The sequence below is a fragment of the Salvia miltiorrhiza genome, chromosome 2 (genome assembly GCF_028751815.1).
Source record: "Salvia miltiorrhiza cultivar Shanhuang (shh) chromosome 2, IMPLAD_Smil_shh, whole genome shotgun sequence".
In the NCBI taxonomy this organism is placed as follows: Eukaryota; Viridiplantae; Streptophyta; class Magnoliopsida; order Lamiales; family Lamiaceae; genus Salvia; species Salvia miltiorrhiza.
In genome coordinates, this window is record NC_080388.1 from 64,255,075 (window position 1) to 64,362,872 (window position 107,798).

The following is a 107,798-nucleotide window of genomic DNA, read 5'->3' on the forward strand; positions in this document are numbered from 1 at the left end:
CCTATAAAATATAATGTGAGTGGAGAAATGGTTCCACATTGATTGTGATGTTTAATGAGAGAATTGTTTTTGAAACGATGTTTAGTAGGAGAATTATTATTAGTTATGCATGTTTTATGGAACAAACGGAAAATGAAAATTATGCATATTTTTATGAGACTGAGGAAGAAAAAAATTTAGCATTTTAATTAAAAAAAAGTAAAATATAGTATTTCGGATATATCGGGGATGGAGTGTTAAAAGTAATTCATGTAATTACCACATAGTCTATGATGATAAACTGAAATTAATTAAACCAGAATCATTAATCTGAAGCCATGGTGAATTCTGTATGAAGATTTGATCTTCCAGGAATACAGTATCTTCTTTAGCGTATTTCTTTTGATGGGAAAAGAATACAGAACGGTACAGTTTCCCGGGGACCAGACCCCATATTTATAACTTCTCAAGTTATTCATATTTATTATTTGGTCCCTCAACAAATAATAAATATAACATTTAATATATACATAATATGATAGTATTTATTTACATTAATTATATATATATATATATTTGTCCACTAATTGGATTAATTAAGAATTTAATCCAACAATCTCCCACTTGGACAACATATATAACATAATAAATGTAAGACTTTATGAGCTCTTAATATGCTATCATAAAATGTATATTCTTTAACAATCTCGTCCATCAACTATATACATATAGGATCAAAGCAGTTTTCGTCATAAAAAAACATGACTCAACTCATCAATGGTCACATATACAAATATAGTCAAATGACATAGATCAATGGTCAAACGAAAATAACACGCAATGTTAATCAAACATGTATATTTTCGACTGGTCCTCTTTAAACTAAAGTGAGGTCACAAAAGAGTGAAATACTTAATACTTTATTTCTGCAGAAAATACTCAAATACACAAGCATCTGAAACCAATATAAAACAAATGGAATACAAACTCCCACTAAACCATAATATCATCAAATGATACAACACCCATATGAGCAACATGCTCATGAAAGACCTTGGGTGGTAAGCCTTTTGTGAACGGATCCGCAATCATGGAGTTTGTCCCAATATGCTCTATAGATATTTGTTTATTTTGCACTCTTTCTTTAACAACAAGGAACTTTATGTCGATGTGTTTTGACTTTGACGAGCTCTTGTTGTTGTTGGAATACAGTACTGCTGATTTATTGTCACAGAATAGCTTGAGTGGTCTTTCAACATTCTCCAAAACGCGCAGCCCAGTGACAAAATTTCGCAACCATATTCCATGGTTTGATGCCTCATAGCATGCTACAAACTCTGCTTCCATGGTTGAAGAAGCTACTAGTGTCTGTTTGACACTTTTCCAAGATATAGCTCCTCCAGCCAATAGATAAACATAGCCTGATGTAGATTTATGACTATCTTGGCATCCAGCAAAATCAGAATCCGAATATCCTACGACCTCCAAATTATCTGATTTTCTATATGTGAGCATGTAATCTTTTGTTCTCTGAAGATACCTTAAAACCCTTTTGGCTGCTCTTCAATGTTCCATACCAGGGTTGCTTAAATATCTTCCTAACATCCCAACAATGTACGAAATATCCGGACGCGTACATACTTGAGCATACATAAGACTTCCAACTACTGATGCATATGGAATCTTTTGCATTTCTTGAATTTCAAGGTTACCTTTTGGGCATTGTTTTAGACTAAACTTGTCTCCTTTAGAAATAGGGGTATCACCTGGTTTACAATCTTGCATGCCGAACCTTTTGAGTATTTTATTGATATAGCTCTTTTGTGATAATCCGAGGATGCCTCGAGAACGATCACGATGTATCTCAATACCCAAAACAAAAGAGGCTTCTCCAAGATCTTTCATCTCAAATTTGTTTGATAGAAATCTCTTGGTTTCGTGCAATAAGCCCATATCATTAGTGGCAAGCAATATGTCATCGACATATAGAACCAGAAATATACACTTACTCCCACTGAACTTGTGATACACACAATCATCGGCAACGTTCGTCTCAAAACCAAATGAGATAATTACCTGATGAAATTTGTGGTACCATTGACGAGAAGCTTGTTTGAGTCCATAGATGGATTTCTCTAATTTGCAAACCATTTTCTTTGGGTCTCCCACCTCAAAGTGTTCTGGTTGCCACATATAAATTGTTTCTTCAATGTCTCCATTGAGAAACGCAGTCTTTACATCCATCTGATGTAACTCAAGATCAAGATGAGCAACAAGTGCCATAATTATCCTAAAAGAGTCTTTCGATGAAACTGGAGAGAAAGTCTCATTGAAATCGATGCCTTCTTTCTGAATATAGCCTTTGGCTACAAGGCGTGCCCTATACCTCTCCACATTACCATTTGCATCCCTTTTGGTTTTAAATAGCCATTTACGACCAATTGGTTCAACACCTTCAGATAATGGGACAATTCTCCAAACGGTATTATATTGCATAGCATCAAACTCTTCTTTCATGGCATCCATCCAATTTTGAGAGTTGGAACTTTTCAAGGCTTGATGAGAGTTGATAGGATCATCTTCCATCATTCCATTGTCCTCATGTTCAAGAAGAAATACAATGTAATCATCCGAAATTGCATTTCTCCTTTCTCTCGTGGATCTCCTTAATGACACTTGTTCTTGAGGTTGTTGAGGTTGCACTTCTGGAATGGAGATTTCAACATTGTCTTGTTGAGGTTCTGGATTCACTTCTTGATCAATGGTAGGTGCGGACACCTGAACATCGTCAAAAGTGATAGTAGGAACTGAAGTAGAACTCAATTCCTCCTCAAAGACAATGTCTCTAACCTTATTTCTCCCCCCAAACTCAACATCCTCAAAGAACACTGCAGTTCCCGTCTCAAAAATATTTCTGGATGTGGGATCATAAAACTTATAGCCCCTAGATCTCTCAGAGTAACCAATAAAATAGCTGCTAACTGTTTTGGAGTCCAATTTCTTTTCATGTGGCCTATAAGGCTTTGCCTCAGCAGGACATCCCCAAATATGAAAGTGTTTTAGACTAGGCTTTCGACCAGTCCAAAGCTCATAAGGTGTTTTAGCTGCTACTTTAGTTGGTACTCGATTTAGAATGTAAGCTGCTGTCTTTAATGCTTCTCCCCAGAGGGACTCGGGTAAGGTAGAATGAGCAATCATGCTCCTCACCATATCCTTAAGAGTCCTATTTCGTCTTTCGGATACACCATTCATGCTAGGCGACCCTGGCATTGTGTATTGTGGGACGATACCACATTCCTCTAGGAATTTAGCAAATGGTCCTGGACGTTGTTCACCTGATCCATCATACCTACCGTAGTATTCACCACCACGATCAGATCTGACGATCTTAATTCTTTTGTTGAGTTGATTCTCAACTTCAGCTTTATAAGCTTTGAACACGTCCAAAGATTGAGATTTCTCATGAATTAGATATAGGTAGCCATAACGTGAATAGTCGTCCGTAAATGTAATGAAATATTGTTGACCATTCCAAGATGCTGTAGGGAATGGCCCACAAATATCAGTATGAATTAATTCTAGGACGTCTGTAGTTCTGTTGGCACCTAATCTCTTAATTTTGGTCTGTTTTCCCTTTATGCAATCTACACAAACATTAAAGTCTGTGAAGTCAAGTGATTCCAAAATGCCATCATGCACAAGACGTTCAACTCTACCTCTTGAGATATGACCTAAACGCTTGTGCCATAATGATGCAGAATTTTCTTTATTTAATTTGCGTTTAGTACCACGTGATTCCACGTGCAAGGTTTCATTATATGATGCAATTGTTCCCAACAAATAAAGGTTGTCATAGGCACTTAAATAACCGGTTCCAACAACATTTGAATTTAAAGACAAAGTAAACTGATTGTTTCCAAATGAACAACAATAACCAAATTTGTCCAACAAAGAAACAGAAACCAAATTCCGTCTAAAAGACGGTACAACAAATGTGTCTTTCAAATCCAAATAGAAACCAGTTTCTAATAACAACCTAAAATGTCCAATTGCTTCCACTTCCACCGAATTTCCATCGCCCATAAAGATATGTCTTTCATCATCACTCGGCTTTCGGCAGCTCAGACAACCCTGCATAGAAATACTTATGTGAGTAGTAGCACCAGTATCTATCCACCAAGTATTTCTAGGTACTGAAGTCAAATTAACCTCAGAACAGACCAGAGCAAGAATGTCACCTTTCTTTGCACGCCAAGCGCGATATTTGGGACATTCTTTCTTCATGTGGTCAGACTTGTTACAAAAGAAACAAGCTTTTTTAGCTTGTTGCTGTGTCTTTTGAGCCGGACCCTTAGCAGCTTCATTCGTATACTTTCTTTTCTTGCCCTTATCTTTGGAGGTACTAGTATAGTGAGCACTTTCAGTCTTATCACGCTTCAACCTTTCTTCCTCTTGCACACAATGAGAAATGAGCTCGTTTAGAGACCATTTCTCCTTTTGACAGTTATAACTAATTTTAAATTGGTTAAACTGTGGTGGAAGCGACCAAGACCATAAGAACGAGCAATTCTTCAGAAAGCTCAATCTTAAGTGCCTTGAGTTTTGAAGCAAGATGAAACATCTCCATAATGTACTTCCTTACGTTTCCTTGACCCTTATACTTCATAGACATCAAAGAAGTCAGAAGTGATGTCATTTCAACCTTATCGTTTTTTGCAAAACGTTGTTCAATTTCGTCAAGGAAATCTTTAGCACTAGTAATCTCCTCAGAATCTGGACCCCTAAAGGCATCCGGAATGCTGTGTTTCATGATCATTAGACTCATGCGGTTAGAACGGTCCCACCTCTCAAAATCCCTTTTATCATCAGGGGCGCTGTCTGCAGTGAGAGGTGCGGGTTGTTCCGCCCTAAGTGCAACGTCTAATTCCATACAGCCAAGCACTATCATCAAGTGCCTTTTCCATTCCTTGAAATTAGTCCCATTAAGCATGGGCACAGAATTGATGTTAGAAGATATTGTGGCAGCGGAAGACGAAGTAGCTGAATATAAAACAAAAGAAATAAAAACAAGTTCACATCAATATCCATAATTGGATAATAAATTCAAAATAATGGTTAATCCCATCTCAAGATACCAAACACAACATTAATATCATATCTTTGGATAATAATATTAATTGTAAATAGTACTCTTGTTGCAGTAATCAAACATTGACAATAAGGTATGTCGAACAATAAATTAATCTTTGGATTAACTCATTGCCCACATATAATACATATAATTGTCACATATTTATCACCACAAGTGTGTATATAATTCTGCCAAATATCAATTAACCTTTGGGCCAATTTAGAAACGCATGAATTACAAACTCACAACCATTCCAAATGTATTAAATAAATTGATCTACATAAAAGAGGTCACTTTGGCGACATTTTACTTTAATCAATTCATTTAATATACAATAAATAATAGATATTATTATTGGGAGACGATCCTTAAGACGTATTAAAATCTATCCCATAGGGAGAAGATCCTTAAGAAATTAATACATCTATCCCAACAAATAAAATCTCCTCAATAATCAAAATCATATTATCAAATAAAACTTATGTTTCTCCGCAAATACAGAAGATACAATCAAATTTTGCTTTTAGAAAAAATTAGTTGCGTAATCACTTTTGATCCATATATACACCATAATGATTACAACCAATTTAACTATACAATTTGTTTAAAACAAATTTCAAAACTCACAGAAACAACTTTAAAAATTTCAAAGTGATTAATGGGTTAAATAATAATCATCACTTATCAACCAGATTTTCGAAACATATGTTTTCGGAAATCACAAAATTTTGTGCGGCGCTAATTTGATTATATCGAATTCAATTCATGCGGCGAAATTTCCAGAGTATCAATTCTATTATTCAAAATCACAAAATTTCGTGAACCATCACTGCGCATCAGTTCGTCAATTCACAAGAATAAAAAAAACCAAATTTCGTTATCCCAAGTCCCAAGAAACTAAATTCTGAAAGAAATCTTCATTCATACGAAAATTTTTAAATTTCCATTATATATCCAAATTTCAGAAAATCATCAATAGAGTGGCTCTGATACCACTTGTTAAAAGTAATTCATGTAATTACCACATAGTCTATGATGATAAACTGAAATTAATTAAACCAGAATCACTAACCTGAAGCCATGGTGAATTCTGTATGAAGATTTGATCTTCCAGGAATACAGTATCTTCTTTAGCGTATTTCTTTTGATGGGAAAAGAATACAGAACGGTACAGTTTCCCGGGGACCAGACCCCATATTTATAACTTCTCAAGTTATTCATATTTATTATTTGGTCCCTCAACAAATAATAAATATAACATTTAATATATACATAATATGATAGTATTTATTTACATTAATTATATATATATATATTTGTCACGACCGGACCTATTTAAGGATAATTAAGCCGGGGAAACCGTGACTAATGGAGGGAGATTAGAAGCGGGGTAGAAAGGGGAATAATCAAACAAGAAAGGATCGCATTTCATCATTTTTAACAACATGGATATTTATAATATAACGGAGTTTTAGTCGTATAGACTCGAATAATTAGTAAGTTCGGATAACTCCGACTTATCCAAAATAACATAAAACTTCTGAGTACGCAGCGGAATAAGGTTCTGATTACATGTATGAAGACATGTAACCCTAGAGTTCATTAATACATAATAAGACAAAAGAATCCCGCTCGTCACTTCATCACCATCGGCAGCTGCTCAACCTGCACATTTAGAAATATATGCAGGGCTGAGTACAAAAGTACTCAGTGGGCACATATGCCTACTATGAAATATAACATGCTTCATAAAGTTGTAAATTGTCATGCCATCATAAACAGTACAGCAAGGGAGTTTTTCGCTAAAAGGGCCCAAGCTTACTAAATTCATTTGTGATTCTTAAAGTTCGTCTGCAGACTAAGTTCTCTTGTAATCTATCATATCTGGAACTGTGTGCCGGAGAGGTGGCCACCTCTCACGGACACTTGACCGGCCAACCCGCTAGATGACTCACGGTCACTGGTGTACACTAGCCCTGGCAGGATAGCTATCAACTGTTCAGGACCCGAATTCGATTTCATAATAACTGGCAAAGCCACATCAGATAGATATCATACCAAACATTGAAACATTTATGGCAAGACAACAGTTGAAATAGTTTTCAGTTCAAAGATTTTGCAATGAAATAACTGTTCAAACATAACATTAAACTCATTTGATATATATGAAAGTAACCCACCTGATAGCAACTTTTGCTTTGGTATAGTAGCTCCTTGACTGGCTATTATTACTCTCGCGCTTTACCTTTAATCCGAGAAAATAACGTAAGACTTTAAATCGAGGGAAAATTCTCAATTAAATGAGAATGCGTAATTAAACTATGCATGAATCTCGTACGCATGAACTATTATTCTAAGATAATAATCAGGGAATTTCTATTGTTAATCCAGGCTATCGGATTTAAACAAAAGTTAATTCTCGTCTCATGAAACCGGATAATTAATAAAATTTTATCCGTTCTCTTAGGGTGTTCTAATCCACCAATTAAATAAATCCCGCTCCTCGTAGTCGATAGAAAATAATTAAATACTTCAGCTTATTCGCTTTATAAACTCATAATCAACCGGGCTTAATAATGAGAATTTGAAATGTTATGAGTTCGAATAATTAAAAGGCTCAACATAAGGTAGCCCAATAATTAATTAAGTAGAAATGGGCCTGGATAGCTAAAATGAAAGGTCCAATTGAAATAATTCATTGGGCTTAGTAATTAAATAAATCTTGGCCCAAATGATTAAATAATGAATAGTTGGGCTCAAATAAATAAATCATGTAAGGCCCAACTAAATAAAATTTCAGTCCATAATTTAAAATTAGCCCAAGAATAGAATGAATTATTCTGAGCTTAAAGTTAAATAAAACTCGGCTCAGTTGATATGATACAGCAGCCCAAAGAATTAAAAGACAAGCTCAATTCCTTAAATTAATTCAAGCCCAATAAAAACAATGAGAAGAGCCAATTAAATAAAAGACTGGCCCAATTCGAATTTAAATATGAAAGCCCAAGCAATTAAAATTGGAAGCCCAATTTCATTAAAAATAAGCTCAAAATTTCGGCCCACATAAATTAGAGGAAAGCCCAAACAATTAAAATTAATCAAGCCCAAAGAATTAAATGAAAAGGCCCAAATCAATTAAATAACAAGCCCAATTTTCATAAATAAGGAAAGAAGCCCAAATCCTTCTCCCCCAAAAATCTCGGTTCTCTCTCTCAGCATAACACTCTCGTTTCTCTCTCTCTTTATTCCAAAAAAATCGAGCTCTCTCTCCCTTCAAGAAACCGCTCTCTCTCTTTTTCTTCTCTCAAAATTGTCGGCCATGCTCTGTTTCACTTCCTCTAGCTCAAAATCCCATCTCTCTCTCTCTCAAAGGAAACACACTTCTGCTATCTCTCCTCACTCACGCCTCTCTCCATCTTCAGCCGAGTTCTCCCTCAAAATCAGTCGAGCTCAGCCCCTTCCTCTTTCTTTCTCGATCTGTTCGTCCGAGGCGAGAAGGGTGAGCCCAAATTTCTCCCTGATATTGAAATCGCCTCTGTCGCCGCTGCAACATCCGGCGAACAGCCGGGTCTCGCTCGACCTCCTGCGTCGGCTCTTCTCACTCTCAAAGAAACACACACACAGACGCACATCTCACCCTCTCACGCGATCTGCTGCCGCCGCCTCTTGCTCCCATAAAACCAGTTGCGCCTCCGCGGCTTTAAAATTCCGGCGAGATATCGCCGCCTGGGAGCGGCGCCATTCATCTCCTTCGTCCTCAGAATCTCCCTCCGTCGTCGAGCCCTAAGTTTCAGAAAGGGCAGAACGCCGTTGCCGAGCGTCCGCTGCTGCTGCGCTCGAGCCCTTGCTCGGCCATGGTTCAGGTCAGCTGCTGTTGTGTGATTTCCGGCGAGCAGGGGAGGGTCCACCTTTGTTGTCGCTGTTCCCGGCGAAGGGTGTCGCCTTCGTTGTTCTCCGGGGTCGATGGGGTTCGAGTTGCACCCCACGCCGCCGCTGCTGCCGTTCTCGGACTTCTCCGTCGAAAGTCTGCCGCCTCCGTCGATTCCCCGAGCCCCGACGTCGCTGCTGTAACTCGGATTCCGACAAGGCAGCTCGCCGTCGTCTTCCTTGAGCTCGACTAAACAGGGCAGTCGGCCCTATTCCTTAAGCTAAGTTCTTTAGTTTCATTCTTCCTTTTTATCGATTCGAAAACGTGAACTAGACAAGGTGAAATCTTCTTGTTTTGCATAACTCAAATTATGCTCGTTTACTCCTATGTAATCTGTCACTTGTTCATGATCGCATAGTTGGGTGTTTACTAAGTTCAAGATTCTTATAACTTGCTATTCTAGAGTGCATCAGATTGTGAAACTTATGATCACTCTACTGTACGACATATCTTCCCTATTTGATGCAGATGAACTGTGATATGTGAACTGAATTGAATATTAGGATAGCATGATTACCTTGAATGTTTGTGCTTTTGGTTGGCTGCGGTGATGTTGAGTTCAATGAGAAGATAGCTGAAAACAAATTGTGTATTTTGTTTGCTTAACAATGCAGGAGGAACTTAGGAAGAAACTGGAGAGGATCAGGTCAATCTTACCTCTCGAATCTTGCAGCAATTATGACAACTTCCTCAAGCTGTTGATGCGTAAAGAGAGAAGGATTTTTGGTGGATGATATAATAAGGAGTGAAGTTGGTGGCTGTAAAGGGAGGAAAGCATGGCTTTTGGTGGTTGAAGAGGTGGGGAATAAAGGATGGTGGCAGCACACTTATTTCTTTCCACTAACTCTAATGATTTTCCTTTATTGCTTTAATGATTTTCCTTTATTGATTCCTTGTCGGCTGATGGTATTAAACAAGGAATGGTGTTGCATTTGATGTGTAGTAATGTGGGATATGGCTGAAGTACAGCTCTTGCCTCTTGGGAATTATAGACTTGTAGTACAGTAACGCGCTTAATGAAATACTAATCTTGAATTCTTACTAATGTAGCGTATATATACTCGCACGATATTTGATTTCTTGCTTGCTAGCATCGATGGACTGTAAAATAATTCTAAATTAAATCCGTAGATTTAATTCTCCTCACAAGCCGGAAATAATCCACGACTTAAGTAATTATAAATAATAGAATCGATAGTCTCATCTCGCTTAATTAATTAACGTGACTTTGCTAAGTCAGTTATAACTCTGAAATAATATCATTGACTGCTTTAATAATATGAATTCAGGATCATAAGCTGAATTCATATCAGGATAATAAACGTTTTCATTCACTGATGAACAAAAATAAACACTCATTACTGGATTTAAAATATATAAAAGAGCGGGTCACTACATACTACCCCTCTTAACAAAAATTTCGTCCCGAAATTTGCATATTTCTTCTAAAACAGTTCGGGGTATTTCTCCTTCATTTTGTCTTCAAGCTCCCACGTGGCTTCCTCTTGTCCGTGGTGTCTCCATAAGACTTTCACTGATGTGATTGCCTTATTCCTGAGTTGTTGTACTTTTCGATCTAGAATGGCCTCTGGTCTCTCTTCATAGCTCAAGTCTGGGCAAAGGATCATCTCTTTTTGGTGGATTATGTGCTTTGGATCGAAAACGTATTTTCTGAGTTGTGATACGTGGAAAACATTGTGAACGTTTCCAAAGCTTGGCGGTAACGCCAACCTATAGGCTACTGGGCCTATTCTCTCCAAAATCTCATAAGGTCCTACGAATCGGGGCCTAAGTTTTCCCTTGACACCAAACCTAGTTATCCCCTTGGTAGGAGATACCTTTAGGAAGACCTTGTCTCCTATTTCAAACTGTAATTCGGTTCGGCGTGCATCAGCGTAAGATTTCTGTCTATCTTGCGCCTCCTTTATTCGCCCTCTGATTTGACGGACTATCTCAATCATCTCGCTGACCGTGTCCGGTCCTAGGATTTTTCTCTCACCCACTTCATCCCAGTAAAGTGGTGATCTGCATTTTCTTCCATACAACGCCTCGTAAGGTGCCATGTCAATGGTCGCCTGGTAGCTATTGTTGTAGGCAAACTCAATCAGCGGCAACACTGATTCCCAACTTCCACCTCTGTCTAACACCACTGTTCTCAACATGTCTTCGAGAGTCTGAATTGTCCTTTCCGACTGCCCATCTGTCTGCGGGTGGAAAGCGGTGCTGAAATTTAACCTCGTGCCTAACTCTTTCTGTAAGCTTGTCCAAAATCTAGATGTGAATTTTGAGTCTCGATCTGAAGTGATCGACACGGGCACGCCGTGTAAACGCACAATCTCTCGAACATGCAACTGAGCTAGCTTGTCTGACCCGTGTGTGATCGGTATTGGTATAAAATGAGCACACTTCGTGAGTCGATCCACTATTACCCAAATGGCAGTGTTTCCTTTCTTTGTTTTGGGCAAACTGGTCACAAAATCCATTGCTATGTGCTCCCACTTCCATTCTGGGATTTCCAACGGTTGTAGTTTTCCATATGGCCTTTGGTGTAAGGCCTTCACCTGTTGGCATGCCAGGCACTTCTCCACAAATGACGCTATGTCTCTCTTCATGCCTTCCCACCAAAAGTGTTTCTTTAGGTCCTGATACATCTTAGTACTCCCTGGGTGGGCAGTATAAGGGGTATCGTGAGCCTCACTCATGATTTGATCCTTAAGCTCATCATCGTGGGGAATGCATATTCTTCCCTCAAAGAGGATAGCATTATCTGCTGCTTCTTGATAATTCTTGACTCCTCCTTTCCTTACTGCTTCCCGTAGTTTCTCCATTTTCTCGTCTTTTCTTTGTGCTTCTACAACCATCTTTCTCAAGCTAGGTATTGTTGCAACAACGCTTGCTATCGTCCCTGGTGGTTTAACCACTTCTATGCTCATTTTTCCAAACTCTTTGATGAGCTCATTCTTTTGGGTGACGAGACATCCCAACCTAGATTGAGTTTTACGGCTCAATGCATCAGCTACTACATTGGCCTTACCCGGGTGGTAGTTAATACCGCAGTCATAATCTTTTACTAGTTCGAGCCACCTCCTTTGTCTCATATTAAGGTCCTTTTGCTCGAAAAAGTATTTCAGGCTTTTGTGGTCCGTGAATATCTCGCACCTAACTCCATATAGGTGATGTCTCCAAATCTTCAATGCGTGTACCACTGCAGCCAATTCTAGATCATGGGTCGGATAGTTCAGTTCATGTGGTCTAAGCTGTCGCGACGCATATGCTATCACTCTTCCTTCTTGCATCAGCACGCAACCAAGTCCATTTTTGGACGCGTCTGTGTAGATCACGTATTCCTTGTCAGCTGTTGGAACGGCTAACACTGGTGCCGTAGTTAACTTTTCCTTGAGTTCTTGGAAGCTCTTCTCGCACTCATCTGTCCAAGAAAATTTTACCCCCTTCCTGAGTAGTTGCGTCATTGGCCTTGCGATTTTGGAAAATCCCTCTATGAACCTCCGGTAGTAACCTGCCAATCCTAAGAAACTTCTTATCTCATTAGGGTTAGTAGGTGGTCTCCATTCGCGCACCGCTTGCACTTTCTCAGGGTCCACTTTAATCCCTTCTGACGACACAATATGGCCTAAAAATGTGACTTCGCTGAGCCAAAACTCGCACTTGCTGAATTTGGCATAAAGGCGCTCCGTCCTCAACGTTTCTAGGACAATTCTCAGATGTTCCTCATGGTCCTTCTCATTCTTCGAGTAGATCAGGATGTCATCTATGAATACCAAGACAAATTTGTCTAAGTACGGATGGAACACTCGATTCATGAGGTCCATGAACACGGCTGGCGCGTTGGTTAGCCCGAATGGCACAACTACAAATTCGTAGTGGCCATACCTAGTTCGAAACGCCGTCTTAGGTACGTCTTCTGGTCGAATCTTCAGCTGGTGATAACCAGACCGCAAATCAATCTTCGAGAACACGCTTGTTCCCTTGAGCTGGTCGAAGAGGTCATCTATCCTTGGTAAAGGATATTTGTTCTTGAGTGTCACTTTGTTCAGTTCTCTATAGTCTATGCACATTCGCAATGTGCCATCCTTTTTCTTCACGAAAAGTACCGGTGCACCCCAAGGTGATACACTTGGCCTAATGAATCCAAGATTCAAAAGTTCTTGCAGTTGTATCTTGAGTTCTTCCAACTCTTTAGGAGCCATTCGGTATGGTGCCTTCGAAATGGGAGCTGCCCCGGGCTCCAAATCAATGGTAAACTCAATTGGTCTGTCCGGTGGTGGCCCTGGCAGAATCTCTGGAAATACATCTGAAAAGTCCCGTACAATTGCTACATCTTCTATGCTCCTTTCAGTTCCCAGTTCTCCGTGCAAGTATACGAGGTAAGCTGGGTATCCTTTATTCATCATTTTCGTTGCTTGGAGGGCGGAGATGATCATCTTTCTTCTTCCCATACTAATTCCGTGGAAATGCGACGGCTCCCTTCCTGGGGATCGGAATGATATCCGTCTTTCGTTACAAAGGATGGTGGCATAGTTCTCGGCTAGCCAGTCCATTCCTAGGATTATGTCCACATCTCCCATCGGTATAACATACGAGCTGTTCACTACAATCTTGAGTGACCCTATGTTCAGTTCTAGGTTCAAGCACACCTGACCTACTGTCGTCATCCCTCCTATAGGTGATGATATACTCAACTCCTGATCAGCTTTTTCCATTTTAAGTTTTAAGGTGTCGACACATGTACTTGAAATGAAAGTATGCGATGCGCCCGTATCAAATAGAAGTACAACAGGAGTATTGAGTAGCATGCCCATACCTGCCAGGTTTCCCTGGTTGTTTTCGGGCTGCTTCTGCCTCATAGCATAGGCTCTAGCATGACGAGGCTCTTCATGTTGTTTCTGTTGTTGGCGAGCCTGTTGTTGATACGGTTGTTGAGGTTGTGGTTGGTACGGTAGCTGTTGGTGCTGCTGTGGCTGCTGATACTGTGGTTGCTGCCCTGGGTATGGTTGGGACAGAGCTTGGATTGCTCGCAGATGCGGAGCCTGGATAGGTAGGTTCGGCCTTGAACCCGTCCCGTGTTGCTTATTCGGGCACCGGTTTGCATAATGCCCCTTCTGGTTGCAGATATAGCAACTATCACTGCCGACCTTACAGATTCCCACATGACTTTTGTTACATTTGGGGCAATGTGGGGCTCTCTGTTGGTTATTTCCCATCTGTTTCGGTGCACTCTGGCTTCCATAGCCCTGTGACTGGAAGACCCGTCCCTGCCATGGCCTCTTCTCGCCTTGGTTCGGTTTACTGTTGTCCCATCTCCTTTTTCCGTTAAAATTCTGATTATGATTTTGATCCTGTGGAGGTGCTGGCGCAGGTACAATTGCAAGTCTTTCTCCAGGCATGGCTGCCTCAATGTCTAACGCTCGGCTGAGCGACTCAGTGTAAGACAATCCTCCGTGGCTTGCCAAAGCCATCCTAATCTCGTGCCTAAGTCCGGCACAAAACTTTTCAGCCATCTTCTCATCTGTGTCAACTTGTTCCGGCGCATATCTAGACATATCGCAGAACATCCTGTCGTATTGAGTTACCGACATCTTCCCTTGTTTTAGATTGTAAAATTCAGCCTCCTTTTTCTTGCGGTAGCTCTTGGGTATATACTTGTCATATATACCGGCTTTGAATTGTTCCCAAGTCAGGTTTTCTAACTGCTCTGCTGTCATCGTTTTCATCCTTGCTTCCCACCAGAAATCAGCTGACCCAGTCAACTGAAAGGACATACAAGTAAGACGTTCTTGGTCGGTGCAACGCAGGAAGTTGAAAATGCGTTCAATAGCGCGAACCCAAGTTTCAGCTTCTGCCGGGTCTCCTGTCCCGTTGAAGGTAGGTGGGTTCTGTCGTAAGAATAATTCTTCAATCCGTCGTTCTGGCTGAACAGGTGGTTGTACTATTTCAGGTTCTAGTCTTGCTTCTGGGACTCTCTCATCATTCCGGGGAATCCTTCCCCCTCCTCTCGGACGCCCTCGTTTCGGTGGCATTCTAATGAGTCAAAACACAAGTTGTCAGCGCATTAAAACGCAATAAGGACATACTATCATTTTTATAGTTACTCCTTAACTCATCGAGTTCTGCTCCTGCTAAAACTTAAGCGAACATATAAATAGAACATAGCGGAACGACTTGCCGCGAAAGACCAATAAGGTCACTATATATTCATGGAAATTAGTATCAATGAGGACTATGTCATAATAATAGTTCTTCTATTCTATGTTCTGGTTGTATGGGTGGTGAGGCCATGTTTTGTTCTAGCCCTGGTACTGTAAGTAGAATGGTTCCGAATATCTGAAACTATAAGCTGATAGCTTTAATCGTAATATTATAACATTATATACAAAGCATTTTGACCCCTCGTAAGTCTAACTCTGAAGTTCATACATGAATCATGAAGGTTATCTTTAAGTCATAGCTAGTGATAATCGAGGCTAGAAGCGAGTCTCAGCTTATTAGGGATTAGCTAACTGATTACATAAGTCGCACTCATCGCTATAAGCAATATCATACTTAAACTATCATCGAATAAGGCAATAGTCGATTAGGTGCTTCGTCTCGCGTGAACAACCTGAATGAAGAACTATGCCTGCATCAGTGATTCGTGCGTGGCACTCCGCTTGCAGTGCTTTCATTGGATTCTCTTCCTCTTTCTTAGCTATTCACCATGGCTATAGTGAAATATAACTGAGTTTCTAGCTTCTATTGTTTTTCTCGTAACAGTGATCATGCATTCTTAACGCATCTAAGTTCATTGAGATATCTAATCAATCAATAAGGCATACAACTTGAATGTAAGCATCAGTACATTCATATAAAACGTGAACTTCTCAATGTTTTAAAATCATTACCACCTTCTTTCTTGCTGAGCATGACGATGTGATGAAGTGATGAGCTTTGGTTGACTGACTCATATATATTAGTGATCATACTAGAAAAATGGCTAACTCTAGGGTTCAGAGCAAATGAACTGCTCTGATACCACTCTGTCACGACCGGACCTATTTAAGGATAATTAAGCCGGGGAAACCGTGACTAATGGAGGGAGATTAGAAGCGGGGTAGAAAGGGGAATAATCAAACAAGAAAGGATCGCATTTCATCATTTTTAACAACATGGATATTTATAATATAACGGAGTTTTAGTCGTATAGACTCGAATAATTAGTAAGTTCGGATAACTCCGACTTATCCAAAATAACATAAAACTTCTGAGTACGCAGCGGAATAAGGTTCTGATTACATGTATGAAGACATGTAACCCTAGAGTTCATTAATACATAATAAGACAAAAGAATCCCGCTCGTCACTTCATCACCATCGGCAGCTGCTCAACCTGCACATTTAGAAATATATGCAGGGCTGAGTACAAAAGTACTCAGTGGGCACATATGCCTACTATGAAATATAACATGCTTCATAAAGTTGTAAATTGTCATGCCATCATAAACAGTACAGCAAGGGAGTTTTTCGCTAAAAGGGCCCAAGCTTACTAAATTCATTTGTGATTCTTAAAGTTCGTCTGCAGACTAAGTTCTCTTGTAATCTATCATATCTGGAACTGTGTGCCGGAGAGGTGGCCACCTCTCACGGACACTTGACCGGCCAACCCGCTAGATGACTCACGGTCACTGGTGTACACTAGCCCTGGCAGGATAGCTATCAACTGTTTAGGACCCGAATTCGATTTCATAATAACTGGCAAAGCCACATCAGATAGATATCATACCAAACATTGAAACATTTATGACAAGACAACAGTTGAAATAATTTTCAGTTCAAAGATTTTGCAATGAAATAACTGTTCAAACATAACATTAAACTCATTTGATATATATGAAAGTAACCCACCTGATAGCAACTTTTGCTTTGGTATAGTAGCTCTTTGACTGGCTATTATTACTCTCGCGCTTTACCTTTAATCCGAGAAAATAACGTAAGACTTTAAATCGAGGGAAAATTCTCAATTAAATGAGAATGCGTAATTAAACTATGCATGAATCTCATACGCATGAACTATTATTCTAAGATAATAATCAGGGAATTTCTATTGTTAATCCAGGCTATCGGATTTAAAAAAAAGTTAATTCTCGTCTCATGAAACCGGATAATTAATAAAATTTTATCCGTTCTCTTAGGGTGTTCTAATCCACCAATTAAATAAATCCCGCTCCTCGTAGTCGATAGAAAATAATTAAATACTTCAGCTTATTCGCTTTATAAACTCATAATCAACCGGGCTTAATAATGAGAATTTGAAATGTTATGAGTTCGAATAATTAAAAGGCTCAACATAAGGTAGCCCAATAATTAATTAAGTAGAAATGGGCCTGGATAGCTAAAATGAAAGGTCCAATTGAAATAATTCATTGGGCTTAGTAATTAAATAAATCTTGGCCCAAATGATTAAATAATGAATAGTTGGGCTCAAATAAATAAATCATGTAAGGCCCAACTAAATAAAATTTCAGTCCATAATTTAAAATTAGCCCAAGAATAGAATGAATTATTCTGAGCTTAAAGTTAAATAAAACTCGGCTCAGTTGATATGATACAGCAGCCCAAAGAATTAAAAGACAAGCCCAATTCCTTAAATTAATTCAAGCCCAATAAAAACAATGAGAAGAGCCAATTAAATAAAAGACTGGCCCAATTCGAATTTAAATATGAAAGCCCAAGCAATTAAAATTGGAAGCCCAATTTCATTAAAAATAAGCTCAAAATTTCGGCCCACATAAATTAGAGGAAAGCCCAAACAATTAAAATTAATCAAGCCCAAAGAATTAAATGAAAAGGCCCAAATCAATTAAATAACAAGCCCAATTTTCATAAATAAGGAAAGAAGCCCAAATCCTTCTCCCCCAAAAATCTCGGTTCTCTCTCTCAGCATAACACTCTCGTTTCTCTCTCTCTTTATTCCAAAAAAATCGAGCTCTCTCTCCCTTCAAGAAACCGCTCTCTCTCTTTTTCTTCTCTCAAAATTGTCGGCCATGCTCTGTTTCACTTCCTCTAGCTCAAAATCCCATCTCTCTCTCTCTCAAAGGAAACACACTTCTGCTATCTCTCCTCACTCACGCCTCTCTCCATCTTCAGCCGAGTTCTCCCTCAAAATCAGTCGAGCTCAGCCCCTTCCTCTTTCTTTCTCGATCTGTTCGTCCGAGGCGAGAAGGGTGAGCCCAAATTTCTCCCTGATATTGAAATCGCCTCTGTCGCCGCTGCAACATCCGGCGAACAGCCGGGTCTCGCTCGACCTCCTGCGTCGGCTCTTCTCACTCTCAAAGAAACACACACACAGACGCACATCTCACCCTCTCACGCGATCTGCTGCCGCCGCCTCTTGCTCCCATAAAACCAGTTGCGCCTCCGCGGCTTTAAAATTCCGGCGAGATATCGCCGCCTGGGAGCGGCGCCATTCATCTCCTTCGTCCTCAGAATCTCCCTCCGTCGTCGAGCCCTAAGTTTCAGAAAGGGCAGAACGCCGTTGCCGAGCGTCCGCTGCTGCTGCGCTCGAGCCCTTGCTCGGCCATGGTTCAGGTCAGCTGCTGTTGTGTGATTTCCGGCGAGCAGGGGAGGGTCCACCTTTGTTGTCGCTGTTCCCGGCGAAGGGTGTCGCCTTCGTTGTTCTCCGGGGTCGATGGGGTTCGAGTTGCACCCCCACGCCGCCGCTGCTGCCGTTCTCGGACTTCTCCGTCGAAAGTCTGCCGCCTCCGTCGATTCCCCGAGCCCCGACGTCGCTGCTGTAACTCGGATTCCGACAAGGCAGCTCGCCGTCGTCTTCCTTGAGCTCGACTAAACAGGGCAGTCGGCCCTATTCCTTAAGCTAAGTTCTTTAGTTTCATTCTTCCTTTTTATCGATTCGAAAACGTGAACTAGACAAGGTGAAATCTTCTTGTTTTGCATAACTCAAATTATGCTCGTTTACTCCTATGTAATCTGTCACTTGTTCATGATCGCATAGTTGGGTGTTTACTAAGTTCAAGATTCTTATAACTTGCTATTCTAGAGTGCATCAGATTGTGAAACTTATGATCACTCTACTGTACGACATATCTTCCCTATTTGATGCAGATGAACTGTGATATGTGAACTGAATTGAATATTAGGATAGCATGATTACCTTGAATGTTTGTGCTTTTGGTTGGCTGCGGTGATGTTGAGTTCAATGAGAAGATAGCTGAAAACAAATTGTGTATTTTGTTTGCTTAACAATGCAGGAGGAACTTAGGAAGAAACTGGAGAGGATCAGGTCAATCTTACCTCTCGAATCTTGCAGCAATTATGACAACTTCCTCAAGCTGTTGATGCGTAAAGAGAGAAGGATTTTTGGTGGATGATATAATAAGGAGTGAAGTTGGTGGCTGTAAAGGGAGGAAAGCATGGCTTTTGGTGGTTGAAGAGGTGGGGAATAAAGGATGGTGGCAGCACACTTATTTCTTTCCACTAACTCTAATGATTTTCCTTTATTGCTTTAATGATTTTCCTTTATTGATTCCTTGTCGGCTGATGGTATTAAACAAGGAATGGTGTTGCATTTGATGTGTAGTAATGTGGGATATGGCTGAAGTACAGCTCTTGCCTCTTGGGAATTATAGACTTGTAGTACAGTAACGCGCTTAATGAAATACTAATCTTGAATTCTTACTAATGTAGCGTATATATACTCGCACGATATTTGATTTCTTGCTTGCTAGCATCGATGGACTGTAAAATAATTCTAAATTAAATCCGTAGATTTAATTCTCCTCACAAGCCGGAAATAATCCACGACTTAAGTAATTATAAATAATAGAATCGATAGTCTCATCTCGCTTAATTAATTAACGTGACTTTGCTAAGTCAGTTATAACTCTGAAATAATATCATTGACTGCTTTAATAATATGAATTCAGGATCATAAGCTGAATTCATATCAGGATAATAAACGTTTTCATTCACTGATGAACAAAAATAAACACTCATTACTGGATTTAAAATATATAAAAGAGCGGGTCACTACAATATTTGTCCACTAATTGGATTAATTAAGAATTTAATCCAACATGGAGTATACCCAACACCCGAGTATTTTTCATTTATAATATTCGGTCTCAATCCGATACTCTAATTCTTTTAGTATTGGATCGGGTATATATACCCGACACTCAATATCTTAATTTTCATCTCTAATTTATGTATAAAGAACATATGTGTACACTACATAAATGCAAAATGAAAATTCTCAATTGTATTCTATTTTAAAATTTGTATGTAATTATAATTATTTTTTTAATCATCTCATGAATTTCAACAAATCTATCAATATAAGACTTGTAATTACTTTTTATAAATTTTAATTATAAAAGAATATAAATAATACATGAACATAAATACAAATAATAATAATTAAATATTAATAAATTTACGTTATTTTTAAGTTTCAATTTTTTTTTTTAAAATACATTCAATATGCAGTTACGTGCATAATGTGCCCAACTACTAGTAATAGTATATAGATATAGATTATTCTTCTTTGTATTAATAAACCATTCGATCATGTATTGGCTTCTCCTCCCGGCTCATCCTTAAGTAATGTAAATTGGAATTGTTATTCCCAAAAAAATAATTTTGTGAAAAATAAATTTTAATAGATTCATTATTCAGTGTTTGGAAATACCAAAATTAATTGTTAAGATTATGGACTTATATCATTAAATAAATATAATAAAAATTAAATTGTAATTTAATCATAATAATAAATTTATCTAATTAATTTTATAGTAACAAAAAAGTACATTAGTAAGGTTAATTATATGATTTATAATTCTAAAATTAATTTCAATTTTTTTCTTACATAATAATAATAATAATAATAATAATAATAATAATAATAATAATAATAATAATGTCCAACATAAAGTATGATTTATAGTTTTAAAAAAATAAATTAAGACTTCCATAATAAAGTATGTTTCATAGTTCTAATAATTAAATTATAATTTGCTTAAAATAAATTATGAACTAATTAATAATAATAATAATAATAAAATAATAAGTATGATTCATAATTCTAAGAATTAAATTATGTTTTTCTTAAAATAATTCATGAATGAATTAATCAATAATAATAATAATAATAATAATAATAATAATAATAAGTAATTTGCATTTTATAAAATAATACAAATAATATTGAATATATATGTAAGTAAGAATCCTGACAATGAGAAAAAATAATACGTAAGAAAAGTCAGGAATGAGAATCCTGAAAAGTTGCACTACTTTCCTTATTTTCAGGATTATTAGTACTTTTCCTGACAAAAATTTAACCAAACACAGAAATTTAATATTTTGGAATCAAATTACTTTCCCATGACATAATTCGTGCCATACAAACAGGCAGGTAATATGTTAGTAAGAAGGGTTAATAATAACTTACAAATACACGAGCTATATTTAACATTTATATTTAATTAAATTTATTTTTTGATTAAAAAATACATAAATTTTTTTCCTTTTCAAATTTAACATGAGCATATAAAGTTCGTTGGTTAATAATTTGATTATCTGAATTTCGATAAGCAATCCGAAGGTACCGTCGCAAATCTCTTGACATTATCTTTCTAATGATACTTACTCCCTCTGTCCTACTAAAATTGACATGCATTCCATTTTTGGTCGTCCCATTATAAGTGGCATGTTTACATAAATAGAAAATTTTTACCCTTAAAAAAGTGTAGGCCCTATCACTTTTAACCAATTTATACATTCTCCTTAATTTTCGTGCCAAAAAGTCTTGAGTCACTTATAGTGGGACGAAGGGAGTATATTGTTGGGTTTTGGTAATCGAAAATGGTAAAAAAATAATGGCATGAAGATTGCTGTCATGAAGCTCTATTTAAAAAAAAAAAAAATAGGCCATTTATGATGATCAAAACTCAACAATATAGCTATTATCAAGATATTTCCAACGGTATCTTTGAATTATTCATCGAATTTCATACAATCAAGTTATTGGGCAATACACTTTTGTAATTAAATCAAATTCCCAAAACTTAAAATTTATATATTCTTTTATCAAAAAAAATAAATTAGATTAAAAACCTAAAATTTGAGTATAATTTGTATATTTATAGATAATTAATTAACCTGATAATTTATAATGTATTTTACAACTTAGGAGGCTTGCCTATAATGAATTACACTCTGATTGGACTATTAAACAATTGATTCCTAATTTCGTACGTAGTAATTGAGAAAAAATAATATGGGAGAAACAAATTTATACATACAAGAGGTTTCGTTGCTCCAACAAATCATAATCAAATTTATACATACAAGTAGAGTTGGCAAATTGACCAGGCCTGACGGGCCGGCCCAACCTGCCCGTGTTTAGGACTGGGTTGGGCTGTATAAAATATAGGTCCAAAAAAATTCAGACCTAAAATGTCCGTCCAATTAGCTCGCCAAGCTGATCGGACCCGGGGCTAAAAAGCCCGTGGTTTTCGGGCTAAAAAGCCCACCCGATTAATTTTAAAATTTTACTTTTATAGTTTTATTAATCTAATTTTACTATTTTGTTTTATTCGGCGTGTGAGTTATTATTTCCGACGAGTAAATGTAATTATTATTTTCTTTGTCTATTAAATGGAATTTAATTGGACTTTATGTTAATTGGCCTTTTCAATTCAAGTTTCTCGAATTTGTACGTTTTCCCTCTGAAATTTTGATGCCTTCGATCTTCTTTGTGTTATGCAGCTCGCTTTATTACTGGAATTGTTCGAGTTTTGGTGTTTTATTGTACTTACTAGTTTAGTAGCAGTGAAGTGTCTTCTGGTTATTATTATGTTCTTACAGGTAGGATTGCTTTATAAAATTATATAGACGAACAACAAACAATTAAGTATGAATTTTATCAATTTAAGATTGTGAATCTCTCTGCTTATCTTGGCGGCTTATTTGTCAAAATAAAAACAGAATTTAATGAAAAAAAATTATTGGACGGGTTTGACCCGACCGCCCGGTAGCCCGGTCGAGGTTGGGCCTAAAAATTGGTAGCCCGGTTGATTTCGGCCCGGCCCGGCCCGACACGGTCAATCTTAAAAGCCCGCTGGGTCGGGCCGGGCCCGCCCGTTTTGCGAGCTCTAAATACAAGAGGTTTGAATCACTTCTTCTGTTTATTTCTCATTCCACTTGTTCATTCTAGATTTTTTTTCTTCAAATGTCGAGCTTGTGCAACGTGAACCATAAAATGTATCTTTTGTATGATGGGTCCTCCAACGAGTCCTTCATCATCCATATTTTCTATGAGGTTTTCATGAATTGGCTGGACTAGGGTTTAAAAATCGAAAAGAGAAAAATGAGATAATGAAATGTTAATTATACTCATAATTCTTTACGGGTGAGAATTTAAACTACACACTTTAATAATATATCTATCAAAACTACCCATTCATATAATATATCTATCAAAATTACCCAAAGCACAATTGATGTTGATAGGTTTGTTGATCCATTATGTCGGTGTACTTACATTCTAAGGTGATTTTTCACCGGCGATTAGTGTGAGCGGCTAGGGTTTTTCTAAGGCTAGTTAATCCATTAGCTTCAGATTTTTTTTTTGGTTTCACAATATACATAAATTTGAATTTTTAAGCCTTCGTATTAATGTTTTATAACACACAAACATGTTCTTATTTTTTCAAACTTAGGTCATTTTAGGGTTACAAAGTGACGTGACTTTACAATAAATGCACATTTCTTAGATTTTGTACATTTTTTAACTACCTATCTTACACATTTTCTTATACAATTGCACTTGTGTAAGAAAAGTGTAAGAACTTTTACAAAAATCAATACAAATTTATCACTTTCACTTTTGGGTAGTTTTAATAGACATTATTCAGATGAGTATTTTCAATATACATGTTATAAAAGTGAGTACATTCCACTATTAACACATTCTTTATTTCTTTTTTAGAATTTGACATGTATATGGGTGTGTGCGTTTTTAGATATACTCCCTCCGTCCCACTATAAGTGAGACATTTTTTTGTGGCACGAGAATTAAGAAAGATGTATTTTGTGTGTAGGTGAAAAAGTGAAAATGTATTTAAAGAGAAAAAAATTTACCCAAAAAAAAAGAGTCTCAGATACAGTGGGACGGAGGGAGTAAGTAAGAGATAAGCTTTATCTAATTCAAAAAAAAAAGAGAAAAAGAGATAAGCTTTATTAATCATTTAATACTTCATGTATTTTGATGTAGTAAAAAACTCGAACATATAAGTATAAATTTTTTGGGCAACACTTTCTTTCTTTTGAAAATGGATAATTTTATATTTAAAGGACACATCATGGGAAGTAGTTAAAATATTATGGTTCAAATCAAATAAAATATACTCCCTCCGTTCCGCTATTGTTGGCCACATTCTTTTCGTCACGGAGAATAAGAAATTGAGTGTGGCCCACCAAAATTATTGAGTAATTTTGGCATTTTTAGAGAGTGATCAACAATTGTTGACTTTAATTAGTGAGTAATTATTGACTTTATTTAAATAAACTTTGTCATTTTTAGAAAGTGGCCAACAATAATGGGACAAATTAAAAAGAAAATGTGGCCAACAATATTGGAATTGAGGGAGTATAAAATATGATCATCATTTTAAATAATACATTTATATCTTATTATATTATCCCTTCATTTAAAGCAATAAAAATTGCAAACACATCGTAATGTTTAAATTTTTTGAAAGATAATTTACCCATAAGGACAACATGTTTGTTATGCAAGTCTGATAATAAATTAAAAAAAGGAAAAAAATTAAGACGTGAAGAGCAAAATTGGTATTTTGTAAAAATTGCATAAATTTGAAAGATTCTTGACAAAATCGAGATAGAAACTTTAATTAACCCTAAACAAGATCACATACCCGAAATTCGTTCTGCCTCTAAAAGCGCTTTATACGTTAGAAACGCATCTGCCTCTAAAGCGCTTTATACTTTAGAAACGCATCACTCTTTGATTGCTGACAAAACACTCTTTTCCTCTCTCTCTGCAATTATCTATCATCACCGCCCACACAAAAGTCAAATCAAAATCATCGCCGGAGTTTTCCTTCCTCACAATGCACAACGCCGACTACTCCTCCGTCCCTTACTACCACCAACAAAACTTCCCACAAACTCACACTCCAAATCCCAACCCAATCGATCCTCTTTACCCTGCCCCGCCCCCGTCCTACGCCTCCGCCCCGCCCTTCTCCGCCAACACTTACACCCCTCCTCCGCCGCCTCCCTCCACCGACTACTCAACCTACCAACATAATTACCCTTCCTTGCCCCAAACTCCAGATCCTCCCCCCGCCGCCACCTCCTATTTGCAGCCTCAGTCCCCCTATTCATTCCCTCAATTCGAAGCCCACGGCTCCTATCAGCCGCCTTCCCACTCCCAACTGCCCTCTTATTACGATCACCCCACGCCGAATTATGCATCAAACCCCAATCATAACCCCGTTTCCCCCAATTCGCGTTACCCGTCGATTCACCCACCTGCTCAATACTCTCAACCCACTACCAATCCTTACGAACCTCAGTACGATAATCACGACGGGAATTTGAGTCGGAGCAGGTCGGATTTGGGAACCGAGATATATAGCAAGCGAGCTGAGAGCGGCTATGGGAGTGATAGCCCCTATGGGAATAATGAAGGGGTTTATGCCTACAGGGGGAGTAGTGAGCCTTATGGAGCTAGGGGGACCACTCCAAATTCTTCAACCTGGTCCGGCTTTGATGATTTTGGGAGGCCCATTGGGTACTCATCTTCTTCGTCATCAGGGAAAGAACGGCCGAAAAGTTCGTCATTGAAGGTTGTGAGGGCTGTGCCAAAGGCAGATGCCCAGCAGGACCTGAAGAGCGCGGTTCAGAAGTTCAGAGTGAAGTTGTTGGCAGAAAGTGGCGGGCAGAGCACCATGGATGTACTTTGCCAGGTTTTTTAGTTAAAACCTAGCCTTATATTATTTACTATTGCATTAAAGGTTCTGAATATCTTCAATTAATTTAACTGCAATAGTAGCAGTTCATGAGCTCGGGCGTGCCTGAGGGTGCCCCCCTACATTTTATTTGATGTCCATTTCGACAAGTTTGTGGGTCTTGAACTTGATTGAGTTTCATCTATTCTCCTTAATTTGTTTATTATTATTGTTTGTGTAGAAATGTTCCATTAACACCCCTGGTCTGCATCTTGATTGGGTTTCATCTATTCTCCTTAAAAGTGCAATGGTATACCTTCTGTGACTTTGAAAGAATTACAGGAGAGGAGACTACTATCTGCTTGATTATTAGGCAATTAGGGATGAGTGTCTACCGCATAAAAGGTGCTGCTGAAAGCTCAAACATGATATTAGACGACAAAACAATCAAGATGCCCCTTGAGAGTCAAGATTTTAATATTTTTAGCCCTGTCAATCCAGGCTCTTTTGTTTGAGTAGTGGTCTGAGTGCTGTGTATCTTGAATGCGTAGTGGTTGGAATATGGTATATATAAGTAAATGGGTGTGACATAATGTTGGTGCTGATGCTAAATGATGGTGACATAATACATACCAGGGGTAATGAAAGATTGTTTTGTAAAGTATATAGGTAATAGAGGTTGTAAGACATTAAAAGAATTTACTATAGGGGGAAAATTGGGGGAAGAAGAAGAGATGACTCACCCAAACCCCCATCCCCGAACAACCAAGAGTTGGCATAATAACTTCAATAAGCACTTTCTTTCAACAACCAAGAATTGTCAGTCAATATTTTCCTACATAAGAAAAATAATTTTGCTACTCATATTTCAGGAGAAGCTTTATTGCAGTAGATTTAGATTCGTTCAGAAAATATAAGTCTGTGATGCTTTGAAATGTTGAACTATTTTGCGCCGTGGTAGTATAGAACTTACTTTTTTCATCATTATTTATATTCAGCATTCTGCAAATTTTAACATCAGGTCTACTTTCTTTCAGATTGGCTTAGATGGAATCCGTATGCTGGACCCAAGTACCAACCGCACATTGAGAATTTATCTTCTTGACACAATAACCAGATGTGAAGTATGATTTCGCTTATTCCTTTTCCTTTGATAAAGTGGTGTTGGGTTTGGGAGGGAGGATTGTCACGCATGATGCATGCTTGTATTATGTAAAAGGCTTCCAGAAACCAATCAGCTCCTTTTCTTAAGAAGCTTTATCTTGGTGTAGAGTGGTATTGATTTTCTGTTTGTGACGTTGATGTAGACTGCAGCTCTATCTAATACATGCAAAGCTCATTTTTAATTAATAAAATATATTTGCAATTATTGGAAGATCATGAACAAATTAAATGGACCATGCCTATGATTTGGGTAAATGAAGAAGTTCATTGGAATAAGATGGTCATGCTGACATCATAGTTGTTTAATGCTCCTTCTAGGATGAGTTGTTGCAAGGCTTTGTAAGATAAGATGTTCCTCTTCTTGTGTAATTCTTTTGAGTCTAGCTTGTGCATGCATCTCTTTTTCTTATTTAGATTGTGCTCATGGGACCATTTGTTACATTGTTTAGGCTATCGAATCATCGATATTTGCTTTCTGGTCAAAAAGTTCTGTTGACTTTGAACCAAGGCGTATCAGATTGAAATCTAATAGTTATACTACAACGACCATTTTGGATACAGTTACTGCTGCGATTGCACAGGTTTGAAGTTTTCTAACTTGTCCAAATTGTTTTCTTGTTTAGCAATTGACATCCATTACAAAGCTCTAGTTCTTTGTCACTGGTGACTGGCACCTTTTTGTGTAACTATGTCTTTATTGTTTGCTTATCCATCATTATGAAAACGTAAGTAGAGTATATTGCCAAGGAAGTTGTTTATATAAGATATTTGCTTCTTTTGAAACTGCAGTATAAGGAGATGAGTGGAAGAACCCGTCCAACTGAATTTCCAAAGATTGCTGAACAACCTGTTGAGAAGAAGAAAGGTTTTACTGATTTTATCAATAAGATAAAACCTGTCAATGAGGAGAAAGATCACTGGGTAAATATGCTGGGTTTGTGTTTCCTTTCAAATTTCAATACTACAATTTCCAGGTTGCTCCTTTTGCTTTATAGCATGCAAGTACTTTCTAAACTTATGGAATTGAGGAAAAATTGAGAAGTTCATGCTAGCTAATTTATGCTTCTTACAGAGTTTTCTACCACAGACTATCTTAGAGTTGAAACTCCAGTTTTTTTTTTAATAATTTATGGTTAAACTTGAACAGGTTCCTGATGAAGCGACAACAAAATGTACAGCTTGTGGAACAGACTTCAGTGCTTTTGTCCGGAGGGTAGGTCATACTGATTCAAAGTTTCTTTTCATCTTCTTTCTGCCTTGGCTAGAGTTTACTAAGTGCTCTGTCATCCTCTTTGGTTAAGCTCTTTTAAAATTATGTAAATCCATATATATTAAAGATAGATATGTAAGTAAGTTGCATAAATGAATAATGCATTGGTCCCTTTCGTCAGCATCATTGCAGGAACTGTGGAGATATATTTTGCGACAAGTGCACTCAGGGTAGAACTGCTCTGACTTCTGATGAGAATGCTCCTGTTGTTAGAGTTTGTGATCGATGCTTGGTATGTATAAACAGTGAATCTTGCCCTTTGTTCTTGCACAAACTTTAGCAAGTATAGCTCTGCATTAGGTTTACACCAGTCGAAGTGATTACTTAATAAACTTGGTTCTTTTTTTGTTAAATAACGTGTTCGGTCTATGGTTTGTAGAGAAGGCATTATAAATAAATTTGGGTCTCTTCAATTTGTTTGTAGGCTGAAGTTTCTCGGCGATTGAACAGTGCTAAGGAAGGTGCCAGCAGATCAACCATCGTTCAAAGTCATGAGGATCTTGCCAAGAAACTTCAGGTTACATGCAATGATGCATTACAAGTAATGATGTAAAAATACAACTGCTTGCACAAGTTTCCTCTTTTTATGTGCTTCTTGTATGGATGAATTATCATTTTCATGCTTTTATACAGTCATATTACATGGAGAATGTGCAAAAGTATCATTCTTATATTGGTGAAGAATAATGCACAGTTTCATGCCACCAGAGTTTACCCTTTAAGATTTATCCTTAAGCTCTGGTCAATTAGTTGTTTTAAATTATCTTGATTTGTGCATGTGGTAAACTTAAGTTAAATTTGCCTGGGAATTCTATTTCAGTCTACTCCCTTTTAGTGGCCTTGTCATGTTCATCTTGGAATTTTATTTTACAGGAGGAGATGGAGAGAAGCTGCAAAGTGTCATCAGGTAAACTTTACAGTTGAAGTATATATAGCAGGTTCTGATATATTTATGCTCAATTGGTTTGCCCTCCTGTTGTTTTTTGGACTTGGTTTTCAGTTCCTTCTTAGTTCTTATTGTTGGTTTGCATTTAAATTCCTCTCCTTAATATACTGACCTTTTCGACCAAGGTGCCTTTCTTTGATAGGAATAAGATTCTTTCCTTTTGGATGTGTACCAAAGACTGGAAAGATCAATCAAATCGGTTGATCGATTAATTTATTTCTAGTTATGATCGAGTAGCTTGTTGAAGGGATAAATTATATAGTAAATGGAGTGATAAAATTGGTAGATTTCATGAAGAAAATGAGCGAATAACTCAGTTTATTCTGGGCAGACTTTTGGTCTAACAAATAGGATTCAACAATTTGGAGGTGCAATACCTGAGCCTGAGGGAATAAGTTCAGTTCTTTTTCTTTCTTTTGCGTAATAAAACCATTCATCCTTTGTTTTTACTTTTATGATTTTGTTTATCTCCTTGGCATAGTAATCCTTGACTCTACCAAATTGGTTTTTATACCTGCCACTCTGGAAGTTGGGTCATGGCAGCAATGTGCATGGGGATGCATATGAACACGACAAAGCAGGGTTTTGAGTTGTTATGGATGGAGTTTGCCAAACTTCAGTCATGTCTAGAATAGATAAACTTGAGAGATGCTACCTAGGACAAGGTTCTAGCAAGCAGCGGTGGCATTTAGTCGCTGTCTTCACCGCTGTGGGATGCTGCTCTTTGGTTGTGGTTTTTAGCAATTACATTCAAGTTCCAACAAGAAGGTTGACTTCTGCATCTTTCAAGGTGACGATTCAGTAACTTGGATTTTAAGAGCGGAGCAATATTTACATTTGCATCATCTGAATTACTCTGCAAAAGTAGATGTTGTATGATGGTGACGGAGAGGTCTGCCCTTCATTAGGTGTGATTTGGTCGTTGGCTTCCATCCACCTATGTGATAGAAGTAGTTGACTTATGAATTGTGTTATGAAACGGGGATGATCTCAAGGTGAACTCTTTTAAGTCTTTGGTTCCAAGCAAATAAGCAGTGGACGATTTATGTGGATGCTTCCAGTATCACGTTGCACACGTGCCGGGCATATCCAGTTTACATTGCTTAGAGTTTTTTCTCAATGTTTTGTGTGAGGAGATCTTTGCTACCATGCAGTTGGAGCAAGAATCGAGTGCAAACTCCAGTTGACCCAGGATGATTGGGTCAGTTCTAGTAACTGCATTGCGTGGGCCACCAAACAGAATTTTATTTAGGGAGGATGAAAACAAAGTGGATCTTGGGGATTATGTCCAAGTTAATAAGGGTTGTTTTCAAATTATAGTCTGGGGACTAGGTGTCCAAATGGGCGGTATTGATAGGATTGACAAAGAAGGGTAGCAAGTTCAATCAAATCTATTGATTGATTGATGAAATTAATGGTCAATTTGGCTTTACATTAGGTAACCATTTGGTCTGACATTTATGATTCATCATAAATGTTGGGCAGGTGTAAATGTTGGGCAGGTGCAGTTTCGACAGAAATTATTCTTTTTCTTGAGTGATAAAATTCTCCACTCTTTATTGCTACTTGTTTTACTTTGGTTATCTTCTTGTGATATCCTTGACTTGTCACTTATTTTATTTTATTTTATTTTATTTTATTTTTGCTTCAAACAAGATATTGTTATGATCTTGTTTTTTGTAATAAGCATTTCAAGTGCTGTCCAATGTGAAAGCTTGGGATGCTTCACTTTAATGTTGGGTCTTAATGATTTTGAACAATGGTCTTTACATAGTATTTGTTATGTCTGCTTGTTGGCTGGGTGAAATGCATGTTATTGTAAGTGTACAGCTAGCTATAATATTAGTATATTTTTTTTCAGGCTCGAGATCAGATGGTTCTGGGAGACGGATGAAAGAAGTCGCCTGCCCAACTTGTACAGTCCATTTGCAGGTTTTAATCATTCTGTATTTTGTATTAAGCTCTATTCTTTGGTTTCTTACGTGCTGAAAATTTCACTAAGCTGCCGTTCGTATGTGATGTAGGTTCAAGTGCCCAGTTCTGGTTCAGAGACAATTGAGTGTGGGGTTTGCCAACATCCTTTTTTGGTTACTGGCAATTGAACCATACCCAATTGGTATATTTGATTCTTGGCTGAGTATTTTACTGAAATTTGGGTTTTAATGCTTGTTGTTTTGGTATATTTGTTATTTTATGATGTGAATGAAGCAGGTTTTGCTTTGTTTACCTGTATATCGGTGTGTGCTCATTCTATAGTATGCTGCTTTCCTGTTGTCATATTTTGTTCATTGACTTCAAAATGTAAATTAAGTTTGAATTACTAGACGATTTTTTATGATTATATTGTTCTTGTACATTAATATTCTCTAGTTAGATAACAGTGTTTATGGTTTATGACTAATGGTTGATCTGATATAATGAGTTACTGACACATGATATGTTTTGTTGCTTTATTATCTTAAAAAGGAAAGAAAAATTGTCTGGTTACATAGAGGTTAAAGTATATGAGCTGAGATTCTGAATCTGCTTTGAGATAGACTAGAAAATCACATAGATACCTAATAAATTAGGTGCTATTTTTTGGGGAACATTATCGCCAAGTATGAGTTGTAGGTATTTCATGGGTTCAATGTTTAGGGAGCGTTTAATATTCTGAATAGTGAATAATGTATATATGATTGAGTTTATATATATATATATGTATGTATCTCCATTGTAAAAAAATTTGCAATTCTAGTTCATTTAAAAAGATATGAAATAAAGAAGTTGTTTTAAGTTCATTTAGGATATCTGAAATTGATGATCTATCTTTTTTTATACTTTTGAAAGAGTTTATAATCCATCTTAGTAAATCACCTATAAACCATGTAGCATGGATTTTACAAGAATTCCATTCGCTTTATATTCAACTCAGTTATTTCCATTGGCAAAACAATTACAGACATATTTTAAGAAAGAAATAGCACTGAACCGACTGATCAACACTTATTTGAAGACTCATGTACTCTATTTCAATTAAAAATCCCTTATGCTTTCTCCGTCCCCAAAATAAGTTCCTCTTTGGGGACGGCACGGGTTTTAAGAAAAAATGGTAAAGTGTATTGATAGTGGAGAAAAATATATGTTATAATTAATATTGAGAGTGGTGAAAAGGTGAAAAAGTGTTATAATTAGTATTGAGAGTGGTGAAAAAGTGAAAAGTAAGAATAAATAAAGTATTATTAGTGGTGATGTAGTTGTCCAAAAATAGAAAAAACAAAAGAGGAATTTATTTGAGGGACGTCCCAAAAAGGAAAAAGATGAACTTATTTCAGGGATGAAGGAAGTATTTTAAAGATGTTTATACACATACGCTCTAATTAAAGAATTCTTTGCGTTATAGACCCTACATAGAAAAGAAAAGAGGCAATTCATTAGTAGAAGTTAATTAAGCCAAATATTGATGTATTTAGCTCGTGGAATACAAGGAACAGCGCAATTCCTAGTTTAGCTTCAACTACCTCACAATAATGAGTACAACCTTAGTACTGAGCTTAATTGTCTCCTTGTTATCCTCTCAATAGGTTTGAAATAAGACTACTTGAGAATTGAGACTGCTCATATTTCTCTGGTTGTTTAACGACCTCATTTTCCTCAATTTGCCATTTCTATTGTCACTTAGGGTACGTTCTTTTTCATTGCAAATTTATCATGAAAAATATAAGGGATAAAAAAAAGGATAATTTTATATTATTCCTCTTTTTTTTTTTTTTATCCCATGTTCTCTAATATGGAAAATATAGTTTATCCCCCCCATACAATACACTATAACAATATTATTATGAGTTTGAGTAAAAAAAAGGAGAAAAAGGACTACTCGAATTTCCAACTTGTCTGGGAAAAATTATTCACAGTATAACACATGTAAAAGGACGAAGGAGTAAAAGTATATGTTTTCCAGCCTTTTCCATCAAAGAGAATACAACTTTAATGTCGTGAAATATATATTTTTCACTATTTATTCATTATTTTCATATGCTTAGTAGTGTCGATAATTTTTTTTCTGAGTATAATGAATTTTTTTTGGTAGTCTCTTTTTCCTCATTTTCACTCCAATTTGCAATTCATGATAAAGTTGAAAGTGAGATTTAGTGAAACTACATCGAAAAGAAAGTTGAAAGTGAGATAATTTGGTACGTTGAAAGAATCTCAAGTTACTATTGGGCATATAGAAAGTAGAAACATATATACTACGACCAATGCCGTTCAGAATCAAACGCCAAAGACACTGTAACAAAACAACTTGCCCATATTATGGTGAAACAATGGGGATAATGTGGTGGCTCTGCTGGGCATATATGGTCACTTTGAGGCAGTGAGTAGGGGAAGGCCTATTTCTTAAATCTACATGCACTCAAACAACGATATATTATAATAACGAAAACAAGAAGACAATAAATGTTATATGCATGCTTGTGGTATAAGAAAACTTGGATCACTGCAGAAAAGAGTAGACAGGTGGTTATATATATATATATATAAGTCGGAATGCATTCTACATATTGCTACTACAACAAACTTAGCACAAAATGAAGCAAGTAATTAATTGTTACATTTGCGGTGTGTGTTTTGTTATGTTGTTTGTGAGTTGCAAAGGAGTGATAAAGCTGCCGGAAAATATGACGATTCCGGCAGTTTACGCATTCGGAGACTCGATAGTGGATCAGGGCAACAACAACCTCATCAAGACCCTCATCTACTGCAACTTCCTTCCCTACGGTCAGGATTTTCCCGGTGGATTTCCCTCCGGCAGGTTTACCAATGGCAAGACTCCTCCTGATTTGATCGGTATATGATTAATTACCCTCTTCTTAATTACTTTAACTCCTCACTTTCTTAAATCATATATACGTCTTGACTAACAGCTGAAGAATTGGGAATCAAAGACTTAATTCCGGCATACAGTGACAAAAATTTGACGGCTCAAGATCTTCCAACTGGCGTCAGCTTTGCTTCTGGCGGCTGCGGATATGACCCTCAGACTTCTAAAATAGTGGTATACATTCATATCCTCAAATAATAGTAATATTTTACTCTTGCTAGGCTAATTGTCAAGATAAACAAAAAAACTGCAGGCAGTGACCTCCTTGTCGGATCAATTAGGGCATTTCAAAGAGTACATAGGGAAGCTGAAAGGGGCAGTTGGGGAAGAAGGTACAAACAAGATATTGAAGGAGGGTTTGTTCTTGGTGGTGGCTGGCAGTGATGACCTGGCTAATACTTACTTCACCGTTGGTATTCGCCGAATGCAGTATGATATTTCTTCATATGCTGATCTTCTTGTTGCCTCTGCCTCCGATTTTATACAGGTCGTCATTTAATTTATCTGTATATGGAGTATATACTTCCTTAATATTAATGACTAAAATTGTACATGTTGAAATTGATGATGAAGGAAATCTACAAGCTTGGGGCAAGAAGAATTGCTGTATTTTCCATCCCACCAATTGGATGCTTGCCGTCTCAGAGAACTCTGGCTGGAGGCTCAAAGAGAGATTGTGCAGATAATTACAACAAGGCTGCACAATTAGTTAATTCTAAGCTCTCACTTCAACTACTCAATCTCAACAATACAACATTGCCACAGTCGAGGGTAGTTTACATTGATGTTTACAACCCTCTTCTCGATCTCATCCTACACCCTCAAAACTACGGTAACCAATCTTCCACACCACACTATTCATCGTCACTCTATTTCAATCATATTGCCTTTCTGTTCAATCAATGTATAATGTCAACACACAAAACTTGAATGAATCACAAATAGTAGTATAATACTATGGGTGGTGCGTTTACTTTGGTTGAAATTTTTTTATTAGAAAATGATGGATAAAAAGAGATGAGAAAATATTATCATTGGAAAATGATGGAAAAGAAAAGATGAGATAATATTGAAAAATATTTTCATAGCCCTACCTTAGAATAATACTATTATCCAACATTACAGAGAAAATGAGTGAAAAGAGAGAAAATGAGTGAAAAGGGACTATCTGAGAAAATATTCCACTCTGTGCGAAGAAAATTTTCCATCATAATAAACATGTGAAAATGGTGGAAAATTGGTGAAAATATATTTTTTTCTCTCATTTTCCATCAAATTAATCGCACTTTATATATATATATATATATATATATATATATATATATATATATATATATATATATAGAGAGAGAGAGAGAGAGAGAGAGAAATAATCTAGTGAGAATGCTATCTTTATATATATATTTATACATGAAAACTGGCCAAGACATTTATAACCCTCTTGTTGATCTTAATTGTAGTTTATCTCCAATAGTATCACATTATTTATATTCCGTTCATTCCAATTATATAGGTTAATTGAATATTGTACAAGGACTAAAAAAATTATCAAGAAAAAAAATTATACAAGTAACTTGTTAATATGTCTATATTTATATTTTGACGATTAATTAATATTAGAGTTAATGAAAGAGTTAAATAAGGATACGTTAATAAATGAATTAAAATATATTACCTTTTATAAAAACCAGCCTAGAGCATTCAAAAAAAAAAAAAAAAAACAAGCTTATATAATTGGAATGAAGGAAGTATTACATTCCTTTCGTATTTAGTTCATAAATGCACGCACGCGGCGCGTCACATACTCCTCACATTCTGCACTAGTCAATATAGGAACTAGAGATTATCTACTCCCAAATTATGATGGCTCCATAATTAATGAATCAACGTATAATTTTTCTCGAGATTATAAATGATAATGAGAAGCTCTTTTGTTAATGATTGTCAGGGTTTGAAGTGAGTGACAAAGGTTGTTGTGGCAGTGGAAATATAGAAGTAACAACGTTGTGCAATAAATACAGTGGAACGTGTGGAAATGTGTCAAATTATATATTTTGGGACAGCTATCATCCTACTGAGGGAGCGTACAAGGTTCTTGTCGATCATATCATTCACAAATATATCGAAAGTTTCGTGTGACCATTATTTTGAATTCCTCAAAGTAACTTGTATAACTGAAAATAAATTTGATGGCGTTTGTGTTTGTATTTCCTATCATAAATAGCTTATTTAATTTCTTATTTGCAAAGTGTAATTGTGATCGATCGTCATGATTTACAAAAACATGGTTCTATAAACATGTAAAGATACAAAAGCTTTCCTCTAAAATTTGCGAATCCTTCTCATCATGACAAATGTAGAATTAATGTTGCAACTTGTAGATGCTATTTTGTGTTTAGGCGCCTAATACTTCAAATCCTTTGGATTCCAAATTATTGTGATTTCGTATTCCAATTATTGATTTTGACAATTTAATATCCAACTTAAATCAAATTGTGCAAATCTAACATTAATTAAACGGATTTTCCAGTGCCACAGAGCTTACTAAAGTAGTATGAAATGTTGTGACATTAACAATAACATACATGAAAAAAGTTGACTTGGATCTCTGAGCCCTAATCGACCTCGCCCAAACAAGCCCAGCCTTATTGGCCCATTTCAAAATTATGCTTGGGCTTCTTGAACGACGAGGGATTTTAATATATCTATTTATAGCAATCATTACCAAATTTGGACCTCTTTGGCCCATTTAGCAATGACATCAAAATATTGTGGCGATATAGTACAAAGGGCGATTCATAGCCTCATTTTACTATTTATAATATTTATTACTTTTAGTTACAAAACAGTAGATTTGGGCTTGTTTGTTATTCTATGTGCTGATCTTGGGCCTAGTTTTATGGTTGACAATTAAATATGTAATTGAAGAAATATATCTTCATTTTTGTAGGATATTGGAGACGAGATACTAATTTCATGGAAGAGGTGCATGATCACGAAATTTGAAATGTCTAAGGTGTACATGGTGATACACAAAATCATTAATTGCAACTCTAGATAGGTAATACAATTATGATGTTGAGAAACATATATAGATCATGTCAATGGATTCTCTAGTGGCAAAAATTGGTTATTATTCCGAAGCTAAGCAGTTGTGTTGGGAAATCTTTTAAGTGGGCATAATGTAAGGAGTAAGTTTTGATACTGAGGGTGTCGTTAACATAATCAGATTCAAAGTTGTCACTCAAATTTCAATATTCTTTTATTGTGTCTTATACAACGACAGACTTACAAAAATCAAGGTTAATCTTTTTTTTTTTTTTGTCTTGAACAATTTCAAAATTAGCTTATTTATATTATTGTCTGAAGAGTTACAACTCACAGAATTGATGATTTGAATATATAATAATAATGACAAACACACCGCTTCTACAGTAACTATTGTATATAAAGAAAATTTTCAAAATTTATGATCTAACTCAATGTTTGTCATTTTTTATTTTATCCTTTTTCTATCAATATTTTTTGATAAAAAAATTTGAAGGTTGCGCCGCATGAGACTCGAACCCAAGACCTTTGGCCAAGGCGAACACACGCACACTTTTTTATTTTATCCTTGAATTATTTAATTGTTGTCATATATAATAATATATATTGTTATAACCCCATCTTTAAATTTTATTAGATGAGTAGTAACTTTATAGTAAAAATACAACGTTGACAGACGTACGTCTAATGCATCACACGAGTGCATAGTGACAAATACTAAAATCGTCACTAGTTAATAATAATAATAATAGTTTTATTTTCTATAAGATTCTTTTAGCAAACATTTAAAAAAGTTGATAGGCAATAAGTGTATAGAGACCTTCCCTAACTCTGAAGATAACTTTAGTAGTCCTCAGCACTTCAATATGTTTCATAATTAATGTCCCGGCATGGTCAATGCAGTATACTCTGCACTTGACGCTTCTCCATGTGAACTTGTTTTCATTTTTGATGCATAATTGTAGGAAATTTCATTAAGGGCGAAATAAATAAATTAGTAGACACCCCCTAAATAGCCTCTAAAATCACAAACTTCCGCCATATTTTGATTTTAACCTTTAATAAAAAAATTATGCCTATAAAACAACTAATTTTGAGCATATTTTGATTTTAACCTTTAACAAAAGATTCTGTCTATAAAATCACGAACTTTTAATTGTTTCTATTTTAAATACATGAACAGTATCCGATCACATACGTGGCATTTTAATCTTACATGACTTATAACTAGTTGATGTGATTAATAAATATTAAATGATATTGTTTCATACTTAAAAAAAATTAAATTAAATCTACCCTAATTACAATCACGTAGAAAGTACCCTAATTAAATAGTATGAAAAAAAAAATTAAATTAAATCTACCCTAATTACAATCACGTAGAAAGTACCCTAATTAAATCTATGTATGTAACCGTAAATTGTTCACATAGTTAAAATAAGAAATAACTACAAGTTTCTGGATTTACAAGCAGAACTTTTATTAGAAGTTAAAATCACAATATACTCAAAGTTTGTGATTTTATAGGCATAATTTTTTTATTAAAGGTTAAGACCAAAAAATACCCAAAGTTCTGTCATGCTGTGTATAAAGATGTGTAGTTTTGTATTAAGTGACCAAGTTAGAAATTTAGTTCAGGAGCCTAACTAATTAACACTATTGTGTAAACATCCTCTAAAAATATAGTACAACAAAAATGAAAATTTTATGTATATATATATATATATATATGTATATTTAACAAGAATTTTATATGCTTTAATGTTTCGCAAATACTTTTTGAATCATAATACACGTCATAAAAAATCAATTACTAAGTGAGATAAAATCTAAAGTATATACTTGCACAATGTCAAAAAATAAGGAAATTTTGTCCAAATTTTTGTTTCTTATTACTAGGCCAGCATAAGTATGTGCTATTTTTGGAATATTCTCAATTAATCACCAACCGTCCAACAACCCAATCTAATATGCATACAACTAACAAGAAGAAACAAAATGATGAGGAGAAATACAAACCAAAGCAAGTATTGCATAAAACACATATAAATGAAATAATTTTTTTGATTTTGATATAAATGAAATAATTAATTCTGCATTTTCCATCGAACGCAATAAATGGTATACACTATAATTGTATAAGATTTATCTTGACTCAAATTAGTAAATGGCGGTCACGCATTAGTTTATTCCTATATCGGATCAACTTGGAGTATACTATTAAAAACTCAATGAATATAGTTGAATAATACACACCTCCATCCAATCAATCAAAATATGTCAGGCCGCCATTCCTTCAACATAAACATATCCACAAGTAATAACGCAATACAGTTGAAATTAATTCAATCCAAAAAAATCTTATATTAATCCACAAAAATAAAACTGCTAAAAAAGCAGGGCAGTATTGAGGGATGAAACAGAGGTTTGCAAAGAACAACAATGCATAGCAACTTGTTCAAACCATTACTGTTTCTCTGCCTCGCCACTTTCCTTGTAGCTCACAATGCAGCCATAAATCTACATAAAAACACCACGATTCCTGCCTTCATCGTGTTCGGAGACTCCGTGGTCGACACCGGCAACAACAATTATCTCAAAACTATAATCAAAGTTAACTACCCTCCATATGGCCAGGATTTTGTCGGGGGACGCCCCACCGGAAGATTCTCCGACGGAAAAGTTCCATCCGACCTCATCGGTATCACTTTTTCTTTTTCTTTTTGCTTAATATTGCAATATGATGGTAACATTTATTTAAATTAATGCAGCTGAAGAGTTAGGAATCAAGGAGCTCCTGCCAGCTTATCTTGATCCAAATCTACAAGATGATGACCTCCTCACAGGAGTTAACTTTGCTTCGGGAGGGTCGGGCTTCGACCCTCTAACATCAAACGTCGTGGTCTGTCTCTTGATCTTCTTCTTTTTTCATGTTTAATTTGTTTTCGAATATAGATGAGTTATGATATACGAGCTAGGATGTTGCAGTCGGTACTGTCATTGTGGGACCAGCTAGAAATGTTCAAAGATTACATAAGAAAAGTGGAGGAGATGGTTGGGCAGGAGAGAACGTCGGCGTTGTTGAGCAAAAGCCTATTTGCGGTGGTCTCCGGCAGCAACGACGTTACCAATACCTATTTCGGGGCAGTGTCCCTGCGAAAATCGCAGTACGACGTTCCTGCCTACGCCGACTTGCTAGTTAGCTACGCCTCTGCCTTGGTGCAGGTAAGGGCAATTATATTTGTTTATTTCGGAGTAGTATTTTTTTAGTTGTTATATGATGGAGTAATATGTATGTGAAGGATTTGTATAAATTGGGGGCAAGACGAATGGGAGTGTTTGGGCTAGCGCCGTTGGGATGTTTGCCATCGCAAAGAAGTTTGAAGGGTGGAGCTGAGAGGAAATGCGTGGATTTGTATAATGATTTTGCGGAAATGTTCAACCAAAAGCTGTTTGTGGAATTGAGGTCTCTCAATGCTCGATATCCGGAAGCCACCCTCATATACGTCGATATTTATAATCTTCCACTTGATCTCATTCGCTACCCCCAAAAATATGGTATTGATTTCAACTCTCTTTAGTATTGATAATATTAATTGAGAATGAATAGAATGGATTGGATCTAATTATGTTGAATTGAGAATGACAGGATTCAAAGTATCAGATAAGGGATGCTGCGGAACAGGGACAATAGAAGTAGCATTTCTGTGCAAATATACGTGTTGGAATGCGTCTGATTATGTGTTCTGGGACAGCTTTCATCTTACAGAAAAAGCCTACCGCCTTCTTGTACATCAGATCCTCACCACCACCATCCACAATTTTCTCTCCTAGCATCTTACTTTTCTTTCACTTTCTTTTTCTTTTACACAACATGGAAATGGAATCGAACTACATTAAATTCATTCAAACTGCAATCAGTTTAGCCTTTGATCTGAACTTTTTTTAATGCATATAATTGAACATAACTATACATGTAGTTAAACACAAATATACATAATATTGCATACAAAAATGCGTTGCACTAAGCGACATGTCATGTACCTATATAGAGATCTAATTTACTGCTTATCAACACAAATATACATAATAATTGCACACAAAAATGTATTGCACTAAGCGACATGCCATGTACCTATATAGAGATCATATATAGGCCTATCAACACTCTTGCTACTTTAATTGTACATATAATTGAACACAAATATGCACATATATAAATACAAATATACATAACGTTGCACTAAAACATAAATATGCATAACTTTGCACACAAAAATATAATTGATGTTGCCACAAAATATGCAATTTATTTTTGTATGCAATGTTAACTATATGCATATTTATGTTCAATTATACGCATTGTATACATAATTAAGACAACGAACAGTGAGTAGCAACGAGAGGTACCTAACAGGTCGTCTAGTGCAATTCATTTTTATGTGCAATGTTATGCATATTTGTACATTGTATGCCATCGAGTGAAAAAAATTAAAAAAAGAATAATATATATATATATATATATATATATATATATATTTTTAATATCTAAAATTTTTATTCTCATTTTATCCCTATGTGTATTTTCCTTTGGAAGACCTTGAAAGCCATCTGCCACGTGTCGTGTTCTTAGTGCTCCACATCTATACAATATATGGTTCAAATTTGATACTATATACTCCCTCCGTCCACAGAATATTTGCCACATTTTAGATGACACGAGTTTTAATAAAATGTGAGAAAATTTGTTAGTGGAGTGATGGTCCCACTTTAAATGTGAGTGGAGATGTGTGGATTCTACTACTATAAATGAAAGTGACAATTTTTTTGTGAACGCACCAAAAAGAAAAATTATAACAAATTTATTCTGAATGGAAGGAGTAGGGATGTCGATCATGCCAACCCACTCGATTTCGGGCCAGCTCATTTGGTTTCGGGTTATTTCGGTTCAGGCTAATCGTTTTTTTTTTTTTTTTTTTTTTTTTTCAGGTTAAAATTTTTCGACCCTAACCCTAACCCACTCGGTTACGGCTAGCCCGTTCGGGCCCGCAAGTTTACGATTTTTTTATATGCTTATTTTTTTTTATAGATAATCATATTCTTGTAATAAAAATATGTCGTATTTTTTAAATCAAGATATTTCGCCTTATTTTAGACAAAAAAATTAGTGTTATTTTAATGTCAGTTTACATAATATCTAACTTTTAACTTCGTTTCCAATATAAATTGTATATAGATTTAACATGAATGACTATCTTTATTTAACTTTTATATCATAGATGTTGTTATTAACCGTTGGAAAAAATCAAAACATATTCTAAAAGTATCAAAATATATTTATCGAATTAAAAAGTAAAGTATTAAAGTTTAAAAATCAATTATTAAAAAAATATTCGGTTAATCGGGCCAACCTACTCGATTTGCTGGCCAACTCTATCGGGCTCGGATTATTTTTCGATTCGGGCCAATTGGGTTAAAAGATTTCAGCCCTAACCCTTTTTTTATTGGTCTATTCGAATTGATCCGTCGATTTCAAGCTTTTTTGACATCCCTAGGAAGGAGTACTCCTCAAGGACATGGTAGTAAGGAAACCCAATTCTATAGAGGAAAGTTTGGGAGGAGCAAATAGAAATTTCTCCCGATGATAACTTAAAAAAAGAAAAGGTAAGTTTGGTAATACCTAAAAACAAAAAAGTTGGCTGGGTTCGGCCGGTTGTCCATCGAGGGCTCGGATTTTTGGGGCCTGATACATTTTCGTATTTTGCCTGTTGAAGTATTGAAACATAGGCCCTAGCGTAGTCTGTAAAGTTTATTTCTTACTAACATATTGAATTCTGTTTTAAGTCACTCAAAAGTTTTCAAATCTTGTAGTGAAATTAGTTGTGTAATGTAATTTTCTTTCTTTTTTTCGATAAATTAAGAGTATTAAATTAAAAAAAATTAAAGATCACGTCATAGGATATTCGAACACAAGATCTTTGACTTTAGGTATTAATCTCTTACAACTCGCACAATGTAATTTTCTATCGCATGTTAATGTTGCTAGGATTTTGTTTCAGGGGGGCCCAATTTGTAATAATTTTAAAATTATATATATATATATATATATAAATTAAAAATAAAATTAATTTTTTATCAATTTATTTTATGTATAATGCATCGTTTAAAATTAATAGCTAGACATTACTATTTTCTTTATGATAGTTCATTATAGATAAAATCACATGTCTAAGTAATTTTCGGCACTAAATTAGTTCATCAAAGTGATTTATACAAGTTAGTCTTATCATACAAATGAAATAAGTATTTAAATTTCCGCTGCGTATCAACTATGTTTGCCACTCACCGACTCTTAATTATCAGTTAGTTTGATATATACACGTATTTGCAGGGACGGAGCCAGGAATTAATTTCGGGGGGGGCTGAAATTGTACGGGGGTTCGGGGGCGGTAGCCCCCGAGAATTTTTTTTTTGGGCATTCTGTATATTTAAGGTATTTTTTTATTAAAATACGAGCATAATACTAATAATAACGAACAATATTTTCATAGATTATATAATTTCAATATATCACAAACTTTTTTTGGACATTCCGTATATTTAAGACATTTTTTATTAAAAGGCAAGCATAATAATAATAATAACAAACAACATGTTCATAGATTATATATTTTCTATATATTATAAATTAGTTTCAATACATTATAATTTTTTTTAGCATTTCATACATATTAGGCATTTTTTATTAAAAGACAAGTATATTAATAATAATAACAAAGAATATTTCATAGATTATATAGTTTTAAATAACGGAATTATCCTTAAATTAAGTATATATATGAGAGAATATAATAACCAAATACTCTTTTATAAAATAAAAGTATTTTATAATAGGTATAAACATATATCTATATATATTTTAAAATTAAAAAAAAAAAAAACTCAAAATTTGGGAGGGGGCTCTAGCCCCCCCTAGCCCCCCCTGGCTCCGTCCCTGCGTATTTGGTTTTCGTAGCAAACTTGGTCAGGTTCTTTTCGTCATAGGTTGTTGATATTCAAGGAATCAAGGGTGTTATTAAGATTGTCTGGGCCAGTTTGATAGCTAGTTGAGATAACGAGTGATAAATAAAACCTAGTTAAAATAATATGGATTGAGTGAGATTAGTAATGTATTTTAGTGTTTGATAGATCAAGATTAAAATCTAGATAACATGAATTAGTTGTTTGATAATTTAGATTAAAATGTAGATTAGATAAGCAAATTACAATTCTAACCTTATATAAATTTAAATTGTTAAATGAAAAAAAATCTTATTTTAATATATAATAAAATCAATTTGATATTATATAAATAATATCTTATCTTATTTTAACTAAAAATTGAAAAAGTCACCCCTCCCCCATGCCCACCCCTCTCGTCTTTCTCTCTGACTGGAAGCCTGGAACTTGGAAGCACCCCTCACCCCATGCCCTCTTTTTTCACCCAACTATCATCTAATTTATCCCCCATCGAAACCCAATCTCATCGTCCTCTTCTTGAACATGCCTCTATGCCCACTGAAAAATCGAAAAACTTCATTCATCAACCCTCTCGTTGCCTGCAGCCTGTCGCCTCCAACACCCAATATACAAGAAATTGCAAAAATAGGGAAATTTCATCAATTCACAAAAAGAACCGTTTTTAATTTTTTTTTACAAAACTTCCGGCGAACGAAGAGCACACGAAGCCGTCGTTACAAGTAATGTCGACGCATTTTTCATACTCTTTTGTGTTTCATTACAGACGACAGAGAGAAATCGAATTGAAAAATTAACCCACATCATACTATTTCAAAATTTCAACATAAAATCCTAATTTCAGAGCTACCACTAGAATCGTTACTTCACCGGAATGTATGTCATCGCACAAAAAAGTAGAGAGAAGAGAAAATGGCTTACCAGATCGGCGAATTCACCATCAATAAGAGGAATCGAATTTTATGTACAAAATTGGGAGGGCAAATTCGGAATTCAAAATTTTAAACAAGAATACTGTAGCTTTAGGTAAATGTGACTGACCCCTACCGTGGGGTACACAATCAAGGATGAACAGTAGTTTAGCAGCGGGCTTTCCCTTTTCATCGGGCCCCATTGTTAAATTGCATATGCTATCAAACACCGAAAAAACGCTAGTTAATTAAACAACCACGCCTAAACTAACCTATCAAACACAGCCTTAAAGTGTATATTTTTCATAATTATATAAATCTTAAATTGTAAATGCTTATATAGTATTATCACATATCAATTATTTACGAATGTAATAAAATTAAGACATCACACAAAAATACAATAAAAAATCTGAATTGTCAAAATAATGTTATATACACGCAAGTTTTAATGTAACCAACAAGTTTTATTTTCTTTATTCAAAGAAAATAATCTCACGTCATTATAAAATTTTACTGGAAAAATCATCAAATTAACTTATATAATAACATTAATTATTGACAATCACTTAGAGTGTTTAATTATATGTGAAATACTAATTTAGTCTCTCAAATTATCATAAATAATATGATGTAATTTGTAATGTTAACATGAATGTTGATGAATAGAATATGAATAACATTCAACAAAAAAATAAGAGCAAATTGCCCATCGGACCATGATTTATTCTGTCCACTTTTAAACATGTGGCTAACTACACAAAATAAATTATTCCACAATCAAAGAATAATAAAGCGTAAAAAAAGTGAAAGATTAAATATGTACAATTACTTATTTACTTATGGTGAATCGAAGTTCAACTTTAAGAAAGACTCCCGTAATATTGACTAAAACTCAAAAATATATTAACAACAAAATATTATTAACATTCAATCCAATATTGTTAGAGTCAATTAATTGACACTGACAATATGCAATGCACATTAGAATATGACTAATTAGTTAGAAAGGGAAGAATTTTTACTCTTCTTCTAGATTTTGAGATATTTAATTTCAAATTAACTCGAGGGCAAACTTGCCCTTGGTAAGTAGTCGGTGATTACCGATCGGGGGCAAACTTGCCCTCGGTAATTTTAGTAGGTATATATTTGGCGAATTTTTTGTAGTGCTCCTTGTTCGTCTTTTAGTGATATTACTAGTGTGTAACCCGTCGAATTTCGACGGGTATCATTTGATGTTATAATTTATATAAAAAAAGCGTAGAAATTATTTTTTAATATATTTATAAATTATGGAGATTATCCACTAAAAAATTGTTAATATAACATAGGTCTACGTTACACATCAAACTAAAATAAAAAAATAAATTAAAGAGAACTTTCATCCCAAACATGACTTAGCGAAACGTATATTAAAAAAAATTATTTGTCACCCACTACTATTTGCCACCCATACCCGTGACCCGTGGATGCCCGCCACCCGTCGAGTATCCGCCACCCGCTATCCGTCGGATACTCGCCACCTACTACCCGTCGGATACCCGCCGAGGCTTGAGAGTTGAGAGGTAGGGGCTCTGTTGCTTCTTAGCATTGACATCCTGCAATCAACCATCCAACAAATGCAATAAACCACTCAACAAATAAATAACCATGAAATTGTAGCGCATTTTAATTTCTTATACACTACTATTTGCCACCCATACCCACGACCCGTGGATACCCGCCATCCGTGGGGTATCCGCCAACGCGCTACCCGTCGGATATCCGCCAAGACTTGAGAGGTAGGGACGCTGCTGAAATTAGTTTAGAAGATCTATACATCAACAAAATAAAAAATAATTAATCATTTGTACTATTAAAATAAATAAATAAAATAATCCTTTATTCTATCCTTTTAATTGCACTGTCAAAATTAATCACAATCATATGGTTAATTCTTCTCAATAAATCCACGATTCTATATATATAAATTCCACGACTTTGTATCATTGTTTTGGATTTTGTATAAAACATACGGAATCAAAATTAATTACAATTATATGGTCAACTTTTCACCATATTAAGAGAAAGATGACATAGATTATTATGCTTCATGATTATTACGAATTAAATAAAATGAATGACCCACTTGATTCTAAAAAACTAATCGCAATAAGTAATTGAATAACCAAATGATAATGAATTAATATAAATATGTTCAAGAAACATTGAAGTAGGATAGAAATAAATGACACATTAACTATAACTTTAATTAGCCATTAAATATCCACACACAAACACGAAAAATAAATAAATTAAAGGAAATCTGATTACCTCGATCGACAAATTAATGGGTGAAATATTGCCCTATAATAAGGAGACAAAATTAAGTTCGAATATATTCAAAAATCTATTACACTTTGAATGAGAGTTTATGATGGATGATTTTATGGCTAAAAAGTTTCCAATATTAAGTTTTGTACCTTAAAAAATGGTAGATTTTTATTTGATCTTTTTTAATATTGTAGCCGACTAAAATTCTGCATTGCAAAATATCGACTCTTTTGATTCCATAAATTTTAGGAAAGAAATCAACCTGTTATAAATTTTAGGAAAGAAATCAACCTGTACGCATGGAGTGCATATATGCATATATTGCATTCTATATATGTGTATATAATTACTATCATATCTCGGAAAAAAAAATGATGTGTATGCCATATCGGTTAAAAGATTGCATAATCAATTTTCACGACTCTCTACAAATTTAGATACGTCTGTAAAATCATTTTAATTTCATAATGAGATGATGTCAATGACCCGCAATTGGAATATCTAAAATTCTTGGCCGTTTAATGGGATGTCATCATTATATAAATCATAAAGTAATCATAAAGTGTATATCATCCATTTCATAATATAAATCATAAACTTGACTGTATTCTTGCATTAAATAAAATTTTCCTTTTTTTTAGGCAATTACTTTTTGCCAAAAGTAATCAAAATGATTTGAAACAAATGGTTGTTCAGATCAATGCATAGGTATTATGGTGTAAATACAAAGAATTACACAAATAAAATGAACCACTAATCGTATAAATATCTTTCAAATAATCTATTGAAATATAACAATACAAAAAATCCCAAATCAAATTGTTCAATGTCATCCATACGGTACCTTCTCGATCATAGAGGCATACATTTCTCAAACCCATAGCCGCCAGCCACCGCAGTAGCTCAAGAATATTCTGACTGTCACGAGCTTCATCACTATCCAGAACATATGGCATGTACTTAACTTTACTAAGGTCCTTGAAAGAAATTGAACAACAGGCTTCTATCCTCAAAATAATAAAGCAAAAAAAAAAAAAAATCTCCAAAAACTTAAAAGAAAAAGAAGTATCATCAAATCCTTTTACATTTCTCTACTATTATGAAAGGGAAAAAACATCATTACCTATATCATGTCGAAGTGCAGCTAACTACACCTGAACAGCAAGACAACAACATCTCAACTATTACGATGTTAGCATAAAATTAATAACATAACAACATATTAGGAGCTTCATAGAGCTTAAAAGCTTAATAAAAGACCATATGGCATCCGCACAACAACTCAATTCACAATCATCTTCATTTGGAAGTAAAAAGAGAAAACATCTAGTCCTCAAGGGTAATGACATACATTCATGCCATGAACAAAGTAATTTGCAAGAATGATACAGTGATCAAATTGAAATTAAATAAAATGCTTTAGTATGATTACAGTCGTGCTCATCATACCAGCAGCATATTAGAACGAACCCATGATCACCAAAGCCAGGTATGTGTGTGCCAATCAAGCAGAAAAACCATTTAAAGAAATAGATAACAAAAAATCAGGAGAAAGGACAACAAAATCACCAAGAAACATGGGCATTAAAGCAACTGGTCTTTTATCAATCTGTATCAGAATACTTGCCTAGCTTCCACTATCAGAAACTGAAATAAATGAAAGAACAAAGAATAACCTAAACTCAAGACTTTGGAACCACCAGAAGCTTTAATACTACATAACAAAGTTTCTCCTGAATAATAACAAAATAGGCATCTCTCCATCTCTTATTCAACACTAATGCACTGCATACCATTGAAAATCCCACTGCATAACCCAAAGACACCAACCTCCTCGACGATTAGTCTCTCTCTCTTTCTCTCTCTACATAATTATTAAATAAAAATGCTGATAGAATTCGGCTCATAAGGGATCCGCTACTTGGAGAGTTTACCTGTTTGTGTGAGACTCTCCTTTCACTTGTGAGAGCCCGGGGTGGCTACCTTGTTCGTCGAGACAGAGGAGTCTCCGACGACGGCACAGGGACAGTGGCGAGTCGGGGAGGCAAGGTTGAACGACTGTGAATTAAAGCAATCACATAGAGTTAATTAACAAAATCCAAACAAAAAATCTGAAAAAATATAAATGAAAAGGTGAATCGCAGACAAACAGCAATAGAAGAAGAAGAAGAAGCTTACCGCACGGCGAATTGTAAAAACACGATTGTGGTGTTAATAATTCAAGGTAATGAATTTATAGATAAAAACCTAGGGTTTAAGTTTCCTTTGTTATAAAAATTAGAATCCTACCTGGCGCACAACTGACGGACTGCTCTGGTCGCGACGGGCAGGGCGGCGCGAAGGCGGCTGAAGGCGGTGCGGCGGGGTCTTGTCGCGCCCCAGAGGACCGGACTGCAGCGAATCGAAGCGCGCAACTGGCGGACTGCTCTGGTCGCGATTGTCAGGGCGGCGCGACGGCGGCTGAAGGCGGTGCGGCGGGGTCTTGTCGCGCCTCAGGGGACCGGACTGCAGCGAATCGATGCGGGAGATGAGAGTCTGTGAAATTAGGATTTGAGAATTTTGGGAGAGAAAGAACCGGTGTGGACATAGGAGGGGGCAGATCGCGGCGGTGGAAGGGAGCGGGGTGGTCCGGCGAAGCAGATCGCAGCGGTGGGAGGGGCGGGGCGCGGTGGGGTAGATTGCGGCGGCGGGGGAGGGGAGAACCGGATGTGAGAGATGGGAGAAGGGGAATTGGTTTTAGGGTTTGGGAAGTGGGGTAGAGAAATATTAGATTTTATATTTTTAAAAATAAAATAAGTGATGTGGATGCATATTGCCATGTCAGCCATACAGAATTGAGCTAGAAGCTCTAGAATTGCAGGGATTTTAAACCTTGAATTCTTAGACATGCCACATAGGACCCCGGATTAAGGAGAAGCCAGGAATCCTTAATCGTATTATATATTGATATTGGTGTAGAAAAGTTAATTACGAAATGTTTGGCGTGTAATCTTTTAATTTATATCTTTCCTGTTTAGATAAAGAAAGTTGATTGCTTTAAATAGTCATGCACTGAAACATAAAAATTAAGTAACGCGGTTAATTAGGCGAAACTCAAACGAAGTTTGAAATGAGACGTATATCTTCAATTGTGATTTTCACCTACAATGGAGGATTAATTTCCAGTTTTAGCTTGATTTTATCATGTGCGTCTATTATAGACGGTCTATACGTACATTATTAGAGGTTATACGTACATTATTTGTCATGTAGATGCATGAAATTAACACTTATGTTATTCACGAACACAAGTGTCAATTATTGAGATCACACAACATGCACATGCACATGCACATGATATATGCCTATCGATATAAAAATAAATACTAATGTACATGTGTCGTTACTGTATAATTAGAACACGAAAATGTGTTTAAATGAGATTTAGGCTCATGACGATTAGATGTAAAAAAAAAGGCTCATGATGATTAGTTTTCAATTAATATAAGCATCGTTTAAGTTATTAATGGTAATTGGTCCTCAAAATAATTAAGGGTTCTCATTTCAACCATTTAATATTGTATAAAATTATTGTATTCCAAAAAATATATATATATATACACTCCTGCATTATGGGATTTGAACCCAATATGCATTTACCGTAGATTTTCACAATTGAAGTGTGACAACTCAAAACCAACTCATTTATTCAAATTATTTATTTAAAACTTCAATTTATTTTTGAAGCATTTAAATTGCGAAGTCATTGAAATTTTTATTAATTATATGTCAAGCTTATGAATTATTTAATTGCACCCCTAGTTAGATGTATGACCTTGAATTATAGATTATGCCTTGCGAAATATATATTTATATTCTCAAGGATTTTAATTTAAGTTTGAATCTTGAATAAAATATTTTCATAAACATTTTTATAATTCTTATATGTTTTGGGCCTTATTTATTTTCTTATTGGGCTTAGTTTAAATCAAATTTGAAAGCCCATAATTTTCCAGATATACTGTGAATATTTCTTTTTTTTTTATAAAATATACTGTGAATAATTATTAATTGACTACTAACCGGATTCACGTGTCTTTTCTGAATTTTTTTCTCTACAGATGTCGATTACAAAATTGAAACCGGTAATTTTTATTGTTTTCTCGGGATAAACACAAAATCTTGGGTACACTCAGGTGTACCGTACAATTGGGTTGACCCGTATCTAAAATAATGTTATTTATATAATTTGAGTCAGTATACGAATGAATCAAAGTCTAAGTGAAGGCGTAATCAGTTGTATAGTACACCCGGTGTATCCAAATGGGCCCCTATAAATTGAAGTTGAGGAAACGCAACAATATGGAGCTAGAGGTGACGTCACCAAAGTTAACACGTAGTCACAAATGGGCCCCTATAAATTAAAATGGTTTGCCGGGCATGTAACAAATGCTTATAAGAGGCTTGTTAGGTGTTAGACGAATATGATTTATGCATTTTAAGGGAAATATTTAGAAATGCAGGCGTGGAAACAAATTCCTTTTTTGATTGTCCTAATAGTGGGAGTGGGAGTTGGGGCAGCCAGAAAACTACCAGGAAACCTGAGTGTTCCGGCAGTTGTGATATTTGGAGATTCCATCGTTGATACAGGCAACAATAATTTCTACACCACCATTGCTAAATGCAACTTTCCCCCTTATGGCCAAGATTTCATGGGCGGGAACCCCACCGGCCGATTTTCCAACGGCAAAGTTCCTTCCGATCTTCTTGGTACTGCGCGTTTTATGTTTTTTTTATTCTTCCATGTCTATTATTTTTATCTTCTTGGTATTAGCTAGAACCCAACATTACCAAAACAAGAGGATTTTGCATTTTTTTCATTCCATATTTTTCTCCTCTTGTTTGAAATTCGAGTAAACACGTCTTATATTTTTGAGGGGATTTGTGATTGCAGTGGAAGAATTAGGCATTAAGCCTCTTTTGCCACCGTATCTGGATCCATCTTTGAGCGATGAAGATCTGTTGACAGGCGTAAATTTTGCAGCCGGAGCTGCAGGATGGGACCCTATCACAGCTAACCTCTCGGTATAACTTATTATATATTTCTATCAATATTATTATCTTAATTTTTCTAGTTGAGAAACGTACGTGAAGATTTTCAGGCAGTGAAATCGTTGGCGGATCAGTTAGAAATGTTCAAAGGGTACATAGAGAAGGTGAAGAAGATTGGTGGGGAGCAGACACTCTCCAAATTACTAAACGAAAGTATGGTGGCAGTTGTGACAGGCAGCAACGACATCTCCAACACCTACTTCATCACACCTTTCCGACGCCTTCACTACGATGTTCCTTCGTATGTCGAGCTACTCGTGAGCTATGCATCCAGCTTCGTTCTGGTAATTAAGCACATACTTAATTTTATGATTAAGTGTTTGGAGGTAAACTTATAGTATGGTGATATTTGGAAAGGATCTATATGGACTAGGAGTTCGTAGAATTGGCGTTACTAGTCTTCCTCCCGTGGGATGCCTGCCCTCGCAACGAACCTTGCGGGGCGGACTCGAAAGGAAGTGTGTGGACGAATATAATGAAGTTGCAGAGTTGTTTAACCACAAGCTCTCCGCTCAATTGCTCTCTATCAATGCTCAATTGGATGATGCATACATCTTCTTCATAGATATCTACACACTCCCTCTTGATTTCATTCAGAACCCGCTCAAATATGGTATGTTTTTATCTACCCTCGTCTTCGATTTTAAACAATTCAACAAAATACTATTTCTTTTCGCCATAATTGGCTTTGAGAAAAGAAAAAGAATAAAAGTAAAATAATATAGTAATAATTATGAATGAGACGACAAGAAGATTTGATGTTGGTGATAGGGTTCAAGATCGGGGACAGAGGATGTTGCGGATCAGGGACTATAGAAGTGACTTTCCTTTGCAAGGATGTTGAAACGTGTGAAAATGTAAATGATTATGTGTTTTGGGACAGTTTTCACCCTACAGAGAAGGCCTACAGGATTCTTATAAATGAGATTATCGACCAATTCCTCGAAAACATATGTTCCACGACAGAGTTATGTTGAATCATGATAACAAAACACTATACGAATGTAATTTCAAGCATAGAAGATCAGTCATCAAATGATTTACAGGGTGATAATCAATACCTATTACTATAAAATAGTAGGGTACTATAATTTAGTTTGTGTATTATACCCAAACTACATGTTTAATTTAAAAACATTATTATTATTATTATTATTATTATTATTATTATTATTATTATTATTATTATTATTATTATTACTATTATTACTATTAAAGTGTATTTTTTTTACAAATTTTGATTATACCAATAATATCTTTGCTTATATTTTAACAATAATTTAGTAATCGCAAGAAACTTCCATACGCCCCCCTAATATGTGTGCGGGTCAAGTGGGCACAAATCCTTGCAAAATTCGATCCAAATTTAACTCAAACCCAAACACATGACTCGTTAAATAAAAGTGATAGTGTTGATGAATAAAAGTAACAGTGTATCTAAAATAAAAAAGTGTAGTTCTTATACTTAAAAGTAACATTTGTAAAAGTAACAATTGTAGTGAATAAAATTGATTGTTTTTTTATATATAAAATTGATTGTTCCTATGAATAAAAGTGGCGTTCCAAATAAAAGAGACAATTCTTTAGGATTTTAAACCAGTTTAAAACTAAAGAAATATATTTAATATATTAATTAAATGAATTATGGTTAAAGGATTTCTTAAGAGGCATTTGATTGATCAAAATTAAAATTAAATTATCCTGGGATCACTCAAAATTGAATTGGTTAGAAATTATTTTTGTCACATTTAGCCAAGATTCATGAGCTATGGCTAATAATACTTGACATTATCTCAAAATTAAGTATCGGACCAAAACTACTCAATCGAACAAGATTAATCATATCAATCCTACAAGCCGAATATCCTCAAAGTACACATGAGCCATAATTTAAATTGATATAGCACACTAAAATAGCGATATTGATAAATCAAATAGTATTTACAAAAACGACATCAGTACACAAATTATCCCAACATCATCTTTAAAAAATAAATATTCAAATTGAGCAAAATCACTACTGATATCATCAGTTTTTTATGATACGACTGCTGTTTGTAACTATGAATGTCAAAATGAGAAATCAATATCTTATTTTTCAAGCATATCAAGCTAAGATGTCAATTGTCTCCTTTATCAAGGCACATCTCTCTTTTTGCCATGATTCCACCTCACTCAGTTAATACCACTGAATTGCAAATCAATAAAATATAATTCCCATCAAAATTACTCCGATAAATAAATTGAAAATTTAATACTTGTTTAAGTTCGTATTACAAAACCAAAGTTATTATTGTATTAATACACCAATAACCCAAAATTCAACATTTGGATATAGTTTATTCCGTTGTTAATTTAGTTTTGCTCACCCTACATTTCTTCAAAAACCAACTTAGCTTAATTCCGCACTTCAACGGGGCTCCAGCAGCGAATGCAACAAATCTGTAACAACCGAAAAATAAATCAATAAATATTATTGCCTCGAAAAAATATATTAGATGATAAAATCAGTGGAAATATCATAAGTGATAGAAATTGAATTAGAACGATTTCGTTCAAAAAAGCAACTGAAGAAACATAAAAACATAATCAGGAATCTAGTGCTGTTATTTAACTCCAGTCTCGTTGCAAATTCAAGAGATGAAGCTGATAGACAACACACGATGTATGAGTTTTTCAGACCCTCAACCCAAAAGGTTTTAAAACCAAGGAAAAGGGTATGTATAGTAAAACTCAATATCATAAAAAATCAGAACCGATCATATGATCATCTACCCATCGGAGACAAACATAACGTGCTCATCACTGATGTGATAATTGTAATTAAAGTAAGATAATTTCAATTAGAATAAGATTTATTAATTCTCCTTCTAATTAACTTTCCTATCTCCAGATTAAATAAACGGATACAGATTCAATCTTTTAAATGATTGACTCAAAATGCAAATTATAACCAATAGCAATTTGGATCCACCAAGAGGTTACACCCTGCAAAAGCAGGGATGCAGCTGCATTACGCTCACATACTATCCAACAAACAGGAATTAATTTCTTCAAAAATAGTACTTCCTCGTCTCTTTAAGATGTGGCTTAAATGACACGCTAAGAAAAATTAGGGAATTTTATTTAAATCTCAGATATTTCCAAATTTTCATGGAAAGATGTAGCAACATCAAGGGGTTCTCCCTGCAAACAGGGTCTTGAAATCACTACACCTCAAAATGGAAATTTCATCATTGAGTAAAATATTGTAAAATTGAAAAGATAAAGATCTAATTCGTGAAAATGTATATAGATTGAAGAATCAGTGAGGTTCAGATAATTATACAGCTTTATCAATCAAGAATTTTCTGAAGCAGAACTGGCGTTAAGCTGTTTAAAGATCATCACAACCGCAGAAAGAAACTAAAGAAACGGATAAATTTATTTGGCTCATATTAAGAAATTCAACCATTATTATCAATTATGCTTCATGGATTGCAAATCTCAGAAGCGCGGATAATCGTTTAATCATAGCCAAAACTAATTTTTTTTAAAGAGCTTTAAACTAGGGAAATTTGCAAAGGGAAATTTGCAAATGTAGCGCACATTTTTAGAGGTACAACAATGGAAAAAAAGTGTAAACCCCCACGTGAAAGCCGCATCAAATCTTTGCCTCTATGACTAGCTCTTTTTCCATTGAAAATTATTCGAAAACAAGCTAAAGGTGTGGAGAGGCAATCGAATTTAGAATAAAAAGGGGAGACAGAGAGAGAAACAGACATACACACACAGAGTGAAATTTACGAGCGCATAAAAAGAATGTTGCCGTTGTTTTGACACAGATAAGCCGTGAAGAATGTACAAAGGCAAATCTGCAACACTAAACGGCGTCGTTCTCGCACGAGCGTTGGGACTTCTTTCTTCCTGAGATAATTTTCAGAGGAGCCCGGGTTGCTACGTGCGAAAGTTGAGGCTGCATATACATAGGGTTGTCTGCGAACCGTATAAATTGTTAGAAAAAACAAGAAATTTGGTAAGTGAATTTGGGGGAATTTCGCAAATGGAGATCTAGGGCGCAGGAATTACTACGATGTGTTGTGGATGGGTGAAGAAGAGGAACGGAGTCTAGGGTTTTATATAGAAAAACAATAACGCTCTAAAACTTGGGTGCGGCGTCGGCAAAGTGCGGACGTCCGCAATTATTGATTAAAGAACAATTAGTCATTACTTAATTTTTTTTAGAAAGAAGTCATTACTTAAAAATTAATCAAGTACTATTAATCACTTATTCACTCAAATTAGGGTCCGTTAATTTTAACTAGAGTTCACTAATCTTTTATTAAGCATCAATTAAATAATTAAGCTAAATATAAATTTATTAATTCTGAAATATAGTATATTATTTTTTATTATACTTTGTTAATCAAAATTAGTGATTATTAATCACAAAAATTTACTAATTCATTGATTAAAAATAAATAAACAGGGCGGGGCTCAACCGCATGTTGCAGCCGGCCGCATCGAAGACCAACTCAAAGAAGAATTATTATGAGGAGTTAATGTCCCTAAATACCTTAATTATTTTTATTTTTGCATTTTATATTTATTTCAAATTTTCTATTTCAGTATATTTGAACTATGTTATTAATTCGTTTTTGCATTCGGCGAAAAGTTTCGGTGAACTGATTTGACAACATGATAGTTTAATTTATGACGTGGTCATAATATTAAACGATGTGATAAATGTTACAAATTTAGTTTTGCAGTTGGAACATGACGACATTGCTTCTCTTTTGATAAATGGCGTGACAATTAATCTAGAAAAACAAAATTTTGCTTTTTAAAAAAAATTTATCTATGCAACTTATCTCCTTCATATTTCTCACGCAGAAAAACACAAAATCACATAATGATTCTAACATCACTTCTAAATCCAAACACTTTTCTCATCCCTCCCCCGCACCTATCTCCGACCCAAAACCCTCAATTCCACCCCCTAAATACCCTTTGCCTTTAAAATTCGAGTGTTGCCAAAATCCAAACCCAAATACGACAAGCTCGTCAGAAAAATTAAGCCCGACACGAAGATCGGGCCGTCGTCGTTGGAAATTTTGAAATCTCCTATTACTTGCATGACGCCCCCTTCGAATTCATGTACAACTATTCCGAGGTGCCTGGGGGGCTCAGCCCCTAGCAATGTGGGGGTTCGTATTCTCCCTTTCGCGCCACCCCCAATGCCATAGTTATGGAAAGGGAAGACACCGACGAAGAAGAGCAAACAGAATATCAAGTTGTTTGAGTTGTTCACTGCGGAGAAGAGAAGAGATTTGAGAGATAGAACCCTTAATTGAACCCTAAAGTCCTAAATCAATTAAGGGAATTTGAAACCTAATTCAAACTAAATTTTGTAAATTAAGTTAAAACGACGGCGTTTTATTTAAAAGAAAACGTCGTTATTCGCTTCATCGGCCGATTGTGACATGTCATCATCGGCCGATTGTGACATGTCAACTATTTTGACTGTCAAGTCAACGAGAATTTGGAGTAAACCAACATTGGATGCAAAAACAAATTAGTAACATAATTCATGTATATTGGGACTGATAATTAAAATGAGTTCAAATAGAACCTAACCTCAAATTAAATTAGTTCAAATAATAAAAATTATTACATATATTGAGATATCTCAAAATTTAAATACATTTTACTCCCTCCGTTCCACTCCAAATGTCTCATTTTCTATTTTGGATTGTCTCACTCCAAATGTCTCATTTCATTTTTTGGCAATACACGCTCTCTCTATACTTAGTATTTAAACAATTTTCACTAACCCATTTTATCTACTTTATACACATTTTTTAATCTCTGTGGTTAAAAGAAAGGAAACATTTGGAGCGGGACGGAGGGAGTATAAAACTTAAACATTATTTCTATCATTTGAAGCGGGACCGAGGGAGTATAAAACTTAAACATTATTTTTATTATTAAAGCTAATTCTAAATTATGTAAGTGCAGGGTGCGGCCTCATCCTGAAACGCGAGTCGACTAGTCACTGAAGTGAAGTGACCGTAGCGCTCTCCCTTTCCTTTTAAAAAAAAGGAAAAACCTAAAAAACCAATAGCGCACTAGAAGAACCACGATTTACGAAAATTGCTGAGAACTATGTGAGCAGAAAACCCCAGCACTTACGCTACTGATGGAGCAGCAGCCTATACATACACTTATAGATACATTTGAGGAGGGCTCGAAAAATTGAAATTCACAATGGAGCCTCTAACAATATTCGTCGAAGAGCTCAAACGGCTCGCCACGACGGCGCAAGACTTGGCTCACGGCCTCCTCAGCTCCGGTCGCTGCAGACCGGTATTCCCTCAATTTCGGATTTTTCTGTTTTTGTATGTTTTATTATGACGACATGATTATTTGCATTCTGGTTTGGTGAATTTTGAAGTTCTTCCCGTTTTTAATTACTGTGGAATTTGTTTGCTGAAAATATGCGACTGGAAAACAACTTTTGTACAGTGCTTTGTTTGTGCCTTTGTATTAGTTTAGCTGTGTATGATTATGGATTATCGGGGATAGTAAATTCTTCGCATAGGAGAATATAGATGAGAAAATGGAGGGTTGACTATTTATTGTGGTGTCACTAGTGATAATTAAACTCTTCTTCCATGATAGAGCTCAGCTTAGTGTGCATGTAATGTGAAAGTTAGTCAAGCTTTGGACTGAATTTTTTTCTCCCAAAGTTCCATTACAAGAAATTTGATTTCGAGGAAAATAATTTTATCTCTTTGGACTGGGAAACTTAATGCTATTTCTTGGAGGTAGTATTAAGATAGAAAAAACAATTTATTTTCTTTGTTTTTTTTGTATAAACAGTTGCCATTAAGGCATTGAGATGGTTGAACGATTGACATTAACCTTTTTGGTAATTAGTTTGTGTTGCAGTACTGAATAGTGAATTGTTAGAAGTGTTTAAACTGAGCAGTACTTTAATCTTTAGAAGCTTTTGTTTCTTTGATTCTTGAGTTATATGTCAAGGCATGGATTTCTTCTGTTAACCTTGACTATGATTCTTGGATCGCTCGTTTCTTTTTGGGTTGATTGTTTGTTGCTTCATAGGTAGGAACAGCTATGAGATGGGGCTTTACAACTATTCAAATGGTGTGATTTACAGATTGATATCTTGAAGCGGTTACAACGAGAAGCTTTTTCAGATATCATGAAACTCAGGGATAGGCAAGACAAGGTAGAAAGACTACTCACTTTCTATAAATCTTCCAAGGGAAGTCCATTCCAGGAATCTAGCACTCATGTGAGGGGAAATGTGGATGTACTAGGGGCATTCTTTGTTATGGATGATCTTGACGAGCAGAAATACAATGCCATTCAAAGATCCGGTATTAGAAATGGTATTGATGCAAGGCTGAGATTTGAAACTGATGTAAGAGAGAAAGATAAACTTGTAGCAGAATTTTCTGCCAATGGCAAAGGTCAAGGTGATATGCTGGGGGGTCCACTTTCGCTCGCTAAAGTTCTCTATGCTGCACATTTGAGTGATTGGTTCTCTGCTGTTGCAATACCAATGGGTGCACAATGCAGAGATGTTGGATTCCCAACAAATACTCATCAGGTAGACTGTCTACATACCATTCTGTTTACTGGGCTTCTGCATTTGGGCTGCTCTTTCTCTCTTAGGAGGAAACGTTGCTTTCGTCCAATTCCTGTTACTAGGTTAAATGCGATGGAGATGAATTGTTTATAAATCATATTGATTGGTTCGCCCTTGAGCTCATATAAATAATAGATTACCGTTTTTGCAGGAAAGGGGAGTAACTAACTATTCTGATAGTGGACCTCCACTTCTGTATCAGCATAATGGCAGTGCCATTGGTATAACTGTGAGAAAAATGAACATAGTTGCCTCTATGGCCCAGTTTGTATCCAATTTCGCAATGCAGGATAACGCAGATGGATTAGCGTGTTCCTCAAGCACATTCGGACAGATCGTCTGGGAACTCTCTAGAAACACAAAGCTCTCACTTTTGGGTGTGCACAGAGAGTCCTGGCCATCAGGTCAAAATATCAGCCTTGGAGCATTGGCATTCCCTGTCAGCATATTTAGACGTCACAGATTTTCAGAGACGTCTGCCCAGGAAGAAGATAGCCCAAGAAGTAGGCAAAGACATAACTCGAATGGCTCCATTTCTCTGATGTTTAACTCAGAAATTGACGACAGTACAAGGATAGGAGGTTGGGTAGAGACGAAAAACTCCAACCCTGGAAACCTGCAGTGGGCAGTCACAATGTCTGATACCCCTGAAGACGAGTTTGGATGGGGTTTGACCTTGGGTGGGATGTTACAAGGTCCAAAAAGATTGGAGCATTTTCAGGTTGAAACATTTTTTAACATGAATTTCGGGAAAAGATTTACACTGCAACCAGGTCTTGTATATGTGAAGGACGGGGTCACCCAGTTTCCGGTCCTAACGATCCGTTCCAGCTGGTCCCTATAACTGTTCTTCACCATTTTGTGATGTCTACATGTGAGTGATTTACACTATGATATTACTTTATGAAGTCGATATTGGGGCCACTCTGTTTATGGAGTTTCCTTGTAAGTCGAAGGGAAAGATCTGATGGGATCTCGTGAAATGCGGCATTTTCATGTGCCACAATCGAATCAAGAATCGTCACGTTCGACGTCTTACCTTGGTCCAATTTACTAAATTCAATATATTCTTACTGACCTCATAAATTATTGTTAGTATTCTCATTTTCATATGAAAGTTTGATCAATGTGGTACCGAACATTAGACAGCAATGCACGCCTGAAAAAATAGATACACTATAATACTAGGAATCTACTGAGGTAGGTTTTCTAAAATAAATAGAAATTCACTGAGATGAGGTTCATTGTGGTGTTTTTAGATTTCAATATTCGATGAATTGTGATTTTATATAGTGGCTGCTGCGTTAAGTCATAATACATACATGTGAAGATGGATATGTTAATGAAGCGCAGCCTGTGTAACGTGGATAAAATCATTATCTTTGTGTGTTTTTCTTGCCTCATCCACAAACCACAATGAAGGGCTGGGAAATGGATGTCCATTTTCGGTTCCAGCCACGGATTGAGGACCACTAAAGAAGACTTTTTGGTGTTATTGATGATGGTTAAATCCTTTCAAGCCGACTTTGGCATCAACATTGAGAGCAATAATATGTTGTCTCGTCTAGTCTTCTCCTTCCATTCAAAGTGACTACAGTTTCTGACTTAGGAAAAATATTCTGAAAATATCATAGTATTATTTCTTATTTGATTACAATTACTCGTACATGGTTAAAAACATTTGTGACAGAATGCTGATTGGAAATTATTCCACTCGACATAGTAAAACTATAATATAGCTGGAAAATCAATTTTCTTCCATGTCACCAAACAACAAAACAACATTTATGTTTAAACCCTTAAGAAATCCATTTTATGGTTCTTTTGAATCGGAACCCTAAGTGAAGTTGCTTTTAATTTCGCAATCCCTAAATATTAAGACATATCTCGTTCATCATTATTTGAGGAAGAAGTGAAGTTTTATGGTATATGTCGGTCAGTTCTCATTGTGCGATTTAGAGTGGGAATAAACTAATGTTGTTGGCCTTGATATTGAAGTCTTCGAATATATATCAACACCTAAAAAACAAATTTTGGAATGATGTTCATGATTTAACGAAACTCTAATTTTAATTCTATGAAAATAAATTGTGAATTTTGTATATTTTTTTGTTTTCATAGGTTTATTGTTGTTTAAGAAACATATTAGACATGATTAAGGTTATTAGTTGATTGATTAACATGTTTTACTATTGTTATGTAATTGTATAGATTTCGAGGGGTTATGTAATTGAATATATATTTTTTAAAAAATTACAAGAGGTATCTATTATATAATTAAAACAATACGCATGCAGACGGGACCTCTACGCCCCACCACGAAAATGGAAAAATTACCCGCACGCATATGGGAAAACTATCCACACAAGGGTGTCTTTCAGCTTTGCCACTTGAATTAGGTCTGATTGGGATACACCATGAATCATAAGGTGATTGGTCGTTTATAACTTTTCAACAGTTAACCTGTTTATTAACGAAAATGATTATATATTAGTAAGATGGATATAATTGATGATATTGACTATCCAAATCAGGACTTTGTAGCTTGTTGGCTGAGACAAAAAGTTCAATTTTCTTTTATGATTAAGATGGTTTCAATGATAAGTTGTTCGATAATGTTGATTATAAGAATAGTGTTTGAGAATATATTGTGAATTATTGTTAATATCAAATAGAATAATATTTCTCTGATTTTTTCATGATCCGGTATTGCTCGAAATAACAACAATCACCAGCACCTGCAAATCCGAAGTTCAAACAAAAAAATAAGTGATTAACCGACTCCAAATCAAAAGCCCCAACCGCTCCAAAGAACAACACTATGTCAAATAATTTAATTCAAAATAGAATTTATCAAAATATACCTCTATGCTATCGAGGGAAAAACCAAAATCTTGAACACATATTTTAAATTGTCATATTTTTAAAAAGTAGCAGGAATAGTCTCGAATAGCTATCTTAGATTTGCAGACACACACAAACAATTATCCATGTATAATTAGTGAATAATAGATAGTTTATTAATTGTAACTTACATGGTACCAAACATACACCTCTCTCAATCTAACTTAGAATTATTGCTTCTCGATAGTAAATTAGTAATCATGCTTAAAAATGATGTAATTAATAAAACTAAAATAAATAATATAGAAAAAAATGAAATTAATTATTTATCTAGCCTAAATAAATTATATGAGGGCGGAAAAGATATTACTTATCAAAGTGAGATAACAGAATAAGACCAAACTCTTTAACTATCACAAGCCGATTTGTCCATATAAAACAAGATTATTTAACAATTTTGACTTATACAATGTACCAAACGCACCCTTATTCTAATAATTCCAAACCGAAAAGCTAACTGATCCACGATCCTCTTCACCTCCCACATGTTTATATTTCTCCACATTATTGAATTCCCAACATTCATTAGATCAAAAATTGATATTTGTGATTAAGAGCATATTTAATAATCATTGCAGTGCTCGAATATGACCTAACAGCACAAAGAGTTGCTAACTATTATTTGGGCGACCGATAATATATTGGAATGAGAATCAGTGTACCATACTTTATGTTTCATTTTGTGTCTCACTTTTTATTTTATTTATTTTGTTATATATTTTTTTCTTTAATTTCAACTTTATATGCTTTAGTTTAATTTTGTGATTATTAACTAAGGTTTATTCCATCAATCTATGGTATATAATTATTTTTTTATCATTTAATTTCACTTTTATTAGCTAATAATAGGTTGATAAATTCAAAGTCATGGTATATACTTTTTAAAAAATTACATTTTTAAAATAAAAATTAAATATAATTCATCATAATAAATTTTATTTTTATAAAAAATATTTTTAAAATAATAGATATAAACATGGAACACAGTGACACACATAAAATTGTGGGACACTGGATCTCATATCGCATAATATATTACTCCCTCCGTTCCAATAGTAATGGGTCACTTTCTTTTTGGGTATGTTTCAATACAAATGTTTTATTTCATTTTTAATAATATATTCTCTCTTTATATTTAATATTTAAATAATTTTCACCAATTCACTTTATCTATATTTTACATATTTTTTAATTTTTATGTTCAAAAGTTATGGAACACTAATATTCGGAGATGGAGGGATTAATACGTAATGAACTATAATTGTTTTAACTAATCACATGGTATACAATGGCATCCACAATTGTAAGTGGAGTTTTATTTGTTTTGTCACGCTCCAAATTTAATATGTATACTTGCATTCTCACATTCTAATATTCTATGACTAACTAAATTCCTGGGTGGCCACATGAAAACAACTAAGTCAGGAAAATATAAAAAGTGGCAACCGCTGGTCCACGTAAATTAATCCGCACTTTCTACTATCAAGAAACATTATCATACTAGCATGATCATTCACCAAATCCATATATTATTATTATATAGGTATGTACAAAAGGTACTTTTCACTAAAGCCAAAGTGCCAGAAATTAATGATCTTACTAATTATTTTATTTTAATTTATTTTGTCAATGAAATTTAAGTTTATCACTTTAATTATATCAAGGTGTTACAGGTAATTTTCAATATTTAATTTTAATTTGAAATAAATAAATATTTACTTTTAAATTATTTACAAAATATTTTACCGATTACCTAAGTTTGAACTAGAATTCTAGTACAAAACAAATATTGTGCATATATAAACTAATATTAAAAAGAAAAAGAAAAGACATAATATTTGAATGTATCTAAATTTATCATATATTTTTTAATTTTATTTTGAACTATCGATTTGACGAACTTATACCCAAACTATAGAAATATATGAAATTTCATCTTTGGACAATTTTTTCGATACTTAAAAGTTAAGTAGGATCCTCAAGCATTTGACATGAAAATAATTGTTTAGAAATAAAGAATTTAGATCGTTGTATGATTTTCAATAATCTGGATATTAATTTGTCAAAATCGATAGTTAAAAATAAGATTGAGCTTACATAACATTAAGAATTTTTTCCACATACGATGATTATACTCACATTTTAGAATAATGAAAAGTTGTCTTCGAATAGATTTATCTAAACTTTTATAGTTTGATATAGTATTTAAATATTTATTTAAAAAAAAGCTGAATGAGTATATTGCAACGAGTATTATTGTTATACTCCACTAGATAGCAAATAAACATTCTTACTAAATAATGCACCTGATATTATTTAACAAGTACGGAAAAGAAAAAAAAAAAAAAAAAACCATTTTCTCCCTTTCCTACAACTGTTGTAATACCCATGCGTGAGTTGAAAATAGTAAAAAGTAGAGCTGCCAGTTTCCCATGGCACCACTGCCTCTCACTCTCATCTCCATTTTCTCCTCAAAATCCAGAAATCTTTGAGACTCTTTTCTTCTTACATTTTGAAGGATCAAAGAGATTTTAAAAAAATGTCGGCGTGGGATCACTTCGGCGAGGCCGCGAACATCATACAGCTGACGGGGCTGAACGGGGTGGCGTTGGTGGGGCTGATAGTGAAGGCGGCGAACAGGGCGCGAATGCACAAGAAGAATTGCAAGGAATTCGCGCAGCACGTGAAGCTGATTGGAAATCTGCTGGAGCAGCTCAAGATTTCGGAGCTGAAGAGGTACCCGGAGACGCGTGAGCCATTGGAGCAGCTGGAGGATGCACTGCGGCGGGCTTATCTGCTGGTGAATAGCTGTCAGGAGCGGAGCTACCTGTATTTGATGGCGATGGGCTGGAACATCGTCTACCAATTTAGGAGGGCTCAGGAAGAAATTGATCGCTACTTGAGGATTATCCCCCTCATTGCTCTCCTTGATAATACCAGGGTCAAGGTAATTGCCTCTCTGTACTTTTTCTGGATGGTGATTTAGGGATTCTGATGGAATTAATGTTTTCGAATCACGGATTGAAGTCAAAAAGGTGGATGGGGCCTTATGACTTTATGTTGAAATTGAATGCTCGAGTCATAATCTTACCCCTTTTTTTTGGAATTTTCAGTTGGACCCCTTGAATTTGAACCTGATTTAAAGCGCATACGGTTGTAATCATCTTATAATTTTGTAGCATATGCAATCACAAATATCTGGTTTTCTCCCCTCGAGAAAAAAATAAACAAAAAGGAAACACAAACTTTAATTTTATAAAATATATTATGGGAGTAGGCTTGGATTGATTATAGGTTTACGATTGTGATATTTATACTTAAATATAAAAATCTTTCAATTTCTTGGGCATTACAGATTCTTGGAATTTTTACTTTACCTCTTTGTGGTTCAGCAGTATCCCTTTCTGCTCTGGCCGCAATCCTAATTCTTCCTAAAAAGTAAAAAGATGAAGAGGTCATGTCCTTGTTTGGTGTTATTTTTGCCCAAGGTTGCTGTTTTGGCGGAAGCATATTCTTATTCTCCAAAGTATTAATATCAATCAGACAATCACTATTTCATTGAGATAATATCATAATTCAAAAGGTTGTATACTAGACAACTATATTGATAAATCATTTCTAACTGCTGTAAACAACACGAGAAACTATCTACAGTTGTAAGAGTTGGTTCTACTTGGTGAACACTCCTGGCGCTTCATTAATTGAAGGAATCCTTCCCCAGAATGAAGGAATAACATTGGAAATTCAATCAGTTTATGACAATTTCGTTAGTTTCTTTTTCTAACATTGTGTACTTCAATTTTTTATTTTATTTTGATTGTGATTCCTGCTGACAATGTTTCTGCCTTAGACCATATGATTCTTCTTATAACTTTGTCTTCTCACTCAAGATTAAGTATAGTAGTCTTTCAGTTTACTAAGGCTGTGATCTTATATTTTAAAAGTTCTGCTGAAAATAAACAGGAGAGGATTGAAGAAATCCAGAAGGATCAGCGTGAGTACACGTTAGACGAAGATGACAGAAAAGTGCAAGTTGCGATTTCTGAAAATGACATGATAGTCTTGAAGAAGAGTATTTCTTGTTCTTATCCCAATCTGCCTTTCGACAAGGCACTACAGAAAGAACATGAGAAGCTTGAAGCAGAGCTTCATCACTCACAATCTAGTATGGATGTGAGTCACTGTCATGTAATCGAGCGTCTGCTAGAGGTTACTGAAAGTGCAGCTGGTTCTGTGGCAGAGAAAAACTCTTCACATAAAGTTTCCGAGATGTCAGTTACAGACAAGGACCATTTTGACAGTGAAGAAGATTCCAGAAAATTTGATACTTCTAGAAGCTCAAGGTTCATCTTGCACCATTGCATATACTATTTTTATTTTTTTTCCCACTTTGACAGTCTGATTCATTGATCCCAGTTGCTCACTTTGAGTTTATTCTGTTTCTACATTTCTGCTTGTAGAGAAGCTACAGTATCCTCAGGGGATAACATGATTTCAACCAAGGCACCGATTTGGCAAGACGAATGGCATGCAGATCTACTCGGCTGCTGTTCAGAACCTTCCTTGTGTACGTTCTCTCCTCATCAATGTATTATTTGCTGATGGAAATTGTGAGCAAATAGAGTGCAATACACTACCAGCAACCAAAAGCAGACTGTAGATTCAGAAATTGATTGACTCTCTGTCCATTTTGATTTGCCTAGAGATGAAGACTATTTTGTTTGAGGTCAAGAATCATACTTCTTATCATAATTTATGAGATGACTTTTTGGAAATGTGATGGCAGGTCTCAAGACCTTTTTTTGTCCTTGCGATACAATTTCAAAGATAGCATCAGTGGCAACTAGTGAGGATATATGTGAGTACATCTACGGCATTTTTAGTAATTGTGGTAGTGTTCTTCTGATAAGTGTAACTGCAGAAGGAAAGTATTAATAGGGTTTCTCATTCGACAGCTTCAGCAGATGCTTGTAATGAGATAATGGCCTATTCCCTGATACTGTCATGCTGTTGCTACACATGTTGTTTAAGAAGAAAGCTCCGACGGACTCTGAACATCAGGGTACATAACTCGATCATTTTTACACACTAAAAGTTGTATGTGATGTTTATGCAAAATATTTTAACTATCTAAGTATTGCTCTAACTCCAACTCCAACTCCTTGCAGGGTGGTTGGTTTGATGATTGCTTGTCACATTTTATGTGTTGTTGCTGTGCGCTCGTCCAAGAATGGAGAGAAGTAGAGATACGCGGTAAGACTTGTTCTCCCAATCCTATTCTTTACTAAACCACGACCACAAGCACGACTACGACTTGTGATTGTGAACTGTGTGAATTTGTTTGGACAGGCACAAAGAAGACGAGGACGAGCCCTCCGCCCTCTCAACAGATGGAGGACTACTGAATGATTCTGGTTGATCAGTGTGGTTCAAAACTTGATATTGCCTTTCATCTCAAGATCTGATCAGTGTTTATGTGATTCTGCAGATTAATTTGAACTTGTTCAGGCAGTTTTAGGCTACTAATATAACGTGCTGAAAAAAGCAGAAAGCTTTCTCGTAAGAAGAATATATGTACAGTGGAATGGACACTTTCGTTTATAGTTAAGTAGTTGTCATGCAATTCAATTTCAACTAAGTTGATAGAGAAACTGTGAAACTGTGAGTTTTATGATAATCTAGATTTTCTGATCACACTATTGGTGTAATTGAATGAAGCCGAATACTGACATAATCAAGCTTGGTTTGTTTATCATCAAACTCAATTGCGATATTTGTTTATTGAATACTTTTAGGCTCATGAGCCTATTCTATCTTAGTTGAGCTCAAACAAATTTTCTAAATTTAAATCTATGCATAATAGTATTTTTTTTAAAATAGATTAGTTTATTCACAATAATATATTTTCTAAATTTAAATCTAAAACAATTGTGACTAATTCTAGAAGATACATATAAGTTGTATTTAGTAAATTTTTTATATTTTCAAATCAATCACTTAACAAGTTGAATACTATCAAGTTTAAACTTGGTTCATTTAGCATATGAGTCTCACTAATCCTGCTCAAGCAAATTTATAAGAATCGAGATTTGAATAACTCACAAATAGCTTGACATGCTTGTAATTCTTATATTTTGTTGGAAGGGGATTCTATACGCAGACGCAGTACTTTTTTTCACTATAGCCCATTATTGAGAAGATTACAAAAATTTAAAAGCCTAATAACATATTTTTAGAGCACAAAATGGTTTTTCGTAGATTTATGGGGTTGTGCGATGTTTGATTTACTCAAGCACATTTGTCCTTTTTGAGAATTATTTTGATGAAGTTAAGTCCATCATCGAGATAAACGCAGGATATTGATGTTTTTTCGTTGAAGCAACAATTCAGGAAGTCGTGCTCAGATGGGTAGATCAGTATTCGATTGTCAATCACAATATATTATATATCCCTGTAAACACAAATTTTGTATTTCAATTTGATAAAATACAAAATGCGCTACAAAGATAATTTGATAGATTTGAAGATAGATTTATGCGAGTTGCAATCTCTAGTTAATCCTCTGATTCTTCTCTTCCATTTGATTCTTGAACAATCTCGAAGGTTCTTGAAATACTTGATTTGATGACGATAAATCCAAAGAGCTTCAAGCCATGATTTGAATTGTACGTCGAAGTTGATTTGATTTGGAGAAGAACGTCCTTAGAATTTTGTAAGAACACCTTGAAGCTTTCGATCTTGGAGATTTGAAGATCTTGATCACTTGAAGATTTGAAGGTTTGATCACTTGAAGATACTTGAAGAATACTTGAAGACTTGATAGAATTCTTGAAGACTTGATAGAATTCTTGAAGACACTTGAAGAATACTTGAAGCTTTGATAGAATTCTTGAAGACACTTGAAGAATACTTGAAGCTTTGATAGAATTCTTGAAGACACTTGAAGAATACTTGAAGCTTTGAATAGAATTCTTAGAGATGCTTGAAGCTCTTCAATTCTTGCAAGACTTCACTTTGATACTTGATAGAATTCTTTGAACTCCTCAATCTTTCACTTCAACTTGCGATACTAGAGAGGATTCTTTATGCTCTTCGATCTTCCACCCCTTCAAGTCGTCATAATGAACACCCCAACACCTCTATTTATAGATTTTAGAGATGGGCTTCGTGGGCTTTATGGGCTTTGGGCCTTCATGCATGGGCCTTAGGGCTTTAGGTGTCCATAAGCCCATTAATTTATTTATGTTAAATATTAATTATATATCTATTTAATTTAGGAATAAAATCCCATTTAATAAAATAGAAAATATAATTGAATATTTAATTCATGAATTTACACGTGGCACGATTTAATTCGACGACAAATTTAATTGTCTACAAATTGCCCCATCGAGACTTGTTTATGGACGAAATGCCTTCGGTAATAGACGAGTCTCGAAATTTATTTTTTAATAATTTAAACTCTTATCGAGTAGTTCTTGACTTGAATTTGAATTTATAAATAGTTTATACTCATATTTAGGAGTTCTTGAATTTCTTTGGATTTATAAATAGTTTATACTCGTATTTAGGAGTTCTTCATTTGATTTTGGAATTTTAAATAGTTTATACTCGTATTTAGGAGTTCTTGAATTTCTTTGGATTTATAAATAGTTTATACTCGTATTTAGGAGTTCTTGAATTTCTTTGGATTTATAAATAGTTTATACTCGTATTTAGGAGTTCTTGAATTTCTTTGAATTTTGTAAATAGTTTATACTCGTATTTAGGAGTTCTTGAATTTCTTTGGATTTATAAATAGTTTATACTCGTATTTAGGAGTTCTTGAATTTCTTTGAATTTTGTAAATAGTTTATACTCGTATTTAGGAGTTCTTGAATTTCTTTGGATTTATAAATAGTTTATACTCGTATTTAGGAGTTCTTGAATTTCTTTGAATTTTGTAAATAGTTTATACTCGTATTTAGGAGTTCTTGAATTTCTTTGAATTTTGTAAATAGTTTATACTCGTATTTAGGAGTTCTTGAATTTCTTTGGATTTATAAATAGTTTATACTCGTATTTAGGAGTTCTTGAATTTCTTTGAATTTTGTAAATAGTTTATACTCGTATTTAGGAGTTCTTGAATTTCTTTGGATTTATAAATAGTTTATACTCGTATTTAGGAGTTCTTGAATTTCTTTGAATTTTGTAAATAGTTTATACTCGTATTTAGGAGTTCTTGAATTTCTTTGAATTTTGTAAATAGTTTATACTCGTATTTAGGAGTTCTTGAATTTCTTTGAATTTTGTAAATAGTTTATACTCGTATTTAGGAGTTCTTCAATTTCTTTGAATTTTGTAAATAGTTTATACTCGTATTTAGGAGTTTTTTCAATTTCTTTGAATTTTGTAAATAGTTTATACTCGTATTTAGGAGTGCTTGAATTTCTTTGAATTTATAAATAGTTTATACTCGTATTTAGGAGTTCTTGAATTTCTTTTGAATAAATAGTTTATACTCGTATTTAGGAGTTCTTCAATTTCTTGAATTTTGTAAATAGTTTATACTCGTATTTAGGAGTTCTTGAATTTGTAAATTTTGAATTTTGAATTTGTTTTTTTTTTTTTTTTTTTTTATAACTTTGCTTTAGCATCCCATAATGATTAACCTATTTGTGGTTCAATCATTTGGAGCTATTTTCTATACGTTGATAGAAAGTATTAGCTGCAAACTCCAATCCAAGCCATTTGCTTAACCAAAGACATCAAATGTCTAATTTGAAGATATCAACTACAAGCCCAATTCCCAATTAAAAGGCTTGACCAAATTCACTTATTTGCTCGGCCGAATTTATCTTCAAATCACATGAGTTTTGTTCCGAAGAGAAGAGAAGGCAGCCCCTATGATTATGCTATCTTTTTTTAAAACCACAACAACCCAATTAACTTTGTCTAAAGTGTATAGCTGTTGGCTTTATCTACAGCTGTACCAGAACATGCATTGCATTATCTTTACTTTTCAGATATCAAATATGATTTAGGCTGGCTCGTTCCACTTTTAGCTTCATTCTCATACATGTGCTTGTGTTCTCTTTATTAGCTTTAATTTGAGAATTTGCTGGCTACTGCAAGGCTGAATTCTACTTTTGGCTCCCTTTTGCGCTGGCAGCTAGGATTAGGAATTTGGTAGCTAGAGTTTTGGTGAGAAGTTTGCTTATAAATAGAGTAGCTCTTCCTTCTTTTTAGCAGCAACAAATACTTCTTTACTTCATCTCTTTCTTCTATCTTTCTCGTATCCATCTTTGATACAGTAGTTGGAGCTTGTCTTCCAGTAACAACCCTTCTATATATCTCATTTTTTTTTTCTTACTTCCCTTTCCATCCTACTCTTAGATCAAAGTGTGGTATGGCGGTATAGAAGAATTCTAGTGAAAAGCTTTGGAACCATCTCAACGTCTTCTCCAGTTTCGGGTATTGCAGCCATACTCCGGGAACACCACATTCAGCACCACCCCGCAACTCACGCCCAACAGCAGCGACGGCTGGCACACCAGCTCCATGTCGTAATCAATCAGTCGTTTCGACCGCATCACATTCGCTATCGATCCGCCTGTCACCATGAAAGCTGAATAGGTGGAAGCTGTTTTCACGTCTTGGCCGGCGATGATGGTGAGGATGGGTATGAACAAACCCCCGCCTCCAATACCTCCCGCGCTGGAGATCGCCGCCGCCACAAAGGATACACTTGCGGCTACTACACAACTCCAATGCCTCCAACTGTGCTTTGTGTATTTCTGGTGTAGAAATTACTGAAACTACTCCTCAAACCCTCAACATAAGCAGTAGTACTGCTCAAGAGGGGCACTTTCGTACTTCCACACTCACCGCACCAAGGATTCAGCAACCTTCTCATCCGCCGTCGCCGCTTCATCTTTCTCCTTCTCCGCAGGCGTCGCTACCTTTTCCGGCTCGGGCTCCGGCTGCGGGGACACGTCCTTCTCCGGGGCCGAGGGCTTCTCCGCCACCAGCGACGGCTTCACGTTCACCACCGTACCTCCGAAGCTCAGCGCCGCTGTCGGCTTTCTCGCGGTCTTCAAGTATTGCCGAATCACGTCGCCCATCTTCTTTGAATATCGAGTACATGAGCATCATAATATCTTGCTTGATCTTGTCTCTCCTGGAAGCACACTACTAGATCCCCAACCTTTACTTTCTGGCATTTTGTATGCTCCAAAGCAACAGACCGCACCCTCACAGAATCTCGTGCATTCACCCATTCATCTTCGTCAGCTCCAAAACCCACATATCGTAAAAGGAGTTCAGCTTCTCCGGAACTGAGAAATCTGTGGGAAAGAAATGTATCAACATCATACCATGCTCCATCCTTCGAGGACCTCGCTTCAAACTCCAGCATAGAAAAAATCTGCATCCTCGACTCCCTCAGGCATCTTCGCATTTTCAGTTGCTTTATTCTGAGTGAGAGTTTCTGGGGCAACAGGTAACTTCTTAGCTTCACCAAACGAAGCCTCTCTACAGAGGCCCCGCTGTTGATTTTCCTGGAACCAGCTCTGAACCTCAGTTCACTTTACAGCTGGTTTTCCATCGAGAGTGTGAGGGTGATCAGCGGCGGTTGACGTCGAAGGAGGAAGGACCTAGCGGGAGATTTCCGATTTGAACTTTGAGGGCTGAGAGAGAGTGAGATCTGGTTCGTGTTGTTGAGTGGCGGAAGTGTGGGAGATGGAGGCCGGTCGACGGCTTCCTCGTCGAAGGGAACCGCAATCTTTTTTTTTTTTTTTTTTTTTTTTTTTTTTTTTTTAAAGTCAACCCCAAATTTGAATATTGTTTATTTTTCTTGCAGTTGATGGCAATGGGAGCTTGGGAGCTTGGAAGCTTGTGTTAAAGATTGGCATAGTCTCATTAATCAACTTCATGGCGGATTTTGCCTCAAACGAGATGCTTTGAGTATTTGCAAAGTTCGAAATCTATTGTCTTCTTTCTTTCAGTCTTGACATCTCCATCAGCCCGACTAAAGATCATCCTCAGAGAGTTCATCCAAAAATCTAGCAGCAGCCCATCTAAGACTTTATTTGAGTGATGTTTACTTTGCACTTCAGGTGGCTCAATTGGCTTTTAATCAGATTTCGGGTGCGCTCGGATCTGGGCCATTGTGAGTCCAACCTTTGAAGATTGCTGGTTACATTTTCTCTTTGCGCACCTTCGAGCAGGCTAGATGACTCAATGGTGTTCTATTATGTTTGGCAAACATGTGTTTCAACTCTACAAGCGGATTCAACTTTAGCTTGGAGAGAAGTGAAGTTGTCGATGCATAGCCGACCTCAATGCCAGATGACTCAATTCTTTGACAGGTCTTGGGTGCGCTCAGACCTGGGATTGTTTGAATCTGGTTTGAGTGAGGTTGTTGTTATGTTTGGCATCTCACGAAGTTGGGAGAATTCTGAACAACGGCTCGAGAAGATTGAGTCTTCTCTTCTTGATGCTTAAGCCAAAGAGAATGAAGCCATCGTCCGAATTGCTTTGATGAAGGAAGAACTTGCTATGATAGAGATGTGGGAGATGGAGATGACGTTGTTCTTCAAGCAAGATAGTGCCTCCTTTCATATTGCCCGAGGTGCAACCCCATAATTCAAAAGAGAGTTTGACAAACATAAAGTTGCACATGTTGATGAGGAAATGCTGCGGAATTTTGAAGACTTCAGAGTCACTTTTGATCTTTGCTCAGAGAACTTTGGAGGATCAAGACCCATTTGCTTAGTATTGGTGCAAACCGCAGTTTCTATCATTTCTCTCTTGATGATTCTTATTTGGTTTGTGATGGATATTTTGACATCTTCTCCAAATGCTTGTGCTTCTTTTGATGGCTTGATTTTCTTCCCAATTTGAGACATATTCGGCTTCACATAATCAACTTAAATCTTAACTTTGATGATATAAATTGAAAAGAGTCAAACACAATTCATGACTGAACCTAGAAATTATCTAAGCTACCTACGTACCCTTTTGAAAGGGATCAAGTCAAAACGTAGTTCATAGAATCAACAGGTGTTTGAGATTGGGTGCCGTGCACAGTTTATACTCATGCGGGCCAGGAGTAACATGCAGTTTAGGCTCGTGCGTCAAGGAGCTGTCTTCATACACTCCATTTTGTTTGCTTTTCTCCATTTCTGGTTTTTCATCTGACTCATCTTTTTGGCTTTTCTGTTTTTTCTATTTTATTTTTTTTTTGCTTTTCTATATATATATATATATATATATATATATTTTATTAAACTATATACATATGTACATGCTTCAACTTCTACCACCTTTCAAGGATAGTAACGTTTCAGGAACTTGCCGTTGATAGGCCCAACTCTGACGTTGTCATCAGAAAGAAGCCTGTATGCTCCGTTTGTGTAGACTTCCTTGACAACATATGGGCCATCCCACCTTGATACGAATTTGTTTCCAACACGATGAGTGACAATGATTGGCCTCCTCACAGCGAGGACCAAATCTCCAACTTGAAAAGAACGCACTCGCACCGTCTTGTTGAAAGACTTTGAGAGGCGAGCTTGGTAACATTCTAACTTTTGCTGAGCTTCCAGCCTTTTCTCATCTAGAGCTTCGAGTTCCTCCAGACGCAGACGTGCATTTTCTTCTTCAGTTAGCCCTTCCTGAATGGCCATTCTCAAAGAGGGAATTTGTTGCTCGAGAGGAATGACAGCTTCAACCCCATATACCAAAGAGTAAGGCGTTGCCTGCGTAGGAGTTCTATAGGTGGTTCGATATGCCCACAATGCTTCCCCAATACGTTCATGCCAGTCACGCTTTGATTTTGAAACAATTTTCTTCAACAGATTGCACAAAGTCTTGTTGAATGCCTCAGCCAACCCATTTGCCGGTGCATTATACATCGATGACTTCCGTTGCTTGAAGCCGAATTTTTCACAAAGCTTGTTTATCACCGTGTTGCTGAAAGGTGTTCCATTATCAGTTATGATGTAGCGAGGAACTCCATAGCGATAGATGATGTTGGTCTTGATAAACTCAGCAACGGTCTCTTTCTTCACTTCTCTTAATGGTATCGCCTCAGCCCACTTGGAGAAGTAATCGGTCGCTGCCAAAATGTATAAATGCCCCCTTGATGATTTTGTCAATGGACCAACAACATCCATGCCCCAAGCATCAAAAGGCCAGGATGCAACTGTGGGGTGTAGTGGCTCGGGTGGCTGATGAATCAGATTCGCATGAAATTGGCAGGCTTGACATCTTTGCGCATAATCCAAACAATCTTTCACCATAGTTGGCCAGTAGTAGCCCATCCTCTTGATTCGAAAATGCAGCTTTGGTCCCGATTGGTGAGCACCACACACGCCAGAATGCGCTTCTTCCATAGCTTTGGCGGCTTCTTCATTGCTTAAGCATCTTAGAAATACTCCATCAAAAGACCTTCTATAAAGTATTCCTTTGAAAAATATGAAGCGAGTGGCGCGTCGTCGGATGTCAACCCTTCGGCGTGGATTACTTGGTAATTTATCATATTTGAGGTAATCGACCAACAGTTGGCGCCAATCTTCCTCCTCAATCTCAAAGACTTCAACAAGATGGCTTTCGATTTCTTCGTCTTTTTCTTCTTCGAAAATGGGTGGTATGACCCATCTTTCGCATACTGGGATTTGAGTTTCACCACTGATCATAGCTATAGTGGATGCAAGTTTGGCCAAGGCATCTGCCTGCTTGTTTTCACTTCTTGAAATGTGCTCACTCTCCACATCTCCGAGCCACTCAATGATCTTTCGAGCATACTTGACGTATGGCAATAATTCAGGTTTCTTTACTTCATACAATCTAAGTATTTGATTAACCACCAATTTAGAATCACCATATACTTTGAGGTGAGATTGCTGCATATTCAACGCCATTTCCAAACCGAGGATCAGAGCTTGATATTCTGCTACATTGTTAGAGCAATTCTCAGTTAGAGTGAAGGAAAATGGCAGCACTTGACGTTCTGGTGTCACGAACACGATCCCGGCACCAGCACCTTCTTTATGAGATGCTCCATCGAAAAACATCCACCATGGTAGGGCAACATCTTCGCGACGCACTTGACCTTGAGTAGTATGAGAAATTGGATTGTTAGCACCATCAGTAATGTAGTAAGATGAAGCCATACTCTCTCTATCTTCATCGTCTTCGGTATCCCGTGTAAAGATGACTGTCTTCATTTTGGCCTTCAATTCTTTTCCACATGATATGAGCAAAGTGGTACACCTCTTCATACGAGAAGGAATCGAGCTCCTTAGCTTTTCTGTCATGTCAAATTCATTGGCCCTTTTTGCCACGTCTTTTTTCCATGACTTGCCTGTGCCAAGTCTTTTAAAGACAGATATTCGTTGAGCTTTTCTTTCACCCAATCTTTTGAAAACAGAAACCCTTTGGGTTCTCCGATTGCTTGAAGATTCCGGGATTTGCTTGGTGCTAGCATAGTTAGCAGTGGCTCTCTTGATGGCAATACGAATGGGGCTTTGCACCATGTATCCCAAGCCTGCCTTGGGATTTTGGCTTGTATTAGCAGTTTTTCTCACATGAGACTTTGACGTGGAGCTTTCTTGGGGATTGTATCCAGCATTTACAAGGAGTTTGTATGCCTTCGGACCAAAGTGTTTTGAGAGTTCTTTGTCTGAGAGATCTCCATGTTCTGTGGCGCCACTTTGCTTTGGTCGGACAAAATCTTTGAGTGGCTGAGGAATGGGCTTTTTGGCATCAATCTTAGTCAAAGGGATGGTGAAACCTTCCATCTTTGGGCGAGATTCTTTCTCTTGGCGGGATCCTGACTCCTCCTGTGGTACATCCCTTTCCACCATTGTTGCTTTAGTTCTTCCCAAATAGAATTGAGCATCGGCGAAATGTGACTCTGTTTCTGTGAAAGGTTTGTGATCACCAACCACTTTTCTTATGGTGCCATTTTGATAGTATTTGAAGCATTGGTGCAATGTAGAAGGAATAACACCATTTTCATGAAGCCATAGTCGACCCAGAAGCATGTTGTAGGATGTTCTTGCATCAATCACATGAAGCAACGCTGTGGACTCCATGTCCTGCATCTGCAATCGCAGCCTTATAGTTCCAAGAGCTCTTTGCCCTTCATGGTTGAAACCTTGAATCATCAATCGACTGTTTGACAGCTCTTCTGCTTGGATTCCCAATTGCTTCAAAGTCCTTAGTGGCAAGATATTGACTGCCGAGCCTCCATCGATGAGAATTCGATTGACCTTCTGCTCCTGTGTATAACAACTCACGAACAATGGCCTGTTATGAGGTTCGAATCCAAGCTGCAAGTCTTCATTGGAGAATGTGATTGCCAATGCATCATTGTCTTCATCCATGTTGATCTCAGGTTCTTCATCTACTTGGTTGGATGTATCATACAGAGCTTCAATACCTTCTATGATGTCATTCAAGTCGGCGGAGACCATATTTATAGCAGCAACGTCTTCTTCACGAGATATCTTTCCTTCTCGAGCTAAACGCATGACTCTGTCTTTGAAGATGAAGCAATCATGTATGGGGTGCCCAACCAGACGATGGTATTTGCAGTAACTTGGATCGTCTGTCCTCCCTGCTTCATTTGGTCGCTTCATTTCTGGTAACTCGATAAGCTTTTCCTTGAGCAGGTCATCAAAAATTCCTGAAACATCAGAGTCTAAGAATGGATATTGTTTTTGTTGCATTTCTTTCAAGGTAGGTCTTCTTTGCCCCAAGTCTCGGGAAGAGTTCTGATTGTCTTGTGAAGTGTTCTGGTTGCCTTCCTGACTAGCTTCTTTCTTTAGAAATTTCACAGAAGTTGCTTTTACTGCCACAGATTCCTTCTTTGGTGCTTTGTCATATGGTTTTCCTCCTTTCTTGAATTCTGGCTTGAATTTGCTAGACTCCTGGATTGGTGGTCCTTCGATCCCGCTTGCCATCATGCTCAACTCCATATCATGAGCTCTAGTGGCTAGTTCCTCGAATGTTCTTGGCTGGATTCCTCGCAGAATATATTGCAATCCCCAGTGCATTCCTTGGATACACATTTCGATAGCAGATGACTCAGACAACCGATCCTTACAATTGAGGCAAAGGTTTCTCCACCGGTTAATATAGTCAATAACTGGCTCCTCTTTAAATTGGCGCGAACTGGTGAGCTCAACCATGCTGACAATTCTTCTAGTACTGTAGAAACGGTTGAGGAATTCATATTCCAATTGCTCCCAACTGTCAATCGAGTTTGGCTCCAAGTCGGTGTACCAATCAAAGGCATTACCTTTTAATGAGCGAACAAACTGCTTAGCTAGGTGATCTCCATAAGTACCAGCGTTGTTGCATGTTTCAACGAAGTGAGCCACATGTTGTCTTGGATTTCCTTTGCCGTCAAATTATTGAAATTTTGGTGGTTGATAACCAAGAGGCATCCTCATGCTGTCAATTCGCCGAGTATATGGCTTGGAGTAAGTTAACGATGATTTGGAGCTTCCACCGGAGTTATTCTTCATTGTTGCTTCGATGAATTCTTTGAGTTGGTCGATGGGAATGAGGCCACTAGACGAGAAGAGAGTATCATTTCCTGAAGGCCTTTTTCCATCACTCTTTGGCTTGTCTTTGGAGATTTCTTCATCGTTATTCTCTCCATCTTCTTCGCTTTCTTCGCCTTCCTTATCGTTGTTGGCGTGGCTTGAATCTCCTTTTTCTCCTTTGAGCTTTGCAATCTGGGCATCTTGCTCTTGGATGTGCTTGGTTAGAGATTCAACCATCTTTGTCAAGTTCAAGAGTTATTCCTCCATGGTGGAAGTGTTTGTCATCATGACACTTGCATGGAGTTGATAATTTTCAGTGGGGAATGTGAAGCTTCTCTCAAAGTTGTCATCTTCTTCATGGATAGATGGAAGATGAAAGATCGGCTTGGACACTCCTTGCAATGATTTCGATTTGCTTCGCGTGATCATACCAACGTTTGCCGAAGAAGCTTTGGATGAAGCTGGAGCAGCTGCATTTGATTGAGTAGACATAGTTCAAGATTTTTGGTGAAGAGTAGAGATGAGAGGTAGAGATGTCCCACCGGGCGTGCCAAAATTTGTAAACACAAATTTTGTATTTCAATTTGATAAAATACAAAATGCGTTACAAAGATAATTTGATAGATTTGAAGATAGATTTATGCGAGTTGCAATCTCTAGTTAATCCTCTGATTCTTCTCTTCCATTTGATTCTTGAACAAACTCGAAGGTTCTTGAAATACTTGATTTGATGACGATAAATCCAAAGGGCTTCAAGCCATGATTTGAATTGTACGTCGAAGTTGATTTGATTTGGAGAAGAACGTCCTTAGAATTTTGTAAGAACACCTTGAAGCTTTCGATCTTGGAGATTTGAAGATCTTGATCACTTGAAGATTTGAAGGTTTGATCACTTGAAGATACTTGAAGAATACTTGAAGACTTGATAGAATTCTTGAAGACTTGATAGAATTCTTGAAGACACTTGAAGAATACTTGAAGCTTTGATAGAATTCTTGAAGACACTTGAAGAATACTTGAAGCTTTGATAGAATTCTTGAAGACACTTGAAGAATACTTGAAGCTTTGAATAGAATTCTTAGAGATGCTTGAAGCTCTTCAATTCTTGCAAGACTTCACTTTGATACTTGATAGAATTCTTTGAACTCCTCAATCTTTCACTTCAACTTGCGATACTAGAGAGGATTCTTTATGCTCTTCGATCTTCCACCCCTTCAAGTCGTCATAATGAACACCCCAACACCTCTATTTATAGATTTTAGAGATGGGCTTCGTGGGCTTTATGGGCTTTGGGCCTTCATGCATGGGCCTTAGGGCTTTAGGTGTCCATAAGCCCATTAATTTATTTATGTTAAATATTAATTATATATCTATTTAATTTAGGAATAAAATCCCATTTAATAAAATAGAAAATATAATTAAATATTTAATTCATGAATTTACACGTGGCACGATTTAATTCGACGACAAATTTAATTGTCTACAATCCCTATCCAAGGAACACGATCAAACTAATTCATAACTATTTTTCCTTTTCCACTAGACATGACATGAATAATAACCACCGAAGCCAATGCAATAAGACAAATAATACTCCGTATATACAAAAAATTAATAAAAAAAATATTGAGATCCTGCATGCATGCAGATGACTTATTTGATTATACTTAGATACCTCTTTCAATTGTAATTAAAAAAAAACTCCGTATATACAATCCTCATACATATAGCTGACATTTTTGTGGAAGTAAAAAATATGTCATGTTATGTCCAACCCAACGTTACAAATTTAATGGCCACATTAACTTTTAGTATCCATATTGTCTATGGAATACTCTCTCGTTCCTATTTTTAGTATCCATATTTTTATTTTTATTTATCCGTATTCATTTTTATTTTTAGTAAAAGTAGATGAGACCCTTATTTCATTTTAATTACTTTAACACTCATATAAAAAGTGAGATATTTATTCTACTCACAACACAACTAACCATTTTATTAAAATCTGTGTCACTCTCAAATGGATGATAAAAAATTGATAGGGAGTATGTATTATTTGTTGTATAAATTATCGGACTAATATATGTTAATCGAGTGTGCATAGCCATTTTACAAGCAATTCAATTAAAGTGGTCTATCAATGATATATTTTGAATTAAAGGAATATCAAAAATCTTGAAAATAAATGTGTAAAGATCATAAAGAGATTTGTAATTTATTAAGAGATCAAATTGTAAATTTAGATTAATTACTTATTACTATATAAATAGGGCTATGGTCTCCAAATGAGTGGAGAACAATTCACATAGACTCATTCTATAGAATTCTATACAGAAACTCATACGGCTCGTTTGGAATTTGAGGAGATTTCCTCAACAATATGCATGGGATGGACAAGGATATAAGATTAACTGCTAAAAAAGGATATACTATTAAAATATAATGCTATAACTATATTCATAGTAGACATAAAATTTACTCCTACTATTTATTAATTTGGTTAAAACATAATTCGAGAATAGGAGATGATTTTGAATAAATTGGTTAGAACTTAGAAGAATGGAGCGCTTTGTTTGTGGTAAAATAGTCAAAAGCCACTGCTGATTTGGCAGAAGGAAAATTAGATCTGGTGATGTCCTCCAATCAGTATTTTAGAACCAAAAACATATCATTTCATTTCTATTGTTTTATCTCATTCCCCAAATCATCTCTCTCTCTCTAGGTCTCCTTCGCTCAAATTCAATATTCAATTTCGAGACGATGTCGTCGTCCGCGGCGGAGAACGGGAGCAGGAAGATCACCCTGCGCAGTTCCGACGGCGAGGTGTTTGAGGTGGACGAGTCGGTGGCCCTGGAGTCGCAGACGATCAAGCACATGATCGAGGATGATTGCGTCGACAACGTCATCCCTCTCCCCAACGTCACGGGAAAAATACTTTCCAAAGTCATCGAATACTGCAAGCGCCACGTCGATGCCGCCGCTTCCGCAACCAAGGCCGATGACAAGCTCGCTTCCGCCGTCTCTGATGAGGAACTTAAGGCTTTTGACGCTGAATTTGTCAAAGTCGACCAAGGCACGCTTTTCGACCTTATTTTGGTATGAATCTGAGCTTCCATTTGATTTTGGTATGGGTGGATTTTGTTGTGAATTGTGCATAAGGGTTTCCGGTTTGTGTTGTTTGCTTTGTTTCCGCTATGAACTGCTCTGCTGTTTCTATCCGCTGTTGCATTGGTAGATGTAGAGAGTTGTTTATTACTACTCCATTTTTGCCTTAATATTAGATGTCTTAGTTTTTCTTGTTACTGTCTTGATCCTTGAGGCTTACCAATTAGTTTTAGACTTTTGTCAGTGATATTCTTAGGCCTCTAAGTCTCCTCGAGGCTATCATTCTTTCGATTTCTTTTTCTTGTAACCCTGTTGGACGGTGTTACAAGTAAGGTTTACTATCTGATTATGTCTACCGTTCTGTCAGTTCGGTTGTTTCACCTGGTTTAGAGTTTCCACATCTGCTGTCTCAGTTCCCTTTTCCCCTCGCCCATAAAATTTATATACTATTACATAGTTTGTTGATTTTTGAACGGATCATGATCACTAACTGATTTTGGGTACTGGTTTTATCAATATTTGTGGTGTGCTTATGTTTGAGGGATTTTGCAGAATCACTTTGAAGCTGATAGGTTGTTGTATGATTTAAATAAATAGAATCTTGAAGGTTGGCTGGAAGTTCACTGTGAGAATGACTTCTTTGTGATAATTGCATTAAAAGTCTTTTAAAGTTGTAATGTATAGTTCCCCTAAAAAAAAAGTTGTAATGTCTAGTTACTAACCGGTCAGTGTGCATGTCGTTTATGCGCATTTCATTGTGATTTAGATAGGTGGGATATTTATCACCTCTTTCTTGCTATCTTACGTTACTATTTTTGCCTTTGCTCATATCAGGCTGCTAATTACTTGAATATCAAGACCCTTCTGGATCTGACTTGCCAGACGGTCGCTGACATGATCAAGGGAAAAACTCCAGAGGAGATCAGGAAGACATTCAACATCAAGAATGACTTCACACCTGAGGAAGAAGAGGAAGTCCGGCGAGAGAACCAATGGGCTTTTGAATAGAGCTAGTGCAGATGGAATATCTAAAGCTGCCAATAAAAGCTTGATTGGTGCAAATAGAAGATCCTGCTGACTCATTTGAGTCTTCTTGGTCTGTGAAGGTTGCTTCTTCTAGGCTGCTTTTGGACATTTTTCTATTTTATTTAACTTTCTCTTGAAAGATTATGCATGTTAACCGGACTCATCATATCCATATTATATTGCCCTATTTTTACCTGCGTTGATCAACTCTATGAGAATATTTTGAGGCCTGCGAAAATGCAGCTGGATAAAAAATCTCTACATGCTTTAAACTAACAACTAGTCTCTGGTTGCAAGTATAGAACAAATTATGGTCGTAAACACACTTGTCTTGCTTTGTTTGTTCAGTGAATGCTTATTCTACTAACAATAGGCCCCAGCAATCTTTGATCACTTTCTCTTAAAAAAAAAAGAGAGAGAGAAAATCTTTATTAGATTTTATTATACTTCTTTCGTTCCATTATTAATGGCACGCATTCAATTTTGATTTGTTCCAAGCTAAATGACTCGTTTCCCTTTTGGGAAATAATAAGGGGTCACTTAGGGCTTAATTAAGCTAAGTTACGAACTTGATGGAGCACCTAAAATCATTCCCTTTTTTCATCCTTTTCAATTCCGCTCACCATATCTCTCTCTTCATCGGCTCACTGCCTCCACCACTCTGCCACTCTTCATGTCCTCCTTAACACACAGAGCCGCCGGAGTACTAGCGGCGGAGTGTGCGTCGGCGGAGTGCACCGCCCACACTGACTTCACCTCTTCCTAGAGCTCGTAGTATCGGTGACGGCGGAGTGCGCCGCCCACACTGAACCGAGCCCTAGATCCCCAATTTTTCCCTAATGCATCTCTCAATTTCTTCTCCACTGTGACCGCTCCCTCTTGCTATCATCTGCCGCCGCCTCCTTCGGACTAAGTTTATCAGCAACCACCCAACCATCCAACCATCTTCAATATTTAATTAATTTCTCTCTCTTCCACATCACCAATATTCATCCCAACCCAACCACTTCTAATTTTATTGGTTTATCAATGACCACCCAACCATCCAACCACAACATTATATATAATTATTTTGTTATTATTTTTAATCGTAATAATTATTCTAGTTAGTAAATATAAATTAAAATGAAAAAAAATAACAAACTAATAAAAATTTAAATTGACAAACTAAAAATAGAAATTACAACAACCCAAACTCGAAATAGAAAAAAAAACAAAACAACACATACTAGCATTTAATTATCATTGCCAAAATATAAATTGAATAATTTTAAGGTGTGTTGAAATATAGCAAGAGTGATCTATATTTAAAGAGAACGAGAAAATATAAATTTTGTATTTTTTATATATTTTTTTAATATTTTAAATAAAAGATATAATAATTTTTATCAATTATCTAAATAAAATATAATGAACCAATTAAATCTTGACAAATGTCATTCCACCATTTATCCAAGCTAGATGAGAGAGAGACCACCCAGGAAAAAGATCCCCTGCTGTGCACAGCAGGGTGATGTGCATTCAAGTGCATTCAAATTGGAAGAAAATAATTAAAATTTTAATAAAAATAAAAAATCCAAAAATACCAATTCCCCCTGTTTTTGTGCACAGCATGGTGCTGTGCACAGTAGAGGATCCTTACCCGACCACCCATGGTCTCTTATTTCTCCCGGTCGACCACCTCAAGCCCACCCCATTTTAATTTTTTTTTTAAATTTCAATCATCATATGTGGCAAGAGACATGGTCTCTCTTTTTGTACCGATAATCATGGTCCAAGTGAAACCCTAGCACCAGTGCAGCGCTAGATCTGAGTTTAGGCGTCGATCTTAGTTTCGCCCAAGATCTGAGTAGCGTCGATCTGAGTTTCTCCACCTTCGCGCCTTTACCCCCTTTGAGTGAAACCATTGCAGCAGTCCGACAGCGGACTTAGTGTGCGAGCAGTCGTCCATGGAGTTCTGGAACTTCATTTTTTTTTGTGGGTTTCGTTGATTTTGTTCTGGGTTTCATTGATTTCTGATCTTTGGCAACACCATTGTTGATTTTGTTTTGGGTTTTGTTGATTTCGTTCTTGTTCTTGATTTCGTTCTTGTTCTTGATTTCGTTCTTGTTATGGATCTTCAATTTTGTTTTGGATATATTTATGAAATCTTTATTGTTGTTTGGTGAATTTGGTGAATTGTTAATTTGCTTGGTATTTTGATTCTGGAATTTTTATTCATAAGATTCATCTCCATGCCGTGTTCTTCTCTGGTTTGCACTCTCTCACGTTGTGTTCTGTTCTTCCCACCCATTCACATATTTGTCTTTGGTCTTTGATTGTTTTGAATGTTTATTACTCCCTCCGTCCCACTCGAAATGTCCCACTTTTCATAATGGGGTGTCCCACTCCAAATGTCTCATACCTTTTTTGGCAATATACTCTCTCTCTCTCTATACTTAATATTTAAACAATTTCCACCAACCCACTTTATCTACTTTATATCCACTTTATTTACTTTATACTCATTTCTTAATCTCCGTGCCCAAAAGTAAGGGGACATTTAGAGCGGGACGGAGGGAGTAACACTTTATAGTAAGTCTCTTTCAAAATCCTCTGTTCTCCTAAAACCCCTGACAATTTCTTAATCCTCTTGTTATATATGATTTGTCTTGAAATTGTATAGTATGTCGGTTCCATTGATGTAAACCTAGTAGTATTGTTAAATACATGTGTACATCTTGAGGGGCAGATCTTGTGATTTATGTCTAGGGGAATGAATTTGTTGAACTATGGCGTTTGAACATATTTACATGGGGTTCGGGGGCGGGAGTACCCGAGCAATTTTTTTTGGACATTTCCTATAATTCATTTTTTTGAAAGCATATAAAGACCCATTTCTATAATTTTTTATAAAAAAAATTGTTTCATCTTCGAAAAAAATAAACTAATTTTCATTATTAATAGTTCATAATTTTACTTTTAACATGATTCAAATTCAATATTAAAAATTAACTAATAAAAGAAAATAGGATAAATATAACAAATCAATGTAAAATATTAAGCAATTAACAATGGATACTATAGTTATTAAAACTTCGTATTATAATTTTCATTATTACTATATTTATTTATTCATTAAAAAACTCAAAAATTGGGAGGGGGCTTCAGCCCCCTGATCATCTTGCTTTCATGTTTATTCCTTCTTCTTGGACACACACAACTGTCACAACAGTCATATAGCATCATCTGTCTGTACTTTTTTTTTAGGGGTATATCTCTGTTTTTTGAATGTCTTATTTCCTAGTAAAAAAGTGCGCTCGAAATATATCACAGAGCACATTTCATACAAACAAACATGGTGTTTTTAAGCAACTCTGATTGCATAATAACGCTCTCTTCATTTTCCATTTCCGTATCACAAATCCTTAAGCAACATCCATTGCCGTGCATTATTCTTGGTCTAACTCTTGTTGCTTACAACAAAAGGACTCCTAACTTTATACTTTTCATTAGACCATGTTATCGACCCAAACAAGTCCTCCTTGGAATTCGCAGCCATTTTAAACGTCACTTGGAAGCTCAATTTGTTAACACTCTTGGTGAATTGCAACTTATCCGGCACCACTTGCACATCCAAACTAGCCGGCGCCTCCACGACGCATGAGTAGGTGGAATCCTCCTCACCAACGTTGGTCACTCTTCTGGTCACTGTCTTGTTCGCATTTGCAGTGAGGTCCGATATAGCTATGGAGGGATAGTTCATGTTGGAGATGGAGTCGGCTTTGGCGCTGCCCGAGCAAGAAAAGTTACTAGGAAGACTTGATGCAATTCTTTTGATAACGGCTGTGTCATACCCCATGTTGCACAGAAACAAGAGGTAGTCTATGGATTCAGTCTCGTAGACGAGGCCCGGTTGCAACGGCCCCGCTACGCTTATTTCCCCTGCTCCAATGTCGTAAGGGGTGGCTATTGATCCATCATTTGTTGTGATTGGGGCGTGCAGATTGTTTGTTTGAATTGCTGATGATAGATACTAGCTTGTGTTATAAGACATATGCATATATACTTAAAGTCTTATTGTGATATGTCGAACCTGTTGTCATTATGGCTGATCTAATGGCAGACTCCGTCCACGTAGGATGCTGAGACTTGACATTTGCAGCTAGACCCGAAACATGAGGGCAGGCCATGGATGTGCCCGACAGTATGTCGAAGACGGGCGGATCCTTCCCCGGGAGGGCCTCTCTTGTGTCGTGTGAAGGCCACGCTGCCAGAATAGATACCCCGGGTGCTGCAATGTCGGGCTACACAACCAACATCTTCCAGTTTTTACTTGTTTCTATGCAAAGAATATGAGAGCTGAGCCAAAATATTGTACCTTGATAAGGTTTCTAATCCCGAAAGCAGGGCCTCTGGAGGAGAAGTAGCCAACAACGGGGGCCGGCTTGTAATCGGGTATGACCTCAGTGGGGAGAATCGTTGCCACCGGATTGCTTTGCAATTTCAAAGTTTATTTTTGTTGAGTTGAGTTTGTAGTAAGATAAATGAATGGTAAGCGGGCATACCTGGTGGAGTTGATGTATGATAGTATCTGAGCTCCATCAGCCTTTGTGACAGCAGAAATAGGAGAAACTCCATATTTGGATGCTACTTGTCTGAGGTCGTTATCAGCCACGATCATCCCTACTGCGCCCCGGATGGAGCTAAACTTCTCTTTTACTAGGTATTCTTTATCCCCATTCTCACACAATACGATCTTCCCCTTCACTTTGGCCTCCTCGAGTGACCCCGGTATGCAGTTTCTGAACATGATGACTAGTAGTGAATATGGAGGTGAGTTTGATTACCATTTTTTTCATCATCTCGAATATCGTTACCTCGCATCATCTTCGCTGAAACTGGTTGAAGCAGACTTTGCAGAGAGCCCATCTGTCAAGGGATAGACGCTCGTTTTGTTCAGACTGGAGAAGTTGATGCCTCCGCCCTGAGATGCATAGCAGTAATAAGTGGTAATATTGATGATTGATTGTGGATTAATGATTGATTACCTTGATGATCTTGTTCCCTCCTAAAAGGATCCTGGCCTCGAAATCGCGGTCGATGGTGGTGGCAGCGACGGTGAGGATCCAAGGGGCGACGTTGACGACAGATGAAGAGTAAGGGCCGCTGTTACCAGCGGAGCAGACGACGACGATCCCTTTCTCGACTGCGTGAAAGGCCCCGATGGCGATGGGGTCCGTGTCGAAATCTGGGGCGCCAGGCGAGCCTCCTAGCGACAGGGACAGAACATCGACGCCGTCAGCAACTGCGTCGTCGAATGCTTTGAGTATGGCTGATCCCAGGCATCCCCCGCTGGCTAAGCACACGCGGTACATGGCGATTCTCGAGCGTGGCGAGCCCCCCGCCGCGTTCCCCGCTGCTAGCCCGTAGTATGACGCCCCGGAGACAGCCATCCCGGCCACCGTCGACGACACGTGGGTGCCGTGCCCGCTCGCGTCACGTGGCGTGCCGGATGGACTTGTCCCGCTCTCCTCGTCTTCATCGTCGTCTCCGTAATACCTTGCTCCAATTATTTTCCTATAGATATCGGTATTAATGACTGCAAATTTTTTACATTTTTTTCAAATCGATGAATTAATAATTACTTATTGCAGTTGGAGGAAGTGAAGTTTTGGCCTTCCATGCATTTTCCCTTCCAACGTGACGGGATGGGACCCATTTCCGTATCAATAAAACTCTCGGATTCCGGCCAGATTCCTACACAACACAATACCACATGGAGTCATGTATGCTACAAAAGTGCTACATTAATTAAGTTTTGGTTTAGTTTGGAAAAAGTTGGTGACCTGTATCTAAGATGCCAACGATGGTGTCATCTCCAGGTGATGAGGAAGAGGTGGGAGCAGAGTCGATCTTCAAATCAGTTTGATACTTCAAGAAATCCCATGAACGAGTGGTGTGAAGCTGCAGAAGTGGATCGGGGAAAACTGAGATCACTCCTTCTCTTTCAGCTATTGATTTCGCTTCTTGCTCTGTTAAACGAGCCGCGAAACCCGAGAAGCCGTTGCTGTAGGTTTGTATCACGGACTTCCTCTTTCTGAGAGTAAAACATTCCTATGTCATTATACTTTCAACAAACTTCACGTGCTTCCCACAAAAACGAACATTAAGGAATTTGCTTGAATAAACAAAGATTTCAAGAAGCAAGAAATAGAGTGATTTAAAGATTTTGATGATCCAAAACCTTGTTAACAAAGAGGTGAGAATCTGAGAATGATGAGGCGTGGGAGGCGAGGCTCCCATGTAGACGATATAGACTCCATTATTCCTCTGTGCATCACTACTCTCCACAAGAAGAAACGACGCCGCCCAAAACAGAGCGACGCCAAAGCAGAAGCTATAAAGTCTCATGATGAAAGCACAAGGTTGAAGATCCACACGCCCTCTATATATAGTGCGGATCACTAGTCAGAAGTGGGAAAGAGTCGTAATGGATTGATGCGTGTGTTGACACCCCATGCTCCAGCTCCAACATATTCTAATAAATATTTTCTTGGAGTGAATGAAGGTGTTCCACATCCACACAAAGTGCGTCGCGGCCACCCCCATAAATGGTTGGCGTTGATGCTGGTGGATTCGACCAACAGTTTTGTCACGTCTCCATTTTGTTACTCAAGTGAATGAGCTCACGCAAACAAATTAAATCCCTCGAAAATGACTAAGTTAGCATATTAATTATTTAAGGTTGCAGTTATTGTGCTTTTCTTGGAGATGGAGGGGACACATTTTGACCATTACAGTTGTAGAAATATGAGGATGCCCTTTAAGCATGACTTCAGATTGAGAACCACACTCTTTTTGCACCTTCATCAGAACCGGAGATCACTTTCAACAACCTCCCGCTCTCCACTTTTCAAATTCTATTTTGGTAGCTGATACATATTTCACCACTAAGGATCCAAACCAACTCTCAATCTCTACCTATTATATGATGTTTCAATTCTTACCCCAAATTCCATCACTTCCGGACTTTTTTTTTTTACCCTTTTAATGTTACTTATTATTATTGAATTTTTAATAAATTAATTTTATTCTTAGCTGAAGAACTATTCAACTTAAAACTACGTACGATTTTAGATTAGCTAGATGAGTCACTTTTTACATTGGTGTTATCACTCTAGTTAGTGACATTTGGGAGAAGATTGGGATTCGGAAGTTAGAGGGAGCCATCATCTTTATTGGTGAGCAGAATAATTGGGTTGATAAAAGGCAATATCCAGCTCTAAGTAGTGCTCCACCAATTTTAGTGCTTGTTGTATATATACTACTTATATGGCTAGATGGCTTGTTAGGATAGATCCATAGATATTCTTATTTCGATACTGATCTCAGTTTTTGCTAGTGATGGACCTAATTAAATTTGGCTGTTTCTCACACTTAGTGGGATTTGTGTGATATACTGCTATTAATTGTCTTAGCCAATAGCAAAGAGAAGAATGTACTATTAGTGTATAAGGTAATAATCAGTTTTACATTACACTTGCGACAGTGCAAGTGACAGTCAGTCATGCGTGTATATACTAGCTACCCTGTATATATTAGCATTTGGGTTTTTTCTAACCAATTTTTATGTCTCGTTCGTGTTTCATTATTAAATTTTTGTAATTATATTTTTTCTTTGATTTCAATATTTTAGGGAATTAGATTAATTTTACATTTATTAATTAGGGTCAATTAATATTTAATTTTATGGGTTATTAATTATTTCATAATTAGTGCATAATTTTTTTAAGCTCCAACTTTTAGTAATAAATACTCCCTCATCTATGAAAATCCCAATCTTATTAGTTATTATTACTTTCGTACTTCCACGAAAGCCGTATACTTCCCCATTTTGGAAAATCATTACCTTTTATATTTTCAACTTCATTCGCACTTAATATTTATAAAAATATTGCCTCTTAATTTTTCATTTTGATGGGCCAAACATCACTAAAGAACAAAAATGACAAGTCTCTTTGTGAGACCTCTTTCACACTAAAAAAAATACACCTCTCAACTATTTTATTAAAATTCGTATCCTTCATTGCATAATAGTACTAATTTTTATTGACGGATCGATGGCATATTAATTATGATTGAACTAGCATTTGCACCCCGTGCAATGTACGAAATTTCTACACTTAAATAAAATTGATACCAACTAAATTATTATATTTATAATTATAGTAAAAAATTAATTTTAACTGGATATATTTGAGCTGAATATTGAAAATATAAAGAAGAATTAAAAATAATACAAATTGATATTATGAAAAGTCAAAAAGACTAACTTGAAAAATGAAAATACAAATAAAAAATTGAAAAATATATTTATTCAAAAAAAGATAAGAGACAAGAGAGATTTTTTTTAATTTTAATCTTTAAATAAATATAACTTTTATATTTTAAATCAAATATTTGCATAAAATATATCAAATTATAATATAACTCTTATCTTTGCTCTTAATTTGATATGCATATTAAATATTTTATGATTAGTCGAATTTTATAATTTTAGAAAGAAATAGAACAAAAAAATAAGAAGATAAAAAAGTATAATTTACAAATAAACCTTCAATTTATTATAATTAACTATAAAATTGTTTCTTAATTTTAAAGTAAAAATTACCTTTTTAATAAATTATAGATTATAGATATATAAGAGTACAGGACAAAGAAAATTGTTTGAAAATCCAATCATATATGTTGCAAGATAGTGATAAATATATATGACTACTAGATATATATTACGGAGTATTAAATTTTAAATAAACTATCACACGAGTGCTCGAGTGACAATTAATGCTATCGACATTAACATGTCCATCTGGCCATCCATAAGGAATTGATCGTGGCTTATGACATCTAATCCAAGTGATAAAATTGAGTTATTAAAATACTTTATTTAATAAGTTTTTGATTCGAGTTTTGAAAATTTATTTTATTTGAATATGATTTAATTTTGTACTCCCTCCGTCCCATTATTGAAGACACACTTTCCTTATTGGGTCGTTCCAATAATAAAGACACATTTCCATTTTTGGAAAGAAATTAGGCCTTAACAACACTAATAATGCATCACACTAATTAGACTATAACTAACTAAACCCTAAAACAAGATGGGTCCGCCTCCCATCTCTTTCTCTCTCTTGAATGTTTTATTCTCTCCGGCGAACAGCACCGCCGATTCCTCCCTCAAATCTCCGGCGAAGCAATGGTAGGCGAGCCCACCGTCGGACCCTCGATAGGGTCGTCGCCTTTGCTGCCGCCAACCAGAGCCCCAAAACCAGACGTCTGTGAAGAGAGGTGAAGGGAAGAGGGTGACGCGTTCTTCCTCTGGAATCGCCGCCGCCCTCCTCTCCAACCCTAGATCTCCGGTCCAGCTAAAAACCCCTGGCTCTAATTTCCAACCTCAGATCTCGTGGTGAGAAAGGCGGTCGCCCTCCCTCTCTCTCCGGATTGCTCGCAGGATCTGCGCCGGGGAAGAAAGGCGGTCGCCCTCCCTCTCTCTCGTGGTGAGAAAATCAGAGAAGCACTAAATTGGAATTGGAATTTTCGTTGTGTTGCCCTTTCTGATTTTCGTGTAAAACAATTAGAATTTGAATTTTTAAATCTGGATTGGAATGCACTTGGAATTTTTGGTTTGATTATGCAATTTGCTTGTGTGAGTTCACGGTTATGGTGATAATGGTGGTTGGCGGTGTTGTCGGCGGTGCAGTGGTGGTCGGCGGTGGTGTCGGAGGTGGCGGTGGTGGTTGTCGGAGGCGGCGGTGGTGGTTGTCGGAGGTGGTGGTGGTTTAAAATTCAACTAAAACATTAAATAGAAATAAATAAATACACTAAATTAAAACTAATCAACTACACTAATAGTGGTGGGCCACAACACTTTAACAACTAATCTACCTCTCCTTAATCTCCGTGCCCAAAAGACCTATGTCTTTATTAATGGGACGGAGGGAGTACTAGTTTATCTATTATGCAATTTTGTTTTTAATATTGAATAAATTCATGATATATAAGGGGTTAGGCTACAATAAAAACTCATTTAATTAAAGCTATAAACTAAGAAGTAAGAACTATTTTCAATCATTAGATCAGGAAGATCTACGATTAATTCATCATTTTTTTGAATGAATTCATGATCCTTGATTCGAATTCCAAATAGAATAATTATATAACAATTACATTATTACGAAAGTATAATTATTTTATACATTAACATTAAATGTAAAGTTAGTAGATTTTGCGTTTAGTACGGTGTTTGTACTGGAATCCAATATATAAGGTGATGTGATATAAAATAGGTTCATCGACCCCAATAATTAAAGAAAGTTAAGTGATTATTCACTTTTTCTTTTGGGTGAGGGTATCAATTTAGCCCCTATATATGGCGTCTGTTAGAAGGAGGGGCTTAATTGCACCCAAAATTAAAATATGGGGTTCGGATTGATTGAATCTTGACTATCGGGTGCCAGACGCTACATGAAATCCAATTAGGGGTGTCAATAGGTGGGTTTTACCCGAACCAATTCGGAATCGTTGATTACCCGTTGAGTTATATAGTATAAAGTAACGGTTTCGGTTCTAGACCCGACCCGCTCAGACCTAGAATCTGGTCGGTCCAAATCTGATTCGACATGCTTGTTTCGGGTCCGGTACAACCCGCCCCGTAAATATTTTTGTTTTGTTTTGTTTTATTTTTATTTTATTTTTTTATTATTATTATTATTGCTATTCTGAGTTCGGTCCAACCCACGAATGCATATTTAAAGAATTGCAAATTTTACAATAGTTTGGTAAGAGTTCATTAAAAATCATATAGTAGTAATTAAATCCCATTGTGCATCCTATGGTGCTACAATCACAAAATATATAAGTAAAAAATTCAAATAAAAAACAAGACCCAACAAAATTTGAGAAGTCAGACATTGGGGTTCATACATATACCTGAAACTGCATCACAAGAGAGGGAGTTGAAGGCGAGAATCAAAGCAGGAGCTGGACAGCAACATGATAGTTTTGAGCTTTTTTGGGTATGAATATTATTTGGCAGCAATATGATTAGTTTTGAGCTTTTTTGGGTATGAATATTATTTGGCTTATGGGTAGTTAATCTATTCGAACCATTTGATTTTGTCACTTAATGATTCGAGTATGATCCGAATTCAATAATTAACGAGTGATTTTAGATTCGAAATCAATTTTTTTTTTTTTATGATTTTGATCCTGGTAAAATCCACTCATTAACATCCCTAAATTCAATATATAAGATGATGTGATATAAAATAGCAACATCGACCCCAATATTAAAGAAGGTAAAGTGATTATTCACTTTTTTGGGGGGAGAGGAGGGGAAAGTATCAATTTAGGCCCTATTATAGACACCCTTATGGCATCTGACACTCTACGATCAAGATTCGATCAATCAGAATCCCATACTTTAATTTGGGTGCAATTAAGCCCTTTCGTCTAACGACGATATTGTTAGACAGAGGGGCTTAATTGCATCCAAATTAAAACATGATAGGTATGATTGATCGAATCTTGACTATGGGGTGCCAGACGCTAGGGGCTAAATTGATTTTTTTTTAAACACAAATTCGTATTCATTTTAAGTCTCTAGCTTCCGAAGCTTGTATTGGAAAAAAAGCAAGGTTAAATTATTTTTGATAAGTAGTGTGCGTGTGTTGGCCAGGCGGAAAGGGGTTAATGTTTAAGGTCTTGGGTTCGAGTTCATGTGGCGCGATCTTTAAATTTCTTCATTTAATACTATTAATTTATCAAAAAAAATATTTTTGATAAGTTTTAAAGGTTATAATAAAAAAAATACGCTCTCCTTCGGCAAGTTAAAAATATACTCCATCCGTCCCCAAAATAAGTTCCTCTTTGGGGACGGCACGGGTTTTAATGAAAAATGGTAAAGTGTATTGATAGTGGAGAAAAATAGTATTGAGAGTATGTTATAATTAGTATTGGGAGTGGTGAAAATGTGAAAAAGTGTTATAATTAGTATTGAGAGTGGTGAAAAAGTGAAATGTAAGAATAAATAAAGTATTATTAGTGGTGGGGTAGTTGTCCAAAAATGGAAAGAAAAAAAGAGGAACTTATTTGGGGGACATCCCAAAAAGGAAAAAGATGAACTTATTTCAGGGACGGAGAGAGTATATATAGTGGTTAAGAAGGGAAGATATTTTACTCCATTAGATCCTCTTGTAGGTTTTGTGATATTTAATTTGAAATTAACTCCTTGTTCGTCTAGTTAAGCAAAAGTTTACACTACTACTGATGATAATAATAATAATAATAATAATAATAATAATAATAATAATAATAATAATAATAATAATAATAATAATAATAATAATAATAATAATAATAATAATAATAATAATAATAAAAAGAAACTTCAACTAAATTAGAATAAACTAACTATATAACACTACAATTTTATTTTGCACCTTATTAACAAATATAGTCAACCCCAGAGGTCGATTGCGACAGTATTGAGGTAATGCAGACAATCTTAAGTAAAAAAATTACTGATTATAATGTTTCCAGTATTGTTGAAAACTTGAAATTGGGTGTCATTATTAATTAATTTTAATAAAAAGAAGATGATGAAAAAACAAGCCTTTAAGGTATCAGATTTCATTATTATTACATACTTTAAAAAATCTAAAATCCTTGAAAGCACAAGATATATATGAAGGCCCAAGTCTCATTAAAATTTTTGTGGCGAAAATTCAATGGAAAAAATATTAGTAAAAGAAGGAAAAAATGAGAAATTATTATTAATCCTTTTTTTTAAGCACTCGTCTAAAAACACAAAACCTCTCTTGTCTTTAATTAGCATTCTTTTTCTGTTACTTGTTTGCCTTAACTTGCTTCGTCTTGAGTTGCTTGACACTCCTTGGGGTATTCTTTTGTGTTACTTGTAGTTGTAATTGGCTTAACTTGCTTCGTCTTTGGTTGACAAATGACACTCCTTGGCTGGGAACAACATTAATTCCTTGAAGATCCATTTCTTCCAAGTAGTATGTCTCCCTACAAAATTAATTAAACATATAGTATATTTTAATAACATGCAACTGATCACAAATTTCTCACAAGAAAGCCTTCACAAATTTCTTGTAAAACAAAACACCTATATGCCTATTGTAAAAGAGACTTGTTTTACAAAATTTGATTTGCCTATTATATCCTTCATATATAATTAATTTAAGGTCAATTAGATAATTTAATATATACATAAATCTAAAACTAAATTATGATTTATAATATTTTATATTTTAATAAAGTAGTACTATCCATTAGAACTCTTCATTCACAATAGTTACTACTTTTATTCTGTAAATCTAATAAATACAATAAAAATGATTTATTTTTAGTTTTATTAGAAATTTAAATTACTAGAATCCTTGTAATTAAAATATTAATTATGTAAAGATGAAACCTAGAAAATAAACATGAATGGTATATCAAACTTCTTTTTTTTGTCATTTTTTTTCTAATGATGAAAAAATTAGGTGATGATTAATTAATTAAAATTATTATTATTATTTATTAAATTTATTTGACTTTTTTCAATTTTAAGAATTTATAGTATTATATTTTCAAACGTTATTCAATAAATGATTAGATTTTTACTATAAAATGAAATAAAATATAAATTTACACTCATAAGAAATTATTTATTAAAATAATTTATTTTTACGTGTGAATACATGTCGTCCCTGCTAGTAACAATAAAAGAATACTCGTCTAAAAATACAAAACCTTAGAAAAATAGAAAAGCATGAGCATATATGAGACATGCATACTCGGGTAAAATCGGCAATCAACTCAATTAAGGTACCGAGCCTTAAGGTATATCAATTAATTTATTCTTATTATGGACTGAATTAAGATTTTATTAACGGAAAAAAAATCTAAAACCCTTAAAAGCACAAGATGCAGACTAAGGGTTTGAGCCTCATTAAATCTTTTACGGTAAAAACTTGAAGGAAAAAACACCACTAAAGAAAAAAAAGTACTCAGTCTAAAAATATATACAAAATCAGCATTGTTTTTGTGTTACTTGTTTGCCTTAGCTTTTGCTTTGTCTTTGCTTGACACTCCTTAACTGGGTGGGAGTTGGAACAACATTAATTCCTTTGTCTTTGCTTGACATTCCTTAACTGGTGGGAATTCGATCGAACAATCTTTATTCCATAAGGCGCTACTTTACGATAAGCTATCCATTTCTTCCAAGTAGTACGTCGCCTTAGTTTGTCTCCCTACAAAATATATTTATATATATTTATGCAACACGATTACAATTAAATTTCATAACATAGCATTCACAAAGAATGAAAAAAGATCAAACCTCGACTTCAACTATATCTGAATCTCTCAAGCTGTCCAGAATCAACTTAACATCATTTGTCATCTCTTTTATTTGTCACGCCAAAGTTTGAATGCTTATTAATTACTACTCATTATATAAATATAAATATAGAAAAATAGAAAAGCATGAGCAATATACATGAGACTTACTCGGTTAAAACCGGCAATCACCTCAATCGGAACTCATCCATTGTCGATGTCCATTTGGTCTTTCAGATGAAGATCTTTGGCTAGATTATTATCACTACAACACCAAAATTTCTTTTTAATTGATGAAATTGAGGCTTATTATAAAAGAAAAAAGAAAAAAATGGCAACCCTTGAAAGCACAAAGAGCAAACTAAGGGCACGAAACTCCAAAGGAGATCGTAAAACTAAAGAAAACTAACAAAAAACATCTAATCAATCCCTAAACTCAGGATACTCATCCATTTCCGACCAACGACCATGAACAATATTATTCATTGCAAGCATACTAGGCTTATTGCTAAGGCCAAAATTTCTTTTTAATTAGTATCTTAGTTAAAAGAAAAAACAAATATATATAAAACTAAAGTACAAATGAATTAAATCGAACCAAAAATAATATTCAATTTGTTTGAGAATCTTGTGGCTCAAATCTTCTTCTTTCTTTGGAGGGAAGGAATTGGAAGGTGGACGCAACGGTAAAGGCGGTGCTGATGGTGTTGGTGTTGGGAAGGAAGGTGGATGCATTAATGGTGGAGTATTATAAGCTAAAGGAAAAGGCGGTGCTGGTGTTAGTGTTGGTGTTGGGAAGGAAGGTGGATGCAATGTTTGAGTATTGTTCCAAAAAGGCAAAGAAGGCGGTGTTGGTGGAGAAACAAACGAAGATAATGGAGGCAGTGTTTGAGTATAAACGTAAGTATGGTTGTCCCAAGAGGGTATAGGTAGTTGTGGACGAACAAACGACCAAGATACAAGCCGCGGCGTGTATCCCATCGGCGGCGGAAACGCGTATGAATGGTTATAAGGTAGCATCGGATAAGGGAAGGAAACCGGCGGTGGAGGTGGTGGTGGTGGCGCCATCCGACGTCGATCATTAGGCTTTGATCTTGAAGCCTTGGATTTATCAGAAGGCATGGCCACGGTTTAAGAAAACGTACTTGTGTATGTATGAAGAGTAGAGCAGAAGAGGGGATGAATTGAATATGGCATAACAAGCTGCATATATAGGATTTGGTAGTGTCCTATTCCTTACAGGGGATCGACTTCAATTCTAATGCCAATCGTACTATAATTATCACATTTCGACTTGATGCAATGCAACACCACTCCTTATAGGAGATGGACTTCTACTGCCACCAATCATATCTTTGTATATGATCAAGATATTGCATATACAAAAAAGGGGGGATTGTCTGCCACCTCAGCCGCCATTGGGTCCGGCCCGTCCCTGACCCTGTTGCAGCCTTCCCCTTGGGTAATTAAGCTTGTTGCCTCAATTTTTAGGGCTTGGAATTTTTTATTTCGAGTTGAAAATTGAAATGTATGGCTCGATGTGCTGCTGCATTTTTATGTAAATTGTCCTTTGCCATGGGTGGATTATGATTTAGGGCTCTAAATTGATTTGTGTGACATAGGGGAGTGAGAGCATTAGAAAATCAGTTTTTGTTTAGATGACAAAAATAGAGAATCGAAGAGGATTTCTGCCAGTCTTGTTTTTCTATTTTTATTTTTCGGGTATTTCTATTAGCACTTTTGTTAGCTCTAAAGTTGATTGATATCATTAAGCACAACAAGAGCAACCTGATATTTCTTACTACTATTTTTGTATTATCTGTTTGCCCATGCATCAGGAAATTAATGAAGTAATTATAAGAAAGAACAAGACTGATCATGCAAATACAAACAGACAGAACCAATAAGTACAATATGACAACTAGAAACAGAGATAGGAATAAACTTGGAATTATGAATCAGAAACTGTAATTGTAATGTAGCATAATATTGTTTATAAGTAATACTTCTATATGATTCTGTTGAATAGAATAAATGAGTCATACCGCTGCACCACTCATTTGCTGTTTGTTCTATTCCTATGCAAGATGTGAAAAAAGAAAAAGGAGTTTTCAGTTCGGCCTAGTTTTGTACTATTTCAACACAAGAGAAGCCCGTAGATTCAGTAGAAATTTTCGTTGTTCACAACTTCACAGTTTAATGACTTCAAAAACAATTGAATACAAACTAAAGCCAGCCAATGTGTGTTGAATCAAGTTGCCATGTGATGCGAACCACACCCGACCCCAAGCCATCGAGCCACCTCCACGAGTCATGTTGTTGCCAAACGTGCAAAGCGTCATCAAAGCGCCCATTGCGACAAATACTCGTAAGCAATTGGGCTAACGACTAACTTAAAAACCCATTAGTGCACCATATTGGTGCACATTGTTCCCTTCTATGGGAGTATTAAATAGCTTGAAACTTTGTTAACTTTTCAAGTGGGATCCAGTGAGTTTGCATGTTTCAACTACTCAACCTTAAAACATTAATAGTTCATAAAATTCATATTCGAAACGTAGAATCCATACTAACCATTTAATTTCATCAAATCACAACTAATTATTATAAATACATATGGAATATGGTTGTAGTTACTGTTTGTTACAAAATTTTCAACACTCAATTCACTAAATCCTCGTCATTGTTATCCTCGCTATATAACATCATAAACATGAATTGTGAAATATCATTAGCACGAGGAAAATCAAACCACTGGAGACCTAGAACTGAACAAACCTGCGTCTTCGAGAAGCTTTGTGTGGTCACGTTTAATCCGCGGTGAGTTTGCGTCGTCGAAGAGTTATGTTTGCACTTTGCACGATTGAGGTTCGCTAGTTGAATCTCCTCGCCATGGAATGTCAATTTGGGATGATTGGATGAAACTAGATTAGGGCATGTGTTGCAGAAAATTTGGGGAAAAAGTGAAGCGCGAACGATGACGCCAAATATGGATTTATTATTATTATTATTATTATTATTATTATTATTATTATTATTATTATTATTATTATTATTATTATATCTTCTACATGGCACTCTAAAATCTGTTTATTTGAATTGTTCACAAAAAAAATGTTTAGTCATCAACAGTCGTGACACTCATACAATCCAACATATTTTCAACTTTTTTAATAAAATATTTATTTTCTCTCATCCACATACACAACTCACAACCTTTTATAATTTCTACTCCCATTTAGAACTGTCTAAATGGATATCGGGTGTTGGATAATCTAATAATCAAACTGAACCATTCGGGTTTGGTTACTCGATAACCGATTTTTTCGATTATCGGTTATTAAATTTTCAAAAATTTCGGGCATCAGATAATTCCCGTTTAGGGCTGTCTAAAATAGATATTATTAATTATTATTATTTTAAAAATTAATATTTAGTTAAAATAAAATTATGTTGTTAAAAAAAACAAAGAGTCTTAGTGTAGTGGATAAGTAGCCCCTTATATTTGTTGAAGACTTGTATTCAAATCCTTCAAGTAATAATTTTGCAAGTTTTATTTTTTAAATGGATGTTTCAGCTATCCAAATAACTGAATGGGTTAACCGAATTGCACACTCATTTATGTTTGGGAATGTTTAGTGAATTTGGGCCCAATTCGATTTAGGGTAACTGAAATTTTCCGTTTAGATAATTGAACCCAAACCGATCGACAAGTCTACTCCCATTAGTGACACCAACCTAACCTATATACATATTTTTTTTTTTCATTTTTTAAATTATTTACTATATATAATATTTTTATTATATTTTAAAAATAAAATAAAATTCACTTAAAATATTTTATTTTTTAATTTATGATCATATTAAAATTAAACATTATCATGCATTATAATTGATATACTTCACTCAATAACAAATAATTGAAAATTACAAGAATTAAACACATAGCTGAAATTAAATAAATAAAAAATACAACTAAAATTAAAAAATAATCGGGATAATTTGAATTCATAACTTCAAATAAAAACAAATATGCGAAGAAAAGAATTTAATTTATGTGTGAGAATATAGGAAAATTAAGTTGTATTTATATAGATAAAATTAATTAAAATTAATATAAATTTAATATATTATGTCTAAAAAATATAATTAAATTTTATTTAAAAAAATATGAAACATCAATTTAAAATCTGCCACATAGCACAATAGAAATGAAAAGTGGCGTATGTCCGGCAGCTGACCTCCTGGGTGAGCATTTGCCATGACTTTCCATTTATTTATTTATTTTTTGATAAATTTATAATATTAAATAAAAAAATAAACGGCCGCGTCATAGGGGACTCAAACTCAAGACCTTTGATCTTAGACATTAACTCCTTACCACTTGGCCAACACACGCACAAATGTACATTTATGTCAAAGAGAACGTAGTGTGCATGCGCAGTGGAAATTTCATAGCTTGTTTTTAAAAGTGGGAGTGTAACCACTTTTTTCTTTATTGGGATAAACCACAATGATTCTTTGACAAATCCGAAAAAATAAACAACAAATCTTAAAATATAATCTTGAACTTTCACAACCTGTCCTAGGTAAAGACTATGTAATTTCTTTCTTTCTTTTTTGAGGGGAAAGACTATGTACTTTCTAGTAGATATTTATTTTGATTGATTTCCAGCAACAGAGACAGACAGACAGTACATATATGTGTTTCCAGCTTCAAATTTGCATTAACAACCATATTGGAGTATCTTTTTTACTACTCCTAAAGAACATTCTAGAAGGGAGTAACACGAATTTAAAGATTTTTTTTTATTAACTAAGTATATTAAAAAAGATATAATTATAATTTAAAAATAAATAGGAAGTTTTTTTAGAGATGTCCAAAAAAAAGTGAGAATTTATTTCATATACGAAGGTAGTACTGTTTAAAGCCTCACATAATATGGTTTTGCATTTTACAAAAACTCTTTAGAGCCATCCATCTGCTTTAGAGCAATGATTTTGTACCACTTTTAAACATTAGTTGAAAATAAGAATGTAAAAGAATAACAAAAAAAAAAAAGAGCAAAAAGTAGGCTATTATTTTGTGCCTTGTTCTTTTTAAACGAAATTGAAAGCTTTTGAACCAGAGGTATAGTTTTATTTTTATTTTTTTTTGGAGAAAACAGAGGTATAGTTGGTTGGTCAACAAGAGAAAGGTCGAATTAATTCATTGGAAAGCTAAGGAAACTGTTCCGCGAAGAAGGGGAAATTTCGTTGCCCTAAGAAATTTGTACCTAAACTTTGTTTTTTTAAGTCGAATTAATTCATTGAAAAGCTAAGGAAACTATTCGGCGAAGGAGAGGAAATTTCGTTGCCCCTAAGGAATTTGTACCTAAACTTAAAAAAAAAAAAAATTAACAGTATTAAATAAAAATATATAAAGGCAGCCCACGAATTCGAACCCAAACCTTTAACTTTATTTTTTTTAATAAATTAATAGTATTACCCAAACCGAACTCGAACCCAAATCTTTGACTTTATTTTTTTAATAAATTAACAGTACTAAATAAAAAGATTTAAGGGCCGCCCACGATGCGCCCAAACCTTTAACTTTAGGTATTAACCATGCACTCTACTGCTTGGCCAACACGGCGATGAAAGACTCGAACTCAGGATCTCAGATCTTGAGCATTAACCTTCTACCACTAAATCAACACACGCACATAGTTTGTACCTAAACTTTTTTTTTTTGATAAACAAACAATATTAAATAAACAAATTTAAAGGCCTCGCCATAGGAGACTCGAACCCAAGACCTTTGGCGTTGGACATTAACATCTTACCACTTGGCCAACACACACAGATTGTACTTAAACTTAATTTCATAAATTGTGGTCAGCCAGTAATTAAATGGGCAATTTTGTAATTAAAGACTGCATGCTAATCCAAATCACATGAACGCTCTATATCAGTATACCGTTTATACTTATTTAGTGCGACATATCTTTATTATGTACTTGGCATAGTAAGATTTTTCCTCTTTGTATTGTATAGCAAGCGAGCTAGAACAATGCATTATCCCTACTCATTAGAAAAATAAATAAAAGAACTAGTTTTTTTTTTACAGGAAAACGCAGGATATATATATTAGCTAATATCCCGACGAGTTAAGTCGAGGAGCCAACTTGGGAACACTGACTCCCAGATTTTTACATCATCGCAAGAAATAACGAAATTCGCTAAAGAGTGAGCTACACAATTAGCTTCTCTACGAATATGACGAAAATCAACTACACAAACTTCCTTGGCATGAGAGAAAGCTGAGAACAAGTCATCACACAAAGCTTCGGAGCTAGCCCGGTTATCATGAACTAGTTGAAGATGCAAAAACTTGATAATTACATTCCACTGGGAACTAGACGTCTTGTCGCTTCATGTTCCTTCCTGTGTCAAATTGCACTATTTATATTGAATCTTACTTATCATACATTTTATTAATTGTGGAAATACTTCAAACTACACAATTTTATATGAATAAATACACCTCATATCTACTTTAATTTATTCCTACACTATATATCCAATAATATTAAAATATTAATCTTATGTAAGTTCAAAATTTTGAAATACAAGTTTAGTACATTGACGTCTCTTTCACCAACCTACTGACACATTACCGGAAACTTTGAAGCGGAAAAATTTTAATTGGTTGAAATTTAAAATGAGCGAGCAGAAAGTTTAAATGAGCGAGCGGAAACTTAAAATCTAAGGCCATAACATAATATTTATTATTATTATTATTATTATTATTATTATTATTATTATTATTATTATTATTATTATTATTATTATTATTATTATTATTATTATTATTATTATTTTCCAAACAGCTGTAAATAAGCACAGATTTATAAACAAATAATTATTTAATTTCAAAATTAATAAATAGTAATTTATAAATAATTAATTAATTTCAAAATTTCAAATCAATTAATAATAAATTATTATTTTAATTATGAATAATACATAAATAAATAAATTTAAAAAGTAATTAATAAATCATATATAAAAAATAAATTTAAAATTAATTAATTTAATATTTTGATTTAATAATTAAGTATCAATTCTTTAATTCTCGTGCCCAAAAGAAACGCCTCAACTTCAATGGGGCGGAGGGAGTATATTAAAGAAAATCCCCCTTATTAATTCATCATAAACAATCTCTACATCTATTTGGCTTTTGAAATTGAGAAAAAGAAAATCATAATCTGTTCGCTTTTTTCTAATTAGGATTAATAAATTAATTGCAGCGGCCGCACCCGTACACAAATTTTTGCATATACAAGAAAATGTAAAGTAATATCATAAGATATTTTTAAAAGTAATTTATAATTAGGGATGCATCACGAAAGAAATCTTACATAAATATTATTTGGGCACAAAAATTGGGTGCAACCGATTGGGGATTACACCCGCACTCGCATCATAACCCAAATCATATAAATGACACTATTCGATTGTACAAATGATATTGCCTACAATTGGCATTATTCGATTATACAAATGTGATGAGGAGTAAATTTACATGATTTGGATCAAAATGCGGGATCGGGTCAGAGTGCACGCCTGAATGCGGTGCAATCGGTTGCACCCAAGACCACCTCTTATTTGAGTGTGTTATATATCTTTAATTAATAAACTTATCGTGTAAAAATGTGGGATAACAAAAAACTTCCGTTTTAAATATCTTCTTTCTTTTTCCTCATTTCCTATAAAAGATAATTTCATCATTTTTCATTCATTCTTTACATTCTAAAGAGGAATAATATTATTCCTTTATTTTTGGTGTGATAATATTATCAGTAAAAATGAGAAATGAAAAAGGGTGAAACTTTCTTTTATAGAAAATAAGGGAAAGGAATGAGATATTTAAAGGAAAAATTATTTATTATTCCTCCTTTTTAAATTTATCAATAAACGAGAACACATGTTAATATTAATGTGTAATGAGATATTTCAACAAGCACTGATATCAGCAAGGAAAACAGTCAAACGGTCCATATAATAACGAACTACAAACATGTATATATATAGCACACACTAACAATTACTCCATCCGTCTCATTACGAATATCACATTACTTTTGGGCATGAAGATTAAAAATTATGTAGGGAGTAGATAAAATGAATTGGTGGAAATTATTTAAATATTATATATAAAGAGGAAATATATTATCAAAAAATGAATGAGATATTTATAATAAGATATTTCATTATAGAAAATGATGCATTTGTAATGGGACGGATGAATTATCATTTATGAACTAAGTTTAATCTTATTAATGCGAAAGAACGTACATCTTCTGTATTAGGTTTGATTAATTTGCGAAAAAATGTAAAAGCAATTACTCAACTATTTTGTTTGTATCCCGTGGATGTAAATTATTGAAAAAGCATTTAATACATCTTTAATATTGGGTGCTTCACTGTCACGGAGACGGAAATTAATTGTTATAAACCCTCGTAAGGTGTCACTATCACTTGAGAGAGAGAAACTAATTATTAACCGACTCAAAAGATTGCTGTAGACTGACTCAAACAGTTGTTCATTTGATACGTATATACCCTACAAGTTACAACTAATACAATATTAGAAACGAAGTCTTTTGGGCACTATTATCAAAAAAAGTATAATTAATATAATAAAAGTGTGTAAAAATATAAAATTATATTTATTTATAATATAAAATTATTATTAAATATAAAAATATGACAAGATTAATGAGACAATTCAAAAAAGAAAATAGGACAATATAGATGGGACGGGGACAATAATCAAGTAAAAACTTTACACACGACTATAAAATAATCCTCGATCATGAGACTAATATGTTCCTAAGATATATACTCGATCCTAAGATATTCGGTCGTTAATAAATACTCTCTCCGTCTCATTAAAGATGATTCGTTTTTTCATTTTGGGTCGTTCATTAAGGATGACTCATTTCCATAAAAGGCAATATTTAACGACTGTATTTTTAATCGTAAAATAAGTGCAGAAAAAAAAAATCTTTTTAGCGATCGTTATTTCAGTTGTTAAAAAGTTGAAAAAAAAAAAGAACAATCCAACGACCGAATAACGGTTGCTTAATGGTTGTTAACGCTGTCTTTTTAACGATCGAAAAATTCAAATCATTATTTTCGATCGTAGCATACACTTTTTATAGTAGTAATTATTCTAATTCATTTATCATGCATAATTTGTAAAATAAGATGTACAAGGTAAAACACATCTTTAAGTCTTTATAGTAATTTTTTGTTTGAATTGATCCTCATACTAATTTTTGTTACCATACGAGCATCCACAACATTGAGCCTCTAAAAGGGCTCTTAGGTGGTTCACATCATTTAAGAGTCACTTCCCCATATTAGGTTCATTAATTTTATTTTTCATTTTAACTTTATTTTAATGTATTTTTAAATTAAAATTTAATATTACATTAATTAAAAATACATTAAAATAAAATTTAAATTACCATTGAGCCAAATGAC

The 107,798-nt window shown here is 35.4% G+C and overlaps 8 protein-coding genes, 3 long non-coding RNA genes, 5 other non-coding genes and 1 pseudogene across 21 annotated transcripts; 6 read left to right on the forward strand and 11 right to left on the reverse strand.

The window, feature by feature from the left end:
• Positions 1-25,041: 25,041 nt before the first annotated feature.
• On the forward strand, positions 25,042-31,768 carry LOC131011114 (protein FREE1). The gene is made up of 10 exons (XM_057938894.1): positions 25,042-26,046; positions 27,066-27,152; positions 27,642-27,773; positions 27,982-28,113; positions 28,340-28,405; positions 28,584-28,694; positions 28,887-28,979; positions 29,336-29,369; positions 31,270-31,340; positions 31,433-31,768. Exons 1-10 carry the CDS (start codon positions 25,186-25,188, stop codon positions 31,508-31,510), a joined length of 1,665 nt encoding a protein of 554 aa, XP_057794877.1. The 5' UTR covers positions 25,042-25,185; the 3' UTR covers positions 31,511-31,768.
• A 2,006-nt stretch (positions 31,769-33,774) lies between these two features.
• LOC131011118 (GDSL esterase/lipase EXL1-like) lies at positions 33,775-41,237 on the forward strand. Its single transcript, XM_057938901.1, has 10 exons — positions 33,775-34,235; positions 34,313-34,443; positions 34,523-34,756; positions 34,843-35,101; positions 36,218-36,404; positions 39,768-40,018; positions 40,089-40,219; positions 40,306-40,542; positions 40,620-40,875; positions 40,967-41,237. The coding sequence occupies exons 1-10, from the start codon at positions 33,977-33,979 to the stop codon at positions 41,149-41,151; spliced, it is 2,130 nt and encodes a 709-aa protein (XP_057794884.1). The 5' UTR covers positions 33,775-33,976; the 3' UTR covers positions 41,152-41,237.
• A 5,269-nt stretch (positions 41,238-46,506) lies between these two features.
• Positions 46,507-47,296, reverse strand: LOC131011120 (uncharacterized). Its single transcript, XR_009096741.1, has 2 exons — positions 46,928-47,296; positions 46,507-46,843 (listed from the first exon to the last, which is right to left on the reverse strand). It is a non-coding gene; the product is annotated as an uncharacterized LOC131011120 (long non-coding RNA).
• Positions 47,297-48,290: 994 nt separating this feature from the next.
• Positions 48,291-50,392, reverse strand: LOC131011117 (proline-rich receptor-like protein kinase PERK10). Of its 6 annotated transcripts, none has more exons than XR_009096738.1 (4): positions 50,144-50,392; positions 49,848-50,063; positions 48,682-49,616; positions 48,291-48,494 (listed from the first exon to the last, which is right to left on the reverse strand). XR_009096738.1 is itself a non-coding variant. In XM_057938898.1 (4 exons), the coding sequence occupies exons 1-3, from the start codon at positions 50,384-50,386 to the stop codon at positions 49,515-49,517; spliced, it is 561 nt and encodes a 186-aa protein (XP_057794881.1). In that variant the 5' UTR covers positions 50,387-50,392; the 3' UTR covers positions 48,291-48,494; positions 49,493-49,514. The 6 variants fall into 6 exon arrangements, 4 of the variants coding, with proteins under 4 accessions (XP_057794881.1, XP_057794879.1, XP_057794882.1 ...); XR_009096739.1 differs by having other exon boundaries at positions 48,682-48,712; positions 49,493-49,616; positions 49,848-50,296; XM_057938898.1 differs by having other exon boundaries at positions 49,493-49,616.
• A 1,579-nt stretch (positions 50,393-51,971) lies between these two features.
• On the forward strand, positions 51,972-53,801 carry LOC131011115 (GDSL esterase/lipase EXL3-like). Its single transcript, XM_057938895.1, has 5 exons — positions 51,972-52,307; positions 52,492-52,622; positions 52,700-52,933; positions 53,007-53,262; positions 53,421-53,801. Exons 1-5 carry the CDS (start codon positions 52,055-52,057, stop codon positions 53,624-53,626), a joined length of 1,080 nt encoding a protein of 359 aa, XP_057794878.1. The 5' UTR covers positions 51,972-52,054; the 3' UTR covers positions 53,627-53,801.
• A 1,062-nt stretch (positions 53,802-54,863) lies between these two features.
• LOC131011119 (uncharacterized) lies at positions 54,864-56,837 on the reverse strand. Its single transcript, XR_009096740.1, has 2 exons — positions 56,416-56,837; positions 54,864-55,091 (listed from the first exon to the last, which is right to left on the reverse strand). It is a non-coding gene; the product is annotated as an uncharacterized LOC131011119 (long non-coding RNA).
• Positions 55,243-55,350, reverse strand: LOC131013762 (small nucleolar RNA snoR97). Its single transcript, XR_009097845.1, has one exon. It is a non-coding gene; the product is annotated as a small nucleolar RNA snoR97 (small nucleolar RNA).
• Positions 55,780-55,890, reverse strand: LOC131013735 (small nucleolar RNA Z278). The gene has a single exon (XR_009097822.1). It is a non-coding gene; the product is annotated as a small nucleolar RNA Z278 (small nucleolar RNA).
• Positions 55,957-56,047, reverse strand: LOC131013734 (small nucleolar RNA Z223). Its single transcript, XR_009097821.1, has one exon. It is a non-coding gene; the product is annotated as a small nucleolar RNA Z223 (small nucleolar RNA).
• LOC131013771 (small nucleolar RNA U36a) lies at positions 56,078-56,168 on the reverse strand. The gene has a single exon (XR_009097853.1). It is a non-coding gene; the product is annotated as a small nucleolar RNA U36a (small nucleolar RNA).
• LOC131013778 (small nucleolar RNA snoR134) lies at positions 56,449-56,595 on the reverse strand. Its single transcript, XR_009097860.1, has one exon. It is a non-coding gene; the product is annotated as a small nucleolar RNA snoR134 (small nucleolar RNA).
• A 1,858-nt stretch (positions 56,838-58,695) lies between the features above and the next one.
• LOC131011121 (uncharacterized) lies at positions 58,696-61,547 on the forward strand. Its single transcript, XM_057938902.1, has 3 exons — positions 58,696-58,994; positions 59,809-60,264; positions 60,455-61,547. The coding sequence occupies exons 1-3, from the start codon at positions 58,896-58,898 to the stop codon at positions 61,145-61,147; spliced, it is 1,248 nt and encodes a 415-aa protein (XP_057794885.1). The 5' UTR covers positions 58,696-58,895; the 3' UTR covers positions 61,148-61,547.
• A 3,919-nt stretch (positions 61,548-65,466) lies between these two features.
• LOC131011122 (protein MID1-COMPLEMENTING ACTIVITY 1-like) lies at positions 65,467-68,901 on the forward strand. The gene is made up of 7 exons (XM_057938903.1): positions 65,467-66,154; positions 67,171-67,550; positions 67,668-67,774; positions 67,994-68,065; positions 68,163-68,269; positions 68,376-68,460; positions 68,557-68,901. The coding sequence occupies exons 1-7, from the start codon at positions 65,747-65,749 to the stop codon at positions 68,610-68,612; spliced, it is 1,215 nt and encodes a 404-aa protein (XP_057794886.1). The 5' UTR covers positions 65,467-65,746; the 3' UTR covers positions 68,613-68,901.
• A 4,285-nt stretch (positions 68,902-73,186) lies between these two features.
• On the reverse strand, positions 73,187-74,954 carry LOC131009884 (protein SAWADEE HOMEODOMAIN HOMOLOG 1-like; annotated as a pseudogene).
• Positions 74,955-82,287: 7,333 nt separating this feature from the next.
• Positions 82,288-84,197, forward strand: LOC131011123 (SKP1-like protein 1A). The gene is made up of 2 exons (XM_057938904.1): positions 82,288-82,841; positions 83,685-84,197. The coding sequence occupies exons 1-2, from the start codon at positions 82,506-82,508 to the stop codon at positions 83,856-83,858; spliced, it is 510 nt and encodes a 169-aa protein (XP_057794887.1). The 5' UTR covers positions 82,288-82,505; the 3' UTR covers positions 83,859-84,197.
• Positions 84,198-87,236: 3,039 nt separating this feature from the next.
• Positions 87,237-90,511, reverse strand: LOC131011124 (CO(2)-response secreted protease-like). The gene is made up of 9 exons (XM_057938905.1): positions 90,103-90,511; positions 89,705-89,955; positions 89,504-89,615; positions 88,907-89,435; positions 88,736-88,842; positions 88,424-88,660; positions 88,237-88,351; positions 87,952-88,162; positions 87,237-87,878 (listed from the first exon to the last, which is right to left on the reverse strand). The coding sequence occupies exons 1-9, from the start codon at positions 90,267-90,269 to the stop codon at positions 87,319-87,321; spliced, it is 2,289 nt and encodes a 762-aa protein (XP_057794888.1). The 5' UTR covers positions 90,270-90,511; the 3' UTR covers positions 87,237-87,318.
• Positions 90,512-97,872: 7,361 nt separating this feature from the next.
• LOC131011126 (uncharacterized) lies at positions 97,873-101,230 on the reverse strand. The gene is made up of 3 exons (XR_009096742.1): positions 101,043-101,230; positions 98,436-98,529; positions 97,873-98,176 (listed from the first exon to the last, which is right to left on the reverse strand). It is a non-coding gene; the product is annotated as an uncharacterized LOC131011126 (long non-coding RNA).
• Positions 101,231-107,798: the final 6,568 nt, after the last annotated feature.

Bases quoted from the DNA above. Each gene is read 5' to 3' on its own strand.
- LOC131011114 (XM_057938894.1), top strand. From the start codon at position 25,186: ATGCACAACGCCGACTACTCCTCCGTCCCTTACTACCACCAACAAAAC. The intron at 27,153-27,641 runs GTATGATTTCGC...TACATTGTTTAG, and splicing joins ACACAATAACCAGATGTGAA to GCTATCGAATCATCGATATT. The intron at 27,774-27,981 runs GTTTGAAGTTTT...TTGAAACTGCAG, and splicing joins TTACTGCTGCGATTGCACAG to TATAAGGAGATGAGTGGAAG.
- LOC131011124 (XM_057938905.1), bottom strand. From the start codon at position 90,269: ATGAGACTTTATAGCTTCTGCTTTGGCGTCGCTCTGTTTTGGGCGGCG. The intron at 89,956-90,102 runs GTTTTGGATCAT...TTTTACTCTCAG, and splicing joins CTCACCTCTTTGTTAACAAG to AAAGAGGAAGTCCGTGATAC. The intron at 88,661-88,735 runs GTAACGATATTC...CATCATGTTCAG, and splicing joins TTCAGCGAAGATGATGCGAG to AAACTGCATACCGGGGTCAC.
- LOC131011121 (XM_057938902.1), top strand. From the start codon at position 58,896: ATGGAGCCTCTAACAATATTCGTCGAAGAGCTCAAACGGCTCGCCACG. The intron at 58,995-59,808 runs GTATTCCCTCAA...TGTGATTTACAG, and splicing joins GCTCCGGTCGCTGCAGACCG to ATTGATATCTTGAAGCGGTT. The intron at 60,265-60,454 runs GTAGACTGTCTA...CCGTTTTTGCAG, and splicing joins TCCCAACAAATACTCATCAG to GAAAGGGGAGTAACTAACTA.
- LOC131011117 (XM_057938898.1), bottom strand. From the start codon at position 50,386: ATGGCTGACATGGCAATATGCATCCACATCACTTATTTTATTTTTAAA. The intron at 50,064-50,143 runs GTCCACACCGGT...GATTCGCTGCAG, and splicing joins CGCGATCTGCCCCCTCCTAT to TCCGGTCCCCTGAGGCGCGA. The intron at 49,617-49,847 runs GTAGGATTCTAA...TTTAATTCACAG, and splicing joins GTCCGTCAGTTGTGCGCCAG to TCGTTCAACCTTGCCTCCCC.
- LOC131011115 (XM_057938895.1), top strand. From the start codon at position 52,055: ATGCAGGCGTGGAAACAAATTCCTTTTTTGATTGTCCTAATAGTGGGA. The intron at 52,934-53,006 runs GTAATTAAGCAC...ATATTTGGAAAG, and splicing joins ATGCATCCAGCTTCGTTCTG to GATCTATATGGACTAGGAGT. The intron at 53,263-53,420 runs GTATGTTTTTAT...TGTTGGTGATAG, and splicing joins TCAGAACCCGCTCAAATATG to GGTTCAAGATCGGGGACAGA.
- LOC131011123 (XM_057938904.1), top strand. From the start codon at position 82,506: ATGTCGTCGTCCGCGGCGGAGAACGGGAGCAGGAAGATCACCCTGCGC. The intron at 82,842-83,684 runs GTATGAATCTGA...TGCTCATATCAG, and splicing joins CGCTTTTCGACCTTATTTTG to GCTGCTAATTACTTGAATAT.
- LOC131011118 (XM_057938901.1), top strand. From the start codon at position 33,977: ATGAAGCAAGTAATTAATTGTTACATTTGCGGTGTGTGTTTTGTTATG. The intron at 36,405-39,767 runs GTGACCATTATT...AACAATGCATAG, and splicing joins AAATATATCGAAAGTTTCGT to CAACTTGTTCAAACCATTAC. The intron at 40,019-40,088 runs GTATCACTTTTT...AAATTAATGCAG, and splicing joins AGTTCCATCCGACCTCATCG to CTGAAGAGTTAGGAATCAAG.
- LOC131011122 (XM_057938903.1), top strand. From the start codon at position 65,747: ATGTCGGCGTGGGATCACTTCGGCGAGGCCGCGAACATCATACAGCTG. The intron at 67,551-67,667 runs GTTCATCTTGCA...TTCTGCTTGTAG, and splicing joins GATACTTCTAGAAGCTCAAG to AGAAGCTACAGTATCCTCAG. The intron at 67,775-67,993 runs GTACGTTCTCTC...ATGTGATGGCAG, and splicing joins CTGTTCAGAACCTTCCTTGT to GTCTCAAGACCTTTTTTTGT.